Here is a 144,179-nt window from a genome sequence, read left to right on the forward strand (position 1 = left end):
CATTCCTCGCCATCAGACCATAAGTAAGTATTGAGGAAATGCATTAGCTAAAACATAACTTTTCTTAGGATAAAATATACGTACTGAGTTTTTTTTTTTTGTAATCAAACAAAAGGAAAGGTGTGCAAAAAACACCATGTGCCCCCTACACCACCAAGTATTGATGTGATGCAAAAAACTCTAAAAGGTGGAAGAGAACAATGTTTGATCCATTGTAACTGGTGGGGCTACTTCCCCTGTAAGGCCCTACTCTTGCATTATTATTTCCTTTCTTTGCAAGTGTTACTCGTCCTAAAAAGTGCGGCCCCACACAGGAACCTCTCCCTGTTTCCCCCCACCAACAATGCCATTTCCCAGGATTTTTAGGTGGAAATAGATAGAGTTTCCTGTATGGGGACACCCTTTTTAGGGTGAGTAACACTTCCCAAGAAGGGAATTAATAGGAAGAGAGAAGGGCATTACAGGGGAAGTTTTTACCCCCACCTGCTACAATGGACAATACGTTGTTCTCTTCCACCTTTTCACGGAAAGTGTTACTCGTCTTAAAAAGGGCGGCCCCACACAGGAACGAATCACTATTTCCACCTAAAAACCCAGGGAAATGGCAGTGTTTGTAGGTGGAAATAAGGAGAGGTTGCTGTGTGGGGCCTCCCTTTTTAGGTCGAGTAACACTTGCCAAGAAGGGAATGAATAATGCGAGAGTAGGGCCTTACAGGGGAGGTGTACACCGGTTACAATGGACCATACATTGTTCCCTTCCACCTTTTAGAGGTGGATATTTTATCCTATGCATATTATTAAAAGTTAAGTTTTACATAATGCATATCCTCAATACTTGTGCACACTAACGCTTTAACAAAAAAGACAATTTTCTTCTGCCTACCTGCCTCAGCTACTATTCTGATCCTACCAGCCACCTGATGTCACACATTTGATGCCAAGTTCTCCTTTTTCAACCACCTTTGTCACCGGGTACTGATATTGCCACCCACCGCACCATTCTGTCATTGGATCACTTTCAGGACTCCTGATGGTGCTGCTGCCACCTCCAGGCTGCCTCATTCTGGCACCATATCTTCTCCTCATGCTGATGCCAACTCCAAGCTGTCTCATACTACCACCATATGTTCTCCTAATGCTTCTGCCATCTCCAGGCTTTGTTATTCAGCCACTATATGTTCTCCTCATGCTTCTGCCACCTCCACGCTGTGTCATTCAGCCACTATATGGTCTCCTCATGCTGCCGCCACCTCCAAGCTGTGTCATTCTACCACTATATGTTCTCCTCATACTGACGCAAACTCCAGGCTGTGTCATTCAGCCCTATGTGGTGTCCTCATACTACCGCCACCCCTGCGCTGTGTCATTCAGCCACTATATGTGAAAAGTACATAAAAAATCTATTTATTCTCTTCAATTTTGACACCATATGGTCTCCCTGCTGCCACATTCAGACGCTCTAAATCTGCATTACAGATGCCTATAATCTTTATGTCATACTGAATAACAGTATTATTTCACTAACACAGCACACTCCCTATGCGTGTTAGGACAAGGCAAAGTGTTCTACAACCCTATTGAGGCTCTCTGTAGGCCAGAAATAGCCGTTTTTAATAGTGATTCACCGCAAATAAATTTGGAACAAAAATGTTTTTGCCAAATCTAATTTTTCAAAAATTTGCTCATCTCTATTCAGAATTATAGATACAAGTTAGTAAAGAAATAAGGGTTGGTATCCAGGTCAGTAGCAGGCCTTTTGCAGATTGACTTAGCCTAGGAAAGTCTGACATTATAGCGTGATATCTGGTAGCCACACACCAAAGATCCAATTTTATATCAATTTAAAGAACTGTTGACATTTTTAGGTTTACTAAGCTATTAATGTTACAGTATTTCTAGTTATTACCGTATTTTTCGCCCTATAGGACACACCGGCGTATAAGACGCACCCAATTTATAGGTGCAAAATCTAAAAAAAATAAAGATTTTTAACCCAATAGTGGTCTTCAACCTGCGGAGCTCCAGATGTTGCAAAACTACAACTCCCAGCATGCCCGGACAGCCGTTGGCAACATGGTAGTTTTGCAACATCTGGAGGTACGCAGATTGAAGACCACTGCATAGGAGGTAATACTCACGTGTCCCCGCCGCTCCGGACCCGTCACCACTGCCCTGGATGTCGCTCCATCGCTGTCGCCGTGTCCCCGTCACTCCAGAACGTCTCTGCTGCCGGCCAGGTATCCTCGCTCTCCGTCGCCGCCATCACGTTGTTACGCACGCCGACGCACGTACGCGACGATGTGATGACGAGGAAGGAGAGCGCCAGCCATACAGGGGATCCCTGAAGGGAGAAGGCACCGAGGAGGCAGGTAAGGTCCCTCCCGGTGTCCTGTAAGCACTAACCCGGCTATTCAGTCGGGCTGTTCGGGACCGCCGCGGTGAAATCGCGGCGGTCCCGAACAGCCCGACTGAACAACCGGGTTAGTGTCACTTTCCCTTCAGACGCGGCGGTCAGCTTTGATCGCCGCATCTGAAGGGTTAATACAGGGCATCACCGCGATCGGTGATGTCCTGTATTAGCAGCGGGTCCCGGCCGTTGATGGCCGCAGGGACCGCCGCGATAGGGGTGTATTCGCCGTATAAGACGCACCGACTTTTCCCCCCCAGTTTTGGGGAAGAAAAAGTGCGTCTTATACGGTGAAAAATACGATAATTGTCATATACCTTACCCTGCTCCAGTATTTCGCTGTACCAAGAACCAATGAGACAGCAGACCCCTACCCAAGTATTAGTTGCCACCTCCTGGATACAGTCTCTAGCACGTAATTATATGCTTTAGTCTGCCTGTGTTTGACCCAGCTTTTTTGCTCTGGACTTGCTTATTATTTGCCCATTGAATTTGTTGTCCCTTTAGTTAAAGCACTGGTTTGGACTGTTGACGAAGCATTTGCTGTACCCTCTGGATTTTCCATACCAACCTTACCTTCCAGTTTTCAATATGACTGTATCTGACTTTTCTTCTATGCCTCATTGCTGATGCATCTTGCAACCAGGACTAAGACCTTACGATTTTCCTGTTTAAACCCAAACCTCACTGTGGTTGTCCCTGGTAAACAATGAAGTAACCCCTTTTTACTTTCTTTGACGGCATCATTCCAGTAAGGTGCCACTGTTAAAAAATAAAGCATAATATGATTAGTTATTTTGATAAGTGTGAATGAATGGCAACCTGAGACTTTTGTTTTGTATAGAGCTACAGGTTGGCACACATGCCCCCCTCCATTTAAAGGGGTGCTCCAGTGGAAAACTTTTTTTTTTAATAAACTGGTGCCAAAAAGTCAAACAGATTTGTAAATTAAGGCTGGGAAAGAAATGTATAGATTTGTGTAGCTCACTTAGTAGTAGATTGTACCTGAGGTTAAAGGTGCTGCCTTTACCCAAGAAGGCCTATAATTAAAATGTATGAAGGTATATAAACGTAATTTATATAAAACCAGTCCTCAAGGTACAATTTGAAAAAAGAAAAAGGATATAAGAAATGAGAGTTGGTCCAGTAAAAGTTAATATATGGTATTTATTGATTACAACAATTATTTAAAATATATAATATAGGACAACCTATTAAACCTCAGCAGGGCCCTTGCATGGGGTATAGGGGTCCAAAAAAATGAGAATGGTAAAATGGAAAAAAGAAAAAGGTAAAACAATTATGTGGAGATAAAATTGTAAAATATAATAATAAAATATAATAATGTACTGTATATCGAAAACAGTTATTGGCAGTCTCTGGTGTAAATCAAGTTCATTCGTTTGAAGCGCTTGTTATAAATCAAAAAAGGGTGCCTGAGATGTTCAGCATTGGAGTGGAAATATACTGTAGTAATGAGCTGGCGATCTGTCACAGTTCTTTCATAAGTTAGGATACAGATTTGCCGCAATGGTACAGTGTGACAATGTTGGCACAGTTCATGTGACAGTGTGTGGATATTGTCACAATTCAATCGTCGGTAGATGATACAATGTTGCCAAAGGACTGTGCTGCACTGAAGTATCATATGGCTATTTGTAATAGAGTTCGGTGCACAGCACCACTCACCGGCTCCTAGGAAGAACAAGACGGGACAGACTGGCACGGCTGGGCAGTCGGCACAGATGGGAAAGTGACTGTCCGGCAGTTGGATAGCTGAGTCCTGGGCTGGCACGGCTGGCGTCCGGCCTGTTGAGGTAAATGTCCTGGACTCTGGTTTGCCGTTGGATGTTCCGGAGCTAGTTGCGGGAGTGGTGATCTGTGGTGGCGTCCTCGTGTCTGAACGGAGCGCTATCTGCACGCGTAAAGCGGTGGTCACCGCACAGAGGGCATCCAGCAGTTGCGAATGCCGGAATGGCAGGTGGGTTCTGATTAGCGATATACAGTGTATTCTCAAATGGCTATACGCGTTTCAAGGCCTCGGGCCTTTTCTTCAGTAGCAATGGAGATGTATTAAGGAGAAATTATAAAACAATTTATAGTGTCTGTACTGTGATGTCATTATCGTTTAGGGTCGGTGTGAAAACCTGGAGATCAGGTAATGACTGTAAAAGATGGTTACTGGACCGTAACAAAAAAGGAGAATTGAGTGTAAGTGTGAGATAGTGGGAAAAAGAAAGAGAAATTGAGTGTAGATGTGGGAGTGAAATTGGAATGTGAGTTAAAATATGAATTAAAAAATTAAGATTAGTTTGTGTACATAGAATTGTGTATGTAAAGTCTTGTAGAAATTAATTAATGAAGAGGAGATCGTGGATATAAGGATATTGAATTTTTTTTTTTTTTATTATTTTTATTCATATTTATTTTTATTTTTACATTTATTTTGATTTCTATTTTTATTTTTATTTTATTTTATTTTCATTATTATTTTTATTTATATTTATTTATTTTTATTTTTTATTATTATTTTTATTTCCATTTTCATTAGTTACATTTTATATTTATTTTTATTTATTTATTTTTATTTATTTTCGTTTATTTCTTATTTATTAGTTTTTACTTATTGCACTTTATTTATTTATTTTTATCTTTTCATATTTTTTCCCCCCATTTCTATCTATATTTTCAATACCACCTTTTCTAATTCACATTCCTATCTTATCACTACCAATGTCCGTCAACACTCATAATCACATCCATCTCACAGATAAATTTGACAATCCTACACACACTCTTATCACACCACGATTCATACGTGCCCATACCCACGCGCATATATATATATATATATATATATATATATATATATATATATATATATGTATAATGCATCTATCTTTACATATGTACTACCACTACATATTATCTATTATATTTTTAAAAAAATTCAATATCCTTATATCCACGATCTCCTCTTCATTAATTAATTTCTACAAGACTTTACATACACAATTCTATGTACACACACTAATCTTAATTTTTTTATTCATATTTTAACTCACATTCCAATTTCACTCCCACATCTACACTCAATTTCTCTTTCTTTTTCCCACTATCTCACACTTACACTCAATTCTCCTTTTTTGTTACGGTCCAGTAACCATCTTTTACAGTCATTACCTGATCTCCAGGTTTTCACACCGACCCTAAACGATAATGACATAACAGTACAGACACTATAAATTGTTTTATAATTTTTCCTTAATACATCTCCATTGCTACTGAAGAAAAGGCCCGAGGCCTTGAAACGCGTATAGCCATTTGAGAATACACTGTATATCGCTAATCAGAACCCACCTGCCATTCCGGCATTCGCAACTGCTGGATGCCCTCTGTGCGGTGACCATCGCTTTACGCGCGCAGATAGCGCTCCGTTCAGACACGAGGACGCCACCACAGATCACCACTCCCGCAACTAGCTCCGGAACATCCAACGGCAAACCAGAGTCCAGGACATTTACCTCAACAGGCCGGACGCCAGCCGTGCCAGCCCAGGACTCAGCTATCCAACTGCCTGGCAGTCACTTTCCCATCTGTGCCGACTGCCCAGCCGTGCCAGTCTGTCCCGTCTTGTTCTTCCTAGGAGCCGGTGAGTGGTGCTGTGCACCGAACTCTATTACAAATAGCCGTACGATACTTCAGTGCAGCACAGTCCTTTGGCAACATTGTATCATCTACCGACGATTGAATTGTGACAATATCCACACACTGTCACATGAACTGTGCCAACATTGTCACACTGTACCATTGCGGCAAATCTGTATCCTAACTTATGAAAGAACTGTGACAGATCGCCAGCTCATTACTACAGTATATTTCCACTCCAATGCTGAACATCTCAGGCACCCTTTTTTGATTTATAACAAGCGCTTCAAACGAATGAACTTGATTTACACCAGAGACTGCCAATAACTGTTTTCGATATACAGTACATTATTATATTTTATTATTATATTTTACAATTTTATCTCCACATAATTGTTTTACCTTTTTCTTTTTTCCATTTTACCATTCTCATTTTTTTGGACCCCTATACCCCATGCAAGGGCCCTGCTGAGGTTTAATAGGTTGTCCTATATTATATATTTTAAATAATTGTTGTAATCAATAAATACCATATATTAACTTTTACTGGACCAACTCTCATTTCTTATATCCTTTTTCTTTTTTCAAATTGTACCTTGAGGACTGGTTTTATATAAATTACATTTATATACCTTCATAGATTTGTAAATTACTTCTATTAAAAAATATTTATCCTTTCAGATTATTAGCAGCTGTATGCTACAGAGGAAATTCTTATCTTTTTGAATTTTTTTTGTCTTGTCCATATTGCTCTCTGCTGACACCTCTGTCCATGTCAGAAATTCTCCAGAGTAGCATAGGTTTGCTATGAGGATTTTCTCCTGCTCTGGACAGTTCCTGATACAGGCTTTAGGTGTCAGCAGAGAGCACTGTGGACAAGACAAAAAAGAAATTCAAAAAGCAAAGAATTTCCTTTGTAGCATACAGCTGCTAAAAAGTACTGGAAGGATAAAGCTTTTTAAATAGAAGTAAGTTGCAAATCTTTTTTTACCTTTTTTTTTATACGTTACAAATCTGTTTAACTTTCTGGCACCAATTGATTTAAAAAAAATGTTTTCCACTGGAGTACCCCTTTAATGTCTATAGAGGCACCAGAGGTAGCCGAGTGCTGTATGATCGGACCCCCAAGCGATCTTACACTTATCACCTATCCTGTGGATAGAGGATAAGTATATTTAACTTGGAATACCCCTTTAAAATGCTATGTTCTGCCAAATTCAGGAAATTATTAAGGAGTGACGAATTGCATAAGTATGATTGAGCAAGCTGATTGTTGGAGGCATAACCGCTGTGACCCCACTGATCATGAGAACAGGGACAAAATTAAACCCAGTACGGAGGGCGCTTACATCACATGCGTGGCCAAAGGTCTATTAATTCTTAATGGGCCGACAAATATGGCTGAGTGCTGAACTCAACAATGTTCGGCAGCCCCTAGAAAATAAATGGAGTGCTCTGTGTTCACCATTCATTACAGGGAAGATTTTGTCCCCTTTCATGGGATCTGTGGGAGTCTCAGTTGTTTGCCTGCCACCAATCAGCTTGTTACCCTATATCCTGTAGATTTTTCAGATCGGATTATCCCTTCAAATATTGATGGCTAGAGATAAGCGAGCCCGGCAAACCTGGATTTAACCCGAATTGAGGCTCGCCAAACTTTAGAGCTTTTACCGATTCGGTCCATTAGGCTTCTAGGCTTCTACATCAGCACATGGATAGGCATCACAAAGCCTGGCTAGAAGTATACCTAGTCCACAATGACTTCTATCTGGTGGCTACAGCTAACTGTACCTCCCCACTGCCTGCTATCCACTGGTTACAGTTACCATTAGTTCCTGCTGTGTACAATCATGTGGTGCAGAGGGTAGTTCACTGAATACAGTTTTCTGTGTGCAGCACAGTGCATGCAGTGCACAGTTTTTCAAACCTAACATCTTCAAACTTCTGCTGTCTACTACTAGTCACTGTAGCCCATCATCACCCTAGTTAATGCTATTTTCAACCAGGTCTGGGCCTTCTGGCTGGTAATCTTCACAAAAAATGTTTTCTTAACCTCCTGCTGTATGCAGGCTTCTACAACAACCTCCAGTAAACCAGTATGCCATACCTGCTTCTTGTGCAACCTCCAGCCAGGCTTGGACCACCTGGCTGGCAAAGTTCGAATAAAATACATATATGTTCTTAACCTCCTACTGTACGCAGGCTACTTCAACTTTCTCCAGTAAACCACTATGCCATAATGGTGCAACCTCGAGCCAGACAGCCAGGCCTGGGCCACCTGGCTGGCTGACAAAATTCATATAAAAACAAATATTTTCTTAACCTCATGCTGTACAAAGGATACTAGGCTTCTTCCAGTAAACCACTATGCCATGACGGTTGATTTGTGCACAAATAGACTTATAGATAGATTACCAGTACTACCACTACCCCTGCTGTGTTCAGTTACTACCACTAACACCAGTCCGCCACCTCCTGCTGTCCGCTGGCTGATGCCAGTAACAACAGTCCATCAAATCTTGCTGTATGCTGGCTAATGACAGTCCGCCAATTCTGTAGCTACTCCATAAAGGGATAATTTTTTGAAAGGCTGGAGAAATGTGTGCCATCTTCTTTGCTAAACAGACAAAAAAAGCTCTTTCGACTCCCAAAAGGGGATAATGTTTGGAATGGCTGGACAGATCTGTGCCATCGTATTCGCTTGGCAGACTTAAAAGCTCTTGCTACTCCCAAAAAGGGATAATTTTTTTTGAATGGCTAGAGAAAGTCACTGCATCTTTCGATACCAGCGCCAGCATATTAATGAAGCTTTGGTTACCCGATGTCACCATATCAGCCTTAAAACCACTTTAAAAGGACTGGGATACATTCCTAGCAATGTTGGACAGGGTTATTGAGCTGTTGGGAAGTGTTAGAAACATGTATTTTTTTTATTTTTTTATTCCCCATTCATGTCGAATTGAGCCAATCGAGAATTTTGAAAAAGTTTGGCGAAACCAGTAAGTCGAACTTTTCAAAAGTTCGCTCATCTCTATTGATGGTCTATCCTTAAGCTGGGTCACCAATATCAGATTGAGGGGATCCAAATCCCAGCACCCCCACTAATCATCTGATTGAATGGGCTGAAATGGTCTAATAATTTCTGAAACTTCTTTTTTATTTATCACATACAGCTACATATATTTTGTAGTGGCTGTGCCCGGTATTGTACCTTTCTGTAGCTCAGGCATATTCAAAGGAATGAGAATGACCTGCTGTTCCAGCCAGTACAGCATGTATTAAAATGTGCATGGTTACCATGCAAACACTGGAGCTCTGCAGTCCTCTCAGGGTGCTTGGAGTCAAACTCCCAACAATATAATTTTGATGGCCTATTCTAAGGATAGGACATTAATATTAGGGTCTCATAAATGCTCTTTAACCCCTTAAGGACGCAGGACGTACTCAAACGTCCCCTTTTCCGAGTCCTTAAGGACTCAGGACGTTTGAGTACGTCCTGTCAAATCCCGGCCCCCCGCCGCTAGCCGGAGGGGAGCCGGTGCCCGATGCCTGCTGAAATCGTTCAGCAGGCATCGGGGCATATCGCCCAGGGGGGTCATTATGCCCCCCCATGTCGGCGATGGCCGCAGATCGCTGGACAATTTAGTCCAGCGATCTGCGGCAGTTTCCGGGTCAATCGGGTCTCCAGTGACCCGGTGAGCCGGAATTACAGGCTGTTTGGGGCCGTCTCCGACGGCCCCGAACAGCCAGAGCCTGCAGGGGTGAGGTGGCACTGGTGCCACCTCACGATCGCCCTGATTCGTCGGCCGGATTACCGGCCGACCAATCAGGGCGCCTGCTGCGGGTGTCACTCCCGCAACCCGCTCCGCCCCTCTTCCGGAGGACGTGAGCGGGTGCGGGACGTGCACCCCGGGTGCTGGGGACCCCGATCCCCGGCGTCAATGTTGGGATCGGGGCCCCAGGAGCGACGGCCGCGGCGGAGACGACGAGGGACTGACCTGTGCGGCGAGGATCGTTGGAGGTGAGTGACAGCCTCCTGCTGTTGCTTAGCAACAGCTCCCAGCATGCAAAAAGGGCATGCTGGGAGCTGTAGTTATGCAACAGCAGGAGGCAGACCACCACAACTCCCAGCATGCCCTTATGGGCATGCTGGGACTTGTAGTTTTGCAACAGCTGGAGGCACATTTTTTCTATGGAAAAGGGTACCTTCAGCTGTTGTGTAACTACAACTCCCAGCTTGCACCAACAGCTAAAGTGCATGCTGGGAGTTGTAGTAGTGCATCTGCTGGTTGCATAACTACAACTCCCAGCATGCCCGTTGGCTGTCGGTGACTGCTGGGAGTTGTAGTTTTGCAACAGCTGAAGGCACACTGAGTTATGTAGCAAACCAGTGTGTCTCCAGCATCCCCAGCCAAAGTAGTATGCCTCCAGCTGTTGCATAACTACAAGACCCAGCATGCCCTTCCGCTGTCCGTACATGCTGGGGGTTGTAGCTTTTGCAACAGCTGAAGGCACACTGGTTGCAAAACACTGAGTTTGTTACCAAACTCTGTGTTTCACAACCAGTGTGCCTCCAGCTATTGCAAAACTACAACTCCCAGCATGCACTGATAGACCGTACATGCTGGGAGTTGTAGTTTTGCAACAGCTGGATGTTTCCCCCCCAAAGTGAACGTACAGGGTACACTCACATGCGCGGAGGATTACAGCAAGTATCCGGCTGCAAGTTTGAGCTGCGGCAAATTTTCTGTCGCAGCTCAAACTGCCAGCGAGAAACTACTGTGCGACTGTACCCTAAAAACACTACACTAACACACAATAAAAAGTAAAAAACACTACGTATACACATACCCCTATACAACCCCCCTCCCCTCCCCAATAAAAATGAAAAACGTCTGGTACGCCACTGTTTCCAAAACGGAGCCTCCAGCGGTTGCAAAACTACAACTCCCAGCATGCACTGATAGATCGTACATGCTGGGAGTTGTAGTTTTGCAACAGCTGGATGTTCCCCCCCAATGTGAACGTACAGGGTACACTCACATGGGCGGAGGATTACAGTAAGTATCCGGCTGCAAGTTTGAGCTGCGGCTCAAACTGCCAGCGTGAAACTACTGTGAACCCCCGCCCATATGACTGTACCCTAAAAACACTACACTACACTAACACACAATAAAATAAAAAGTAAAAATCACTACAAATACACATACCCCTACACAGCCCCCCTCCCCAATAAAAATGAAAAACGTCTGGTACGCCACTGTTTCCAAAACGGAGCCTCCAGCTGTTGCAAAACAACTACTCCCAGTATTGCCAGATAGCCACTGACTGTCCAGGCATGCTGGGAGTTTTACAACAGCTGGAGGCACCCTGTTTGGGAATCACTGGCGTAGAATACCCCTATATCCTCCCCTATGCAAGTCCCTAATTTAGGCCTCAAATGCACATGGCGCTCTCACTTTGGAGCCCTGTCGTATTTCAAGGCAACAGTTTAGGGTCACATATGGGGTATCGCCGTACTCGGAAGAAATTGTGTTACAAATTTTGGGGGGTATTTTCTGCTTTTACCCTTTTTAAAAATGTAAAATTTTTGGGAAAAGAGGCATTTTAGGTAAAAAAATAATTATTTTTTTTACATATGCAAAAGTCGTGAAACACCTGTGGGGTATTAAGGTTCACTTAACCCCTTGTTACGTTCCCCGAGGGGTCTAGTTTCCAAAATGGTATGCCATGTTTTTTTTTTTTTTGCTGTCCTGGCACCATAGGGGCTTCCTAAATGCGGCATGCCTCCAGAGCAAAATTTGCTTTCAAAAAGCCAAATGTGACTCCTTCTCTTCTGAGACCTGTAGTGCGCCAGCAGAGCACTTTTCACCCCCATATGGGGCGTTTTCTGAATCGGGAGAAATTGGGCTTAAAATTTTGGGGGGTATTTTATGCTTTAACTCTTTGTAAAAATGTAAATTTTTTGGGAAACCAAGCATTTTAGGTAATTTTTTTTTTTTTTTTTTTACATATGCAAAAGTTGTGAAACCCCTTTGGGGTATTAAGGTTCACTTTACCCCTTCTTACGTTCCCCAAGGGGTCTAGTTTGCAAAATGGTATGCCATCTGGGTTTTTTTGCTGTCCTGGCACCATAGGGGCTTCCTAAATGCGGCATGCCCCCAGAGCAAAATTTCCTTCAAAAAAGCCAAATGTGACTCCTTCTCTTCTGAGACCTGTAGTGCGCCAGCAGAGCACTTTTCACCCCCATATGGGGTGTTTTCTGAATCGGGAGAAATTGGGCTTCAAATTTTGGGGGGTGTTTTCTGCTATTACCCTTTTTAAAAATGTAAAACTTTTGGGAAACCAAGCATTTTAGGGATTTTTTTTTTTTTTTTTTACGTATGCAAAAGTTGTGAATCACCTGTGGGGTATTAAGGTTTTAGGTTTTACCCCTTGTTATGTTCCCCGAGGGGTCTAGTTTCCAAAATGGTATGCCATGTGTTTTTTTTTTGCTGTTCTGGCACCATAGGAGCTTCCTAAATGTGACATGCCCCCCAAAAACCATTTGTCGCTCCTTCCCTTCTGAGCCCTCTACTGCGCCCGCCGAACAATTAACATAGACATATGAGGTATGTGCTTACTCGAGAGAAATTGGGTTTCAAATACAAGTAAAAATTTTCTCCTTTTTACCCCTTGCAAAAATTCAAAAATTGGGTCTACAAAAACATGCGAGTGTAAAAAATGAAGATTGTGAATTTTCTCCTTCACTTTGCTGCTATTCCTGTGAAACACCTAAAGGGTTAAAACGCTGACTGAATGACATTTTTAATACTTTGGGGGTTGCAGTTTTTATAATGGGGTCATTTATGGGGTGTTTCTAATATGAAGGCCCTTCAAATCCACTTCAAACCTGAACTGGTCCCTGAAAAAAAGCGAGTTTCAAAATTTTGTGAAAAATTGGAAAATTGCTGCGGAACTTTGAAGCCCTCTGGTGTCTTCCAAAAGTAAACACTTGTCAATTTTATGATGCAAACATAAAGTAGACATATTGTATATGTGAATAAAAAAAAAATATTTTGAATATCCATTTTCCTTACAAGCAGAGAGCTTTAAAGTTAGAAAAATGCAAAATTTTCAAATTTTTCATCAAATTTGGGGATTTTTCACCAAGAAAGGATGCAAGTTACCACAAAATTTTACCACTAAGTTAAAGTAGAATATGTCACGAAAAAACAATCTCGGAATCAGAATGATAACTAAAAGCATTCCAGAGTTATAAATGTTTAAAGTGACAGTGGTCAGAATTGCAAAAAATGGCTGAGTCCTTAAGGTGAAAAAGGGCTCAGTCCTTAAGGGGTTAAACTTAGCTCTAACTTGTATTTATTATTATTTATTAATTGTTTTACAATACACAACTTTGAATTGCAATATATTAATGTCCATAAGTCATAGAATGCCTCGTACTAAGGCCTAGTTGTACTAGATAATGTGTAACAGAAGACTACACTTTACCTAAAGGCTGCGGGGTTCTTTTATTAATTTCCAATTAGTCTGTGATTGCTTGAAAAGTTTGTAAATTCTTCACAAATCATTTCATGTTAGCAAGAAGTTTTTATAAGGTCAACCTATTCGAATTAATTTGAGCGAGGCTGTTTTAAAAAACCATTATATGCATCTTGTTTTATGATATTTAAGATAATCCAATAGCAAACTAATTAATGCAGAGTGTAATAAAACCCACAAAATGCCTGTTACTGTAATGATATCCAAATGAGAGAGTACAGAAGCATTCTTAAAATGAATCCAAAATGAATTTTTAATGATAAAAGTGAAAAGGGTATATTTCTGGAATAGCCTGCTAGTAATTAGGTATAAGTACCTGAAGGCAAATTACAGGCATATGTGTAAAAGTATGAACCCCTATAAAAAAAAATTCTAGAATTAGCAAGTATTACTTGTTTTACATCCTTAAGCAATGTATGTTTCTTATTATTGTAAAGCATGTGGACACTTTTATGACTAAGTAAAACTTAAGAATTACTGCTATTTCTACTTTCTAGCAATGAGCTATAGCAAAAGTGAAAAATTTGAAATTATGACAACTGTCAGTACAACTATCATTAATATGCCTTATAAAAGAACATAGACTGGGGCAAAATTTTAATTGCCATGGGGGGGGGGGGGATTTTGTGCAGGTTTGTGCAGGTGAATGTTTTTTTTACACCTTTTATTTGTGTGGTGAAAACTGTGTACACATCTTGTATTATGACTTATGAATATTCATGTGTATTAGTAAACTATTACCAGAATATTATTACCTTAAAGGGTTGCTGTGTATCTTTGTAAATAATGTTTTCATAGCACAACAATCTGCTATACTTGGCCACAGATCGGAATGTAGGGATCTGTAGAGATTTCCCTGCAATCCCATTTGTATACTATTCTGTGTATAAAAGAATGTTGCACAATGAAAAAAATATTTACAAAGAAACACAGTAACCCTTAGATAAACATATTTTGGTAAAAGTTTACTAATACACTTGTATGTGCATCAGTCATAATATCAAATTTATATATACAAGAGTAATACTGTATAAACATAAACAATAGTGCTACTGTACATCCAGAACAGTGCACCGTGGTCTTTATTCCCACACAGCGCTGTTGTACTTTGTTTTTTTTTTTTATTAAAATTTTTTTTTTTACCAAAGCTGTCCTGTGTAGATTTGGGTTAAATTGAGTGCACTGCAACAAATTCTGTGACAAATTGCTAATGATGAATCCATTACAACTGCATTAAATAGTACCTGTCATCAAACAAAATTTTATAAACTAATTTAGATTATATTCCCTAACTACTCCTAACACCCATCCTGCCCTTAAAAAAAATCCAAGCTTTAAAAGGCTCTGTATCAGAGCCTTTCCCCTTGCTGACATTGTGTGAGCTCCTGCCAGGAGAAAGTGGGCGTTCTCCACCAGGTGCAATGTCACTGAAGCCTGCAAGAGCTGTTCCTTGCCATGCCCCGCACGCACTTCCAGAGTTTGATCTCCTGCCAGGTCGGGAGGAGACCAGATTAACAATTTGACTTGTGCAAGGAACAGAACCGAGCCACCAAGTGGCCGTTTTTTCAACCACATTAAAAGCATATAAAGGTTGAGAATTTTAACAGCAAGTAAATAGCAAAGTGTCTTATACTTACATATGGAAAAATATATTAAAAGTTACATTTGGTGACAGGTACTCTTTAAAATCTGTTTATAACAACCAAAAGTCGCAGGAAAAGTCCCAAATTTAACACTGAGACAAATCCTGCAACAAATTAACCCACCTTTTAAACACAAAAAAGCAGGCAAATCCTTTGATAAATTCCTCCCATGGTGCCTACAGAGGCAAAAAGGCTCTTGTCCCAGAGATTTTACAACAATTGATATCCTTGGTTAATACATAATAAAATTTTGTAGCGTGTATGGGAGGTAGGAATCCCAGCAGGGGTCTCCTATTCTTCCCGTGGGTAACAATTTCGGCGGTGCAGCGCTATACCGGCGGACTATCGGAGATCCCTGCTGGGATTCCTACCTCCCGTACCCGCTACAGAATTGCACCAACCGTTTCTGATGGGACCGACGGCCAGCTGCTCCAGGCGCACCTACAGAAAAGATACCTGCTCAAAGCTCTCAATCAGCGTTGCGCCTTATATTAGCGCAACCAACGAAGGTAAGCAGGTTCTTATCTACCTATCTACCTACCATCCGTTATCCACGGATAACCGGCACTATTAGTGCCGCATCTGTCTGTCTTTTTTCTCCCCTACATATTAATACATAATAAAAGGTATAAATGAAAAATGTTGGGCAGCCTGAATTCTTTATGTGTTTTATTTTAAATGAAAACAATGGATGTCTTTCAAAATTTGGTGCATCTGTGATGTGTCAAAAAAGGCATATGGGATTTTAAAAAAAGAGGTACTTTTTGTTAATTACCCAAGCTTTTAGCCCAAACTAATGAGGTGAATTAAAAGTCGCACATTTTTTTTATTGGAGTGATTTGCCCACAGCAATTAATGCTGTTCAACAAAACTCGCCTCATAGTGGTTGACACTTTTGTTGGTAGGATGTGGTAGTAGTGGTTGCGGGGTTGGGGTGGTGTGCAACTGTGCTTGATATGAGGAGAAAGAAGCAATTTTTTCTGATTGGATATGTTACAGAATTTCTTACATTCGCTTGTACTAATCATTTCTGCAAAGTTTGCATGTTACTGTATATGGCTTAAGTTCAAAGTGTATGTGACTGAAGTTCTTTAGCAGGGGCATCTATAACTGACAGATAATGTGCATGTTCTTTGTGATGAGATTATATTCATAATACTCTTATTCAGAGCTTATAAAGGGCCTTATAAAAGTTTGTCTACTCTTGGTTTAAGGTATAACATCACTTTCTATATGCATTACTATTTTATTAGATTTAGCTCACAAACAATTGCAATGTATTTAATTTAAAATCTGTCTCACTGGATAATTCATATGGGTTGAAGTTAATATTATCACTTGCCAAAGATAGCCAACTGCAATTTAGAGACATTAATACATTACTCCCTATAACATGTCAAGTATTGCTTTTGCACAGAGAGTACTGCAGTACTGGAGTATACTGGGTCTCTGTTGTCAGAGAAGCATAGCAATACTTGACAGGGCTCAAGGGTACACTTGGCGTCAAATAGAAATGTGAAGAATTTTACCTTCAGACCAAATGGAAGATGACTCAGAAGTAGTTTAATAGAAATACGGCCTTATTAAACATTGAAGGAAAATTGATTTTTTTCCATAAAAAAGTGCTGCTGGAATATAAAATGGAGGTTTATTTTTCAGCATAACAAACATACACATTTCGATGGCACATAAGACATAGGAGCAGTACACTCCAAAAGCAAAATGTTGCTATAAGAACTTCCTGTATCATATGTAATTAGTTCTTAATTATATGCCTAGAAGTCAATTTTTCAGGGGATTTTTATCATTCATTATTTGGTGTTATCAATATTATTTAATTCATGTCTTATATACTTAATATCTTATACATTATATATACCGTTTAGGGAGAGCCACAAGGGCCCTGCAACATCTTCCCTGTTGTATATTTTAAAAGTTATTAAAATAATTTATCATTTATTAATTTTACTTTTGGTGTAATCACACTTTCTTTTCATTTACTATTTCATCCCTTACCTCCCCTTCCTTTTCCCCCTTTACTAGCCTTTTTCCTACTATCTTTACCCCCCTCCTAAAACCTTTCCCCTCCCTTTTGCTACTCTTCTATCCAGAGCATCCCATGGAGAGCATTGAAGACTGTATTATTTTCTATATACTATAGTTCATAACACCCAGGGTATTGTGTGCTTTACATAATCTATTTTTGTTGAGCTGAACAGACATTTCTATTTTCTTATAGAATCCTACCTGTTGTTTTTTTAGGTGACATTTCAGGATAAGTTGCTCTATGTGTATACAGTAGAACATGTATATGACATTTATTGGCAGATTTATGCTCTTCATGCTTCATCTAAAATTTTTATTTCTCCCAGAGCTGGTAGGTAGAGCCTAATGTCTAAGATGTGTGTCATATACTGCACACACAAAGAGGAGGAAATCCTTCACTTTTCTGTTTCTGTGCATATTAGCAGCAGTATGGATGACATTAGAAAGCAGCAGTGAGCAGTCCAAGCTGTGTATAAAGCCCTGGAATGAGAGCTCAAACTTACCAAGTTATCTCCTTGCTGTATATCTCTGTGTCTCTCTGCAGCTTGTGTGTGTGTTCTTAACCATCCCCCCCCCTCCCATTTACCTTGTACCTCACCCCCTTCCATAGACTTAGATTCCTTGCAATTTAATCCCTGAATATGCTGCAGGTTGGAAATACAGGATGAAAGTGCACAAACCTGGGGGCTAGTCTGGCTTCCTAGAGTCTGAACTCCAGGTCTTACACCTCATTTAGTAATTAACGCTTCTAGCTACGTAAAATTTTACCATCAAATGTGGATGCCACCTCCTACCATGCCTGGAAGAAATATACAATATTCCACAATTCCAGAGATGCAGTATGCAGGATCCAAGATTATGACAGTTATAGGGTTGAGCATTCTCTCCTTAACTCTCCCCAGCTCACTGTGTTCTACTTTAGACCTGACATCGCTGTGCTTACCAGACCACGAGTTTTCATCAGACTGCTCCAGCGCAGACAGAGAGCCGGTGAATCACAGCCTTCATTCTTCCTCGAGAGCTGGCTTGTCTACCATGGCTCTTCTGCAGCTCGCTAAAGCAGCTGCCCCACTGTGAGGCATCAGCTGTCCCGGAGCTGTACTTCTCTGGGGGTGCAATAAGAATCAGGAGCAATTATTCCTAATTGGTTGATTTTCATAGGGAAATGGACGATCTTAAAACCAGGCTGAAGTACCGAGGTTATCCCCAATGGTCATTGGACCGTGCCAGACACATTGCGCTCTAAAAAATCTATAATTTTTTCAATTAATTATAGTACTGATTTCACAGAAATTTCTGGCATAGATAAAAAATTAGATTTGGCCGATTTGCCGAATAAAGAATTTTTTTTTATTTGATCTGAATACATTCTCGGCGAGTAATGTATTTTAATAATGTGTTTAATAAAGTGAGTGTGTCTTTCACTTTTGTTTATCTCTTTTTTTTACAATTTAGGTAGTACTACTACTCCTCCCAGCATGGAACAGAATGTTCCATGATGGGAGTAGTAGTACCTGTGCTAACAGACAGATCGCCCTGGATGTCACTCCTGACACCTGCTGTGATCGTCCCGTATAATGTATAGATGCGGGCGGCTTTCTCACATCTAGATGGGATGATCGCATTGGGTGTCAGGAGTGACACCTGCTGTGATCTGTCCTTAACTGCAGGTACTACTTCTCCCAACATGGAGTACACTCTGCTCCATGATGGGAGCTTTAGTGCCTGCATTAATAGACAGATCACAGTTGATGTCACTTCTGACACCCGATGCAATCGTCCTGTATAATGTGTAGATGTGGGCAGCCAGCCGCTCTTCTCTGGTCCCACAGTAGTATGAGTATATGCCATATTTATACCTATTATTCATATTTCCCACAGAGAGCTGTGATTGGCTGGAATCATCTGGCCAACTACAGTTCTCTGCGGGAAATATGAATAAGTGATGTGAATTCTATTCACATCACTGGCTGGCTGGAGTATAGTGCAGTGATGCGAGCGCAGGAGAAAGCTGCTCAATCTCTGCAATAGAAAGGACAATCACATCGGGTGTCAGGAGTGACACCCAGGGGGATCTGTCAATTAATACAGGTAATACAGCTCCCATCATAGAACAGTCTGTTCCATGTTGGGAGTGGTAGTACTACCTAAATTTTTTTTTTAAAAAATAGAGAAAAAAAAGTAAAACACACACAATTTATTAAAATACATAATAATAAGAGACGTTTAAGGGGGCATATGATAAACGTATATAAGTATATTAATGGCCCATACAAAAAATATGGAGGAAAACTGTTCCAGGTTAAACCCCCCCAAAGGACGAGGGGGCACTCCCTCCGTCTGGAGAAGAAAAATTTAGTATCAATGGGCGACACGCCTTCTTTACCGTGAGGACTGTGAATTTATGGAACGGTCTACCTCAGGAACTGGTCACAGCAGGAACAATTAACAGCTTTAAAACAGGATTAGATACATTCCTGGAACAAAATAACATTAATGCTTATGAAGAAATATAAAATCCCATCCCTTCCCCAATATTGCGCCACACCATTACCCCTTAATTCCCTGTTTGAACTTGATGGACATATGTCTTTTTTCGACCATACTAACTATGTACATTACTAATAAAAAAGATGTTTTTTTTAATTAATTATAAAAAAATATATAATTTTTACATTTAAATGGCCCATTTCTACATTTTTATTATTGTCGGCTACATTTTTAGGTCCCTGCCCACCCACATAAACTGATCCCTGTTTAAAAATTAACATTAACATTTTTTTAGTTATTTATTTTTTGTCTTTCAATTTTCAGGGGAGCGGGCAGGGACCAGAAAATTCTGTGCTCAATATTAAAAATGAATGAGGAGTGCATTTCATTTTTTTTTTCTAGTTTTTGTTCTAAATCATAATTATCTTTTTCACTTTACTTTTTTTGCCCCATTTACTACATTTTTTGGGGCCTTTTAGATGTGCTGTCATGAAAAATTGCGGGGGTCAGAGATGAGCCAAGGACAGCCAAGGACAAGGACATCAGTAATATGCATAGTACAGTAATTTACCAAAAATCCATACATTTACTGAGGTCTTCTATCAGAAATTAAAGTTACTTCAAATTGTAATTTGTGGAGGCAGATGGCCGGGACAATAATGTATGTATGTATTAAATTACAATGACATCGTCCTTAACAATCACATGAAATACATACATACATTATTGTCCCGGAAATCTGCCTCCGCAAATTGCAATTTGAAGTATCTTTGATTTCTGACACTTTAATAAAGTGTGAGTGTGCTTCAATTTTTTCTCAATTTTTTAATTTTTTTTAGGTAGTACTACTACCCCCAGCATGGAACAGACTGTTCCATGATGGGAGCTGTAGTACCTGTACTAATAGACAGATTGCCCCGGGTGTAACTCCTGACACCCGATGCGATTGTCCTAACTATTGCAGAGATTGAGCGGCTTTCTCCTACACTAACATCACTGCACTATACTCCGGCCGGCCAGTGATGTGAATAGAATTCACATCATTTATTCATGTTTCCGCAGAGAGCTGTGATTGGCCAGATGGTTCCAGCCAATCACAGCTCTCTGCGGGAAATATCAATAATAGGTACATATGGCATATACTCATACAACAGTGGGACCAGAGAAGAGTGGCCGCCCGCCCGCATCTATACATTATACAGGACGATCACATTGGGTGTCAGAAGTGACACCTGCTGCGATCTGTCTATTAAAGGGGTATTCCAAGCAAAACCTTTTTTTATATATATCAACTGGCTCCGGAAAGTTAAACAGATTTGTAAATTACTTCTATTAAAAAACTCTTAATCCTTCCAATAGTTATTAGCTTCTGAAGTTTTCTGTCTAACTGCTCAATGATGATGTCACGTCCCGGGAGCTGTGCATGATGGGAGAATATCCCCATGGGAACTGCACAGCTATCGGGATGGGAGTCATCAGAGAGCAGTTACACAGAAAACAACAACTCAACTTCAGAAGCTAATAACTATTGGAAGGATTAAGATTTTTTAATAGAAGTAATTTACAAATCTGTTTAACTTTCCGGAGCCAGTTGAGATATATATATATATATATATATATATATATATATATATATATATACACACACATATATATATATATATATATATATATATATATATACACACACACACATATATATATATATATATATATATATATATATATATATAAAGTTTTGGCCTGGAATACCCCTTTAATGCAGGTACTACAGCTCCCATCATGGAGCAGAGTGTGCACCATGTTTGGAGCAGTAGTACCTGCAGTTAAGGACAGATCACAGCAGGTGTCACTCCTGACACCCGATGTGATCCTCCTATCTATTGCAGAGATGGAGCGGATTTCTCCTGCGCTCGCATCACTGCACTATACTCCAGGCGGCTAGTGATGTGAATAAAATTTACATCACTTATTAATATTTCCTGCAGAGAGCTGTGATTGGCCAGATTGTTCTTGCCAATCACAGCTCTCTGCGGGAAATATGAATAATTGGTATACATATGGAATATACTCATACTACAGTGGGACCAGAGAAGAGCAGCCAGCTGCCGCATCTATACATTATACAGGACGATCGCATTGGGTGTCAGAAGTGACACTCGCTGTGATCTGTCTATTAATGCAGGTACTACAGCTCCCAGCATGGAGCAGAGTGTGCACCATGTTGGGAGCAGTAGTACCTCCCGTTATGGACAGATCAGAGAAGGTGTCACTGCTGACACCCGCTGCAATCGTCCTATCTATTGCAGAGATGCGAGTGCAGGGGAAAGCTGCTTGCATCTATACATTATACAGGACGATGGCATGGGTGTCGCTAATGAAGACATTACTTATTTCCAATCGAGTCAAAGTTCGGATTTGGTCGGAATCATATAGTTCATAAAATTTGGAACGTATTCGACTTTGTCCGATTCATTTAGCTCATCTCAAATTACAACAGATCCTCAATTAACCCCTCAACAACCACGGACGTAAATGTACGTCCTGGTTTGGCGGAACTTCCCACACCAGGACTTACATTTAAGTCCTGTGTATGACCGCGAGCATCGGAAGGGTGCTCGCGTCATACACGGCAGGTTCCGGCTGCTAACAGCAGACGGGGACCCGACGGTATTGGATGACATCCGCGATCGCGCGGATGTCCGTCATTAACCCCTCCGATGCCGTGATCAATACAGATCACAGCATCTGCGGCATTGCGGCATTTTGATTGGATGAACGGATCGCCCGCAGCGCTGCCGCGGGGATCCGATCATCCAGCATGACAGCCGGAGGTCCCCTTACCTAGCTCCGGCTGTCTCCCGGGGTCTTCTGCTCTTGTCTGCGATCGAACAGACCAGAGCAGAAGATAACCGATGTCACGTACCGGCAGGACTGGTAGAGGATCCTCAGGACCTGAGAGGCGATGACGCGGGTTGTACCAGAGGACCGGTTCTAAGTGGTTACTGGTTTTCACCAGAGCCCGCCGCAAGGCGGGATGGTCTTGCTGCGTCGGTAACCACCAGGTCGTATCCTCCAGTAGCAACTCAACCTCTCAGGCAGCTGATATGACGTGGAACACAGGGAGCAGGCAGGAGCGTAGTCGGACGTAGCAGAGGTCAGGGCAGGCGGCAAGGGTTCACAGGCGAGTAGGCGGTAGCAACGGGTTTGGCAAACAGGCAAGGCAATACACACTATAGGAACGCTTTCTCAGAGGCACTAGGGCACAAAGATCCGGCAAGGGCAGGAAGGGGCAGGAGACTTTTATTAGGGAAGGCAGGGGGAGTGAGGGACCAGCGCACAGGTGGCCCTTTAAATTTACTGAAGGCGGCGCGCGCGCGCCCTAGAGAGCGGGGCCGCGCGCGCCGAGAGGCAGGGAGCTGGGAGCCAGGTGAGTGGAGCTGGAACGCGGCGCGTGAACGGGGGCCAGCCGTCACGGCAGCTGCGTCCCAGACACAAGGGAACCCGGGCTCCCGGTCAGTGTGACAAAGGATCGAGGAGGCGGGCGCTCCGGTCCGGGGACGGGGACCGGAGCGCACGCCTTAACAACCGATAATACTGAGCAGTGCTGTGTTCTATGCATAGCACTGCACAGTATTAGCAATCAAACGATTGCTATAGATAGTCCCCTATGGAGACATAAAAAGTGTAATAAAAAAAAAAAAAGTTGAAAAATGTAAAAATAAAAAGTAAAAAAACAGTGAAAAATCCCCTCCCCCAATAAAAATGAAAATTGTCCGTTTTTCCCATTTTACCCTCAAAAAGCTTAACATTTTTTTTAATAAACATATTTGGTATCGTCGAGTGCGTAAATGTCCGAACTATCAAAATATAATGTTAATGATCCAGTACGGTGAATGGCGTAAACGTCCAAAATTTTAAAAGTTCACAAATCCTGCTTTTTTGTCACATTTTATTCAAAAATTATAATAAAAAATTATCTAAAAGTTTTATATATGCAAATGTGGTATCTAAAAAAAGTACAGATGATGGCGCAAAAAATGAGCCCTCATACCGCCCTATATACGGAAAAATTAAAAAGTTATAGGTGGTCAAAATAGGGCAATTTTAGATTAAAGATTTTGTACAAAAAGCTTTAGATTTTTTTTAAGAGGTAGAAAAATATTAAAGTATCTAGCCATGGGTATCATTTTAATCATATTGACCCACAGAATGAAGAACACCTATCATTTTTACCGTAAAGTGTACAGTGTGAAAACAAAACCCTTTAAAATGTGCAAAATTTTGGTTTACATTGAAATTTCCTCCCTAAAAAATTTTTACATTTACATGTCATAGTAAAGTGAGAGGTTTCATTACAAAGTACAATTGGTCATGCAAAAAAACAAGCCCTTATATGGGTCTGTACATGGAAATATAAAGGAGTTATGGATTTTAGAAGGCGAGGAGGAAAAAACGAAAACGCAAAAATAAAATTGGCCTGGTCCTTGGGGTGAAAATGGTCTTGGTCACGAACCGGCAGGACAGGTAGTGGATCCTCTAGACCAGAGAGGCGATGGCACGGGTCGTACTGAGGGATCGGTCTTCACCAGAGCCCGCCACAAAGCGGGATGGATTTGCTGTGGTGGTAACTACCAGGTCGTGTCCCCCAGTAACAACTCGACCTCTCTGGCAGCTGATATGGCGTGGTACACAGGGAGCAGGCAAGAGCGTAGTCGTACGTAGCAGAGGTCAGGGCAGGTGGCACGGGTTCAAAGGCAAGTAGATGGTAGCAATGGGTTTGGCAACAGGCAAGGCAATACTAGGCTACAGGGAACGCTTTCTCAGAGGCACAAGGGCACAAAGATCAGGCAAGGGCAGGAAGGGGCAGGTTACATTTATTGGGAAGGAGCAGAGGTCAGTAACCAGCGCACCAATCAATGGTGCGCTGGCCCTTTAAATTTACAGAAGCCGGCACGCGCGCCCCCAAGAGAGCGGGGCCGCGCGCACCGGGAGGCAGAGAACATCGGCGCAGGGAGCGAGGAGCAAGGTAAGGCAGACCGGGATGCGGCGCGTGAGCGGGGACCAGCCGCCACGGCAGCCGTGTCCCCGACACAAGAGGACCCGTGCTCCCGGTTAGCACATCTGACCGGGAGGCGCCGGGATCCCAAGGAGGGGGGCCGAGGAAGCTGACGCTCCGGTCCGGAGGAGGGGACCGGAGCGCTCGCTGTGACATGGAGCAGTATCAGAAGGTATCAGATGTGTTGCCAGACATGCCCCTACAATTGGACAGGCTATCTCTCCCTCTCCATTCAAATCTCAGACTCTTTCCTCTCCAACATGGTTAAGACATCTAGGATATTTCAAATGTGGCCATAGCAGATGTGCTTTTTGTCAGGTAATGCTTCCTGCTGCTACCTTTGCATCATATGTGACAGGATATACTTACAAAATGAAGCATTATTTGTAATACAACATACATGGTGTATCTCCTGTCATGTGTGGCGTGAGGGCACAGTATGTTGGTTGTACCACTAACTCTCTCAAGACACGAATTAGAAAACATTATTATCCACTTTAATTCTAGAAATGTATCAGCTGTTTCACAACACTATGCAGAACAACATGGGGGGGGGGTGAATCTTCAACTAACAAGTTGACAGCAATTGAGAGAGTTAGCTTATCCATCCTGGTAGGTAAACATAGACAAAATTTGTTTCTTCTGAATAATAAGACTGGCTACATGGGCACCACCTGGACTAAATATACGCCAGGGTGTCAAACTCCATTATTGACTTTTTTCTCAATTGTGATTACTCACAGTTGATGGTATTGATTTTGAGCCTGTTTTTTTCCCTCCCTCACTTTCCTTTGATCTTTTTCCCCCTTCCCTCCCCCCTTCTTTCTTTTCTTCTCTTATGTTATATATCCCATGGCTACTACTTCATTATAATATCATGGGACATTTTAATATGTTGTTCTTGCTTGAGTCTTATCTGTAGTTATATCTGCCCTATGTGTATATAGTTTTTTTGCATATATGTGGATCTTATATTTGAATAACTGTATACTACATCTGAGATGTGCATATGGGCTAGTTTAATACACATCTCCTATGCTGTGTTTTATGTTGTATTATACAAGATATTTTTTTTTGTATTTCTAAAGTGATGTTAAGGGTTAACGTGTGTTTCATCCTGATTTTTTACCTGTGTGGGTCTTATGTTTCCCTACATAAGTAGAATTTGTTCACCTAGTATTTTATGTACAACTAAGAGTGCATACTAACACTTGAAACGCGGCCCTGATCTCACCCATCACCTCTGATCCTGCCTAATTGCCTATCCGCCCTAAACAGAGGATCGACAACCACGGTGCCGGTCCCTATCAAGGTAAGTAACAGGAGTCACCATCAACAAAATAAACTACATAAACAGTTTGGGTGAAGGTCAGGAAGCTCACAAACTAACAGTAATAATTCTTAACAAACACAATTAGTCAAAGTCCACTCGCCAAGTCGATACCAGGAAGTGTAAAGTACAAGTACAAGTAAAATTAAAAGTACAAATATGCAGATACAAGAGAGGAGTCAGGAAGCCAAGCCAAAAGTCACAGATACCAGGAAAACTGAATCACAGGATAAGTATGCTAGCTACAGGAGGAAACCTCTTTTGCAGGCAAGGTATGAGAGCACACTGCAGGCTTATATAGGCAGCCGGACAGGTGGTCTCATCAAGGTCACCTGACTAGCCCAAACAGCTAGGCATAGCCCAGAAACCAAAACAAACAAAAGAAATCTCAGAACCGATTAACTATATGGGTTCTGACAGAGAGATGTTTCTCCACAGCTCTGGAGACATAAAAACACATGCATACTGTATGTAGATAATGCCCAAGGGGAACATGGACTGTATTTTGTTTATATCTGGTGGCATACAGAATGCTGGCATACTAAATACATTTTTTTTTTACGATTATGCATTAAACTACATCACCTGAAGCATCAGGACCATAATCTATGCACCTATGTATTTGTATGTCTGTGATATATTCTATATTTTTAGAAACATAAAGAAATCTTCATCATTAATTCATCACCACATTTCATAACTGACTTGTTAAAGACAGCAACAAGGAGAAAAAAAGTCGCAATCTATTTCAGCATACACAGGATGGTATACAAATGAATATTTCTTTAATACTTTATCACAGTGTGACATTTTAATTTCCCAGTGAGTATGATTAATACCGCAAGGAAATTATTTATCACAAACACTAATTCAAATGTGCATCATCCTTACAATCATTTGGCAAAATATTGTTACTCTTCTGATATTTTTTGCACTTTGATAAATTAACAACCTTTGATCATCACTGCCTTTTTTTTCCCCAAGCTTTGACAGATACAGTATGAAAAGCTTGCCGGCAGTGTCCCTTACATTTCAAATACAGTTTGCTTTGATGGGTGAACAATGATAAATTATATGTCATCTATATTCGGAAATCTTTCATGGGACTTCCTAAAATATTCCAGATCCATTTTATAGCAATACTACCTATATGACAGACTCAAATCTTAATTACTAGCGCATTTCATTTTTACACTTAATTTTCTTTCCATTAGCTGTATACAGTGGGGATCAAAAGTTTGGGTACTCCAGGTAAAAAATTGTATTAATGTGCATAAAGAAGCCAAGGAAAGATGGAAAAATCTCCAAAAGACATCAAATTACAGATTAGACATTCTTATAATATGTCAACAAAAGTTAGATTTTATTTCCATCATTTACACTTTCAAAATAACAGAGAACACAAAAATGGCGTCTGCAAAAGTTTGGGCGCCCTGCAGAATGTATAGCATGCACTGCCCCCTTTGTAAAGCTGAGACCTGCCAGTGTCATGGATTGTTCTCAATCATCATCTGGGAAGACCAGGTGATGTCAATCTCAAAGGTTTTAAATGCACAGACTCATCTGACCTTGCCCCAACAATTAGCAACATGGGTTCTTCTAAGCAGTTGTCTAGAAATCAGAAACTAAAAATAGTTGACGCTCACAAAGCTGCAGAAGGCTATAAGAAGATAGCAAAACGTTTTCAGATGTCAATATCCTCTGTTCGGAATGTAATTAAGAAATGGCAGTCATCAGGAACAGTGGAAGTGAAAGCAAGATCTGGAAGACTAAAAAAATATCAGACAGAACAGCTCGCAGGATTGTGAGGAAAAACAATTCAAAACCCACGTTTGACTGCACAATCCCTCCAGAAAGATCTGGCAGACACTGGAGTTGTGGTAGACTATTCCACCATAAAGAGATACTTGTACAAATATGGTCTTCATGGAAGAGTCATCAGAAGAAAACCTCTTCTACGTCCTCACCACAAAAATCATCGTTTCAACTGTGCAAATGAACATATAGACAAGCTTGATGCATTTTGGAAACAAGTTCTGTGGATCGAGGAGGTTAAAATTTTACTTTTTGGCCGGAATGAGCAAAGGTACGTTTGGAGAAGAAGGGGAACATAATTAAATGAAAAGAACCTCTGTCCAACTGTTTAGCATGGGGGTGGATCAATCATGCTTTGGGGTTGTATTGCAGCCAGTGGCACAGGGGACATCTCACAAGTAGAAGGAAACATGGATTCAATAAAATGTCAAGCAAATTTTGGATGCTAACTTGATGCCTTCTGTGAAAAAGCTGAAGTTAAAGAGAGGATGGCTTCTACAAATGGATAATGATCCTAAACACACCTCCAAATCCACAGGGGATTACATCAAGAGGCATAAACTGAAGGTTTTGCCATGGCCTTCACAATCTCCTAACCTCAACATAATTGAAAATCTATGGATAGACCTTAAAAGAGCAGTGCGTCACAGACAGCCCAGAAATCTCAAAGAAGTGGAAGACTTTTGTAAGGAAGAATGGGCAAATATACCTCAAACAAGAATTGAAAGACTCTTGGCTGGCTACAAAAAGTGTTTACAAGCTGTGATACTTGCCAAAGGGGGCAGTACAATATATTAACTCTGCAGGGTGCCCAAACGTTTGCAGACATTTGAAAGTGTAAATGATGGAAATAAAATCTAACTTTTGTTGACATATTATAAGAATGTCTAATCTGTAATTTGATGCCTTTTGGAGATGTTTCCCTCTTTCCTTGGCTTCTTTATGCACATTAATACAAATTTTTACCTGGGATACCCAAACTTTTGATCCCCACTGTATGTACAAATTACTAGCGTATTACATATTTACAGTTTTTATATTTTTTAGCAGATGTAAAGAGCCATAGTAGATGTAGCCAATTGTCATTTTCTACTTTAATGTTTAAATGCTGTGATCACTATGTAAATCACAGATATCGAAGGAATCTCTGATGTCCGTCCGCTGATAGTGGTCCTGTGTCATATTCCCCTCACTCGAGCCATAACAAACATTTACGTCATGCATCGGTAAGTGGCTAAAATGCAGTATTTATTTAGAAATAACATACCAAACTTGCCAAATCTCTGCTGCTGCTGATGCTTCTGATGTTTCTTATGCTTCCAACTACATTTTGTTTGTGCAAGAAAGCCCTCTCAGTACAGTGATTGACTGAGAAGGCATTTCCTGTACAAATGAAATGTCAACAGATGGTGAGAATTTGGTACAGCAGCTGCTGGAAATCAGGGCTGGTGAGTAGAGATGAGCGAACTTACAGTAAATTCGATTTGTCACGAACTTCTCGGCTCGGCAGTTGATGACTTTTCCTGCATAAATTAGTTCAGCTTTCAGGTGCTCCGGTGGGCTGGAAAAGGTGGATACAGTCCTAGGAGAGTCTTTCCTAGCAATGAATCCACCTTTTCCAGCCCACTGGAGCACCTGAAGGCTGAACTAATTTACGCAGGATAAGTCATCAACTGCCAAGACGAGAAGTTCGTGACGAATCGAATTTACTGTAAGTTCGATCATCTCTACTGGTGAGTATGCCATATTTTTTAAAGCACCCCAGTGCATTTTAAAATACTTATCATGCCTGGAAAAATACTCTAAAGTGGAAATTATTTATTTATTTTTATTAAAAAAAAATTATAAACAGGTGCCAGAAAGTTAAACAGATTTGTAAATGACTTCTATTAAAAAAAAATATTTAACCTTCCAGTACGTGCTGTATGCTCCAGATGAGATCTTTACAGTCTGACAACAGTCTTCTCTGCTGCCTCCTCTGTCCGTGTCAGGAGAGGTTTGCTATGGGAATTTGCTCCTGCTCTGGACAGTTCCTGACATGGACAGAGGAGGCAGCAGAGAGCACTATGGTCAGACTGGACAGAAGTAAACAACTTATTATGAAGTATATTTCACCGAAAACCAATTTTCTCTTAGTGTACAATTATAGAAGTCACCGAAGAAAACACTAATACATAACTTTTATTAGATATAATCTAAAAATGGGGAAAATGTGCCCCAAGACATCAAAACAAAGCAACAGAAAAATACACACTGTATCAAAAATATGAAGTGACAGATATGACCTCAATGCAGGTTCAAGTCAGTTCATACAAAAAGCTGTGATAAGAAAAATATTGAATCCCTATCAACACCACACTCGGTTTGAAATTGTAATATACACAGCTCCTAGATAAAGGAGGGGGTATAGGTGGGGGTAGAAAAGGGGAAGGACCTAGGGAGACAATAGGCCGATTATGGTGGTTGGCCACTACCTGTCATAAACCCTGATATCCCCTGTTCTATACCTAACCATAGGCGCCCTGATATAAGACAATTAGGGAAAGTGCTAACCGTCTCACTGGGGAGCCCTGTACAGCTAAAAGGACAGGGATGGATGGCCCTACCTTTTATATAGTATATATTCACGTACAATGTGAGACTTCACGCTAGGGTGAAAGGAAGAATAGACAGTCTCTATCAGATTGATGTTAGATTTAATATAGTCTAGATGGTACTGCTTTACACCAAATTATCTGTGTCTCTTATATATACAACTATATCTCTATAATCGAGACATACGGTACTCAATATACTGAATATACAGTGGCCCGCAGGGCCTGGTAGATGGCAACACAATTGGACCAGTTGTAGTACCTCCGGAGGATACATATAAATCACAGCTTATTCACTACAATCCGTCCACAGAATGAATAATATCAAGAACTATATCTTAGTTGTAGATGCACACATATAGAAAGTCACACATGAATCTGAATACAGATGAAAATGTACTTATCCGATAGGAGTTGAATAGGGATGTCCCGACGTGTTTTAAAACACACCCCTGTTCTTCAGGGAACAATTGGGGGCTATATACATGCTCAGGAATGATGGCTAATGGAGGAGCAGTGTAGATGGTAACTGCCAGAGACCATGTCTATTGCTGGGCAGTTCACGGTTTATATGTATAAGGAAGCACCTCCCTCTAAGGTGTTACATCCAATGTATTGGTATCACAAGAATACACGCAACAGGTATTGGTTAATCTTACCTGTTGTTCGTCCCACTCACTTGGCCGGAACTGGCGTCAGATGCCAGATCCATGCGGTTTCGGGGATGCCCGGTAGTTCTATTGCTGCCTGAGAGCGGTCACGTGATGCGCTTCACGTGACCGCTATACAGCCTCATTATGACATCCACAGAAGTAGGCACCTCAGATAGCACTGCCAGGCATCTATGCAGCCTCGTTGTGATGTCACAGCAGCCTCCCTCTGATATCCACCTCAGTGGCGTCCATAGCAACGTTCCAGGGCAACCACTCCGCCTCATTCCACTGCACTTAGCAGTAACGCCCCCTAACAACGCTCCGAGACATTAATACAGCCTCGTTCTAAGATATAGCGTCCTTAGCGACGTATCTATGACATCCATCATATATATATAGTCATCGCCAGATAGCAGTCACATGACCGCGGGTAATCCATCAATGATGTTCTGTTAACATAAGGAAGAGATAGATAGAGCAAAATGGACCAGAGCTTGTGATGTATGTGCTATAAATGTGTTGATGATCATATACACATGCATATACATCATTATGGCTTACTAATAGAAATCATATATCTTATTACTGGGGCCTGAAGCTGGATGTATTTATGGGGGACATTGGTATTGAGGCATGGAACTAAGTGTGTTGAAGAGGGGAATTTAAACTTTTAACATAAATAGACATGTCTATAGTCTAATTTGAATCCTTATACCACACTACTCCATTCTCTAATCAAATTATAGGGATGGATCCAATAACATGCATATTAGACCCATAGTGATTAGTGAAGTGGTCTAATGTTATATTATATCCAGAATACCACCACACTCTAACAATATATAACCGATCTTGAGTGACCGATCAGATAAGTTATATAAATGGCAACATTTTCGTGCCAATGTAGGCTGGAATTTGAGACCTAATTACTTCATAGGTAATTTATGGCTAGAACGTACAGTCAGGTCCTCACCAAGAGTAATTAGCTGTAAAAAGACATGGTTATAAATAGGTAGAAAATAGGAACTCAGAATGAGACAGAGAAGGGATTAAACCAAACTAGTCATATCAAAATTATAATTGTACGGGTACATATAAAATGACCAAACAGTGTCATATAAAAGGGGTAAATGATATAACCTCATTCAGGCCCAAAGGGGTAACAGATTTGAATTTGTAAATCCAGGAGGTTTCTTTTTGCATAAGTCTCTTGTCTATGTCTCCCCCTCTCGGGGATGGACGTATGACCTCAATGGCTGCAAAAGTACATATTCACGATTAGCAGCAGGAATAGATATGGAGGATTTTGCTAACTGAGTGCGTCTGGTTGATAAGTTATACCGCTGAATTTGTATCAATCGGATGGCTGTATCTTTATGTATCTACTTTGACTGTAGTGACATCCCTGGAGGACATATTCTGAGATCATTAGAATCCTCACTTCCCTATTATCTTGATTTGTGTAGCAAACTCTATATATCTTTGAGAGCAGATATAGAGAGAAACATACCTTGACTACTGTGACTGTATTGAGACAACAATGAAGGTCTGAGGATGCATCACTGCAATCTGCAGCTCCAAAACCTGAACAGACCGTTTGATTATCTCAGTCTAATAATGTTTGTTCATGTATTTGCCTCAGTCGTTGTTTATATGTTTTATATGCTGCTCACATATAAGTTTGTGCTTTAAAGCAACCACAACCATCTTTTTACCCCTGATGAACCGTATGTTACTGTAAATTACCCAGTTACAGGGAAACGCGTCGGGTTAGGATGTACTATTGGGGATTGTCCCTATAAATATCGCACTTTGTGTATTGATGTGAATTACTGTTTTTTTTATGTGGATTTATATATACTGTATTCTGTAACAAGCTATTTGTAATATAGAAATATATTTTTAGCTATTTGAGATTTTGATTTGTTAGTTTGAGCTAGCTATTATTTATCTATATATCAGTGATTTGTTGCCACCGTGTACCTGATGTATGTGTCTCGCCACAGGGGTATCACATTGGTGTGTTATATCATTGATATGTTCACAAATTCTGCGGCGAAATTCCCTAATAGTTTTACCTATATAATCTTTGGGACAACCACACTGAAGAAGATACACGAGGCCCTTTGTGCGACAGTTCGCAAAATCCCTTATCACATAAGAATCGCCTATGGTGGAACTGGTGTTAACCTTAGTTTTACGCATATAACAACATGCTTTGCAGCCACTACATCTAAAGTTGCCCGCCACTCGTCGATCAAGCCAAGTGCCTACAGGTGCAGGGCGACTGTAATGGCTATGGGTCAGGCGGTCACCAAGGTTACGGCCTCTCCTGTAAGTTACCAGAGGGCGATCTATTATAACCTTGCTCAAGAGGGGGTCAGCTTGTAGTATAGACCAATGCCTCTTGAGAAATTCCATCACCTCATGCTGGCTGGTGTCATATGTCCCTATGATCCTCATTGGACCATCAGATGGTGATTCTGGGTTGGGGGTCAATAAATCCACTCAATTTTTGTTTTCCGCAAATTGAAAGGCGTCCCTGAGTGTTTTGTTGGGATACCCCCGCTGCTGGAACCTATTCCGAAGTCTCCCTGCCTCATGATGAAAATCTTTATTCGTAGAGCAATTTCTCCGTACCCTAAGGTATTGCCCCTTGGGGATACCTCTTTTTTGGGCCGGAGGATGGAAACTTCTCCAATGTAGAAGGCTATTAGTGGCCATGGATTTTCGATTTAATGTGGAGTCAAGACCCCCTTCCCCATTTTTAGAGACACATACATCTAGGAAAGCCAAAGTATGGGTGTCAATCTCATAGGTAAAGTGCAGCCCTAAGATGTTCTGGTTAAGATGTTTCATGAACTTGTGGACCTTTGGCAGGCAATAGAACGTGGCAACAGATGGTTTAAACCATCTGTTGCCACGTTCTATTGCCTGCCAAAGGTCCACAAGGGTACATGCCCTCTTAAGGGCCGCCCAATTGTGTTGGGTAATGGCTCAGTAACTGAGGCTATAGGTACTTATGTGGACCGAGTACTCAGAACGTTTTTCACTGCACTTACATCTTATGTGCGTGACACCACAGATTTCCCTCGGAGGATAGATGGCGTCTATGCTGAAGATGACACCTTTTTAGCCAGCATAGACGTAGAGGCACTATATAGGTCTATACCTCACAATTTTGGGCTACAGGCTGTGGAATATTTTTTAAAGTCTCTGGGCAGTTTTCTTATTCCTCACAATCAATTTGTGGTTTCCCTTATGCGGCATATCCTAAACCATAATTATTTTATTTTCGATGGGAGGACCTACCACCAGCTCAGGGGGACTGCAATGGGGAGCCTGTGTGCCGCCACGTACGCAAATCTCCTCCTGGGCTGGTGGGAGGACACCATAGTCTTCCCACCGGACGATTGTACCTGGAACCAGTTTATCATCCTATGGGCCAGGTACATAGATGATATCTTTGTATTATGTTCTGGAACACAGGAGCAATTTCTTAAGTTCATGAAACATCTTAACCAGAACATCTTAGGGCTGCACTTTACCTATGAGATTTACACCCATACTTTGGCTTTCCTAGATGTACGTGTCTCTAAAAATGGGGAAGGGGGTCTTGACTCCACATTATATCGAAAATCCATGGCCACTAATAGCCTTCTACATTGGAGAAGTTTCCATCCTCCGGCCAAAAAAAGAGGTATCCCCAAGGGGCAATACCTTAGGGTACGGAGAAATTGCTCTACGAATAAAGATTTTCATCATGAGGCTGGGAGACTTCGGAATAGGTTCCAGCAGCGGGGGTATTCCAACAAAACACTCAGGGACGCCTTTCAATTTGCGGAAAACAAAAATTGAGTGGATTTATTGACCCCCAACCCAGAATCACCATCTGATGGTCCAATGAGGATCATAGGGACATATGACACCAGCCAGCATGAGGTGATGGAAATTCTCAAGAGGCATTGGTCTATACTACAAGCTGACCCCCTCTTGAGCAAGGTTATAATAGATCGCCCTCTGGTAACTTACAGGAGAGGCCGTAACCTTGGTGACCGCCTGACCCATAGCCATTACAGTCGCCCTGCACCTGTAGGCACTTGGCTTGATCGACGAGTGGCGGGCAACTTTAGATGTAGTGGCTGCAAAGCATGTTGTTATATGCGTAAAACTAAGGTTAAAGGAAATCTGTCATCAGAATCACCTGCACTAAACCTGTTACACAGGCTTGTAGTGCGGGTGATCCTGATTAAAATGCTCCTTACCTGGTTAAAAATGGTTCAGCGGTTCTTCAGATATCTTTATTTTTAGTTTTCTGTTATTCCCTTGCTTGGGACTCAGTGGGAGGTGTTATCATCTGGGACTCGGCTACACGTCATTCTAGCTGGGTGGAGCTGCCGCCCGGCTCATGAATATTCATGACCTTATCCTCATGCGCGGTCCTCCCCACCAGACCTAGAAAAAGGAGTTAGATTACGAGGATAAGTTCATGAATATTCATGAGCCGGGCGGCAGCTCCACCCAGCTAGAATGACGTGTAGCCGAGTCCCAGATGATATCACCTCCCACTGAGTCCCAAGCAAGGGAATAACAGAAAACTAAAAATAAAGATATCTGAAGAATCGCTGAACCATTTTTAACCAGGTAAGGAGCATTTTAATCAGGATCACCCACACTACAAGCCTGTGTAACAGGTTTAGTGCGGGTGATTCTGATGACAGATTTCCTTTAACACCAGTTCCACCACAGGCGAGTCTTCTGTGATAAGGGATTTTGCGAACTGTCGCACAAAGGGCCTCGTGTATCTTCTTCAGTGTTGTTGTCCCAAAGATTATATAGGTAAAACTATTAGGGAATTTCGCTGCAGAATTTGTGAACATATCAATGATATAACACACCAACGTGATACCCCTGTGGCGAGACACATACATCAGGTACACGGTGGCAACCCCAAAGTATGTACTTTTGCAGCCATTGAGGTCATACGTCCATCCCCGAGAGGGGGAGACATAGACAAGAGACTTATGCAAAAAGAAACCTCCTGGATTTACAAATTCAAATCCGTTACCCCTTTGGGCCTGAATGAGGTTATATCATTTACCCCTTTTATATGACACTGTTTGGTCATTTTGTATGTACCCATACAATTATAATTTTGATATGACTAGTTTGGTTTAATCCCTTCTCTGTCTCATTTATAACCATGTCTTTTTACAGCTAATTACTCTTGGTGAGGACCTGACTGTACGTTCTAGCCATAAATTACCTATGGAGTAATTAGGTCTCAAATTCCAGCCTACATTGGCACAAAAATGTTGCCATTTATATAACTTATCTGATCGGTCACTCAAGATCGGTTATATATTGTTAGAGTGCGGTGGTATTCTGGATATAATATAACATTAGACCACTTCACTAATCACTATGGGTCTAATATGCATGTTATTGGATCCATCCCTATAATTTGATTAGAGAATGGAGTAGTGTGGTATAAGGATTCAAATTAGACTATAGACATGTCTATTTATGTTAAACGTTTAAGTACCCCTCTTCAACACACTTAGTTCCATGCCTCAATACCAATGTCCCCCATAAATACATCCAGCTTCAGGCCCCAGTAATAAGATATATGATTTCTATTAGAAAGCCATAATGATGTATATGCATGTGTATGTGATCATCAACACATTTATAGCATATACATCACAAGCTCTGGTCCATTTTGCTCTATCTATCTCTTCATTATGTTAACAGAACATCATTGATGGATTACCTGCGGTCATGTGACTGCAATCTGGCGATGACTATATATATATGATGGATGTCATAGATACGTTGCTAAGGACGCTATATCTTAGAACGAGGCTGTATTAATGTCTCGGAGCGGAGCGTTGTTAGCGGGCGTTACTGCTAAGTGCAGTGGAATGAGGCGGAGTGGTTGCCCTGGAATGTTGCTATGGACGCCACTGAGGTTGATATCAGAGGGAGGCTGCTGTGACATCAGAAAGAGGCTGCATAGATGCCTCGCAGCGCTATCTGAGGTGCCTACTTCTGTGGATGTCAGAATGAGGCTGTATAGCGGTCACGTGAAGCGCATCACGTGACCACTCTCAGGCAGCAATAGAACTACCGGGCATCCACGAGACCGCATGGATCTGGCGTCTGACGCCAGTTCCGGCCAAGTGAGTGGGACGAACAACAGGTAAGATTAACCAATACCTGTTGCGTGTATTCTTGTGATACCAAGACATTGGATGTAACACCTTAGAGGGAGGTGCTTCCTTATACATATAAACCGGGAACTGCCCGGCAATAGACATGGTCTCTGGCAGTTACCATCTACACTGCTCCTCCATCGGCCATCATTCCTGAGCATGTTTATAGCCCCCAATTGTCCCCTGAAGAACAGGGGGGGTGAAATGCGTCAGAACATCCCTATTCAACTCCTATCGAATAAGTACATTTTCATCTGTATTCAGATTCATGTGTGACTTTCTATATGTGTGCATCTACAACTAAGATGTAGTTCTTGATATTATTCATTCTGTGGATGGATTGTAGTGAATAAGCTGTGGTTTATATGTATCCTCCGGAGGTACTACAACTGATCCAATTGTGTTGCCATCTACCAGGCCCTGCGGGCCACTGTATATACAGTATATTGAGTATGTCTCGATTATAGAGATATAGTTGTATATATAAGAGACACAGATAATTTGGTGTAAAGCAGTACCATCTATACTATATTAAGTCTAACATCAATCTGATAGAGACTGTCTATTCTTCCTTTCACCCTAGCGTGAAGTCTCACATTGTATGTGAATATCTACTATATAAAAGGTAGGGCCATCCATCCCTGTCCTTTTAGCTACACAGGGCTCCCCAGTGAGACGGTTAGCATTTTCCCTAATTGTCTTATATCAGGGCGATTAGGTGACAGAATAGACTAGGTTCCGGAGCGGGGCCGCCCTTATTAGGGCGTCAACTCCGCCTATGGTTAGGTATAGAACAGGGGATATCAGGGTTTATGACAGGTAGTGGCCATCCACCATAATTGGCCTATTGTCTCCCTTGGTCCTTCATCTTTTCTACCCCCACCTATACCCCCTCCTTTATCTAGGAGCTGTGTATATTACAATTTCCAACCGAGTGTGGTGTTGATAGGGATTCAATATTTGTTATCACAGCTTTTTGTATGAACTGACTTGAACCTGCATTGAAGTCATATCTGTCACTTCATATTTTTGATACAGTGTGTATTTTTCTGTTGCTTTGTTTTGATGGTCTTGGGGCACATTTTCCCCATTTTTAGATTATATCTAATAAAAGTTATGTATTAGTGTTTTCTTCGGTGACTTCTTTATTCTGAAGTATGCAGCAACAGATAAGTACTGGAATGATTAAGATTTTTAAATAGAAGTACTTTTCAAATCTGTAAAACTTTCTGTCACTAGTTGATTTTCAAATAAAAATGTTTCGCCCGAAGTACCCCTTTAAGATCAATTTCACAAATTAGTATTTTGGTCAGTATTTTTACATCAGTGTTGAATAGCCAAAATCAGGATTGGAAACCTACATAGAAAACTTGTTATGATAAACAAGGATTGCGGACCCAATAAACTTAAACAGGCTACTTATATAATAACACCACTCCAGTAAGCAGAGTCTAAACCAACCCCACATAGGTGCTCACCAGAGCCTGCCACAAGGTAGGATGTACTTAGCTATTAGGGACCCAGGTTGCTGCTGAGTCTGGTGGCAGAATAAAGGTGCAGTTTTGTCGGCTGTATACCAATGCAGACATAGAAAGAGTAGTCAAAAAGCCAGGAAAACATGAATAAAGGTAAATCAGGAGATGAGAGGTAAGCCAGGAAAACAAGTCAGACTCAGGACATTACGTGTTAATCTAAATAGCAGACAATACAAGGGACTTTAAAAAAAAACCTGCTGAACAATGTCAGAGTTTTCTGGTGGCCATATGAAGTGTCACAGTACAGTCTCTTTGCTACTAAAGTAGGTAGTTTTCATGTAGCTAAGGAGTACTCTCTCCAAATGTCTGAATTTGTATCTCAATATTGTGAGTTACACATGTATAATGTGTGTCACATTTCTGCATTTGCATATGGTGGATAATGTTGTAAGAATAAATGAAGCCCTGGTCACATGACACACCTTAGCTGGTTTCTGGGTAGAAACTATTAGATGCTTCTGGTGGAGGACTCTTCCAAGTCCAACTCTTTCATTCTGGAGTTTTAGTCTGGCACTAACCAGAAACATGTGAGAGTTCCTCCCAGTTCTTCTCTTGCTGGAATAGAGTCAGAGTGTTGTGCAGACATGCTTCTCTGCTCTCTGCTAGTTCATGTGAAAAAAAAAGGCTAAGGACTAGCCAGTAAGCAGTTTTCAGTTAAAGTTGCTACAAACAAGTAACCAAGTCCTGTCTTTGCCAGGCAACCAAGTTGCTAGAGTTTAACCTGAGACAGATCTGGATTGGTCATGGTGACCACTGCACCTTGTGGCATTTCAGGAAGTTTTACTCAAGACTCAAGTCCATGCTGAGAGGGTATGTATCTCTAAAATTCTGTTCCTGCTCCAAAAGGAAGAATGTTCTAGTCAGAAGAGGGAATTAATGAGCAAGAGCTCTTCTGCAAACACTTTTAATTTTTTGGGGGGCTTCCAGCCACAGTTTGTGCTGGTGTTTGCTTACATCTGCTGTAATCAACAACGTAACAAGATAGATACAACGGCTCCGCCACTCAGTCTGAATATCCTGCCGTGCTTGACTATTCAAAGTCCAAAAACACCTGTATGCACTGATGACCCCTTCTAGGCAATACATGGTAGAGGGCCTGATGAAGCACGATCCCTCGTGATACAGACCTTTGCTCGTGGTTCCCCCTAGCACCCGTCCACCCTCCTTAACCTTGTACCACTTACCCCGACATGAATAAATAAAGAAATACAGATAATGAAGGCATCTCAATGTGGTATGTGCTCCGTTTCTTTTCTTTGCTTTGCAAAGTGATCTGCTGTAATCATCTTCATCAGGTTTTTACTCTTAACCTTTTAACATTTAGATGCACCTGGAGATACTTAGATCAATCCACTAGGGAATCTGTTGCTAAGGTGTATGTTTAACATTATTAAAGTGATAAATGTGTAAGGTGTTAATCAGTTGTTTCTATTTTTGACAATTTATGCTCTTTTAAATCATAAAGTACATTTTTTTAAATGATGGACTGGATAGTCACGTCATGTATAAGAATTAGAGGAGCGACACCTGTTTTTATTTATGTATTTTTTACTTTTTAGGTACATTTATACATACATATAAATATATTTCATCCCAAAAATGTGTTTCATTTAGCCCCCTCTTACACTAGATGGTACATCCAGAAATACAAATATATGTATTGTATAATCATTTATTGTAAAATCGTTTATTCTTAACAATATTTTTTTTCCCTTACAGCAGCATACGAGGTGGAATCTGCCCCTCTGGACTTGTAGGACTAGTGGAATTTTTTGTGTACTAAATTCATTAACCAATTAAATAAAACAATTAACACACTATTAGTATGTAGAACAAAAAAAAGACCAGGGTGGGAAATTGAAATGCTACTGTTAGGATTAAGAAAAAACAAATTATCACTAGAAGTTAAAGGGGTATTCCAGGATTTTTTTTATTTGACTATGCTATACGGGCTGTAAAGTAAGTGTAGTTCATAATATAGTGTCTGTACCTGTGTGCGATGGTTTTCTCACAATTCTGTGATTTTCACCCAGATATTTATTTTTAACAGCATACAAAATGACTGTTGTCTCAGATTAAGGATGCAATACGGCCTAACCTGACCTCACTAGTCAGTTGATGACAGGGAGCCTGTCTGCTTCAATGGGTGGAGCGATCACTTGGTGGGAGAGAGATCAATCTGCAACTAATGCAATAGCTGTAGGCACCCTGATTGAAAACCACAAGTCTTTTGAATGGATGCAGCTCATTTATGTTTCAATGGGTGGGGTGGCTGATGTGTGGGAGGGAGGAAAATGGAATTATGGGATTTGTAGGCAAAAAAGAAAACTCAAACAAGAAATACCAGTTAACAAAAAGCTAGCCACAGTATTATGGTAATCACACAACGTACCCATTTAGCCCCAAGAAAAGAGCAGATCCTTCTTAAGCATGTCCATTACTGTCAGGTACGTACCAAAATCACCTTATGGTGGATAACCCCTTTAATGACTCCCTTATGTCCTACCAGCAGCAAATGGGGATTTAGCACTATAAATTCCTTTAGGGTAGGGCTCTCATACAAGATGGAATTCAAAATAGTCCTCCTAAAAGCAGAGTAATCAGAAATCCTCTCATCCAGCCAGTAATGGCTGATGAAGGTAGATTGAGAAGACTAGAGATAAGCAAACTTTATGAAAAATTTGATTCGGCCGAATCGCCAAATTTTCTGTTATTCAGTATGACATACAGATTACAGGAATCACTATTAGGCTAGGTTTCCACTTGTTTTTTTTTTTTGAAAACTGCCACTGCAGTTTTTGAGCCAAAGCCAGAAGTGTATTCAAAAGGCATAGGACGTATAAAGGAAGGACTTAGACTTCTCCTCCCTTACGGATCCACTTCTGACTTTGGCTCAAAAACTGCAGTTGCAGTTTTCCAAAAACTGCCAGAAAAAAAACCAAGTGGAAACCTAGCCTTAGAATCACTGCCGCACAATGACAGAGCCTGGAGATGGTATCAGTATGAGGAGACCATAGAGTGACAGAATGACACAGCCTGGAGTTGGCTGAAGCATGAGGAGACCATAAAGCGGCTGAATGACACAGCCGGGAGTTGTCAGAAGCATGAGGAGACCATTGAAATTTTTAAGATTCATAAATTGAAATTGAGGATTTTGAAATTGGAATTTTAACTCCCAAGTTTTAGTGTCCCAAGCCCCGGCGTGTGGGTACAAAGGACCAAATATAACAAGGAGTGAAATATCACATAGCAGCACAATGACAGAGCCTTGAGGTGGCATAAGTGTGAGGAGACCATATAGTGGCTGAATGACTGCCTGGAGTTTGTGGCAGCATGGGGAGACCATATAGTGTCTGAACAGCACAGCCTGGAGTTGGTTGAAGCATGAGGAGACCATATAGTGTCTGATTGGCACAGCCTGGAGCAGGCAGCAGCATGAGTGGTGAGTGGACACTAGGGCTTCACAATCCCTAAGATGAAAAGGTGAATTTTGAAATTTTTATTGAATATTTATGGAAGGTAGTGCTACCATAAATGTTTAGGCCCAGGCCCAACAGCATCAGTAAACCATATATTGGCTGAATGACACAGCCTGGAGGTGGCTGAATCATGAGGAGACCCTATAGTGGGTGAATAGCACAGCCTAGAGGTGGCTGAAGCATGAGGAGACCATATAACGGCTGCATGGCACAGCCTGAAGTTTGTGGCAGCATGAAGAGACCATATAGTGGCTGTATGGCAAAGCCTGGATGTGGCTGAAGCATGAGGAGACCATATAGTGGCTTAAAGGCACAGTCTGGAGTTGGCCACAGCAGCATCAGGAGTCCTGAAAGTGACCCAGTGACAGAGTGGTGCGGTGGGTGGCAATAACAGTACCCGGTGACGAAGGTGGGTGAAAAAAGGTCTGATGCGGAGGAATGTTGGAACTGGGGAGCAGTGCCTTTCAAGGGCTAGTTGTGGCCATAGATCAAATTTGGCTGCCTAGAAGTCCAGCGGATCTTCAAGGTATGTTGTCATGGTCATGTCAAGGTATGCCACCACCTGCTGGTTCAGGTCCTTCTCCAGGTGTGCCTGCTGCTGATGAGTTGCTTCACTATGCTTGTGAAGAATGCTACTCATCAGCGACTGTAGACTCTGCTGATGGAGCTGGTACTGCTCCTGCCACCTCACCCCTCCACAGCAGTCATGGCAGTGGAAGGTGAGCGCAGGGGGCTCCCGATTCAGACCTGCAAGAGGATGGACAATGGCGCCATCTGACTACATAGGATGCCTCTGTAGTAGGTCACTTTTTCCTCCCTCTCAGTGGGTGTAAAAAAGGCCCCTATTTTGTGGCGGTAGTGAGGGTCCAATAAGGTGGAGATCAAGAAGTCATCCCGCTGCCAAATGGTGACAATTCGGCTGTCACTTCACAAGCATGTGAGAAGTTATCGTGCCATTTGTGCAAGTGACTATGAGGGACTCCCTGCCTGCATCTCCACTGCATATTGCCACGGTGTATCTGGGTCCTCTATCTTGCCTTCCTCACAAACCTCTAGCTCCTCTGGCTGCTTCTGCTCCTCCTCTCCTTTCAGATTACTAGAAAAACCTTCCATTTGGTGAAACCTAAACTGTGCTCCACTGTGCCCCTCCCCCTCCTCCAGTTCAGCCCCCACAGGGCTCATGTGGCTGTGAGATGTAGGCGCCACGTCTCCAATGCCCTGACCAGCCATCGTCTTCAACACGTGTTGTAAGAAATAAAGCAGTGGAATGATGTAATTCAACCCATAATCCTGGTGATTTACCAATAATGTGGTTTCCTCAAAGGGCCTCAGCAAACAGCAGGTGTCACATATGAGCTGCCACTGGTTCACATTGAAGCTACACAAGGGAGTACCCCTATCTGCTGGGATTATCAAGAAATCAGTGATGGCTTTTCTCTGTTCGTACAGTACGTCCAAATAGGGAGGGTGGAATTCCAACATGGGGCAACGTCACAAATCAGACTATGTTGTGGGATACCTTTCTGACCCTGCAGCTCAAGGAGGGTGTGCTTTGCGGTGTACGAATGGCTGAAGAGCATGCAAAGTTTCCTTCCCATTGTTAGGATGTCTTGCAAATAAGGGGAACACTTCAGGAACTTCTTCACAAGCAGATTGAACATATGTGCCATGCAGGGCGCATGGCTCAGCCTTCCCAGTCGCAGCGCATTGAAGATTTTCTTCCTGTTGTCAGTCACCATGGTTCCCATTTCCAGTTTTCGTGGAGTAAGGCATGCTCTGATTTCTTTACAAATGACTTTTAGCAGTTCCTCCATTGTGTGACTCTTTTCGCCAAGGTAAACCATATGAAGAACAGCGTGATACCGCCGTGCCTTGCACACATGATATGCTGAAGGGCCACTGAGACTTGTCTGGGCTGTGGAGGCTGAGGACACAGTGGAGGATGAAGAGGCGGAGTCGCACTCTGTCATAGGACCAATGGCCTGAGAGCGTGGAGGAGGAAGCGGCATGATCTGTCCAAGTTGGTGTTGTGGCTGTGCAGAAAACACATTCACCCAGTGAGCCATAAAAGACATGTATTGTCCCTGACCATAGTTACAGCTCCAGACGTCGGTGCTGCCGTGCACTTTGGTACACAACTACGGGCTCAAGGACTGTCCCACCTTCTCTTCCACAAAATTGTGCAGGGTTGGTACGGCCTTCTTCGCAAAGAAATGACAGCTTGGCACTCTCCACCTCGGCTCGGCACAAGCCATCAGTTCTCTGAAAGAAGCAGGGTCCATCACTTGAAAAGGGAGGAACTGCAGCACCAGCAACTTGGAAAGAAGCACATTCAGCTTCTGCTCCATTGGATGAGTGGATGCATACCGTTGTCTCTTGGACATGGCTTCGCCGATGGATTGTTGGCAGAACGGCTGATTAAAAGTAGGAGGAGCAGGAGCATCTGGAGCGAGAGAAGGAGGGTATTACACACAGCTCCCTTTCAGCTGAGGTGGTGGAGCCTTGGCTGGCTCAAACTCGCAGCCTTGGCTGGCTGGTTCTCGCAGGCCGCCTTATGATGGCGAAGCATGTGTTGATGCAGGGCCGTGGTGCCAACATTGGGACCCTAACCATGCTTCACCTTTTGCCTACATATGTTGCATGTGGCTATGTGAACCTCCTCCGGATGCTTGATAAAAAAAAACTGCCACACCGCCGAGTAGTTGAGTTTATCACCAACAGTCTGCACTAATTGACTGCTACTGCCGGCGTCTCCAGGAACCCCTGTTCCACTACCTCTAGGGAAGGTAGGCTGCTGAGAAGCAGTTGGTCTCCCCCGGGCACTTTTGGCTCCCGAATTTCCACTTCTGCCTTCATGCTGATGAACAACCATGCTACCACCTTGATGGATCAGCTGCTGCTCCACGGGCAACCTGCAACTCTCTTCTCCTGATGATGATGAAGCCTCTTCTGCACCTGGCTCCCAATTGTGATCGGCTTCATAATCATCAACAAGTGTCGACACATCATTGATGTCCCCCTCAGGTTCTTCAACAGTGTCTGCTTTAGGACCCTGAACCCTGGCAACACAGCCTTCCACGTCACTCTACTCATCACTACTTGCCTGCTTAGCGGGGGAAGCTGCAGATGTCTCCTCCACTTCTTGGCTGGGCAGTAGCTGCTGACTTTCCTCTATTAGATCATCCTCACTGCATAGTGGAGCTGAACTCACAGCATAAGATACTTCTTTAGGGGAAGGAACAGCATAGGACAGGGACTGCTCCCGGGCTATGCGAACTGAGGGTTGTGTCTGAGGAACCCACCGACTGTTGACTGAGGGTATCAGATGTCACTTGTTTTTTTTTTTTTTTAAATATACTTTATTCACGGATCCAGAGCATGTACAAAGCATATATGACAAAGGTGCATTGAAATCAGTCAGAATCTGGAACAACAATACAATGTCAGGATAATAGGTCAAAAAGTATCGTCTGGATCCATTTTGTAATACGGAGGATTACCCCCAAAATATAGGAAATAACAAGTAACAACTGTGAAACAAAACCTCAAATCTCCCAAGGAAAGCTGCACCATCCCCACCCGAGTACAGTGTCGTGCCTATGTAGGGTATTTGCCACCTGAGGTCAGACTATACATTATGCATACAGAGAGTTCTAATAGTGGGATCCCATAGAAAGCCAAGGATGTACAGGATCATACAACATTAAGATGATAGTTCTAGATTACCAAGAGTGCCCCTGAGAGCCTCAGTTGAATACCATGTAGTATGTTTAAAATATGTCATTATCCTGTGACGTTCGCCGACATCAGGTAAGTAGTGCAGATATTTTTTCCATTTATTAAAAAAGGCCTTTGCATGCAACTCTGAGCATCTTATGGACAATAACATCTCTCTATGTAGTATAGAATGATATTCCTTTAAGATTTCTGTGATTGTCGGCACGGTAGGTTGGAGCCAATGTCTAAGCAAGCACAGTTTAGCAATCAAGATAAGTAAGTGTACACCCTTGGGCATTTTGCCCCTATCAGGAGGGTTCGATTCTCTAACAGGTAGATAGTGAAAGAGGTATGGTTCTGGGGAAAACGGTAAATGTCTATCCCAAATGGTCAGTATTAAAGAGGATAGGTCAGACCACAATTTCGACACCTGCGGGCATTCCCATAAGCAATGTCAGAGGTCTGCACCCTGTAGTTGACATGTCGGAATTGACAGCCAATAAGCCCTCTAGTAAACAGGGGGCGATATCAGAGTCACCAAGTTTAGAGGACCATTTGGCAAGAGCTGTGGCCCCCCGTCCCTTTAACGCTATATCCCTGATGGTTGCGTAGATCAGCGAAAGGGAACGGTGGGACTGTGTGTTCCCCAACAATTTGTCAAAATCATTAGGTTTTTCTACCGTCGCATAACCTCTCACCACACCATGAAAAAAGGAGCATAATTGATTATACAGCCACTGATGGGAATCGGGAAGGGTATATTTGCTCTGGAATTCCCCCCAGCTCATGAACACTCCAGTGGATTCAGTCAAGAAATCAGCAAACTGAGTGATACCCAGCGATTTCCAATTGTTGCCTATCGGACTATTGGTACAGTGATCAAGCGCAGGGGTGCTCCACAACTGAAAGTGTCTAGAAAGACACCAAGGCATCCCACACATTTTACGGAGCGCCTTCCACATTGCCAATGTGTCACTAAATAGTACATTCTTTCTCAATGAGCCAGGGATATCTTTATAAGGTAAATGAAACAGGGTGGACAGTGAACCCAGCGGGCAGAGACCCCTCTCCAAGGGCGTGTTTGAAAAATGAGCGGTATCAAAGATCCAGTCCCGGACATGTCTAAAAATAGCTGACAAATTATATAGACGAGCATTAGGCATTTGCAATCCCCCCTTCTCTCTTGCTAGACATAAAGTGTCATAGGCTACTCTTGGGCGTTTACCTACCCAAATAAACCTTGTAAAACTAGCATGGAACCTTTTAACATCAGTATGGCGTAATAACAGGGGAATTGTCTGCAGCGGATAGAGGATTTTTGGGAAGCTCATCATTTTAATTAATTGCACCCTACCATAAAACGAGAGAGGCAGGTTCTGCCATCTGTGCAACTCACCTTCAATTTTCGCAAACAAGGGGGGATAGTTTAGAGTATACAGGGAGAGTGTAGTGCGACCTAACTTTATACCTAAGTAAGAGATATATTTCTGAGCTACTTGAACCAAGGGCACCCGGGCAGGATCATGAGATCCCGAACCTAAAAATAGCAGTTGACTTTTATCTAAATTCACCTTGTAGCCCGATAAAGAGCCAAAAGTGAACAAGGCTCTAAAAACAGCCGGCAGCTGGGTCTCTGGTTAGTTTAGATATAGCAGTATATCATCAGCAAAGCAGCTAATTCGCACCTCCTCCGACCCCACCATAATACCTTCATAGATGCTGTGCTGAAGAAAGTACTGTGCCAGCGGCTCCAAGGCCAAGTTAAAAAGCAGGGGTGAGAGGGGGCATCCCTGTCTTGTGCCCTTCTGTAGTGGAAATGGGGTAGAAAGATACCCCGGTAGATGTATTCTAGATACAGGATTCTTATATAAAGCCGACAAAAATGTTCTAAAACTACCCGTTAACCCCATTTTGTTCAGTACCAACTCCAGCCAAGACCAGTAAACATTATCGAAAGCCTTTTCGGCGTCTAAAGACAATAGTGCTGGAGCCCGGCTGGAGTATGGACGAGACGTCACCGCCCCTTGAACTGCTAGAACTGTCCGTATATTGAACACGGCAGCTCTATTTTTAATAAAACCAACCTGATGCGTCCCTATCAGGGATGGCAAATACATTGCCAGCCTGTCTGCTAGTATTTTGGACAAGAGTTTAATATCGACATTTATTAAAGATATAGGGCGGTAGGCGCTAGGTTGAGAAGGGTCCTTCCCCATCTTATGTAGGACCTTTATATGGGCCAAATTGCCAGATGGGGGTAACATCCCCACCGACAACGTACTATCATACACTGCTAATAATACTGGACTAAGCTTCTCACGTAGAATCTTAAAAAATTCCCCCGTAAAGCCGTCGGGTCCAGGTGCCTTACAGCTTTTCAAGCGGGAAATCGCCTGAGTAACCTCCTCCAGCGTAATAGGAGCATTAATCCAGTCTCTATCCTCCGCAGACAATTCAGGAAGTGTAATGGAACTCAAAAATCTATCCCCTGCAGCAGTATCTATATCTTGGGCCGTATAGAGGTCTTGATAAAATTGACGAAAAACCTCCACCACATCCCTAGGCTGCTTATGCAGGGTGCCAGCCTTATCTCTAAGGGGCCGGATGGGCTCTAGGGGCCGCTGACCACGCGCCATATTGGCCAATAATTTCCCAGACTTGTTTCCAAACCTGTAAAACTCCGCCTTAAACTGGTCCCTGTAGTAGGAATCCACCGCAGCCCGAGAGAGTTCAAAATCATGCTGCGCTTGAACCCATATGTCTTTCTTTACTGGAGTTGGATCATCTAAGAAAGAAGTATAGGTTTGTCTCAGTTGCGTAGTCATGCGATCATAATTGTCCCTAGCCAATTTCTTATGGTGGGCAACATGTGCTATAATTTTCCCCCTCAACACCGCCTTACCAGCTTCCCAAAACAAATGAGGGTCGTCCCTATGTGTCTCGTTAAACATGGCATATTCCTCCCACCAGTGGCTTAGTAGTTGGACAAAAGACTCATCTTTAGCTAGCATAGCAGGGAATCTCCAAACCCTATCTCCTCCCGGGGGTACTGCTGGGGTCAAAGACAATCCCACTGGTGCATGATCTGAGATAATTATGTCATAAATGTGTTCAGATTGGACATGCGACAAAAGGGGATGGGAAATAAACAGGTAGTCCAGGCGTGACCAGGACAGGTGAGGGTGTGAAAAATGTGTGTACTCTCGTTCCATAGGATTCAGATGTCTCAACTAGCCCCGTAGTGTGAAGGAGTGATTGTAAATATAGTTCCATGTGTGGTGTACTACCCACATCTCGTCTCCTGTCCTCCGCTGCATTGACTACAGTATTAAAGTCTCCGCCCACCACTATAAATCTTTCTGTGTCCGTCAAAATGTGCGAGGCCAGAGCATCAAAAAAAATGGCTTTCCCAGACTGAGGACCATACACATTGTATATGCTATAAGAAGTATCCCCTTCCATCAAAAGGACATGTTGCAGCAACCCCTCCACATCTTCCCAATGTGCTTTAACACTGTGTACCAGTCTCCTATGTATCAGGATCAATACCCCCCCTTTTCTATTTACATCTGGGGACCCCAGAACGCGTCCCACCCACATTTTCTGCATTCTCACAAAATCCTCTGTAACTAAATGCGTCTCCTGAAGAAGTGCCACATCCGCCTTCAGTTTTTGTAGATGGCGTAAAACAGACGAACGCTTCTCAGGAGAACGCAAGCCCTTAGTATTCCAAGAAATAATTTTCATATGGAGGATAGGAAAATACGAGTAAAAGACCTAGGTCTACCTGTAATACAAGTAATGGTAAGAGCAAAAGGCAAGTAAATAAACCTAGTGAGGTGCAGCCTCCCCGGGAGAAAACCCAAAAAACAAAAAACACAGACATATAAATGGCAATAACACAGAACCAATCCCTGTCTATGGTAAATCCCATAGATCTAAGCGAGATAGGGAGATTAAGGACTTCACTTCTTCCGCGGACCTCCACTGGGTTCCCGCAAACCCAACTCATCAGTACACCTCTTAGCAGTACAAAGCAAACCAGAAGAGGCTCCGGCCCTGAACCTCTGGGATGGTGATAAGATGACAGTGTCAAGGCCATGTGAGAACAGGCAGGAGAAAAGTAAAAAGGTAAGTGGATGGAAGAGAAGGAGGCAAGGAGTAATAGAAAAGTAGGAGGGATGGGGGGGAGAAGGTAAGGTGTAGGGTAAAGAGGTGGGGGGCAACAGAGGGTGAGTAGAGGAGAAGAGTAGGGGGGGGGCGGGGGGGGGGGGAATGGGGAAAGGAAAGAGGAGGGGGGGGAGGGGGAAGGTGGGGAAAGGGAAAGAGTGAGCACCCAGGTAGCTAAGCTGCCACAGTGAGTCCTGAGCAGACCATAACTGTAAAATAATCAGCATGAGCGCAAGGAACAGTCACAAAGTCCAGAATAGAAGAAGAAAAAATAAAAATAAAACGGGATACAGTATATTTCTCACGTGCAGTCGAGGGGAATCATGAAGCAGTCCATCATAGTTCAGGGAAAGAGCGTCCCAAGGAGAAGGTCACACTAGTCCGCAGAGCAAAAAAGAAAAAAAATTCCACAGTCCCTGGAATCAGTCAGAATCAGGTCACTCCATCGCAACTGGCGGATTAGGAGGGCTTGCATGGCGTCGTCTCTTATTCTTCTCCGACAAAGCAGTCCCTGCAACTGTGGCTCTCAAATTCAACGCCGCCATTGCATCTTCAGGCGTAGTAAAAGATTCAGTAGTGCCATCTAACTTGAAAACTCGGAGCACTGCAGGGTATTGTAGAGTGAACTTTCTCTGTTGAGCCACCAGTTGCGAGCAAACTGGAGAAAACGCCTTGCGCCTCTTTGCCACCTCCGCTGAGAAATCATTAAACAGCAACACCTTGTGACCACGTACCATCAGAGGAGATGTCAGCTTTTTGTAGGTAGAGAGAATCAAAGCCTTGTCCGCATAGTTTAAGAATTTCGTGATCACTTGTCTTGGTCTGTTATCAGCATTAGCAACAGAAGAGGCCGCAGGTTGTCTTACAGGGCCCAGTCTATGATCTCTCTCCACTGAGACGGTATTGATTCAGGTAAACCCACCAGTCTCAGGTTGCTCCTGCGGGAGCGATTTTCTAAATCATCTGTCTTTTCCTCTAGAGCTTTAGTGAGTTGAGCAGACTGCTGCAGTTTTTGTTTAGCAGACATCATCTCCTCCGCCATTACATTCATCCGCTCCTCCAGGTCAGCTATCTGGGAGGTATGTAGGGACACCTCTCCCTGGACATGGGTAAGGGCAGAGGCAATAGAGGCATCAATTTGCAGTTTTAAATCAGGCAGGAGCATTTTCGTTACCTCCGCTGCCATTAGAGTGGCCAGTGACTGAAATGAGAACGGCAGTCCCGGAATCATGGCTTCCTCTGACCCAGCCAGCAGGCTTGCCAGTGATCCCGCTGTTTCAGTGAGTGGAGTCATGGGGAGCTCTCCGGCAGGGGCGCGAATCACCGCCATCTTCCCGGCCCCCAGCTCTCCACAGGGCTGTAATTGCGTCCCCGTTCTCTGGCCCTGCCCGTCCCCGCTCCTTTGTACAAAGCGGTCCATCTGGTGCCTGCCGCACTCCACTAACCTCCGGCCCCAGACGGGTAGGAAAAGATTGCTGGATGAGGTGTTAGGAGCGGGTGGACGAAGCGGTGCGGCCGGAGCTCTCTCTCGCCGTACCTCACATCCGCGCGCCGGAGCCGGAAGTCCCAGATGTCACTTGTGATGAAGTGGATGACCACGTTCACCAATTGATGAAGGCAGATGGGTTCGAGACATGACCACTAGCTGATACGGGGGGAGCTCAGGCCTCTCGCTGCGACTCCTGCTGCCATTCACTCATAGTCTGTTACGACATCTGCCTGATGAATTTAGGCCTCTGCCACTCCTCTGTGCACATACTGGCACATCTCAGCCTGACATACTTAGTGTATATATGAGGGGAGTACAATACGCTTAACTATGCTTAAAACAGTGTTTGCCTAGAATAGCCACAGGTGTGTATTTTTGACTGTCCTTTCACAGTATCTAGGCCCTTGACAGAATAACAGGTACAAAATAGTACATTACTATGATGTAGGTATGTGGTGCATCTTCTTCCCCAGCCTCAGCCTCTCTGCTCCGGCACACGTGTCCCCGTCTCCTAGGGCGCGCGTGTGCCGGAGCTTTAATATTTAAAGGGCCAGTGCGCTCATTAGTGTAATTCCCCTGTGGCTCATTGATAAATTCCTCCACCCTCCTCACTTACCTGCTGGATCTTTGTTGCCTTGTGCCTGAGAAAGCATTCCTGAGAGTTGTCTTACTGTGTATCTGATCCTTTGCTCTGTGACTTGACCTTGCTCCTCTGCCACCTGCCTACTGACCTCCTGCTACGTCCTGACTACACTACTTTGCCGCCTGCCTTGACCTTCTGCTATCCTGACTGTGAGCTGCCTTTTCCCTACTGTGCCTCGCATCTCCTCAGCTGCCTGTGTGGTCGAGCCATGCCAGGGGTAGCACCTTAGACTCCGCTCCCTGGTACGGTCTGAGTCATCTGCCACACAGGTCCAGCTGATCCACATCCACCAGAGTTCCTGTCTTCTGAAATGTGAGTGTTACAGTAAGATCCGGCCATGGATCCTGCTGAGGTACCCCTGCCTGAAGTCGCGGATCGTCCCTCCGTTGTGGTACGTCAGTCACAGTAGTTGGCCCGAGAGGCTCATCAACCTTCTCAACTTTCAGCTATGATGCAACAGTTTTTGGCATTGCAACAGCAGCAGGTACCACAACCTGGCCCACTCCTACCACCAGCTCCTGCAGTGTCTTCTGGTTTCCAGCTACATCTGCCTTTACCTTCCAAGTATGATGGGGATTCCAAGTCATGCAGAGGCTTTGTTACACAGTGCTCCATGCACTTGGAGATCATGTCTAAACTGTTTCCGATGGAACGTGCAAAGGTGGCCTTTGTCATTTGTCTTCTGTCCGAAAAAGCCCTGGCCTGGGCTACACCCCTTTGGGACTGCGGGGAACCAGTAGCTTCCAACTTGACGGCTTTTCTGGCAGAATTTCGCTGTGTCTTTGAGGAACCAGCATGTGCCTCTTCTGCTGAGACGGCTTTGCTGAACCGATGTCAAGGGAATTCTTCAGTTGGTGACTACTCGGTTCAATTCCACATTCAAGCCTTAGAACTTGCATGGAATGATGAGGCCTTGTGTGCCACATTCAAAAAAGGACTGTCTAGCAGGATTAAAGATGCCCTTGCACCACGTGATCCTCCATCTTCTTTGACTGAACTTATCCACTTGGCAAAACATATTAATGTGCGTTTTGTTGAAAGGCAGGAAGAACTGCGCTTAGAGAGGGAACCTGCCCGAACACGGAGATATTCTCACTTGGCACCTGTGTTTCAACGTCCACCTATGCAGTTTCCTGCGCCTCTTGCCGAAGAGGCTATGCAAGTGGATCGTTCCCATCTTACGCAACAGGAGTGATCACGACGACTCAGTGAGAATTTGTGTTTGTATTGTGCTAGCCCCTAACACTTCCTCAAAGACTGTTCTGTTCGTCCACAGTATCCGGGAAAACGCTTGCACCTAAGGCACGTAGGAGAGGCGTGAATGCCACCTCTCCTTGCTTAACTATTTCTGTACAAGTCTTCGCTTCTACAAAGTCTTCTTTCAGTGCTACAGAATTTTGGGATTCTGGATCAGCAGGTGACTTTATTGATGCTTCTTTGGTCCACAAGTAGCATCTTCCTGTCACTCGGCTTGCCAAGCTTTTGTTCATCTGCTCTGTTAATGGACAAAATCTGGACTGTATTGTTCACTTCCGTAGTGAATCTCTTGTCATGCAAGTGGGTGTATTGCATAAAGAAAAGATTAAATTCTATGTACTGCCACACTGTACTTCAGAGATTCTTCATGGCCTTCCTTGGCTGCAACACCATTCTCCACACCTGGATTGGAGAACTGGAGAAATTATTCGCTGGGGACAATCCTGTCAAAATCTTTGCCTCCAATCAGTTCAGTCTAAAAGTCCTCTCCTTTACCTGGTCTGCCACCACCTTACCAAAATTTCTCAGATATTTTCTGCAAGAAACAGACTGAGTCTCTGCCTCCACATCATCCTTACGATTGCTCTATTGATCTTCTGCCTGGTACCACTCTATCGGTTCCTGAGACCGAAGCCATGGCTGAGTATATCCAGGAGAATCTCCAAAAGGGATTTATCCGTAAGTCCTCTTCTCCTGCTGGAGCTGGTTTCTTCTTTTTTGGAAAGAAGGATGGTTCACTCCGTCCATGCATTGACTACAGGGGACTTAACAAAATCACAGTCAAGAACTGTTACCCTCCACTTCTTCTCTCAGAACCTTTTGACCATCTACGTGGTGCCAAAATCTTCTCCATATTGGACTTACGTGGAGGGTATAACCTCATTCGTATCCACAAGGGAGATGAATGGAAAACGGCCTTCAATACACATGACGGAAATTTTGAGTATCTCGTAATGCCATTTGATCTCTACAATGCTCCAGCCATTTTTCAAGAGTTTGAAAATGATATCTTCAGTGATCTTCTCTACACCTGTGTTGTCGTATACCTAGATGACATCCTGATCTTCTCTTCCAACTTAGAGGAGCATCGTACTCATGTTCGTCTGTTTCTTCAGCAATTAAGGAAGAATCATCTCTAAGCCAAACTGGAGAAATGCCTGTTCGAGAAATCTAGTCTTCCATTTCTTGGCTACATTGTCTCTCATCAGGGCCTGCAGATAGATTCAGATAAATTGTCTGCAGTATTGGATTTGCCTCGTCTTTCGGGCCTACGTGCTATTTAATGCTTTCTGGGATTCGCAAACTATCATCGTCAATTTATACCACATTTTTCATCCTTGGTTTCAAGTTCCAATTGTGGCTCTCACTAAGAAGGCATCTAATCCTAACTTTTGACCTCAAGAGGCTGAAGAGGCCTTCTCCCGTTTAACCCCTTAAGGACCCAGCCAATTTTCAGTGTAGAACCCGGCCATTTTTTGCACATCTGACCACTGTCACTTTAACCCCATAAGGACCAGGCCCATTTTGGCCTTAAGGACCAGACCAATTTTATTTTTGCATTTTCGTTTTTTCCTTCTCGCCTTCTAAAAATCATAACTCTCTTATTTTTCCATCCACAGACCCATATGAGGGCTTGTTTCTTGTGTCACTAATTGTACTTTGTAATGACATCACTTATTTTACCATAAAATGTACGGCACAACCAAACAAATATTATTTATGTGGGAAAATTTAAAAGAAAAACGCAATTTAGCAATTTTGGAAGGTTTTGTTTTCACACTGTACACTTTCCGGTAAAAATTACATGTTTTCTTTATTCTGTGGGTCAATACGATTAAAATGATACCCATGTTATATGCTTTTCTATAATTGTACCACTTAAAAAAATCGCAAACCATTTTAACAAAATTAGCATGTGTACAGCCGAGCGCTCCGGGTCCCGCTGCTTCCCCGGAGCGCTCGCGGCGTTACTCTGCTTGCAGCGCTCCGGTCGGCGCTGCTGACCGAGAGCGCTGCTACCCTGTCACCGGAGGGGATGCGATCCGTGGGACGGGACGTGCCCGTTCACCGATCGCATCCCATGTCCCTTCTTACCCGCTCCGTCCTTCCTCTGTCCCTGCCCGGCGTGCGGCCCCGCTCTCTAGGGCGCGCCGGCTCTCTGAAATTTAAAAGGCCAGTGCACCACTAATTGGTGCCTGGCTTAATCTAGTCTAATCACTCTTTCCCCTATAAAACATCACTTCCCCTTCCTGTCCCTGCCGGATCTTGTTGCCTAGTGCCTAGTGAAAGCGTTCCAGTGTGTCCTTGCCTGTGTTTCCAGAATCTCTGCTGTTGCCCCTGACTACGAACCTTGCCACCTGCCCTGACCTATCTGCTACATCTGACCTTGCCTTGCCTTGTCCTTTTGTACCGCGCCATCTCAGCTGCCAGAGAGGTTGAGTCGCTACTGGGAGGAACGACTTGGGGGTTACCTGCCGCAGCAAGTCCATCCCGCTTTGCAGCGGGCTCTGGTGAATACCAGTAACCCCTTAGACTCCGTTCCCCTGGTACGGCCCACGCCATCACCTCTCTGGTTCAGAGGATCCACTTCCAGTGTCCTCACCTTCCACCAACCCGGATCCTGACAGCATGTTTGAAATTGCCCTATTTTGACCACCTATAACTTTCAAATTTTTCCGTATATGGGGTGATATGAGGGCTCATTTTTTGTGCCATGATCTGTAGTTTTTATTAGTACCACTTTTGCTTAGGTTTTTGCTTTTTATTAATTTTTTATACATTTTTTTGAATAAAATGTGACAAAAAACATCAATTTTGGACTTTTAAATTTTTTTTTACACTTACGACGTTAACCATACGGGATAATTAACAATATATTTTAATAGTTCAGACTTTTACGCACGCGGCGATACCAAATATGTGTATTAATTATTTATTTTACGCCTTTTGGGGGGTAAAATGGGAAAAACGGACGTTTTCCTTTTTTTATTGGGGGAGGGGATTTTTCACATTTTTTTTACTCTTTTTATGTCCCCATAGGGAACTATTCATAGCAATCATTTGATTGCTAATACGGTTCAGAGCTATGTATAGGACATAGCACTGCTCAGTATTATCGGTGATCTTCTGCTCTGGTCTGCTCGATCTCAGACCAGAGCAGAAGACCCCGGGAGACGGCCAGAGCCAGGTGAGGGGACCTCCGGCCACCATGCTGGATGATCGGATCACTTTCGGATCTGTATTGATTACGGCATCTGATGGGTTAATGGTGGACATCCGCGCTATTGCGGATGTCCGGCATTACTGGCGGGTCCTTGGCTGCTGATAGCAGCCGGGACCTGCCAGGCATGACGCGAGCACCGCATCGGTGCTCGCGATCATGGCGCGTAAATGTACGTCATATAGCGTTAAGTACCACATCACCATGACATACCATAACATACCTGTACGCCCTGGGTCCTTAACTGGTCAAAGTCTGCGCTTTCCTCTACTCCCATGCTTACAAGACCTGATCCGGAGAGGCCCTTTGCTTTGGAGGTTGATGCCTCATCTATTGGAGCGGGTGCTGTTCTTACTCAGAAAAACGGCAAGGGAAAGACTGTTACTTGTTGGTTCTTCTCCAAGACCTTCTCTCCTGCTGAGAGGAATTACTCCATTGGAGATCGTGAACTCCTAGCTAGCTTTGGAGGAATGGCGACATTTATTGGAAAGTTCTTCTCATCTGGTCAGCATCTACTCCGACCATAAGAATCTTTTATATCTTCAGTCTGCTCAGCGATTGTTCTTTTCCAGGATCAACTTCTTCATTCACTTCCGTCCAGCAGACAAGAACTTCAGGGCTGATGCTCTCTCCAGGTCCTCTGACGTAATTGGTTTGGACTCCACGCCTAAGCATATTATTCCTCCAGACTTTTTGATTCCTGCCACTCCTACTGAAATTCAGCAAGTTCCTCCCAGAAAATCCTTTGTGCCCGCCAGATTGAGACTCAAGGTCCTGAAATGGGGTTATTCTTCCTTGACAGCAGGACATCCTGGAATATGCAAGACTCTACTTCTTATCTCCCGGCACTACTGGTGGCCCCATCTTGAACGTGATATTTCTGATTTTGTTCATTCCTGTGAAACTTGTGCCCATGACAAAACTCTTTGACCGAGACCTGCAGGACTCTTACAGTCTTTACTCAACCCAAAACTCCCTGGTCCCATATCGCCATGGATTTCATCACCAATTTGCCACCATCTCCTAATAACACTGTCACCTGGGTCGTTATAGATCAGTTCTTCAAGATGGCTCATTTCATTTCTTTACCAGGTCTTCCTTCTGCCCAGCATCTGCGAAGTACTTCTTGTTGCATGTCTTTTGTTTACATGGTCTTCCTCAGCATATCGTTCCTGATAGCGGTGTGCAGTTTGTCTCTGGCGAGCCCTTTGTAACCGTCTGGACATCAATCTGGACTTCTCCTTGGCCTACCACCCTCAGTCCAACGGTCAGGGATAAAGGGGTTAATCAAATCCTAGGGACTTATCTTCGGCATTTTGTTTCAGCTCGCCAAGATGATTGGGTCGACCTTCTTCCCTGGGTTGAATTCTCATATAATCATAAGGATTCCGAGTCCACGAGGTCGTCTCCCTTTTTTGTTGTCTACGGACTCCATCTCCGTCCTCCTCTTCCTCTCCCAATCTCCTCCGGTGTGCCTGTTGTTGATGAGCTGGTCCGTGACTTCTCTACCATCTGGCAACAGACCCGACAGTCGTTATCTCAGGCTTCCTTTCGCATGAAGGCGCAAGCGGATAATAGTAGAAGACCACCTCCGTCCTTCTCTCCTGGTGACATGGTGTGGTTTTCATCCAAGTACATCCGCTTCAAGTTCCCCTGTTACAAGCTTGGTCCTCGCTACCTTGGTTCCTTCCAGATTCTACAAAAAAATCAACCCTGTCTCATACAAACTCTGTCTACCTGCTACGTTACGTATTCCTAATTCCTTCCACTTCTCTCCTCCTCCTTGTCATAAACCGGTTTTCTCAGAAGAATCTTGTCCCCACACCTGTCTATGGCTCTTCTAACATCTTCAAGGTTAAAGAGATTCTTGATACAAAAACTGTGAAAGGAAAACATTTTTTTTTGGTCTGGGAGGGTTAAGGTCCTGAGGAGAGATCTTTGGAGACTGAGGAGAATATCCTGGACCGTGACCTTCTCAGGAGTTTTCTAACTCGTAAAAAGAGGGGGAGACCATAGGGGGGGTACTGTTATGTTATGCGCTCCGGCCGCACACACTGGCTGTGAGCACATGGTCCTGTTACCTGCTGCTGCTGGCGGGGCTGGGACTCGCATCGCGGGATGCGCCCGCATGTGAGGCCCAGTTCGTCACTCACCTGGTTCTTCTCCTGCCCCAGCCTCTGCCTCTCTGCTCCGAAGCGTCTATCCCAGTCCCCTAGGGCGCGTGCGTGCCGGACCTTTAAGATTTAAAGGGCCAGTGCGCTCATTAGTGTAATTCACCTGTGGCTCATTGATAAATTCCTCCACCCTCCTAACTTCCCTGCCGGATCTTTGTTGCCTTGTGCCTGACAGAAAGCATTCCTGAGAGTTTCTTTACCGTGTATCTGATCCTTTGCTCTGTGACTTGACCTTGCTCCTCTGCCGCCTGCCTACTGACCTTCTGCTATGTCCTGACTACGCTACTTTGCCGCCTGCCTTGACTTTCTGCTATCCTGGCTACGAGCTGCCTTATCCTATGGAGTTTAATGAAGCAATTTGTGCAGTAGAATTGTGGCTATATTCACATTCGTGGCAAATCAAATATTTCATGAAATTAGTAACAAATTCGAGTTTGTCAGCTTCGATTCGCTCATCTCTAGTGAAGACCATGAGGCTGCCTCACTGATCTGGTCTAAGGGAAGAAGACTTCTCTCTGCATAAGAGTTACCCAACAACTCAAGTCAACCCAACAAGTCAAGTGAGCCATCACAAAGATATTGGGCCATAAGGCTAGGTTTTCACATTTCACTTTTTTTTTGGGGGGGGGAAACTGCCGCAGCAGTTTTTGAGCCAAAGTCAGAATTGGATCCAGTAGGGAGGAGAAGTAGATGTCATTCTTGTATATTTCCCATTCCTTGTAAATGCACTTTTGGCTTTGGCTCAAAAACTGCAGTAGCAGTTTTCTAAAAAAAAAAAAAAAAATGTCAGAAAAAACCTGTGTCGAAACCTAGCCTAAAGGATTCTCTGATTGCCTCCCTGATCCACCCACTAAGAGTAGGTTCAGCGACTTTGAAATCTCCATGATTTTTACCAAAAGGGACAAGGAGTTTTTTTCACTACTAAATACCCTGGACCTTCTAATGTATATAAGCAAAGCCATCTTGAGGCATCCAGAAAAAAGTAGAGTACTCTCTTACGCAGAGGATGGATTTGGAGAGAAAGTTTGTAAAGAAATTACCTGATTCATGTTCTTGAAACATGATACTTCTTTGTTACCTGCGAAGCATGGCAGTGCCCACATATGCTAGGAAGAGTCTGAGGGACAGCCGGAGAAAAAAGCAAAAAATTAGGTAAAAAGAGGAGAAAACGAAACTCCCATGCACAAAGACAGGGTTCTTAGGGACCGGTGGAGCTCTTCCTCTCCCTCTTTATACATGGGATAGCAGGGGATATTATTATTCTTTTGACATTTATTGGTAATTAAATGTATTGCATTACCGGTCCTATCAGTCCATAGGGGGAGAATACCGCATATGTGCTGCTGGTAGGGTGAGGAGAACAAGATTTCTCACTATTTTCTTGCCACCTATAAGGCAACAGAATGATGAATCTGGCTTTATGGGACATATTTATAAATATTGTTGTAAGAAGAACAGTGTCTAAAGGAAAACCAAAAAGTTATGTACTTTGAAAAGTTTTTTTTTAGCCCCTAGTACCTTTAAAAAATATGTATATGTAACAAAAAAGGTTTAAAAATGTGCCAGTGGTACTTATTTGGAGGAGACTAGATAATTGAAACTGTATAGACTAATATGTGAAACCAAAGGCACATATCCTTAACCTCTTGGGGACTGAGGGTTTTCCTGTTTTTGCACTTTTGTTTTTTCCTCCTTACCTTTTAAAAATCATAACTCTTTCAATTTTGCACTTAAAAATCCATATGATGGCTTCTTTTTTGCACCACCAATTCTGTCTTTGCAGTGACATCAGTCATTTTACCCAAAAATCTACAGGGAAATGGAAAAAAAATTATTGTGCGCCAAAATTGAAGAAAAAATGCCATTTTGTCAATTTTGGGGGCTTCCATTTCTACGCAGTAAATTTTTCGGTAAAAATGACACCTTATCTTTATATTGTAGGTCCATACGATTAAAATGATACCCTACTCATATAGGTTTGATTTTGTCGTACTTCTGGAAAAAATCATAATATGCCGGAAAATTTATATGTTTAAAATTGTCATCTTCTGGCCCCTATAACTTTTTACTTTTCTGCATACGGGATGGTATGAGGGCTAATTTTTTGCGCCGTGATCTGAAGTTTTTAGTGGTACCATTTTTGTATTGATTGGACTTTTTGATCACTTTATATTCATTTTTTTCATTATATGAAAAGTGACCAAAAATACACTATTTTGGACTTTGGAATTTTTTGCGCATACGCCGTTGACCGTGTGATTTAATTAACAATATATTTTTATAATTCAGACATTTCCACACGTGGCGATACCCCATATGTTTATTTTTATTTACACAGTTTTTTTTTTTTTTTTATGGGAAAAGGGGGGGTGATTCAAACGTTTATTAGGGAAGGGGTTAAATGATCTCTATTCACTTTTTTTTCCACTTTTTTTGCAATGTTTTTTTGCAATGCTCCCATAGGGGGCTATAACACTGCACACACGTATCTTTTACATTGATCAATGGTTTCTCATAGCAAACCATTGATTAATGACTCTGCCACTTGACTGCTCATGCCTGGATCTCAGGCACTGAGCAGTCATTCGGCAATTGGACAGTGAGGAGGAAGGTAGGGTCCTCCTGCTGTCCTGTAAACTGTTCAGGATGCTGCAATTTCACCGCAGCAATCCCGAACAGCTCTCTGAGCTAACCGGCAATGTCTTACTTTCACTTTAGACGCGGCGTTCAACTTTGAACGCCGCATCTAAAGGGTTAATAGCACACGGCACCGCCATCAGTGCCGAGCGCTATTAGCCATGGGTCCCCGTTATAGAAAGGGAGTGGGCGGAGGGCGTATAGGTATGCCCACCGTCCCCAACAGGTTAATATAATCACCACTAAAAAATAAAGTAATGCTTTTTTGCTAAGTGGTTACCCTAGACTTGCCGATGCTAGTGTCCTAGCTGAAAATGTTTCTAGGGGTTTGACAAGTTGGACGAAGAGGTGCACAAAGAGTCAGGAATGAAACGTTTCTTCAATAAATGGAGATCTTTTATAGTGACTCATTTTGACACTCAGGGGATAGCCCATATTGTTTGCCCCTTCCAGTACACAACGTGGCATTGGGACTCAGGGGTTCTCTTGGAGCTCTTGAGCTGCCCACCAGTCGCATGGGTCATATGATTTTCCTATCACTTTTCTCTCATCACTCCGATGTCAAACTATTCCTTTTTGGCTTCTGCCTGCCTGTGGACATGGGGCAAATTGCGGGTGGGGGTGTAGGGGGGGGGGTGTCTGTTACTGATTGGTCTAGGGAATTGATGTATTGCAAATAGGGGAGGTACTCTGCACTGATGGCTCGTTCACTGGGCTTTTAAGGGGCATTGTTTGTTATTTAATTTACTATGCATAGAACGGTCACACTTTCTCTCTCCGTATATTACTTGTGACCACCATATTGTAGTCGATTGCCTGCATGAGGCCTACGAAATAATGACGTCATTGTTTATGTTCAGTTTCCACCATGTTTCATTATTAGGAGTGGCCACTTGCACTACACTGTATTGCAATGTTCCTAATGCCTTTTTGTTTTGTATGTGTTTATAATACTTAATAAATACTTAGTTTGAAAGAAAAAAAAAGAATGGTCACACTATTGTCTTGGGAACCTTCATTTGTACACTTTGTACTTTTTGTACTTCTTGAAATTTGTTTAATAAAAAATATATTAAAAATAATAATGAAGTAGAGTTTTTCTGCATCTGCAAACAACTTGATCTGCTATGGCATTTTCTTTCCATGTGCTTAGAATAGATGCACAAACTCGACATCTCTCATATCTGCACCCACACTGGGTTATCTCTACCATTTCCTACTGCTAAGTTAATGTATTGTGACTTTACTATACATTTTGTTGTATCTCATTGGATGTGTTTTTATATATTTTCATTCTTGGAGTCATAAAAATAGCTTGAAACTATATTTTGAACGACGTTTTCACAACATATTAAAAGCACCCTATTGAGTTATACAGTTCATTTCCATTTCCTACATTTATGAATATTTGAGGGCCAGACAGTAATGCAATTTAAATGGTATCTCATTTAAGGAAATATTATTATGATAACCTATGCCCTACAGTGGATTTTTTATTTTATTTCCTACTATATGATCAATTTATAAATTGTGTTGGAGTATTATATTAAACGTCAATAACTTTCCGAATTTTGAAGGTATATTTTAAAATATTAAAATTGAGTAATTGTTTTTCTACGTTTTGCTTTATAAAGCAACAAGCAACTACATTAATTCGCTGATAAATCCCTAAAAGCCGCTCTATGCTGGCTTTACATGTACTTGCTGGTAGCGGCAATACTCCGCTACGAGCAGACACACTGCGATGTGCGAGTTGCAGTATACTCGCACATCATGGGAGCTCTCTCCCTAGCTCAGAGCAGGGAGAGCGGCCGCCATGTGCGAGTAAGCCACGCACATTGCTGCACTGTGTCTGCTCGTAGCGGCGTATTGCCACTACGGGCAGGCACATATAAAGCCATCATACAGCGGGGCCTTCACCAGCGGATCCGCAGCTAAATACGCTGCGAAAATCCGCCGGTGAGAACGTATTCTAAATGCTACAAACACGGTTGTGCTAGCCTTACAAAACCCTATCGGAAAGTGCATGCCTTATGCATTTAGCACTTTCATGTGCAAAAAGAAGGCTGTACACCAGAACATCGGGTCTATACAATTCTATGTGATTTGTAGTCCTCATTACTATAAAATGTTAAATGATCTTACACTTGCTGTATAGGTACAGTAACAGAACCAAGATTATTTTATAAATACAGTAGCATAACCAAACTTTCTTCATAGATACAGCATTAGAGGAAATATTCCTACATAAATATAATGCTAGATTCAAGCCTGCTGTATAGATACAATGCCAGACCTAATATTACAACATAGATACAAAGATATAACTAAGCGTTATGAATAGATAGAATTCCAGAATGGAGACGAGTACTTAGATGCAGTGCCAAAGTTAAGTTACCTACATATGTAGGATTTTGGAAACAAGGCTATCACATAGATACAATTCTAGAACAAAACTTACTATATCTACAAGATATTAAAATCAAATGTACTACACAGATGCAATACTTAAAGGGGTGATCCATTGGAAAACAAATGTTTTCAAATCAACTTATGCCTGAAAGTTAAAAATGTCACAGTGGAAAAACAAAACAAGCATTTAAAACTTAACATTTAATAATACCCTAATAAAAACACAATACTAATATATATATATATATATATATATATATATATATATATATATATATATATCATTTAATTATGTTATCTAAAGTTTCTCTCTGTGGGATCAAACATAAAAGTCCACCAGTATCAGAGAACAACCCAAAAAACATTGAGGGCCTCTGGTAAAGGAAGAGGAACCAATAATTGAGTACCCTTGTCCCAACGTGTTTTATCTGTAATATTTTATACAGGATCCTCAGGGGACATAAATCTGGGAACAAATAACAGCAGTTTTGTAATGTCTATTTATTTGTTTTTGCATTCATCCATTTCAAGCCCTGTTCAGACCTTGATTTTCATGCATTTTCTGTTTCTGTGCTTTCCTTTCCAGACGTGGAAGAGTTAAGCTTTTCACTCTTGCAAAGCAGGTGTGGCTATATAACTCCAGCTCAGTCTGTATTCTAGCTGCTGATTATTTAGTGCAATACACTTTGTTTGCTTGTGCTATAATGCTGCTATGATGTTTGTGCATTATACTTCTATGTCTGCTAGAGCATTTATCTTGTATTTACCATGTGATATGATCTGAGGTTTTAGCCATGGTTATAGTCTTTTACTGTCCGTGTTACATTAGTTGGTTTTAGGATTTTTATGTCAATTCTGCTATGTCACTGTTCACACTGTGAGTTTTCTTGCATCCGTTTCCTGAGTTTTTGTAACAAGACATCCCTGTGACCTTCTAATGGGACTCAAGATATCTCCGTGCTCCATGGTGGACTCTTGGAGATGGAGTTCTAGTATCAAGACATTCCCGTGTTTTCTGTAAGATAGAGTTTTTATTCCTGTTTGTTCCTGAAGTCTATTCTGACCGTTTTTCAGTCTTGTGTTCTGGACCTAATCTGTTTGTTAGTTATCTGTGTCCAGTGTGAATAGTGTAGTGTTTTATATTTACATCCTGTTTGGTTGATTTGTTCTTTGTACTTGTATTTGAACAGTGTCCTATGTTCTTGATAAGTTTGCCTGTTTAGATTTTGCCCTGTTAGTATTTGTATCCTGTCTGGTATTTCTGATTGCCTAGTAGTTTTCTGTTTCTGGCCTGTGACTACCATATATTATTATTTGTTTTACGCCACTGCACTGTAGAGCAGGTAGGGAACGGCTCCAAGTTGTCGATCCATCGCTTAGGATGGATGGGCAAATAGGCAGGGAGAGTTTTTATGGTCAGTTTAGGGCTGGATATGCTTGATATGCATAATATAGATACACAAATCAAAGAAGCAACAATCGCTAGAATATATACACTGCCACATTGTGATGCTCCATCACCAGACAAATGTAGGCAGGCAAGTGAATCAACAAATTACTCAAAGGATGTTCACTTACACACAGAAAAGCTTGGTAACACTACTGATAGCAAAGAGAAGGTGACAATAAAAAGGATAAAGAAAAACCACGGCCTATGGTTAGGCCACTCACTGTGCCCCGCAACTATATGATGGATGTACAGCTAAAGACCACCGGCAAGAGACTATTATTTGCATGGCATAATACGTGCTTACAGCTGTGCCTGCACCTACCTGGATGATTATGGAGATGTACGTGTGACCACGCATTATGCAAAATGTAAATTCATATGTTGATGTGGTGTTGAGGAGTTTCGTAACAGCACTTCCTTCAGATATGAGAGACCGCTTGGACTTGCTTCTTTAGATTGAATCCTTGGAAATAGATGATAACATTCTCTTGGCAAACATATATGAAGAATCACTGTATAGTGTGATTCCACACAGACTTGGGCTTGAAGCTATTGAATACTTTCTGGGTACGCGTGGCAGTCAATTTGAAGAACATAATCCGCTGATTGTACAATTGATGGATTTTATTTTACAGCATAACTTTTTACTCTTTGACTCTAGATACTAACAACAGCTCAGGGGTATGGCCATGGGGAGCCCACATGCCTCCACATACGCCAATATATACCTGAGCTGGTTGGAGGATACCATCATTTTTTTCAGCTGAGTCAAATGAGTGGATGCAGAACTTAATTTTTTGGTCAAGATATATTGATGATGTGTTTCTGCTATTTTCTGGTACTCAGCCTAAGTTCAAAAGGTTTATGGAGTATATAAATAACAACCAAATCGGTTTATCATTTAAATCTGAGATACATATGGACTCCATAAACTTTTTTGCCTTAAAGATTTTCAAACATGGTAATAAATTGGCATCAACACTGTATCGTAAACCCACCGCCACGAATGTTGGCTCTATAATATTCTGATATATTGATCGCTACATCTATACTCATATGCCTCTGCTAAACGCTATATGCTATTGCTAAAATATTGAAGAAGAACTTTGTTTTCCTTAATTCAAAACATTTCAGCTTGCTCTTTGCCTGTAATTAAGATGAGAACCTTGGGATGGAGCCTGAAGATACAAGAAGTTAGGAGTTGAAGTCTAAACATTGGGCATTTGCCCTTTTAATACTGTAGTTAGTTGCTTGAAGGAACTTAAGTTAACTTTTTTGGGTGCTGTCCTTAAAGCAGATGTTAGACTAGTGCTCTAGGAGTAAAGTGGACCCTGAATCACCACCTAGAAGCAACCTAGCTATCTCTTTCCCTATTACAGCACGAGCAGCTTCTCTGTCCCTCCACTTTCTAAGCCTGCAGCATGAAGGTAAAATGGTGTCCGTGCAGGAGGGTCTGGAAGGGAGGGACTGCTGCTGATTGGCTGTAATGTGTCTGCTGACTCTGACTCACAGGGTCAAAGTTCACCGCAATGTTAAAGTATAGGGGGCGAATCGAACTTCACATATGTTCGCCCGGCGATGCGAACGCGAACATGATAGGTTCTCCGGGAACTGTTCGCCGGCGAACAATTCGTGACATCTCTATTGATCTATTGCCTGGCTTCTCAAGACCTCAAGAAACAAGACTAAGATCACCAGAAACTATGCCAATTACATCCACCCCTAGTGGGGAAACAAATGCACCTGGAACAGCACCATTAAATACCCATCAAAAATATGTCCCTTTCCACCCGGTGGAAATAAATAATCTTATCAGCCAATGCCTTTCTATAGAAGAGTCAAGCAAATCCAACAAACGTACTCATCAGTATAGAAGGATGTACATCTTCTGGTCTCTATTAGGGCTGGAGACGCTTTCTGGCCTATCATCTCCACCAGTTTTGATAGCACTAATATTGTGGTCAGAGACATACTCTTCTGGAACCGAATTTTGCTGACAATTACATGCCTGGGCCAGAGACCACGTAGCCTCCAGCTCTACCAATATATCTGATGCCTCTCAAGAACCTATGGAGACTGCTGAAAAATTCTTCTCCAGACTGCTTAGACTGTTCCAGGATCAAGGTTATGACCTGGAAACCAAATTCCATAAGTCAGCCTTCATCAACACCTTTGTTAGTGGCCTAACTGATACTACAAAGAAGAGACTTATGGATACTAGGCCTGAATATGTGGAACCAAAACAAATCTTACTCATTGTGAAAGCTATTGAAAAACAAAGTGAAGCTGCACCTTCTAAAAAATTATCCGAAGTGGCAATCTGTCAAGATGCACTTACAATGTATAATGGAGCAACCCAACCACAAAGTACTCAATACCCGGTTCAGAATTATGTCCCTCAGGACCAAACAGTTCCTCCTCAGTACCGTGTTCGGAATTATGCACAATGAAGACAATCCGTCAAAAACATCACCTGCTACAGATGTGGTAAAACCGGACATACACTGCAGATCCAAACCTCTTTCTTCCGACAACCAAATGGATTCAGCCACTGCAAGGCCAATGATGTCACAAGACCATTATAATATGGATCAACAACAATGTGGACCTCTCCCTGGATACTCACTACACTTCAAATGAATCAATAATGGACACCCGACAACAGAATAACTCAACAGGATGCACCTAATCGTGTCAGATTCAGAAATCCTCATGAATCCGGATCTGAGCATAATCCTCGCTTCTCCTACTACTCAGACTTCCAACAACTACCTTATGGTCCTTGATAGGACATTGGCAAGCCTGTGCCCACATTGATTTCTCAAGTATCCACTCATACCGACTTTACTAAATCAGGACCAACCTCTTTTGTAAATCTTACCGTCAGTGGCAAAACTCTTCCTTTCCTAGTGGGCACAGGTGCAGCTAGATCTGTAATACTCTCTAACGACCTACCATGCACTTCGCTTCTCTCCTCTGATCGTCTTTCTTGTGTGGGAGTAGATGACACAGCTGTTCCTTCGAATCTCACCCACCCTATACCTATTGGAGCACATCAAGATATCCTTACTGACTCAACCTGTTAGGTGCGGATTTACTCCTAAAGCTCAAAGCCACCTTAAAATATGAGGATGATGGCATGCACCTTGAATTATCTCAACCACTCACACCTGAAGAAGTTTGTATTTTGCAAGCCTCTCCACTGATGGTCATGGATATCGAAACAAGGACTATACCTGATGTCTATCTACAACAAATTCCTGACCGTGCCTGGTCCAAAGGCCCAGAGAAGGTCTTAAAACCCGGAGACAAGATACCTAGAGTACCCCAGTATCCGCTCAAAGCAAACCAAGAAACTTCTCTTTCTGAACAAATTGCAACTCTTCTCAAGAATGGAGCCTTAATCAAATGTGTTTACCCAGCAAACACTACTTTGTTTCCAGTAAAGAAGACACCAAAAGGACAACCTGAGAAGTTCTGCATGGTACATGACCTTCATGCCATTGATGCTGGATACTCCCATTGTTCCCAACCCACATACTCTGCTCAGCTCGATACCACCAGTTGCCAAGTTTTTTTTACTGTTCTGGACTTAACCAATGCTTTCTTTAGCGTTCCATTGCCTCCAGACTGCCAATACCTCTTTGCCTTTACTCAACAAGGAGAACAATACACCTGGACATGCTTGCCACAGGGAGCTCAAAACTCCCCCAATCACTTTTCTCATAGTGTTGAGCAGCATAGGCCATATTCGAATTCGCGAATATTCGCGAATATATGGACGAATATTCGTCATATATTCGCGAATATTCGCATATTCGTAATATCCTCGTTTTATTTTTGCATACGCGAAAAAAATCGCGTATGCGAAAATTTAAATATAAATTAACATAATGCCAAATTCGCATATGCGAAAATTAGCATATTCTAATTTTCGCATATGCGAAAATTCGCACGCCAGTTTCACACAGTACTATTAGAGCCTTCTTTACACCACACAAGCTGGAAGCAGAGAGGGATGATCACTGTGATGTGTACTGTGGGAAAAAAACGAGAAAAAAAACGAATATTCGTAATTACGAATATATAGTGCTATATTCGCGAATATTCGCGAATTCGCGAATATGCGATATTCTCAAATAAAATTTGCTTTGCGAATATTCGCGAGCAACACTATTTTCTCATGCCTTATCCACCTTTCTGGATCCATGGTTATGTGCCCATCCTATTGTGACTTTACTACAATACGTGGATGACCTTCTACTCGCAAGATGAGTGTGCCACCACTTCAGTTGATCTGCTATCTTTCCTTTCTTCAATTAACTGCAAGGTGTCCCTTTAAAAAGTTCAGTGGGCACAACAAAAAGTTGTCTTCCTAGGATATAGTATCTCTCATGGTGCTTAACACCTCACTGAAGACAGGAAGCAAGCCGTACAAGAAATTCCTGTACCTACAACTGTCAAGCAACTACAAGCATTTCTTGATATGATGACTTATTGCCGACAATGGATTCCTGATGCCTCACCACTGATGCAACCTCTGTATGATGTCATTCCAGTTATGACTCAGAAGCAGCCACTATCATGGGAAGCCAGGTACCAGGGATGCCCTTAAAGGATTAGCTGAGCAGTTAGGATCTTCTTCTTCCATGACCTTCCAAAATAGAATGGCCTTAGATATGATGTTGGCAGAGAAAGGAGGAACATGTAAAATGATTGGTGAGACCTGTTGCACTTACATACCAGGCAACACTAGTCCAAATGGTAAGGTTTCAAAAGCCATAAAGAAATTAGACGATTTGTATGTAGAATTGAAGAAGAATTCAGGAATAAATGACCCCTGGGATCAATATTTCTCAGGGTTTGGAGACTGGAAAAAATGGCTTCTACAAGTAGCTATCATTTTAGTGGTTCTTATTGCCATGATAATAATAATTGGATGTTGCATAGTCCCCTGTGTAAAGAAAGCAATAATCTCCACTGTAGAGGCAGCATTTCCAACAGAGATAATGTATATGGATATTGAACCTACTATTTCAACTGACTTGAACCTAATTGGTACATCAGACCCAAGCATGAGCGAGGGAATTTCCCCCATGAGAACAACTATCCTGTATGCGGATGGCTCAATGGCAAACCCAGCAAAGTAGGGCAAACATAAAATCACAGGTAAAAGACAAGTCTGAGTACAAAGGGGGGTGGTTCATAAGGAGCCACTTGTCTCAAACCAGTGAAGCATCCCATACCCCTTTCTCCACCTGAACCTGGGATTATTGGGCTGAGCACACCATACGGAAAGCTAGAAAGAAACACAGTTCTTAGTGGGGAATTGTTGGGACTGTACTATTCTGATATATTGATCACTATATCTATACTCATATGCCCTTGCTAAATGCTATATGCTATTGCTAAAATATTGCAGAAGAACTTTGTTTTCCTTAATTCAAAACATTTCAGCTTGCTCTTTGCCTGTAATTATGATGATAACCTTGGGATGGAGCTTGAAGATACAAAAAGTTAGGAGTTGAAGTCTAAACATTTGGCTTTTGTGGAAGGATGGGAAAATCTAAAGATAGAGAAGTTGCAACATAAGTGACCTATGCTACGCCATGCTCAAATGACCAATCAGCATATAAAATGATGATTTGATGCGATAGTTCAACCCTCCCCTTTTTGTTAATTATAAAAATGAAAGTGATTTTTTAATAAAACTCCTTGGGAGTCAGGGCTGAGAAGGGGATTCATACCAAAATTGTCTGGTATGAATGTCGACACTCAGCAAGATAACACAGCGGTAGTCACTCCCAGTTTAAGGCCTCACCTTAAGGCATCCTTGACACTAATAGTTTGCTTTTGTAATGGATGTGTATGTGTATATATATACATATATATATATATATATATATATATATATATATATATATATATATATATATATGTTTATGTACGTGTATACATAAAATGCCCATTTTGCACAAAGCCACCCATCCCCCTCATGCTACTCTGCTCCTTGCTCACCCCCTCCCATCTGCTCACCCCCTCCCATCGAGTAGAGTTCCTGGACAAAGACTTCATAGCCCACCAAACATTTCATGGTATGCCTTATATGGTATGCCACAGCTATACTTATCCCCCTAGTGAGGGTGGCAACTTATGCTAAATACAGAGATTATATAACCAAGTGAACTGCCTAATAAAGGTTAGAAGTATTTGAAACTGACATGGCTCCATTGGATTTACTTTGGTGTACACATTCTGATTTGGCAGGGAGTAAGATAGTTACAAGGTAACTGATAAAATCCATATCAGTTTTGGCGCCCGAACAGGGACCTGTGTTTTTGATCATAATCCAGTCACGGAAAATTGGCATCATTTTGCATCAAAAGAAATGGAGCAGAGGGCAGTGGATCATCTCCAAGAGTACGGTAAGGACACCTTCTTGTACCTAGCCTCTTTTGGTTTATCTTAGTGCTTTAAGTTGACTGGCTTGTGACGAACTGGAGACAGGTAATTCTCACCTAGTGTCATTAACCTTGTACCTGTCATAAAGTAACTATCTACTGCCCGAGTGTGTATGAAATATGAGTGAGTTAGTATGCAGGATCCTGGCAGGAGAGACTTGGTCATAATTGGGGAATGAATTGCAAAGTAAATTGTTGTAAGTAGCCATTGCGTGTCTAGGACAGAGTTTGTTACAAAATAGGCATGGCATGGCTAGGACAAGGTGTATGCAGAGTCTGTCATAAGTAGGCGGCAGGTCTAGAACAGAGTGGGGCAGAGCACCGGTTATACTGTTTGTTATAAGTAGACACTGGAGGTGAGTCTAGGACAGGGTGTATACATGGGACTTTCCGCAATATTCCTGGGACCTGTTCATTGCAACTTATGGTGCATGTGTCATGTCATGTCTTCATGTGTCCATGGATTATTGTTCAATTAGCTAATTCAGACGAAGAGAGGGAGTAGATCTTCCCTTTCTAATACTAGACTTAGTTTAAAAAAAAAAGGAAGAACTGCATTTAAATGTGTTTGTTGATTGAAAGTGCAGGAGGGGTTGAGAGGGTTTAGTTGTGCAACAGCTGGAGGTCCACAACCAGGTCCCACCATGTAGAGCAGGAGGAAGGGGGGCTGTGGGCTGTAGATGAGAAACAGGGGGGGGGGGAAAGGACAGAGGTCACACATCTGCAATTTTAGACTGACTTCATAGACCTTGCTGTGTTGAAAGAGGAAGGGGGGCCCTGAGGGGGATAGTGTGTGGAGAATATAGACAAGAACATTCCATAGACTCGGGTCCCTGCCACGGCAGCTGGAGACAGTGAAAGTTGAGGAGAATAGAGTGAAGGATCTCGATCTCAAACTGTTGTAATATCAGAGAGAGAGATGGGGCAGAAGATTGGGAGGCCAAAGAAAGGGTTCTTGGCATGTGACCTAGTGGCAGAAATAGAGGAATGTTGGGAGAATAGATATGATACATTGTTAAAAGCTTGTGGGGTTCCATACATGGTAGGAAGCCGTTTACAACCTGAAGTAAGGAGGACAGCACTGAGAACTAAGAAAGGAGTGTTAATGGATAAGAAGTTGCTAAAGTCAGCAGAAGCATGGTTTAACACTGCAAAATTGGTACATAAGGAGAGATGGTTAGAGCAAGAAATAGAAAAAGGGGACCAAATTATGTATGTCAATCATAAATGTGAAAATACAGATGAAATACATTCCGTACCATCTGTATCCAATGTTGAAGGGAGTAACCAGCCACCGCCATATCCTTATCCTCATATTTCCATTGTGGTGCTCAAAATCCTTTATGGAGTTATACTTGTTATAGCTGTGGCACTCACCGGCCGCACCCTAAAATAACTACCCCCATGGTTTCTACCTCCATATATCCCATGCTTACTCCATATGGGGGAAGCCATGTTACCACTCCCGAAAGTGAAGTTCCTCCCACCTCCTCCCCCAGCAGCCATTTTGAGACACCCACTTCTCCAACATCCTCCTCCTCCCCAGCAGCCATATTGGCTCACCCAATTATTCCCACTTCCGCCCCAACAGCCATTTTAGTTCATTATTCCCACCTCCACCCCCGGCAGCACATCTAGTATAGTGAAGTATGTATGATGTAGATTAATGAATTAGGAATACATGGCGTAGTACCAGTGAACGTTTTCTGGTGAAGCTGTTTACGTAAGTGTTTATGTTGTAATGGATCCTTTTATATTGATGAAGAACAAAAGAAAATTCATTGAAGAAACTATATGTCAACTGTTTAAAATTGAGTGTGTTTATAGTACCTGCATACACAATGTGATATACCTGTATATTCTACATTGCATTTATTTGAATAACATCAATTTTGAGTGGATACCTTTATAATGTTAATGTTAATTTAGTGTAACACAAAGATGCTTGTCTTAAACTTGTGAGGTGTAAATGTGAGCTTACTCCAAGTAATGCTAAGATGTAATACATAAGACAGGATATATGGTGACAACACGCAGAATGAAGTTCTACTGCAAACACTCATTCTGAACTGGTGGGTCAGAAAAGTAGAGGTGAAGATATTCCCTGAGATGTGTAATCTATCTGAAGGTAAGACATAATGAGTATGGGTAAACTTTTATTACTGCCCACAAGTATGGGTCTATTGGAGTAAAGGTTTTCTTGAATCCTTGGGCAAACTCAAAATGTAGAATCTGTAGTTTGTAATTCAAGTGTTCAAAGTCCGAGAGCTGTCAGAGAAGGTGGCCATCATAAAGATCAGACCCACATGAAGGGAACAAACCTCAGAAGCCAAAGGGACTGGATGGTGGAGAAGGCTGCCAAGGCTGCAGTGCTCCTGTCCTCCAACAGTTATGGTACAGAGTGTACAGGTGGATGGGGAGTGTGGATGTGTCTGGTTAGGTCTCTTGCAGGAACCAGCAATGCATGCTGAGAGAGACCAATGGAAGAAGAAAGAGGTGGTACAGGGCAAAGATGGCATCTGGAGAGTTGGTAAGAAACTGTGTGTGCCAACAGTCTTGTACCCCATGGTAACATATATATAGCCCCATACACTAAGCAGAAGGGAGCTATGTGTGTAATAATGTCCGTACATTGGGTGGCCTCAGGATTCAACAATACAGAAAGAAGGTTTGTACAGATTTCATTATTTACATCTGTTATGACTTAGGTAAAATGATAAAGGTACTGTACCTCACCAACACACTCCATAATCATCTTACATGTTTCAGAGAATAGGAGTAGACTTCATCTAACTGCCTAAGGTGGGCTAATATAAGTATGTCCGTGTCTGACTGTACTGATTCCCTAACCATAGATACAGTAAAGAATACCACTAAGAACCCAGTTCCTTAAACCTATGAGTGTGTGTGTAAGGAAATAAGTGAGGAAAGAGACGCTTACATATGATGATCCCGTATAGATGTTTATAAGATATATTCTCTGATAACTGTTAAATATATGTCTGTACATAACCATGGTTGTTTCAGAGGGAAAGATAATCACAACAGATTGTTAGGATGTGACGTTGTACTAGGAGAATCAGTGGGTGAACATGTACAAATAGCGGGATGAAGTAAGCATTTTAATGGCTGATAATGTTATAAAGAAAATGAATACTTGGTGTAAGATTGTAGAAAGGATACGCCTAGCTAGTGGGATGAGTAAATGGTAACTATCGTAAAGTATGGGATACTTGGGGATATGAAACTTAAAATCCGATTAGAAGAGATTTGAACTGGAGAATGCCCGTTAACCAAGACTCTTCTGCCCATACACATTTTCACTACCAAACCTACAAAGGAACCCAAACCAAACTCTAGAAGTAAACATTCAGCCCCAGCTTGAAGCCTTGACCCCATGTGTATATTGATATTATAGGAGTCCCAAGGGGGGTCCCAGAGGAGTTTAGAGCTATAGGTCAAGTAAAAGCCGGATTTGAGTCTATAATACCGCAGATTTCCATAAACAAGAATGTAGACTGAATTAATTATATCCATCATAACCAACAGAGATACAAACATTTCTTAGTAAATGCTCTTAAAGATCAGGCCAAACAACTAACAGCCACATCCACTGTGACATTTCAAAATGGTACGACAGTAGATGTGGTGTAAGCGGAAAAAGGGGGGTATGTAAAATGTTTGGGGACACCTGTTGCACATAAATATCTCAGCCAATACAGGACCTAAATGGTAAAATAACCATACTTATAATTCTGATAATCTTGCTTTGTTGTGGGTTGTGTTTTGCCTTGCCTAAAGAAGATGAGTGAAAAGGCTGTCGAGAATGCCACGCCAGTGAGGACAAATGTGGACTTCGAGATTACAGATGAAGCCTATACCCCATTACAGAGCTTCAATGTCATCTATAACACCAGTGACCCATAGGGATAGCATCTGACTCCATATGTGAAAAGTCTGAGACTAAGGGAGTCCATGGACAAGCCATGGGTCGTCTAAAGTATAGTGAAGCGTTCTAGAAAACACATTGGGGCAGATGAGTTAGGATGATGGAAATTAGGGAAAGGCAAAATGGTAATTTTAAGGGGGGATTGAAATGGATATATATATATATATATATATATATATATATATATATATATATATATATATATATATATGTATGTGTATACATAAAATGCCCATTTTGGACAAAGCCACCCCCTCCCTTCTGCTCACCTCCTCCCATCGAGTAGTGTTCCTGGACAAAGACTTCATAGACCACCAAACATTTCATGGAAAAGCATACCTTATATGATATGATACAGCTATACTTATCCCCCTAGTGAGGGTGGGAACTTATGCTAAATACAGAGGTTATATAACCCGGACTCTGGGTGCGGGCTGCGGGCGTTGTGACGTCACAGCCATTCCCCTTGTGACATCATGCCATGCCCCCTTAATGCAAGTTTATGAGAGGTGGCGTGTTGACCACCGCACAATACTCTGATAATGCCCCTCCCGAGACTTGACTCTGGATCCGCCCCTGCGGGCTGCTACAGTGTTTGTGTGGGAGTGCAGCCAGCACCAGTTAGAAGTGAGCCTCGCTGCTTCTTAAAAGTTCTCAGCAGAGGCCATTCATGTAGTGCTGGCAGGGAGAGGCCGGAAGTGCAGACTGCTTCAGCCATCGCATAAATGGCTATCCGGAAGTGCAGACTGCTTCAGCTGCCGCCGGAAAGCCATTTAAGGTGCCCTGTGTGCTCCAGTGATGGTCACTCACCTGTCCCCAACGCTCCGGACTGTTCTCTTCAGGATCCCCTGCCTCGCCATCGCTCTCCTTCGTCGTTATCACGTCACCGCGCACGCCGTCCCATCATCATATAGGAGCGGCGTGCACAGCAACGTGATGATGGCGATGAAGAGCGACGATCCCAGGCAGCAGAGACGGTCCAGAGCAGCGGGGACACCCCGTGGACGCGGTGACACCGATGGAGGGCGACACCCTGCAGATGCAGCAGTGATGGTTTTTTGGCTGGAAGAAGTCGTCATGTCAGTCTGAGCCAGATGGAGAACACAAGGAAAGAATATCATGCTGACCATAAAAGTTGTCAATTGTGAGTCAGTTAATTTAACTGTATGTATATTATTGTGCAACACGACTGGGGTCTGATCCTGGGGTCTGTATTATGGTGGGTGGTGATTCTGGGGTCTGTATTATGGTGGGGGTGATTCTGGGGTCTGTATTATGGTGGGGTCTGATTCAGGGGTCTGTATTATGGTGTGTGGTGATTCTGGGGTCTGTATTATGGTGGGGTCTGATTCTGGCATCTTTATTTTGGTGGGGACTGATTCTGATGTCTGTACTATGGTGGGTGGTGATTCTAGGGTCTGTATTATGGTGGGGTCTGATTCTGGGGTTTTTACTACAGTGGGGTCTGATTCTGGGGTCTGTATCATCATGGGGTCTGATTCTGGGGTGTGTATTATGGTGGGGTCTTCTTCTGGGGTCTGTATTATCATGGAGTCTGATTCTGGGGTCTGTATTATGGTGAGGTCTGATTCTGGGGTCTGTATTATCATGGGGTCTGATTCTGGGGTCTGCGTTATGGTGGGGTCTGATTCTGGGGTCTGTATTATCATGGGGTCTGATTCTGGGGGTCTGTATTGTGGTGACGCCTGATTCTGGGGTTTGTATTATGGTGGGTTGTGATTCTGGGGTCTGTATTATGGTGGGTGGTGATTCTGGGGTCTGTATTATGGTGGGGTCTTCTTCTGGGGTCTGTATTATCATGGGGTCTTCTTCTGGGGTCTGTATTATCATGGGGTCTGATTCTGGGGTCTATATTATGGTGGGGTCTGATTCTGGCATCTTTATTTTGGTGGGGACTGATTCTGGTGTCTGTACTATGGTGGGTGGTGATTCTGGGGTCTGTATTATGGTGGGGTCTGATTCTGGGGTCTTTACTATAGTGGGATCTGATTCTGTGGTCTGTATCATCATGGGGTCTGATTCTGGGGTCTGTATTATGGTGGGTGGTGATTCTGGGGTCTGTATTATGGTGGGGTCTGATTCTGGGGTCTGTATTATGATGGGGTCTGATTCTGGGATCTGTATAATGATGGGGTCTGATTATGGGGTCTGTATTATGGTGGAGGCTGATTCTAGGGTATGTATTATGGTGGGGTCTGATTCTGGGGTCTGTATGTGGTGGGTGGTAATTCTGGGGTCTGTATTATGGTGGGGTCTGATTCTGAGGTCTGTATTATGGTGGGGTCTGATTCTGGGCTCTGTATTATGGTGGGGACTGACTCTGGGGTCTGTATTATGGTGGGTGGTGATTCTGGGGTCTGTATTATAGTGGGTGGTGATTCTGGGGTCTGTATTATGGTGGGTGGTGATTCTGGGGTGTGTATTATGGTGGGTGGTTATTCTGGGGTTTGTATTGTGGTCTGGACTGATTCTGGGGTTTGTATTATACAGGTCTGAGTTAGAATGGTTGTTCTCACTGTAAGGTCCGTACAGCGAGAACAATATATAGGGACAATTCTGTAAAAAACCCACCCTGTGACAAGCCACACCCACAAACAACACCCACAGCAAGCCAAACCTACAGCAAGCCACCCCCATGTGACCGACACACCAAGCATCTTCGAAAAAAATTTGGGCACATCACTACCAAAAGGTTGCCTATCACTGATCTAGGCCCTTGAGACTTTAACAGGAACAAAATAGTACACCACTTAGTTGTACGTCTGTGATATGCACTTATGAGGGAAGGACAATGCGCTCCAGTACGTTTAAAAAAGTATTTGTGTACAACACCAGCAGTGCACACCAGTGCTGCAGCTCACAATCGCTGTGTACTGCACCCAAAATTGCACTCTCTCAATCTCACTCCCTTCCCTATCAGTGCTTCTAGGCGGGATTTATGCTTGAGCTGAATCGCTGCTGTTCTGAGCAACACACACTGCACTGTCCTTCTCTGTAATAGAACGCTGTAGTGACTGGGAGGTGAATTGCTGCTGTAAGAATGCTTTTCTGTGCAACACATATTGCTCACTGTCCCTCTGTGCAACAGAACGCTGATGTGACTAGATGGTGAATCGCTGCTGGAAAAATGCTTTTTTGGCCCACACACAGTGCTGTCTGACCCTATCTATTTCTCTGCATTGAAAGGCTGAAGTGACTTGCCACAGTCGGTCAGAGGTCATAAACTGAACGGGAAAACTAACAGACAAACAGATATGCCAGTCAGAATATAAATATACAAACAGGGCAGACTATTGTGTATTAACAAACAGTTCATAAACCGGAATCCAGAACAACAGCAGACATGATAAAATGAACTAGACTAGGTATGCAACAAGAATACAGCAGAATCCAGGAGATGCAGGGGATGAACGAAAGAACTTAATGAAAAAACAAAACAGATCATTAACATAGGACACAGTTCACACTGGGACAAAGAACAGAAACAAACTGGAAACCCCATTCCACAAAAGGAGTTGACAGCATAAAAAAGCCAAATAGACTACACTCCACTGTGGGATCAGGATGCTGACCTAGTAGGAAACAGAAATATAAAACACGAAACTCTAGATCAGAATGGGTAGAGTCTGAATAGACTCCAGGAAACACTAGACAGAACTGGATGAGTCTGAATTGACTCCAAGATACCAAACAGAAATATAACATACAGAGCACAGATACAAGCAAGACTCACAGTGTGAACACAGACTAAGCAGAACGGACATACATAATCCTAAATACCGACAAATGTCCTATAAAACCAAGCAGACTAAAAGCTATATAAACAAGACTTTTTAACCATGGCTAAAACTCAGATAATATCACAAGATAAATATAAGGTGCATGCTCAAGAAGACATGGAAGTGTATTGCAAAAATAACCAGCACAGAATGCAGGAAAACTCTGGTTAAAGTAACCCCACCCGAGATTCCATAGGTTCAGAGCATTAGCCATTAACTATCCAGGGAGAATAGCAAACTGCTCAAACCATACTAGTGTGTGAATACACAGCTAAACAGAAAAATACATAAACAAATAAACGGACATTACACCTTGATGCTAGGGGATCATTATAAGAGGATCCTTTGTAAAGAGGCCGCATGGATTTAGCGCTTTTGTGTTTCAATAACCATCTGGTCTTAATGAAACATTTTCATATTTCTTAGGATGTTAATTGATAGGGGTAATATCTATGTATTGTCTCTTAGGAATTACAGTTATCATCACGGGAAGTAACTCACCAATTAAGATATTGATATGCTATTGCGGGGTATGACCCTTTATTGATTATCACACCTGAAGGGTTTATTTGGTCTCGGCCCTCTTTCACTATTGTCTTTTTGATTGTGGATACCTCTACTCTCTGCCACCCCCTCAATGGTATACGCGCAAAAAAATTTCAAAGTCCAAAATAGCATATTTTTGTTCACTTTTTATATCATGAAAAGATGAATAAAAGGCGATCAAAAAGTCCGGTGACCCGGAAAAAAGGGTGAATGGGGCTGTCCAAGACAGCCCCATTCACCCTTAACCAGCAGGAGTGAGGTGGCATGGGTGCCACCTCACGGTCACGTGATTGATCGGTCGAAAATGACCGACTAATCACTGCCCTGCTGGGGGTGGCAATTGGGGCTGGCGGGGGTCTCCTACCTCTCCCTGGACTGGCGGAGGTCCCCTCAGGAGCTGCAGCGGCGGTCCCCGTGGCAGGATACAGCAGGAGGTGAGGCCTGTTCACCTCCTGCTGTTGCTTAGCAACAACTCTCAGCATACAAAGCCAAAGGGTATGCTGGGAGTTGTAGTTTTGCAACAGATAGAGTTCAAACTACAACTCCCAGCATGCCCCTTGGTAGTCTGCGCAAGCTGGGGGTTATAGTTATGCAACAGGGGGAGGAAAGTCCAGGCAAAATTAATCACCGGCTGGTGTTTTATGAAAATCCGTTTTCTATGTGTACTGTAGCAAATTTGTTTGCCCTCATATGTGCCTATGACATACCTACATCAAAGTAGTGCACTTTTTTGTACCTGTTAATCTGTAACAAGCCTACATACAGTGAAAGGCCAGGGAAAAGTACTCACTGGCTGTTGTTTAAAAAAAAAAATACAGAGTTTTTAGGCACATTGTAGCGCATCTTTCTGCCCTCATAAGTGCATACCGCATATGTACATCTAAGTAGTGTACCATTTTGTACCCGTTAATCTGTCAAGAGCATACATACTGTGAAAGTCCAAGCTATAGTAGTCACCGGCTGGTGTTTTACAAAAATACAGAGTTTTTAGGCATATTGTAGCCCGTTTTTCTGCCCTAAGCAGTGCATACTACATACCTACATCTAAGTAGTCAATCTATTGTTACATTTTTTATCAATGTATTATAAGTTTACAAGGATAATTGCAGAAGTGTTTTGTCGTTTTTTTTGCCTCCTTGTATTTTATTGTATGATTCAAGTCTTGTGTTCACCCTCACTGCAGAGGTGAGCTGTGTCGGAATTTCAGATCACAGGACACCTGTCCAGATTTATGGGGGCGGAGCTTTCCTGTGATCATGGCCCGTGATTGGTCGGGCCATGAGAGGTGCTCCGTATAAAAAGTTTGCATATACCCTATACCTATGTATGACTAAGGCCCAACTTTAGGGCCAAAATGCGTCACCTGTATCGCTGTCATCTATGTGCTGAAGTACCGTAATAAAGCATCCCGTTGCCACTTACCTGCGCTGGACATTCGTTTGTTCCTGGTTCCCGCACATAGGGCGCTGCCCATGCCAGTCCGGGCGCTGCGGGCTAGGTGTGAGAGCTGAATGTTTTCTGTGTTTGCTACCTACATCTAAGTAGTGTACTATTTTGTACTTGTTAATCTGTCAAGGGCCTAGATGGTGTGAAAGGACAGCCAATAGTACACACCTGCTGCTGTTCTAGACAAATACTGTTTTAAGTGTAGTGAAGCGTATTGTACTCCCCTCATATACGCAATAAGTATGTCAGGAAGAGTATTGCCACAATGTGCACATAGGAGTGGCAGAGGCCTAAACTCATCAGACGCAAACAATGGTCGCAGCAGAGTATGGGTGGGTGGCAGCCAGAGTCGCAGCAAGAGGTCTGAGCTCCCGGTGTAAGCTAGAAGTCATGTCGCGACCAGCAACCCAGCAGCCGTGATCGATCGGTTCACTCGGTCATCCACTTCATCTCAAGTGACATCCGACACGCCCAGTCAACAGTCGGTGGGTTCCTCAGACTCAACCCTCAGTTGGCATGGCCCTCATGCTGTTGCTGCCACCTCCAGGCTCTCTCATTCTGCTGCTCTAAGGTCTCCTCATGCTAATGCTACCACCTCCACGCTCTGTCATTGTGCCACCATATGGTCTCCTCATGCTGATGCTGCCACCTCCAGGCTCTCTAATTGTGCTGATCTATGGTCTCCCCATGCTGAAGATGCCACCTCCAGGCTCTATAATTGTGCTGCTCAATAGTCTCCTCATGCTGATGCTACCACCTCCAGGCTCTTTCATTGTGCTGCCATGGATACTGCAAAACATAATTAAGGTGCTGGTCCAAGTTTCAGAATTTTTTTGTGTTAGGGTCAATTTCAGGACTACTGATGCCACCTCCAGGCTGTGCCATTCAGCCACTATATGGTATCCTCATGCTTCAGCCACCTCCAGGCTGTGCCATTCAGACACTATATGGGCTCCTTATGCTTTCCCCACCTCCAGGCTGTGTCAATCAGTCAATATATTGTTTCTGTTGCTGATGGGACTGTCTTGGATATTACCTAGAATGTTTTTATGGTAGCACTAGCAAACATACATGCTCAATAAAGATTTCAACATTAATATTTTAATGTTAGGGGTTTTGAAGCCCTCTTATGTACACATCCTGCTGCCTGATCCAGGCTGTGTGTTTCAGGAACTACTTGGCTTACTGATTCTGCTGGGCCTTTGCCTAATTTTTTTGATGTTAGCACCACTAGCTAACATACATCTTCTATACAGATTTCAACATTAACATATTGTTAGGGGTTGTGAAGCCCTCTTGTAAACACATGCTGATGCCTGCTCCAGGCTGTGTGTTTCAGGAACTACTTAGCTTAGTGATGCTGCTGGGCTTGGGCCTTACATTTTTGGATGATAGCACTAGCTAAATACATGCTTAATTGAGATTTCAACATTGATCTTTCAATCTTAGGGGTTATGAAACCCTCTTGTGCACTCCTGCTGCTTACTGCTCCTGTCTGTGTCAATCAGTAACTACATGGTTTAGTGATGCTGCTGGGCCTAGGACATTACCTATATATGTTTATGGTAGCACTAGGTACCATACATCTTCAATGGAAGTTTCAAAATTCATCTTTTAGTCTTAGAGATTGTGAGGCCCCATTGTCTCCTCATCTGCCACCAACTCCAGGCTGTGCCATTCAGACACTATATGGTCTCCTCATGCTTCAGCCAACTCCAGGCTGTGCTATTCAGCCACTATATGGTCTCCTCCTACTGATGCCACATCCAGGCTCTGTCATTGTGCTGCCATGGGACATGGGACTCCTGGTTAGATTAGGTTCTTTGTACCCACACGCCGGGGCCCGGGACAATAAAACTTGGGAGTTAAAGGTTTCATTTCCAAATCCTCAATTTCAATTACAAAATCTTAGATTTCTATTTAAAATTCTTGCATTGCAATGGTCTCCTCATGCTTCAGCCAACTCCAGGCTGTGCCATTCAGGCAATATACAGTTTACTGATGCTGCTGGGACTGGGTCTGGGAATAACATTTTTGTTATGGTAGCACTAGCTACCCAGAATCCTAAGTTTAAATTTCAGAATTAATTTTATAATCTTAGGGATTGTGAAGGCCTAGTGTCTACTCATGCTTCTGCCAACTCCTGGCTGTTCCATTCAGACACTATATGGTCTCTTCATGCTGCTAACACCTCCACACTGTGTCATTCAGACACTATATGGGCTCCTTATGCTTTCCCCACCTCCAGGCTGTGTCATTCAGCCAATATATTGTTTTCTGATGCTTCTGGTACTGGGATATTAACCCCAAATATGTTATGGTAGCACTAGCTAACATAAATGCTTAATTGAAATTTCAAGCTTGATCTTTCAATGTAAATGGTTATGAAACCCTCTAGGGTACTGCTGATGCCTGCTCCTGACTGCTCCTGTGTCTTTCAGGAATGTCTTGGCTTACTGGTGCTTCTGGGCTTGGGCCTTACATTTTTGGATGTTTAGCACTAGCTAAATACATACTCAATTGAGATTTCAACTTTGTTCTTTCAATGTAAGGGGTTATGAAGTGCTCTTGTGTACTGCTGATGGCTGCTATTGACTGTGTTTCAGGAACTACTTGGCTTACTGATGCTGCTGGGCTTGGGCCTTACATTTTTGGATGTTAGCACTAGCTTACATACATGTTTAATTGAGATTTCAACATTCACCTTTTAATGTTAGGGGTTGTGAACCCCTCTTGTATACTTATGCTGCTGCCTGCTCCTGCATGTGTCATATAGCAACTACATGGTTTAGTGATGCTGCTGAGCCTAGGACATTACCTATATATGTTTATGTTAGCACTAGGCACCATCAATTGTCAATTGAAATTTCAAAATTCATCTTTTAGTATTAGAGATTGTAAGGCCCTATTGCCTCCTCATCTGCCGCCAACTCCAGGCTGTGCCATTCAGACACTATATGGTCTCCTCATGCTTCAGCCAACTCCAGGCTGTGCCATTCAGGCAATATATGGTTTACTGATGCTGCTGGGACTGGGTCTGGGAATAATTTATTTTTTATAGTAGCACTAGCTACCCAAAATCTTCAGTTTAAAAATTCAGAATTCATTGTATAATCTTAGGGATTGTGAAGGCTTAGTGTCTACTCATGCTACTGCCAACTCCTGGCTGTGCCATTCAGAAACTATATGGTCTCCTCATGCTTCCAACACTTCCACACTGTGTCATTCAGCCACTATATTGTCTCCTCATACTGCCAACACCTCCAGGCTGTGTCATTCAGTCACTACATGGTCTCCTCATATTGCCAACACCTCCACGCTGTGTCATTCAGCCACTATATGGTCTCCTCATGTTGCCAACACCTCCACCCTGCGTCATTCAGCCACTATATGGTTTCCTCATGCTTCCAACACCTCCATGCTGTGTCATTCAGCAACTATATCGTCTCCTCATGCTGCCAAAACCTCCACACTGTGTCATTCAGCCACTATATGGTCTCCTCATCCTGATGCCACCTTCAGGCTCTGTCACTCTGCCGCCCTGCAGCAGTGATTCTAAAAGTGATGCCGGTAATCTGCATGTTATTCTAAATAACAGTATTATTTCACTACCCCAGCACACTCCATATGCGTGTTAGAACACAGCAAAGTGTTCTACACCCCTATTGAGGCTCTCTCTTGACCAGAAATAGCCATTTTAAATATAGATTCACCACAAATAAATCCGGATCAAACTGATTTTTTTCGAAAAATTCAGCAAATTGGCCGAATTTTTCAAAAGTTTGCTCATCTCTAGTCATCACAGTGCAAGCAAGAGAAAGACATACCCCCTCCCTTTGACAAGATGGAAAAAACATTGAGCAGCTGTAATATGCTATATTTTAGTTCAATATAGGTGATAGATACATAAAAATATTATATGTACAGTACATGATCAGGATTAGGTACTGAGTAACATATAACAGTTTTGTCTTTCTGTGGGGTCTGACAGGTGCACTTTAAAGTAAAGCTCTACATCATGCTCAGAGCTCAAGTGTCTAAGAGGCTGTGCTGAGCCCCTTTCCCTCTAAGGAAGGGATCTGTGGGGGAGGGAGGAAGCGTCAGAACAAACTTTTGGACACTTGAACTTTGAGTATTAGCTCTACAGATTCATGGTTGTGCAATAGGGGCCATCGACTCTGCATACATGATGCCCTGTTTACAAAGAGATACATCATCCTAGATTTGTAGATAAAGGCTTCAAATTTGGAGTTTGGAGAAATAGTTATATATTGGCTGGCAAGCGTCCTTGTGAAATTCAATGTTCAATTAGAGAAATATATGTAACACATGATAGCAGTAATACTAATATCATAAATAACAATAATACATTGCCTTTACAGGCAATGTAAGTTATAGCAGACAATTATGCAAGTCTGAAAATAGCAGTGATAATAATATCAGTTTAAGCAAAGAGACAATATACAAGTTACCTCTGAGGTTTCTTACCATTCAGGAAAGGAAAAGCTCCCAGGAGAATCCTTCACAGGTGAATACCCAAAGTTAATTAGGTAATTGACAGCACACACTTACTTCCTACTCACACCGACACCGACTAAAAACAAGAATTTGATTCAATCAGCTATGGCAATTTATGCTCTTGAAAGTCAAACTCCCATATTCTTTAGCACAATTTATATGTATTTTTATACATTCAGTTTAACATTGTCATATTTATGCCAAAGTCTCTTGCATTCCAGTTATATAGCATGTGAATAAACTGTTTTAATAAAATTCCTCTGCTGATAAACGTTATCACTATGCAGTATACATGAATGTGTCTCTTTAGACACCATGCAGAGTAATTGTAATGATAACCATCACAAATTTACAAACAAAAACCTAATAAAAAGTTGTCAAAATGTTTGTTTTCTATTTTTGTAAGAGGGTTGATCACAGTGTCATCACCCTAGGGCGCCCTAGTGGTAATAGTTGAGGGAACATACCGTGAAAAGTTCAATTCATTTAAATGAAAGATCTGTGTAATTTCTAAACCTATTAGATCACCCCAAAGCAATAAACCCTGTTTGTAGCTGTTCTGACTAATAGATTAGTGACCTTCACCTCTGTCAATTCCTTAACAGAATACTCATTAGAAGAATAGGTGCAAAAATAGGAACTTCAGTCGGTTCCCAAAAATGTAAACTGTGTTCAATGTATGCAGTAACAATACATTAATTAAAAAGTGTACAAACAATGCGCTTCTGGTCTGGACAAAACTATTCATCAGGTAAAGTACATTGAGTTGCTCGACAAATCTTTAGTACAAAGGAAATTGCGTCACTCACCAACAGTAGTGTTAGTTTTTTTCAACTTGCAGGTGGACGGGTAGGTGCACTACCAGAGCAATGTCTGTTTTGCACAATTGTGCTTCTTCCAGCTCACAACATATATCACAAACTGGCCTTAGCTTCATATGTCATAACAAGGTTAGCTTGTGTGTGACACTGACAATGAATGTGAAAAAAAATGCCCTACGATCATCAGCTGATCACTCTTCTCAGCTAATATTGGCTTGTCTGTTTTCTGAGTAGATATATCCTTGTTGCCATGGAATTAAAAGCACAACCACAACATTTATTATAGCAATATAATATAACCATATAAGCCTATACATAATCATATTCTAATACAGCTTTTGGCCTATATGCAAAATGTAAATAATAGGTGAAATAGTTAAGTAATTTCCAAATATTTACAAGTACTTTAAAATCAATTACAGAAAAATGCTCATGTCTGTCTTATCATTTAGGTCAAGTGGGCCAATTTCTTTCATTTTTAGAATCCATCATGCTCTTTCTGTAGCAACAATTTGTTTCGGTCTCCACTATTATTTGGGCATTCATTTAGAGGCCAGCCAATCTTAAAGGGGTACTCCGGTGGAAAACATTTTTTTTTAAACCAACTGGTGCCAGAAAGTGAAACAGATTTGTAATTTACTTCTATTAAAAAATCTTATCCCTTCCAGTACTTATCAGCTGCTGTATACTACAGAGAAAGTTATTTTCTTTGAATTTCTTTATGTCTGACCACAGTGCTCTCTGCTGACACCTCTGTCCATGTCAGGAACTGTCCAGACCAGGAGAGGTTTGCTATAGGGGTTTGAGATGTAAGATTAGTATGTTATCCTGAGATAATTATATATATTTTTGTCTCACTGGAGTGTAATTTGATCATGGTGTGAGGGTTTATCAAAGCCTGTGTAGAGGAAAAGTGGTACAGGTACCAATAGCTTCTTTCCTTTTTCAGAGGCCTCCTTAAAAATAAAATAAGCAATCTGATTAGATGCTATTGGTACCTGCACGACTCCCTTACACAGGATTTGATAAACCTCTCCCAATATGTAAACCTTTTGAAAGAGGCTACATTCCTGTATTTGGGGGTAAATTACTTTTCCCTGTATTGGTTCAGTTTATAATTTTTGTGAAAATTCTGGCCAAATTTAAAGATTTTAAGAAAAAAAACAGCACAACCTCTTGTAGCAGAAAATCGTAGGGCTTTATTCAGACCATGTGGATAGAACAACAAGGGAGGACAAACAAGAACAGGAGCGCACAGAAGGTGCAACATCCGTTTCGTATGGTGTGCATACTTCATCTGGCCCCCACACACATAGGGCCTCATTTACAAAAAAGAAGGGAGTGTAAGTTTCTTTGTGGGTTTTAATTCCCTACAATTTATTTTCCACAGTATTTACTAAGGTTTCCCTACATTTTCCACTTTCACTGCACTTTGCTTTTTTTTTTTACACATGCTCTGATCTGTCTGGTTTTCCTCAGCTCAAATCCACCACATTTTGTGTGGAAACCTTAGTAAATATGTTGAGTTTTTCTGAAAATGTCGGGAACACGCCCCTTTTTGGAGACCAAGCCCCCTTTTCCCGGTGGCCATGCCCCCTTTTCAGGTTTTCTTAGCAAAATGGAGAGTTAGTCTGGGTTTTTTCAATTCTGTCGCAAATTCTGGCGAAAAATCTGTTGCAGAGAGAATTTCTGGCGCAATGCGACAGAATCTGGTGCACAATCCGACAAAACATGTTGGGTTTGCAATAGTAAATGAGGGCCATAGTGGGAACATAGCCTGACAGTATAGAGTTCACCTTTAAAAATATATGTGATAATAGAAGGGCTTGAAGTAATTGTATATGGTCTACTTGTAGTGATATAATTGACCTAACCAGGCTTTGAAGTTAGACCTATAGTTTTTTTTTTATTGAATACAGTATTTTGCACACACACAAAAAAGCTAATAAACAAATCTAGAATTACCACACATCAATTAGCTACTTACTCCCTCTAGACTCTACTGTTTAATGAACAGAAAAACAGCAAACTGCACAACAAAAGAGGATTCTGGTTTGAGCCAATTGTGTTAAGAGTTCTTAATAACAGAATATGCTATGGCTTCTGGACATAAAAAGTCTGCATTTCAAACGATGATATTCAGAAGCATACATATATACTATTCTTACAATTGTGTTAAAATGTTAATATATAATACAGATGTTAATAAGTACAAATCAGTAAAAAAATATTTGTAATCTCTAAAGACTTATATTCTAAAGAAGAGTCCAGAAATTTCAGTAACTCATTTCAAGCATATTTAGTCTGCCTGATTTTTACATTAAATAATAGGACTTAATAACCTTGACTATAATTGCTATCATAATTCATTTATTAGGGAATAGCCACATTAATAAATCCCACACAGGTAAAATAAATACCACTTTCTCCTCCTGGAAGCACTTTTCTGCATGCAACAAGAACTCTGGAATAATCTGCCAGAAATATTTCACCTTTTTCTATTGTCATAATCACTTTTTGCAACATTATTTGAAGTATGGTTTCTTAGCCTCCTTCCTGGAGAGTTTTTGGAGGAAAGTGCCACGCAGGAAAAAAGCTCTGCTAATTAGCTTGGAGCCTGACTGTCTGATTGGGGCTATCAACGAAGAAAATGAGAAGCAATCAATAAAAGCTTCTGTCTTGAGAAAACATCAAAAGAAACTGTCAAGATGTGTGGAAAAACAACAACACATTACTGTCAGTGTGCCACAGCTCCCCACCCTCCTAACAAAAAAGGAACAGAAATCGAGCTCACTGAATATGTGCTGTTTATAATGTAGATTGGTTTAAATCTTAACCCTATATTATCACATACCTTTGCTATATTATTTCTGACACAACACAAAAATATGTAATGTTTCCTTTTGTCCACTGCATTGCAGTGCCCATTACGTAGAAATAAGAACCTTTACTTTGCCTCACTTAGTGTCCTATATGGATTGATAGATCTGCTTATTTAAAATTTATATTCCCACAATATCAAAAAGGTTTATATAGCTGCTCTATTTTCACTACAGACAGGGATGAGAATATGTATTAAAGCACAACTGTCATGAGTTTTTAGCCCCCCAGACTACTAGAATGTTGTTACAGATGTCCATAATGTGAGTGTAACCATACCTTTATGGGTTTTCCTCCTTCTTTTATAACTTATAAAATATATTTATCCTGCTGTCTGGCACAGTCAGAAAGGCATGGCATGGGGTTCGCAAAGCCCCGCCGCCGCCACACCTATCCTCTTCTTTCAGCGCTGGGATCGTTGTGTAGTAAGATGCAGCGAATGTGCCCCTCCCTTCCCCTAGTACTGCACCTGTGCAGTGAGCACATAGGCAGCGGGAGCGAGCGTTCGCTCTGTCAATGCAGGGCAGGGTGCGCGCACGTCAGGATGGGCGCATGCGCTGTGAATGCGCTGTGTCTTACTACACAGCGATCCCAGCGCTGAAAGGTGAGGATAGGCCTGGCGGCGGAGGGGCTTTGCAAACCCCAAGCCACGCCTATCCGACTGTGCCAGACCGCTTGATCAATGTATTTTATAAGTTATGAAAGAAGGAGGAAAACCCATAAAGGTATGGTTACACTCATGTTATGGACATCTGAAACAACATTGTAGTAGTCTGGGGGGCAAAAATCTCATGACAGTTGTGCTTTAAAACCTAATTATGTGTATTAAAAATATAGGCCACAGGTCAAAGTAAAATTGTATGTGCCAATTTCAAGATAGACCTTTCTTTTTTAAGAGAATGTATTATTTATTTATTTTACAACAACCAGAAGAAAAAGAGTTTGCACACTACCGCTTCAATAAAATATAACTTTTATTATAGTCATTACACATATAAAATAAAAACCAACTGGATACAACAAGTGAGGGCCTCCGAGCTTAGGCCGAGCAACCATACAGGGAACAATACACACCACAGATACTTGGGAGCACTACTAGTCTCAATGATGACTATTAACCCCTTAAGGACTCAGCCCATTTTGGCCTTAAGGACTCAGACAATTTAATTTTTACGTTTTCATTTTTTCCTCCTCGCCTTCTAAAAATCATAACTCTTTTATATTTTCATCCACAGACTAGTATGAGGGCTTGTTTTTTGCGCGACCAGTTGTACTTTGTAATGACATCACTCATTATATCATAAAATGTATGGCGCAACCAAAAAACACTATTTTGTGGGGAAATTAAAACGAAAAACGCAATTTTGCTAATTTTGGAAGGTTTCGTTTTCACGCCGTACAATTTATGGTAAAAATTACGTGTGTTCTTTATTCTGAGGGTCAATACGATTAAAATGATACCCATTATTACATACTTTTATATTATTGTTGCGCTTAAAAAAAATCACAAACTTTTTAACCAAATTAGTACGTTTATAATCCCTTTATTTTGATGACCTATAGCTTTTTTATTTTTCCGTATAAGTGGCGGTATGGGGGCTCATTTTTTGCGCCATGATCTGTACTTTTTTTTGATACCACATTTTCATATAAAAAACTTTTAATAAATTTTTATAATTTTTTTTTAATAAAATGTATTAAAAAAGTAGGAATTTTGGACTTTTTTTTTTTCCGTTCACGCCGTTAACCGTACAGGATCATTAACATTTTATTTTAATAGTTCGGACACTTTGGCGATACCAAATATGTCTATAAAAAAAAATTACGCTTTTTGGGGGTAAAATAGGAAAAAACAGACGTTTTACTTTTTTATTGTTGGAGGGGATTTTTCACTTTTTTTTTACTTTTACTTTTACATTTTTTTACATTTTTTTTTACACTTGAATAGTCCCCATAGGGGACTATTCATAGCAATACCATGATTGCTAATACTGATCTGTTCTATGTATAGGACATAGAACAGATCAGTATTATCGGTCATCTTCTGCTCTGGTCTGCTCGATCTCAGACCAGAGCAGGAGACGCCGGGAGCCGCACAGAGGAAGGAGAGGGGACCTCCGTGCGGCGTTATGAATGATGAATGATCATTCATTCAAAACGCGCACTGCCGCAGATGCCGGGATCTGTATTGATCCTGGCACCTGAGGGGTTAATGGCGGACGCCCGCGACCATTGCCGGCGGGTCCCTGGCTGCGATCAGCAGCCGGGATCAGCCGCGCATGACACGGGCATCGCTCCGATGCCCGCGGTTATGCTTAGGACGTAAATGTACGTCCTGGTGTGTTAAGTACCACCGCACCAGGACGTACATTTACGTCCTGCGTCCTTAAGGGGTTAACCATGTCTCATCTATGTAAGTGGGGTATTCGGCAGGCTGGATGTGGATCCTCTGTGTCAGCGAGGGATTGGCGTGGACCGTGTCAGTGGACCAGTTCTAGGTTGCTACTGGTATTCACCAGAGCCCGCCGCAAAGCCGGATGGTCTTGCTGCGGCGGAAGCAACCAGGTCGTATCCACCGGCAACGGCTCAACCTCGCTGACTGCTGAGGAGGTGTGGGACAGAAGGACTAGGCAGAGGCAAGGCCAGACGTAGCAGAAGGTCGGGGCAGGCGGCAAGGTTCGTAGTCAATAGCAATAGCAAGAGGTCAGGAACACTGGTAAGGCAAACACTATAACGCTTTCTCTGGCACAAGGCATCAAGATCCGGCAAGGAAGTGAGGGGGAAGTGAAGTTAAATAGACAGGGAGCAGGTGGAGGCTAATTAGACTGATTGGACCAGGCACCAATCATTGGTGCACTGGCCCTTTAAATCTTAGAGAGCTGGCACGCGCACGCCCTAAGGAGCAGAGCCGCGCGCGCCAGGACGTGACAGCCAGGGACCGGGACAGGTGAGTGACTTGGGATGCGATTTGCGAGCGGGCGCGTCCCGCTATGCGAATCGCATCCCCGCCGGCAGAGTCATTGCAGCGCTCCCGGTCAGCGGGTCGGACCGGGGCACTGCAGAGAGAGGAACGCCACGAGCGCTCCGGGGAGGAGCAGGGACCCGGAGCGCTCGGCGTAACACCTTTCCTATGCCTCTTCAGGATGAAGTGCAAACTGCTACAAACCTCAGATAAAGGTGCAGGATATCCTATTGGAATAAGGTGCCTAACTGGACATAAGTCCTAGTCTTGAAGTGCATGGTGCTGTAAACAAAGTCTGTAAGTAGGATCTAAAGTGCCAATATCTTAGCCATTTGTGTATTGCTCCACCGTCCTGCAAATCATAACTACATGCAGGAAAATGTATATGTTTAAAATTATCATATTCTGACCCCTACAATTTTTTTACTGTTCCATGTACGGGGGGGGGGGGGGGGCGTTATGAGGGCTAATTTTTTGCGCTGTGATCTGAAGTTCTTATCGGTACGATTTTTGTTTTGATCTGACTTTTTGTTCATTTTTTTATGTTTTAAAAAGTAACCAAAATATGCTATTTCTGAATTTGGAACTTTTTTGCGCATATGCCATTGACCGTGCAGTTAAATTAACGATATATTTTTATAGTTCGGACATTTATGCATGCCGCAATACCACATATGTTTATTTTTATTTACACATTTTTTTTATGTGAAAAGGGGGGTGATTCAAACTTTTCTAGGGAAGGGTTAAATGATCTTTGTTAACTTTTTGTGTTCACTTTTTTTTGCAGTGTTATGGCTCCCATAGGGGGCTATAACACTGCACACACTGAACTTATACACAGATAACAGCAAAGCCATAGCTTTGCATTGATCAGTGTTATTGGTGGTTGATTGCTCAAGCCTGGATTTCAGGCTTGCAGCAATCAATCGCCATTTGGATCCGCAGGAGGCAGGTAAGGCACCCTACTGCTGCGTCCTAGTTGATAATTGCTAGCTGTAGGGTTACTTAGGTAAATCAAGATTGAATTGAGTGCTGTCCTCCATTACATCTATTTTGGCTATTTTTCATGAGATCTTTTTAATTAGCTTTTAACAGTTGTAAACACAAAAATAAAGACACAAACCCCACCCTCCCCAAGAAATCCATCTCACCTCCCCAACAGCACCACCCACCTACAAACATAACTGTCAAATTGTCCAATGCCTGCCATAAGTCCAAGGCTGGCATTTTATATTAATAGCACCCCAGGTATCACATACCAAGGGTACAAACATGTACTAAGACATCAGTCACCCACTAAACACAAAATAACTCAGAAGTACTTGGAGATTAATGATGAGACGTCCTGCTCTCAATCAGTACTGAGCTTTGAGATTTGACGCCTGGTTCAATATATGCAAAACACCCAATTTAACCCCAGAGGGCTCCATCCACATCAAGAACCATAAGCATGCTTTAAGCTCCATGGCAACATAATCCCTGAGTGAATGAGCAATAGCAACTCCCTCCAGTAAGGAAATAAAAAAAATCCAGTCCCACACCATGTAAAATTACTGAGCCATTGACTGGACAAACCATGGACAGGAGGAATCAGGTCTGAGACCAATTCTATGAAAAAGCATATATATCCTGTAGACAAGGAACAGCTGTGACAGGTGATTGGTCTCTGAAAGAAATAGCAATGGCGTATGCGCCAAAACAGTATCTCACTCCTCATCAGTCAGAGGTCCCAGATCTCCCTCCCATTTACTGTGGAATGACAAGGGAAATTTCTCATGGCAGAAGTGTAATAATTTTTTATAAATCCATGAGATTACGCCAGTAAAATCAAAGTCTTTACTAGACAATCACATATGCAGACATACACCAACATGGGGTATACAGCAAACTACCATTAGAGTTCCTGGTATTTGTTGTTCACCAGTTTTTTTTGGCCATTATTGATGATACTGTCAGTGAAAGAGAGTGCTGAAACCCATATCCAATAGTCCCCTTTCTTTCTCCTTTCTTTTTATGCTATTCTACATCACCTTTGTTTTATTGCTGTTAGCTCTCCTTTCCTCCCCTTCAGCTATCTGGAGGCTCATTTCAAGACCTCCTTTTCAGTCTTATGGGCACAGGAAATTAATATGGGGAGGTTCCCTACCATATGCCCACCGAGACTGAGCTGTGCCCACACCTATACACCAAGATGTCCTCATATCCATTTTCACCAATTAATATTTTTATTATAGTCTGAAATGCACTGTGATGGTGCCGGGTCTGACAAAATTTGCTTTCCAAAAGCCAAATGTGACGTCCACACATGGGGTATTTCCATTCTCAGAAGAGATGGGGTTACAAATTTGGGGGGACAATTTCTCCTATTACCCCTTGTAAAAAGGGAAAATTTGTGGAAATAAAATGCCTTTTAGTGAAAAAAAAAATCATTTACACATCCAACTTTAACAAAAAGTCGTCAAACACCTGTGGGGTGTTAAGGCACACTGGACCCCTTGTTATGTTCTTTGAGGGGTGTAGTTTCCAAAAGAGTATGCCCTGTGGGGTATTGTTTTTGCTGTTCTGGCACCATAGGGGCTTCCTAAATGTGACATGCCCTCAAAATCTCATTGTCACTCATTCTCTTCTGAGCCCTCTAGTGCATCCACAGAGCACTTGAATTACACATATGTGATATTTCCTTACTCGAGAGGAATTGTTTTACACATTTAAGGGTGATTTCTCTCCTTTTTCCCCTTGTAAAAATTCTTGGTCTGGGTCTACAAGAACATGCCAGTGTAAAAAATGAAGATTTTGAATTTTCTCCTTCACTTTGCTGCCATTTCCTGTGAAACAACTAAAAGGTTAATACACTTACTGAATGTCATTTTGAATACTTTGAGGGGTTCAGTTTTTATAATGGGGTAATTTATGGGGTATTTCTAATATGAAGGCCCCACAAATCCACTTCAAAACTGAACTGGTCCCTAAAAAATTTCAAACATTTTGAAAATTTTGTGAAAAATTGGAAAATTGCTGCTGAATTTTGAAGCCTTTGATATCTTCCAAAAGTAAAAACATGTCAACTTTATGATGCAAACATAAATTAGACATATTGTGTATGTGAATCAATATATAATTTACTTGAGATGTCCATTTTCCTTATAAGCAGAGAGTTTCAAAGTTAAAAGAATTCAACATTTTCAAATTTTTGATCACATTTTTGAATTTTTCACCAAGAAATGATGCAAGTATCAACGAAAATGTACCACTAACATTAAGTAGAATATGTCCCGAAAAAACATTTGTGGAATCAGAATGAAAAGTTAAAGCATCCCAGAGTCATTAATGCTTAAAATTACATTGTTTCTATGTGCAAAAAAATGTCTGGGTCCTTAAGGTGAAAATGGTCTGGGTCCTTACGGGGTTAAAGGGGTACTCCAGTTTCTTTATTATTATTATTATTATTATTATTTTTAAATCAACAGGTGCCAGAAAGTTACCGTATATACTCGAGTATAAGCCGACCCGAGTATAAGCCGAGACCCCTAATTTCAACCCAAAATCCCAGGAAAAGTTATTGACTCGAGTATAAGCCTAGGGTGGGAAATACATCATCCCCCCTGTCATCATCTAGACCCCCGTCATCATCCAGACCCTTCATTAACATCCTCATCATCATCACCGCCTGTCATCATCCAGACCCTCATCATCATCACCTGTCATCATCCCCTTGTCATCATCCCACACATCCCCCCTTCATCATCCCCTTGTCATCATCCCACACATCCCCCCTTCATCATCCCCTTGTCATCATCCCACACATCCCCCCTTCATCATCCCCTTGTCATCATCCCCACCCCCCTTCATCATCCTCTTGTCATCATCCCACACCCCCCCTTCATCATCCCACACCCCCCTTCATCATCCCACACCCCCCTTCATCATCCCACACCCCCCCTTCATCATCCCACACCCCCCCTTCATCATCCCACACCCCCCCTTCATCATCCCACACCCCCCCTTCATCATCCTCTTATCATTCGCCCTCAGTGGTCTTCAATCTGCGGACCTCCAGAGGTTTCAAAACTACAACTCCCAGCAAGCCCGGGCAGCCATCGGCTGTCCGGGCTTGCTGGGAGTTGTAGTTTTGAAACCTCCGGAGGTCCGCAGGTTGAAGACCACTGCGGCCTTCGACATCATCCAGCCCCCTCTCACCCCCCTTTAGTTCTGTACAGTACTCACCTCCGCTCGGCGCTGGTCCGGTCCTGCAGGGCTGTCCGGAGAGGAGGTGGTCCGGTGGGATAGTGGTTCCGGGCTGCTATCTTCACCGGGGGCGCCTCTTCTCCGCGCTTCCGGCCCGGAATAGAGGCGTTGCCTTGACAATGATGCAGAAGTACGTTGGCAATGAACGCACCTCTGCGTCGTTGTCAAGGCAACGTGACTATTCTGAGGCCGGGCCCGAAGCGCTTTGAAGAGGCCTCCCCGGTGAAGATAGCAGCCCGGAACCACTATCCCACCGGACCACCTCCTCTCCGGACAGCCCTGCAGGACCGGACCAGCGCCGAGCGGAGGTGAGTACTGTACAGAACTAAAGGGGGGTGAGAGGGGGCTGGATGATGTCGAAGGCCGCAGTGGTCTTCAACCTGCGGACCTCCGGAGGTTTCAAAACTACAACTCCCAGCAAGCCCGGACAGCCGATGCGGGTGGAGAGTTCACTCAAGTATAAGCCGAGGGGGGTGTTGTCAGCACGAAAAATCGTGCTGAAAAACTCGGCTTATACTCGAGTATATACAGTAAACAGGTTTGTAAATTACTTCTATTAAAAATAATTAATCCTTCCAGTACTTATTAGCGGCAGAGGAAATTCTTTTATTTTGGGATTTCTTTTCTGTCACGACCACAGTGCTCTCTGCTGACACCTCTGTCCATTTTAGGAACTGTCCAGAGCAGCATATGTTTGCTATGGTGATTTTCTTCTGCTCTGGACAGTTCCTGTCATAGTCATAGACAGAGGTGTCACCAGAGAGCACAGTGGTTGTGACAGAAAAGAAATCCAAAAAGAAAAGAACTTCCTCTGTAATATACACCTGACCAACAAGTTTTTATAATAGAAGTAATTTACAAATCTGTTTAACGCTCTGGCATCAGTTGATTAAAAAAAAAAAAAGTTTTCCACCAGAGTACCCCTTTAAGTAGTTAACCCCTTAAGGACCAAGGACGTACCGGTACGTCCTTGGTCCTGCTCTTCTGATATAACGCAGGGTTACACAGTAACCCCGTGTCATATCATGGCGGGCCCGGCGTCATAGTGAAGCCAGGACCCGCCTCTAATAGCGCGCAGTGCCGATCGCGGCTAAAAGTGAAAGTGAAAGTTCCCGACTAGCTCAGTCGGGCTGTTCGGGATAGCCGCGGCTAATTGCGGCATCCCGAACAGCTGACAGGACAGCGGGAGGGCCCCTTCCTGCCTCCTCGCTGTCCGATCGCCGAATGACTGCTCAGTGCCTGAGATCCAGGCATGAGCAGTCATGCGGCAGAATCGTTGATCACTGGTTTCTTATGAGAAACCAGTGATCAACATAGAAGATCAGTGTGTGCAGTGTTATAGGTCCCTATGGGACCTATAACACTGCAAAAAAAAGTGAAAAAAAAAAGTGAATAAAGATCATTTAACCCCTCCCCTATTAAAAGTTTGAATCACCCCCCTCTTCCAATAAAAAAAAAAAACACAGTGTAAATAAAAATAAAATAAACATATATGGTATCACAGCGTGCGGAAATGTCCGAATTATAAAAATATATCATTAATTAAACCGCTCGGTCAATGGCGTGCGCGCAAAAAAATTCCAAATTCCAAAATAGAGCATTTTTGGTCACTTTTTATATCATTTAAAAATGAATAAAAAGTGATCAATAAGTCCTATCAATGCAAAAATTGTACCGTTAAAAACTTCAGATCACGGCGCAAAAAATGAGCCCTCATACCGCCCCATACACGGAAAAATAAAAAAGTTATATGGGTCAGAAGATGACAATTTTAAACGTATTAATTTTCCTGCATGTAGTTATGATTTTTTCCAGAAGTCCGACAAAATCAAACCTATATAAGTAGGGTATCATTTTAATCGTATGGACCTACAGAATACATATCAGGTGTCATTTTTTACCAAAAAATTTACTACGTAGAAACGGAAGCCCCCAAAATTTACAAAACAGTGTTTTTTTTTCAATTTTGTCGCACAATGATTTTTTTTCCCGCTTCACCATAGATTTTTGGGCAAAATGACTGACGTCATTACAAAGTAGAATTGGTGGCGCAAAAAATAAGCCATCATAAAGATTTTTAGGTGCAAATTTGAAAGAGTTATGATTTTTTAAAGGCAAGGAGCAAAAAACGAAAATGCAAAAACGGAAAAAACCCCGGTCCTTAAGGGGTTAAACACTGTTATACAAGCTGTGCACTGCTTTACATTGTAGCAGAGTAATTTGTGCAGTGTTGCCACATGAAAAAATATAATAAAATGTATACAAATATATGAGAGTTGTGAGATGCTGTATACTAGTAGAATAGGTTATAAGAGTATCAATAGTATCTTAGCCCCAACAGCTGTATTAGTCAGCATTTTGCTTGATGCTCCTTGACTGTACTAAATCCAGGACTTAATAAACAGTGCAGCCAATAGATTCTTCAGATACAGTAGCTTCTCAATTTGCCAGATTTTTGGCAGAAATTTTTGATTGGATTCTAAATGCTTATTACATTCAAATGTACCATATTTATCGGGGCATACCACGCACTGGCCTATAACACGCACCCTCATTTTACCAAGGATATTTGGGTAAAAAAAAGGTTTTTACCCAAATATCCATGGTAAAATGAGGGTGCGTGTGTGCGCGTGTATAACCCGATATACCCCCAGGAAAGGCAGCGGGAGAGAGGCCATGGCTGCCCGCTTCTCTCCCTCTGCCTTTCCTGGGGTCTAGAGCCCTGCTGCCGGCCCTTCTCGCCCCCTAGCTATCGGCGCCACTGCCCGTTCTGTCCCCCTGACTATCGGTGCCGGCGCCCCATTGCCGGCGCCGATAGCCAGGGGGAGAGAAGCGGCGCCGACAGTCAGGGGGAGAGAAGGGGCAGCGGCACCCATTGCCGGCGCCGCTGCCCCGTTGCCTCCCCCCATCACCGGTGGCATAATTACCTGGGTCGGGTCCGCGCTGCTGCAGGCCTCCGGCGTGCGTCCCCTGCGTCGTTGCTATGCGCTGCACGGCGCATGACGTCAGTGCACCGCGCCGTGCATAGCAACGACGCAGGGGACGCACGCCGGAGGCCTGCAGCAGTGCGGACCCGACCCAGGTAATTATGCCACTGGGAATGGGGGGAGGCAACGAGGCAGCGGCGCCGGCAATGGGTGCCGCTGCCCCTTCTCTCCCCCTGGCTGTCGGCACCGATAGTCAGGGGGACAGAACGGGCAGCGGCGCCGATAGCTAGGGGGAGAGAAGGGCCGGCAGCAGGGCTCTAGACCCCAGGAAAGGCAGAGGGAGAGAAGCGGGCAGCGACGGCCTCTCTCCCCCTGCCTTTCCTGGGGGTGTATCGGCGTATAAAACGCACATAGACTTTAGGCTAAAAAATTTTGCCTAAAAAGTGCGTGTTATACGCCGATAAATACGGTAAATGTTATCTTGTTTTTTCCAAAACTCATAGCCTGTTAAGCTAACCCAATTCATGGACTTATACAATTCTTCAAGAACAGCCCTGTCTGGTTAAAATTAGTGGACAGATGAATAGATCTAAATTACAGAGTTTTGTGCTTCTTTGTAAATAATAACTTAATGGAAAACCCCATACTTGTCTGGGATGCTTTTAAGGCATGTCAAAGGGGGTTATATTTCAAAGAAATAAACAAATTTAGAATAATGAAGGAACTTGATACAAATCCTTTCCAAAAGTGTTCAGGGGAAAGAGGATGAATATTTGCAAACACATCTCTACAGATAAAGGACAAATCGGGTAAAGTATAGGACAAACATAAACTATGTTTTAAAAAGCATAGAAGCAATGTTTAACTCCTTGAGGATTCAGACATTTTTCCTTTTTTGTACTTTAGTTTTTTTCTCCTCACCTTCTAATAATCATAAAAAAAATATAATAATCACTTTAAAATTTCCACTTACAAACCTATATGCTTTTTTTTTTTGCACTACAAATTGCACTTTGTAGTGATTTAATTTTATCATAAAATCTATGGCAAAAGAATAAAAAAATATTTGTGATGCAAAATAAATAAAAAATTAAAAAGCCGCCATCTTGTAAATGTTGGGTGCTCCTTGTTACGCCTAGCGCTCCGGGTCCCCGCTCCTCCCCGGAGCGCTCACGGCGTCTTTCTCCCTGCAGCTCCCCGGTCGGTCCCGCTGACCGGGAGCGCTGCTCTGTCATGGCCGTTGGGGATGCGATTCGCACAGCGGGACGCGCCCGCTCGCGAATCGCATCCCAGGTCACTTACCCGTTCCCGTCTCCTGCTGTCGTGTGCTGGCGCGCGCGGCTCCGCTCTCTAGGGCGCGCGCGCGCCAGCTCCCTGAGACTTAAAGGGCCAGTGCACCAATGATTGGTGCCTGGCCCAATTAGCTTAATTGGCTCCCACCTGTTCCCTGGCTATATCTAGTCTCCTCCCTTGCACTCCCTTGCCGGATCTTGTTGCCCTTGTGCCTAGTGAAAGCGTTTTGTGTGTCTAAAGCCTGTGTACCAGTACTTCTGCTATCCACCCTGACTACGAACCTTGCCGCCTGCCCCCGACCTTCTGCTACGTCCGACCTTGCTTCTGTCTACTCCCTTGTACCGCGCCTGTCATCAGCAGTCAGAGAGGTGAGCCGTTGCTAGTGGATACGACCTGGTCACTACCGCCGCAGCAAGACCATCCCGCTTTGCGGCGGGCTCTGGTGAAAACCAGTAGTGACTTAGAACCGGTCCACTAGCGCGGTCCTCGCCAATCCCTCTCTGACACAGAGGATCCACTACCTGCCAGCCGGCATCGTGACAGTAGATCCGGCCATGGATCCCGCTGAGGTTCCCCTGCCAGTTGCCTCTGATATCACCACGGTGGTCGCCCAGCAAGCCCGACAGATCGCCCATCTAACCCACCAGCTGTCGGAAGTGTCCACCATTGTGCACCAACTTCAGTCGCAACTTCATCAGCAATCATCTCCTCCGCCAGCTCCTGCACCTCCTCCGCAGCGAGTGGCCACTCCTAGCCTCCGCCTGTCCTTGCCGGACAAATTTAATGCCGTGACAAAGTTTTGCCGTGGCTTTCTTTCGCAATGTTCCCTGCACTTGGAGATGATGTCGGACCAGTTTCCCACTGAAAGGTCTAAGGTGGCTTTCGTAGTCAGCCTTCTCTCTGGAAAAGCCCTGTCATGGGCCACACCGCTCTGGGACCGCAATGACCCCGTCAACGCCTCTGTACACTCCTTCTTCTCGGAAATTCGAAGTGTCTTTGAGGAACCTGCCCGAGCCTCTTCTGCTGAGACTGCCCTGCTGAACCTCGTCCAGGGTAATTCTTCCGTTGGCGAGTACGCCATACAATTCCGTACCCTTGCTTCTGAACTATCCTGGAATAATGAGGCCCTCTGCGCGACCTTTAAAAAAGGCCTATCCAGCAACATTAAAGATGTTCTGGCCGCACGAGAAACTCCTGCTAACCTGCATGAACTCATTCATCTAGCCACTCGCATTGACATGCGTTTTTCTGAGAGGCATCAAGAGCTCCGCCAGGAAAAAGACTTCGATCTCTGGACACCTCTCCCACATTCTCCATTGCAATCTGCGCCTAGGCCTCCCGCCGAGGAAGCCATGCAAGTGGATCGGTCTCGCCTGACCCTGGAAGAGAGGAATCGCCGTAAGGAAGAGAATCTTTGTCTGTACTGTGCCAGTACCGAACACTTTTTGGTGGATTGCCCTGTCCGTCCTCCACGTCTGGGAAACGCACGCTCGCACCCAGCTCTCGTGGGTGTGGCGTCTCTTGATGCTAAGTCGGCTTCTCCACGTCTCACGGTGCCTGTCCGGATTTCTACTTCAGCCAGCTCTTCCCTCTCAGCCGTGGCCTGCCTGGACTCTGGTGCTTCTGGGAATTTTGTTCGGGAGTCCTTGGTGAATAAGTTCCGCATTCCGGTGACCCGTCTTGTCAAGCCACTCCATATTTCCGCGGTCAACGGAGCCAGGTTGGATTGCACCGTGCGTTACCGCACGGAGCCCCTCCTAATGTGCATCGGACCTCATCACGAGAAAATTGTATTTTTGGTCCTTCCCAATTGCACTTCCGAAATTCTCCTTGGACTACCCTGGCTTCAACACCATTCCCCAACCCTGGACTGGTCCACTGGGGAGATCAAGAGTTGGGGTCCCTCTTGTTCCAAGGACTGCCTTAAACCGGTTCCCAGTACTCCCTGTCGTGACCCTGTGGTTCCTCCTGTATCCGGTCCCCCTAAGGTCATTAAGGACTCTGCCTGCCACAGGGAATGCCTCTCCCCCCCTCCCAGTCCCATCAGGCAAGCCTCTGTGTCCCTTCATGGCTCCCGTCCTTGTGTCTCCCTGCCCCGTGCCAAGCTTCACCCTCTGCCCTCCCTCCCCATTCCTACTCCTGCTGTACTGCCTGCCATTGAGGAAACCATCCATTTCTTCCCGGTGTCCTCATCCCAGGGGAGGCAGTCACCGGACAAAAAAAAGGGGAGACCTAAGGGGGGGGGTACTGTTACGCCTAGCGCTCCGGGTCCCCGCTCCTCCCCGGAGCGCTCACGGCGTCTTTCTCCCTGCAGCTCCCCGGTCGGTCCCGCTGACCGGGAGCGCTGCTCTGTCATGGCCGTTGGGGATGCGATTCGCACAGCGGGACGCGCCCGCTCGCGAATCGCATCCCAGGTCACTTACCCGTTCCCGTCTCCTGCTGTCGTGTGCTGGCGCGCGCGGCTCCGCTCTCTAGGGCGCGCGCGCGCCAGCTCCCTGAGACTTAAAGGGCCAGTGCACCAATGATTGGTGCCTGGCCCAATTAGCTTAATTGGCTCCCACCTGTTCCCTGGCTATATCTAGTCTCCTCCCTTGCACTCCCTTGCCGGATCTTGTTGCCCTTGTGCCTAGTGAAAGCGTTTTGTGTGTCTAAAGCCTGTGTACCAGTACTTCTGCTATCCACCCTGACTACGAACCTTGCCGCCTGCCCCCGACCTTCTGCTACGTCCGACCTTGCTTCTGTCTACTCCCTTGTACCGCGCCTGTCATCAGCAGTCAGAGAGGTGAGCCGTTGCTAGTGGATACGACCTGGTCACTACCGCCGCAGCAAGACCATCCCGCTTTGCGGCGGGCTCTGGTGAAAACCAGTAGTGACTTAGAACCGGTCCACTAGCGCGGTCCTCGCCAATCCCTCTCTGACACAGAGGATCCACTACCTGCCAGCCGGCATCGTGACACTCCTGATCTAGGCAGTGCACTTTTCAGTAAAAATTAACATTATATTTTAACAGACATTTTAGCACAGGCAATATCACATATGTTTATTTTTGTTAACATAATTTTATTTTTATAAAAAATTGGAAAAGGAGGGGGATTCAAACATTTATTAGGGAAGGGGTTAATTCACATTTATTAACTTTTTTCCATGACAAAGGAGACCTGCCCCTGAAACGCTGTCACGTCCATAAACCGGAGAGTTGGATACTGGTTAAGACTGTAGCTTACCAAATCTGTGTACACTCTATTCTATTAAAGAAGTTTATGACAGAACGTATAAGAAAATAGGTAGGATACAGAAACAAGAGGTCCATTAAATCGTAAGTGATTGCCCATGCTGAGTACTATGCTTTATCTGAACTAAACGGCTCATGAACAGCATAGCATTGATCAGTGTTGTTGGTGCTCTATTAGTTAATTAGTTAAGGCTTTCATAGCTTCCGGGAGCATAGGAGTACCGATCGGATGGCAAAGAGGCAAGGAAAGGCCCTCCCACTATCCTCTCAGCCGATCGGGGCCCACAATTTCACCGAGGATGTCCGATCAGCTCTGCTTAACAGCCGGGATGTAATTTTTTCTATTTATTTGAGAAACCACAATCAAATTTGATTGAAGCATCTAACAAGTTAATGTTGAACATCTATTATCATGTTACTGTATATCCCCTTTTACAAAATTTTGTAGAAGGGGATACATCTGAAAGCAATTGGTAGAAGAAAATAGCCTATATACTGTATAGGCACTTTTCCCCTGGTATATTTATTGTGTTACTGAAAGTTATTATGGGGCTGGTGCTCCTATGGCTCCTTGACAAATGTGTTGTTGATGACATGCACTGCATTTAATGGTGCATTACTGTTTGCAGTAGTTTGTAGTGTAGCCTGAGTTTGTAGTTTAGTACCATTACAATATTTTTACTTCCTATCTACTAGATGGTATGCATATTCTGTAGCCTTGCCATGCTGCCTCTGTTATATATTGATTGGTATTTGTATATGTTGATATTGTGTGGGAATATCACATGGACCTCTAATTCATCTGTGTTCATCTTTTTAATGTACGTATATGATTTTATCATGTGTATATGTTAATTTTGTACCTTATGCTCATGTGTTGCTGGTCTGGCCTATTTGACTTTATTGATGCCCGGGGCTCTTAGCGAGTACAGGGACTGTTGCACAGTTGGTTGCCGACATTTTCCGCAGAACATCCAAATAAGTAGGGACAGTGGTTGGGGCTAGATTGAGGTTTGCACTGATCCCTATCCCAGACATGACACTGAGTGTTTCTGTCTTTAGTAAGAAATTCAAAAAAAATGCTTAAGTCAGCATAGTATTGTGCCCAAATAATTGTATGCATAATAATATGCATTTTTTATGTCAAATACCTTCTGATCTATATTTTACTGGCCTTAATCTTCTGGAAGCTCTCCAGGAGCATTAAGAACTTACTTATGTCCTCTTCCCTCCTTCTCCCTTGCCATGAGGTCTACACAAACATTTTTACATTTGCAACACTTTGTACCTAAAGTGTATGCTTTATATAACTCTAATGCAGCCTTGTGGAACCTAAATGGTGCAAGTATAAAGTTCTTAGAAACTCATTTAGAGATAATGTGGATTATTACAAATTAAAGGAACATAATTCACATTTTATATACATCATGGGCCACTGTCCTAAACTGCTTCAGGACTAGAGAAGTGTTTTTTTATTTATGTTTTATTCAATGTATATAAAACACCTATGAATCATGTATTTCAACCTCAGATTTGTATTTTCATTCTGCATGTTGGGGATGTTGTCCCACCTTTGAATGGGGATTAGCTCCATATAATGGGGCTTATCTGCATTCTGGCTACCCAGTGTGATTTCTACACATAATACTCATGGAAAATATATAAATAGACCAGGAAGATCTGTGTAGCATGTAACTTTTCTCTAGTATAAGGATCTAAAAATTTTGAGAAAGAGATGTTGTGATTATAAAAAAAAATATTTTTGCATAAGATCATAGGCAAAAAAGATAATGTAAATAATGGAAGTCTGATTTGGGATATACATGGGTGATTGTGCTTGTACTGTTTATGTTTGAGCTTACTTACTTTACACCACTGTATACAGTTATATACTGTATATACTTCTGCTGACAGGAAATAAAAGGGTTAAAATAGAATCAATAGTATCTTGGCACCAAGCACTGTATTAGTAACTGTTTTTGCTTTATGCACTCTGACCGTAATTGCATTATCTCCATGCCACTGGACAAGAGCCTTAATAACATCCATTCATCAATATGAGCTTTATATTACTGAATTTAATTTCATTTTTTTTCCTATTGATTATTTTATTGCTCTTTTTCATGTCTTACTTGCATGATACTTTTAATCAGCGCTCAATTGTTTTACTGTTTTGTTTTATTAACTTCAAAGCAAGTGATTTAGCGGAACACACAGTGTAACATTGCAACAAAACGGACAAATAATTATTTGGATTTAACTTATCATTTCTAGAGAGAGTGTTGAGCACAAGAGCAAAGCACTTAAGGTTTCTTTTTTAACAATAGGATAGATTGGAGTGTATGAACTATAAAAAAAACCTCTTGATATGATTTACTTTTGGCTGTGTTTAGTGATGAAAATGGATCTATTTCCAAGCTAGACAAGCATTTGAAAGACCTTGTCGCTTCCCATTGAATCAATGAAATGCTAGCAAGTAGCGACTGCCATTTTTCATTTTCATCAATATGAATAGGGTTCATTTGGTCACTGTCAAGCACGAAGAGTACAGCGATATCCAACAAGGATGATGGACTTACTGCAGTATGTCTTATCAGCCTGGATAAAACTTTACCCCTTAAAACTTAAAGCATAATGAGTAGGGGTCAAAGTCAAAAGATTTAGTTTAGTGACTAGCTGTCTGTACACAGTTCTTCTATTTTATGGCTTAATGTTTAGAATCGAAAAACACTTCCATTATTCAAGTAGGAAAAAATACATTTTCACTTTAATTGTGAAGGACATATCTGACTATAAACATACAAATTTATCTTGTGTGAATACAAGTATAGATATAGCTTTATAAGTAAATAAAGTAAATATTCGTATACTATATATCTATACCTTTAGTAAGAGTATTTATGTCCCATTATTTTCTCATATGGTATATTCCAGCACTTAAAAACATATCTCCTATCCACAGAATAGGGGTTAAGTGTCTGATCACAAAAGGTTCAACTTCCAACCCCCCCCCCCTCCCAAGAATGTGGCCCGTTATCTCTGCATGGAAAGGTAGGTCAGCACACACTCTATGCATCGTCTATGGAAGTGCTGGAAAATCCCTAGTACAGTGCTTAGTTATCCCATTCTTCCATAGACAATGCATGGAGCAAATGCCAACCCACTAGTCCAGGCTACAGTGAGAGTCAGGGCCCCATTATGGAGCTTGTAGGGGTTCTGAAGGTCAGACCTCCATGATTAGACACTTATCACCTATCCTGTGAATAAACGTCTTTAAAGGGGTACTCTGGTGAAAAACTTTTTTTTAAATCAACTGGTGCCAGAAAGTTAAACAGATTTGTAAATTACTTCAATTAAAAAAATCTTAATCTTTCCTGTACTTATTAGCTGCTGAATACTACAGCGGAAATCCTTTTCTTTTTGAAACACTGAGCTGTCTGCTGACATCATGACCACAGTGCTCTCTGCTGACATCTCTATCCATTTTAGGAACTGCCCAGAACAGCGTATGTTTGCTATGGAGATTTCCTTTTACGTTGGCAGTTCCTAAAATGGACAGAGATGTCAGCAGAGAGCACTGTGCTCATGATGTCAGCAGACAGCTCTGTGTTTCGAACGGAAAATAATTTCCACTGTAGTATTCAGCAGCTGCTTTTTTATAACATTTTATTCCAAAAAGAATAAAATAAAAATGTAATAAAAGTTTTGTATAAGCAAATATGATATTAATAAAAAGTACAGATCACGGGCAAAAATGAGCCCTCATACCACCGCTTATATGGAAAAATGAAAAAGTTATAGGTCTTCAAAATAGGGGGATATGGTTAAAAAGTTTGCGATTTTTTTTAAGCGCAACAGTAATAGAAAAGTGTATAATCATGGGTATCATTTTAATCATATTGACCCAGAGAATAAAAAACACATGTCATTTTTACCATAAATTGTACGGCGTGAAAATAAAGCCTTCCAAAATTAGCAAAATTGCGGTTTTCTTTTTAATTTCCCCACACAAATAGTATTTTTTTGGTTGTGCCATACATTTAATGATAAAGTGAGTGATGGCATTACAATGGACAACTGGTCGCACAAAAAACAAGCCCTCATACTAGTCTGTGGATGAAAATATAAAAGAGTTATGATTTTTTGAAGGGGAGGAGGAAAAAACGAAAATGTAAAAATAAAATTGTCTGAGTCCTTAAGGTCCAAATGGGCTGAGTCCTTAAGGGGTTAAAGTGGGCCATCTATGCTTGGTTCCATCCCCATTGGTGAAAACCTTTCTAATATGCCCCATCTAGACTGCATTATTTGCAGACAAGGGGGTAGGAAATTGATCCAAAGGTCAAGGAAAGAGTAAAGAAACAAACTCATGCTCCATCTGTTTTAGGTGGGAAATGCTGGCATGCGAATGAGAGGCCCATTGGGATCTTTGCTATAAGGATCTCGTCTCTTTTTATGTACTTTATCTGTATATACACTTGTGTTAGTTGTTTGTCAGGAAGTCAAATTGTTTATTGCTTATTTATTTTATGGTTATTTTAGTTGCAATGTATAGAAGTCATAAAAGGAAATAATGGTTGTAAAATATCAGTGTGATAGAATGAAAATCTCAAACCTTGATACGTTTTGGGTATTCTTTTGTTTTCATGAGCTATAGTAGGCACTTCACCTTTAAAACTATGTGATTAGATAGGGAAGAATGTGGTCACATGGGACACTGCGGTTGTCCTGAATGCTGAATCCAGTTATTTGCATATAAATATAATATTTTCACAAATGCAAAGAGAAGCAATATGATATATTTTTACTGAATTCAGCTGAAATAAACTGTAGCTGTAAACTTCTAACCTCGCATTTGCAGTGTCATTTTCAGGCAAAAGTAATTTTCCCGCACTTATGAATTGCCATAATGAAATGTACTGCAAGTGCTAGATGAATAAAACATTTACTTTTGTGATGCATTTCATTTTGCCATAGGCTGGAGATTTTTTTTGAAGAGAAGATTCTGTGACTTTGTTCCAACAGGAATAAGGCAAACAAAAGAAAAAAAACTATCTTCTGTCACCATTCTGGGAGTCCTGCCATGATAATGGATTCACTCTGAAGGAAAAGGACTATGCATTGTTTTTTAGGAATATTATTTTATATTCAAGGGTAATCTGTCATCTCTGTTTTCCACTAAGACTTGCAGTTATGGTATAAAAGCAAACTGTACCTTTCCTGGAGCTGATAGTATTTGTGTCAAGAAAGTATAGCTGAGATGCCCAAGAGCCATGGCCTGGCACACATATTGCATACCTTCACCTCGCCATTACTTTGCACAAGTACAGGGCTCTGTAAATCAGTCAAGGAGGGGCTAAGAGGTGAGGGCAATAGAGGCCAAGTGCTAGTCTGTGCGAGTTACTTGGCCCGCCTCCTTGACACTTGGCTAAGAAAAAAGCAATTGACAACCACCGTCAGCTCCTAGAAAGGTCCTGTTTGCCTTTATACATTAACAGCTATCCAACCATGACTGCAGTTTTAAGTAAAAAGTAGAGCTGATTCCCTTTAAGTGTTTTCATATTTATACTGGTATCTTTATATGTTCTAAGATGGTAAAATTGTCTCTCTAAACTTGTTCTCTGTACAACTATCCTATGATCTTTTAAAGGGGTTGTCCAGAGGTAGAAAAAATATTGCTTTTTTTTTTTTTTTTTTAAGTATAAGCAACATAGCTGTCTTAACCCCTTGGGGACGGAGCCCATTATGACCCTAAGGACGGGAGCATTTTTTGCAAATCTGACCACTGTCACTTTAAGCATTAATAACTCTGGAATGCTTTTACTTATAAATTTGATTCCGAGATTGTTTTTTCATGACATATTCTACTTTATGTTAGTGGTTAATTTCCGGCGATACTTGCATCCTTTCTAGGTGAAAAATGCAAAAATTTCATGAAAAATTTGAAAATTTTGCATTTTTCTAACTTTGAAGCTCTCTACTTATAAGGAATATGGATATTCCAAATAAATTATGTATTGATTCACATATACAATTTGTCTACTTTATGTTTGCATCATAAAATTGACGAGTTTTTACTTTTGGAAGACATCAGAGGGCTTCAAAGCTCAGCAGCAATTTTCCAATTTTTCGCAAAATTTTCAAAATCGGAATTTTTCAGGGACCAGTTCAGGTTTGAAGTGGACTTGAAGGGTCTTCTGGTTAGAAATACCCGATAAATGACCCCATTATAAAAATTGCACCCCTCAAAGTATTCAAAATGACAATCAGTAAGTGTGTTAACCCTTTAGGTGTTTCACAGGAATAGCAGCAAAGTGAAGGAGAAAATTCAAAATCTTCATTTTTTACACTGGCATGTTCTTGTAGACCCAGTTTTTGAATTTTTACAAAGGGTAAAAGGAAAAAAATCCTCTCAAAATTTGTAACCCAATTTCTCTCGAGTAAGAAAATACCTCATATGTGTATGTCAAGTGTTCGGCGGGTGCACTAGAGGGCTCAGAAGCGAAGGAGCAACAATGGGATTTAGGAGAGTGAGTTTTTCTGAAATGGTTTTTGGGGGGCATGTCCCATTTAGGAAGCCCCTATGGTGCCAGGACAGCAAAAAAAAACACATTGCACACTATTATGGAAACGACACCCCTCAAGGAACGTAACAAGGGGTACGGTGAGCCTTAACACCCCACAACTTTTTGTTAAAGTCGGATGTGTAAATGAAAAAAAAATATTTTTCCACTAAAATGCTGGTTTTTCCCCAAATGTTACTTTTTTACAAAGGGTAATAGGAGAAAATGCCCCCCAAAATTTGTAACCCCATTTCTTCTGAGTATGGAAATACCCCATATGTGGACGTCAAGTGCACTGCGAGCGAACTACAATGCTCAGAAGAGAAGGAGCGCCATTGAGCTTTTAGAGAGATAATTTGTTTGGAATGGAAGTCGGGGGCCATGTGCATTTACAAAGCCCCCCGTGGTGCCAGAACAGTGGACCCCCCCACATGTGACCCCATTTTGGAAACTACACCCCTCACGGAATGTAATAAGGGGTGCAGTGAGCATTTACACCCCACTGGCGTTTGACAGATCTTTGGAACAGTGGGCTGTGCAAACAAAAAAATAAAATTTTTCATTTTCACAGACCACTGTTCCAAAAATCTGTCAGACACCTGTGGGGCGTAAATGCTCACTGTACCCCTTATTAAATTCCGTGAGGGGTGTAGTTTCCAAAATGGGGTCACATGTGGGTATTTATTATTTTGCATTTATGTCAGAACCGCTGTAAAATCAGCCACCCCTGTGCAAATCACCAATTTCGGCCTCAAATCTACATAGTGCGCTCTCACTCCTGAGCCTTGTTGTGCACCTGCAGAGCATTTTACGCCCACATATGGGGTATTTCCGTACTCAGGAGAAATTGCGTTACAAATTTTGGGGGTCTTTTTTTCCTTTTACCTCTTGTGAAAATAAAAAGTAAAGGGCAACACCAGCATGTTAGTGTAAAAATTATTTTTTTTTTTACACTAACAGGCTGGTGTAGACCCCAACTTTTCCTTTTCATAAGGGGTAAAAGGAGAACAAGCCCCCCAAAATTTGTAGTGCAATTTCTCCCGAGTACGGAAATACCCCATATGTGGCCCTAAACTGTTTCCTTGAAATACGACAGGGCTCCAAAGTGAGAGAGCACATGCGCATTTGAGGACTAAATTAGGGATTGCACAGGGGTGGACATAGGGGTATTCTACGCCAGTGATTCCCAAACAGGGTGCCTCCAGCTGTTGCTAAACTCCCAGCATGCCTGGACAATCAGTGGCTGTCCGGAAATGCTGGGAGTTGTTGTTTTGCAACAGCTGGAGGCTCCGTTTTGGAAACACTGCTGTACAATACATTTTTTATTTTTATTGGGGGGGACAGTGTAAGGGTATATGTAGTGTTTTACCCTTTATTATGTGTTAGTGTAGTGTAGTGTTTTTAAGATACATTCACACTGGCGGGTTACGGTAAGTTTCCCGCTAGGAATTTGCGCTGCGGCGAAAAATTTGCCGCAGCTCATACTTGAAGCAGGAAACTTGCTGTAAACCCGCCCGTGTGAATGTACCCTGTACGTTCACATGGGGGACCTCCAGCTGTTTCAAAACTACAACTCCAAGCATGCACGGTCTGTCAGTACATGCTGGGAGTTGTAGTTTTGCAACAGCTGGAGGCACACTGGTTGGAAAACCTTCAGTTAGTTTCAGTTACCTAACTCAGTATTTTCCAACCAGTGAGCCTCCAGCTGTTGCAAAACTACAACTCCCAGCATGCATGGTCTGTCAGTACATGCTGGGAGTTGTAGTTTTGCAACAGCTGGAGGCACACTGGTTGGAAAACCTTCAGTTAGGTTCTGTTACCTAACTCAGTATTTTCCAACCAGTGAGCCTCCAGCTGTTGCAAAACTACAACTCCCAGCATGCACGGTCTGTCAGTACATGCTGGGAGTTGTAGTTTTGAAACAGCTGGAGACACACTGGTTGGAAAATACTGAGTTGGGTTCTGTTACCTAACTCAGTATTTTCCAACCAGTGTGCCTCCAGCTGTTGCAAAACTACAATTCCCAGCATGTCTGATCACAGAAGGGCATGCTGGGAGATGTAGTTATGCAACAGCTGGAGGTACGCAACTACAACTCCCAGCATGCCGAGACAGCTGTTTGCTGTGTGGGCATGCTGGAATTTGTAGTTTTGCAACATCTGGAGTGCTACAATTTAGAGACCACTGAACAGTGATCTCCAAACTGTGGACCTCCAGATGTTGCAAAACTACAACTCCCAGCATGCCCAGACAGCAAACAGCTGTGTGGGCATGCTGGGAGTTGTAGTTTTGCAAGATCTAGAGGGCAGTATAGAGATCACTGTGCAGTGGTCTCTAAACTGCAGACCTCCAGCTGTTGCAAAACTACAAATTCCAGCATGCCCACACAGCAAACAGCTGTCTCGGCATGCTGGGAGTTGTAGTTGCGTACCTCCAGCTGTTGCATAACTACATCTCCCAGCATGCCCTTCTGTGATCAGACATGCTGGGAATACTATAGTGGTCTCAGACTGTAGCCCTCTAGATGTTGCTATGCAACTCACCGGCTTCCGTCGCATCCGGGAGCCGTCCTCTTCTGCCGCACGCCGCCGCAGATCTCCGTCGCCGCCGCAGATCCCCGTCGCTCCGCTGCCTCCGGAGGGGTAAGTGGACTCCGGCGCCGCTCCTCTTCGTTTTCCCCGTCCTGCCCCGCCTATTGTGGGAGGGCAGGACGGGGAAAACGAAAGTAAACCCCTCCGCCCCTGATCTGCTATTGGTGGTCGCATCTAGACCACCAATAGCAGAGATAGGAGGGGTGGCACCCCTGCCACCTCACTCCTAACGCTACAGGGGGATCGTGGGTGTCTTAGACACCCGCGATCCCCCTTCTATTCCGGGTCACCATAGACCCGTAATGACCCGGAATCGGCACAAATCGCAAGTGTGAATTCACTTGCGATTTGCGCCGATCGCCGACATGGGGGGGTCTAATGACCCCCCTGGGCATTTGCACGGGGTGCCTGCTGATAGATATCAGCAGTCACCCCGGCCCGGTCCCCGCCCGGCGCGCGGCGGGGGCCGAAATTCCCACGGGCGTATGGATACTCCCTTCGTCCTTAAGTACACGCCCTTCGTCCCCAACAGGTTAAAGGGGTACTCTCGTGGAAATTTTTTATTTTTATTTAATCAACTGGTGCCAGAAAGTTAAAAAGATTTGTAAATCACTTTTATTAAAAAATCTTAATCCTTCCAGTACTTTTTAGGGGCTGTATACTAAAGAGAAATCCAAAAAAGAAATGCATTTCCTCTGATGTCATGACCACAGTGCTCTCTTTTGACCTCTGCAGTCCATTTTAGGAACTGTCCAGAACAGTAAATGTTTGCTGTGGGGATTTTCTTCTGTTCTGGACAGTTCTTAAAATGGACAGCAGAGGTCAGCCGAGAGCACTGTGGCCATGACATCAGAGGAAATGCATTTCTTTTTTGGACTTCTCTTTAGTATACAGCCCCTAAAAAGTACTGGAAGGATTAAGATTTTTTTAATAGAAGTGATTTACAGATCTGTTTAACTTTCTGGCACCAGTTGATAAAAAAAAAAGTTTTCCATGGGAGTACCCCTTAAAATCATTTTTGGCATTGCAGCTTGCCTGCTTTGAAATTAGTATGGTGTATGTAGCTGCAATACCCACACTACGGGGGGGGGGGGCAATTTATCAAAATCTGTCCAGAGAAAAGTTGATGAGTTGTCCAAACCAACCAATCAGATTGCTTCTTTCATTTTTGACATTTTCTGGACCATTGCCATGTGAAACCAGACTCAACATACAATGACATTCCAGATCTGTGAAACTTGTGAATGGGTGGAAGAATTGTCAATTAGAATGGGCATTCACTGGTAAAAAAGAACAAAACAGTATTTCTGAAACGTATGCACTGAATGACTGTCTGGTAGCGCCTCCCTACAGTACTGGGAGTTATTACATGTTCTGTACTACGCTTTACCTGGGCCAGGCTTAGCTGATCCTTTGAACACAGGTAAGGGCGGCTCAGTCTTACTTTTTTAGGACATTGCGTGTAATGTACAGGATCGCATAGAAGCTCCTGTCCTCTACGTAGACAGTGATTTACAGCTTCCAGCAGCTCTTTATTCATAACTCCATAGAGTTATGGTCTCAACATACAATGGTTTCAACATACAATGACTGCCTGGAACCAATTAATATTTTAACTTGAGGGACCACTGTATCTAGCAATATCTTGAAACGGGAACTGTCATTTGCAAAAACTTTTTTTTATATAATTTACATAATATAATTATGTGTATATTTGTCATTTACATTGGTTAAAAAATTTCTATATTTTTTAGTGAAAACAATGCTGTCTTATCCCATCAGCTATTGCCTGTATGTCTTGGCTGGGTCAAAATACAGGAAGTGTGGTTGAGACATACACGGCTTTGTACAGGGTCCTGGCTTGTCAGTAAGCCTGCTGTGTGAGCTGGGGGTGTGTCACAGAACCTCAGTGCACAGTGCCCTACTTGTCCCACCTGCATTGTTTCATTTTGTCTCAGCTGCGACACACAGCCAATACCCAAAAATATAGACATTTTTTTAATGATGCATATATGCACATTATAAATATACATATCATGTTATTATCTACATTTTATATATACTGTAGATTGCAAATGACAGTGCCTATTTAAAGACATCATTTTACCCTGATTATGCTTCCCCAGCGCTGAGAGCAGTATAACATAGGCAAAGACAGGCTGTTTACTAGATATACAGTAATTTAGCAGAATTTACATGTTAAAGCCCAAGGCACACCCCTAGAGCTGCAAAAGAAGAATCCTATGTATTTATTAGGCACTGTTATCCCCACCCTTATGCCAATGACTGTCACTGGGAGAAGCCAATCAATAATCAACATGCCGGGGAAACTCACTCATGGAATAACATACAGTAACTGTTGGCATTTATCATGAGCAATGTATACTCACAGTTACAAAGAGTCCAGAAGATAAGCATGTGTGGTGGCCAAGTAATACAGCCAGCAGCCTAATACCAGCCCCATCTGCATCATTAGGCGGGTAAAGAGTTCAAAGTGCAGTCTAAGACTTAACAAAACCCAAACGAAAAAGCCAAAGTGGATAAGCCAGTTAAAGGAGGAAATAAATATAGGCATAGTCTGGAGGACCAATAAGAATATTTTGGACATGAGAGTTTTTTTTATATATTGGTTCTGACAAACCATGACAAATCTCTACAGGTTCATAATGTTAGGGGACTTCATGAATTGTGAAAGGAGAGGCAAGAAGCTGCAGTAATAAAGTTGTGTGAGGTCTAAGAAGGTTTTGATACCTTGATAAATTAGTCACTTGACTGGCTATGAGAAGGGGAAAATAGATTTTAAGGAAGCTAAAACAGTCAGGGTTCTTATTTATAAAACTATGCAACATTTTTATGATACAAAGTAAGAATGCTTTTAAAAATAGAAGCAAAAGAATGCAAAGTAAACAGAAGAGAAATCTAAATTGAGTTTAAGTATTAAGTATTTGGTGTGAGAACCATTTGCCTTCAAAACAGCATCAATTCCTTGCCTTCAGAATTTGCACACAATTTCTTACTGATTTTGGAAGGGAGGTTACTCTAAACGTATAACAGAACTAACAACAGATCTTCTGCAGATATATGATTGCTCAAATCTTTCTCTCTCTTCATGTAATCCCAGACAGACACAATGTTCAAATCAGGGATTTGTAGGGCCATATCATCACTTCCAGGCCCCTTTGTTTTATTTTTTTTATACGCCAAAGATAGTTCTTGATGACATTGGCTGTATGTTTGGGCATGTTGTCCTTGGCAGAATACATTTGTAAAAGATCCACGGAGGGTCAAAACATGGCTATTTTTAGAGGTCAGTAAAATAAAGAAACGGGAACTCAGGGATGGACTGCTCTATCTTTCTACTTTCATCCTGGCTAAAGCCTGTCCACTCTTGTTATTGTATTTATGACTGGCAAACCTTTGTACATAAGTGATCTATAGATATTTCTGGTTTCCTGTATGTTCACAAAATATTTAGTAGCGTCATCTGAAGGGCCAGATGTTGCAGAACTACAATGCTCAGCATGTCTGGACTGTCGTTTTGCAACATCTGGAAGTGCACAATTTGCCCAAACTGGTCCCTGCTGCCTGATGCCGGTCCCCCGCTGCCTACTGCGGGCCCCCTCTTCCACAGCGGCCGGCAACCATCACCACCATCTTTCCCCTGCTCTGTGCAGACTTCAGTCCTGACCGGCAAATCGCAGGGGATATGAGGAGGCTCGATCAGCCCGGAAAAGCCGGGATTCACCAGTCAGAATTGATCAGTGAATCACGGCGATCACCGACAAGGGGGGGGGGGGGGATTAGCAGTCATCCCATTGTGATCAGCGCATCTGGAGATGCTGTGATCCAGGAAAGCCGTGTCGTGAAAGTACATTTACGACCCAAGTCCTTAGTGGGTTAAGTGGTCCTAAAGCCACCTCTGCTACCTAAGAGGACAGTTTTATAAATCATAGTCGGGGGCCCTGGTGCAAACATTGCAATAAGGAGCAGGATCTTTACGCTATATATTTTATAATAAGTCAGTATTTCTTATGTACTCTGTAGGGTGGCATCATTCATACTTTATAATGAGTTCCTGGGCTTTATACGCAAAGGCAGTGCTAGCATACACATGAAGTGATTAACTCAATGTTCCAGTAGAGTATAAACGACCAGCCGGTCTTCTTTATTTTTTCTCTTTTTTCTCAATAAAGTGCAGTATGCAACATTTACAATTCAGCCAGGTAATCACAGCTCAGAGGAAACAGGATATGACACGACGTTTCGAGGGGCACGCCCCCTTACTCATGCTTACCTGAACCTGTTGAAAGACCTCCTTATGTACGTATATGCACACCTAATTTCAATTAGTTAAGATACGTTCTATAAATATATTAATAACATTTTTACAAATACATTGTACTTTATACTTTCTAATATTATAAATATTATAAGAACGGTCTAAAACTACATATTTCATTAAATCCTCAAGGTTGGATAGTTTCAAGTTCTGTTTTCCAGAATACTTCCCTACGGAGAAGCTGCTTTTTGTTACTCTCCCTATTCACACCTTGCGTTATCTGTTCTATTACCTGCCATCTTAAATCACTGGTACTATGGTTGTTTTCTAAAAATTGTCTAGCTACGGAGGTTTCTCCAAATTTGTTTTCTGTGGGATAGGTCTTATTTTCCAATGTTTTCCTTATAGCATTTTTATGTTCAGCAATACGTATTTTTATCATCCTACTAGTTTGCCCTACATAGCCCATACTGCAAGAGCATTTTAATAAGTATATGACGTTCTCACTAGTGCAACTAAAATAGCCTTTCACCGTAATGTTATGTCTTTTTTTGGGATGATGGATATTATCCCCTTTGATAATGCTGCTACATTGCATACACGACAGGCATGCAAATGTACCCTTTTTAGGAGTATCCAAAAATCTCTGTGTATCCTTCTTTTTTCACTGCAATATCGCCTCTAATTAAAGTATCCCCTATTGATTTCCCTTTTGTGTGTACAAACATAGGTGGATCCTTAAAAATGTTCCCATATTTTGGATCAGACTTTAATATTCCCCAATGTTTTTGGATAGTTCTTTTTATCATTGGGCTATGTTTATTATATGTGCCTGTATACATTATTCGTTCACTTTTGGTTTTATCTTTATTTTTCTTTATTAATAGATCTTGTCTGTTCATAATACTAACTTCCTTCTCTGCTTCTTTTAACTGTTTTTTGTCGTAATCTCTTTCTAAAAACTTATTTTCAATTTTAATTTAACTTTTTTCATATTCTTCCACTGTGCTAGTAATTCTTTTGACGCTAATTAGCTGACTTTTCGGGAGCCCCCGAAATACAGTGGGTGAATGAAAGCTATTTCTGTGTAGCATATTATTTTTGTCTGTTTTTTTAGTATATAATGTTGTTATAAATTGTTATTCTTTAATCTCTACTTCTACATCTAGAAATTGAATTTTTGTACTGTCTTAGGTTAATGTAAATTTTATTGTAGGATGTACTGTATTGAGTTTTTCTACAAAAGACAGTAACTCTGTCTCCCCTCCCTGCCAGAGCATGAACACGTCGTCCACTTACCGAAGCCATGTGGGCGACATGTTCATGCCCCGGGGGGAGAAGATGACATCCTCCTCAAATGCTGCCATAAAGGCATTAGTTAGACTAGGTGCCACTGGCGACCCCATTGAAGTTCCATCTATCTTAAGATAGAAGTCTGTATCGAAACGAAAATAATTTTTTGTCAAGACATAATCTAATAATGACATCAGAAAGGCTATCATTTCATTTGAAAGTTTTAGATTTTTACACAGGGTGTCATATACACAATGAATACCCTCAGTTTTAGGGATATTCGTGTATAAACTTTGCACATCTAATGTGCATAAAAAACGTACGTCTTTAGCATTCAGTTGTCCTAAATCACACAAAAACTGACTAGTGTAAATCAGACATCTAGGCAGTTTCTTGATTTCAGGTTGCAGGAAACTATCCACAAGAATCGCGAGCGGTTCCAGCAGGGAGCCCGATCCAGAAACGATCGGGAGCCCTGATGGATGGTCGCGGTCCTTGTGGACCTTGGGAAGCAAATACAAAACAGGTACTCTAGGGAAATCAGCTTGTAGGCTTTTAAACATCCTTTGTGAAATAATGCCATCATTAACATTTTGAATAAAAAATGAATTAATCTCTATTTTCAAAGCCGTAGTGGGATCGGCAGTCAGACGTTTATACACTGTATTATTTTTTAGTTGGTTATGCGCTTCTTCTAAGTACATGTCTCGATTCATAAGTACTATGGCTCCTCCCTTGTTGGCCCTCTTGACGACAAGGGAGGAGTAATTTTTTAGAGCAACCAGAGCCTTTCTTTCAGCCGCTGTTATATTAGAGAAGCTTTTTTTTTCATTCCAATTTTTTTCTATTTCATTTTTTACCATTATTTCAAACGTTTCCAAGCTACTCGAATGCAACAGCGGTTCAAATTCAGACTTAGATAATTTACGGAGTTTTTCAGGAACTGTGATTAATGGCGATGTACCTGTGGAAGCAAAAGTTTTTTTGTTATCCTGCAGATACATTTTCATTTTAATATTCCTAGTGAATTTGTACATATCCACTTTAAAATCAAAGATAGTGCTTTCAAATGATGGTACATATCCCAATCCTTTGTTTAGGACTGATAATTCATCTTTAGTTAGATTGCGTCCCAAAATGTTAATCACTAGGTCATCTTTTAAATCTTGCTTTTTTCTTTTTTGTTCCTGTTAATTCTTGCCCTTTCTCCTCTGAACTCGTTTCATCTGTGATATTGTCCATTTTGTTCTTCTGTTCTTTTATTTTTCCTAAAAAACTTGGCTTCTTTTTGTTGTATTTGGTTCCTTGTTCAGATGGTGCGTTATCCGCAGAGTCCGATGCAGACGATTTTTGTGTCTGTCTAGCCTGCCTTCGCTCTTCTGCCCATGTATACACTTTGTTTTGCAGGTAGTCACGCATATCCCTTTCAAATTTATTCAATTTATTCTGGAGAGTATTCATTTTTAATTTCTCCAGACTTATGTTCAAGTCCTGTAACACCTGACTTGATTCCACCTCGGTTTTTGTTTCTTTGATTTTTTTCAGTTATTTCTTGTATTTCCTTTTTCAAAGGGTCAATAGCCATTTGTAAATGTTGCACTGTTAGAAACATTAAATCTAAAGAGTGTCTGTTATTCATTGCGTACCACTTCTGGTGATAAGTCGCATCATCCGGCAATAATGTAGGGCTCAGTTTACACCTTAAGCCCCGAGGTATCCGTTGGACTTTTAAATATTCTGTCAGTGTGGATGCATGTAAAGACTCAGTCTGATTTATTTTCTAGATTAGAACTCTAGTTTTTTCACATAGTCTATCGGGCATTGATCTTTCAGTGTAGCCATAGAAAAACCAGCACTTGTGGCTTGGGCAAGTATTCTGTTACGATCTCTCTCTGAGAATGAAAATACCTCGGCTTTGTTTTCTGTCATTTGACTTAAATCCATGAATGACATTTTTGCAATGTTTAAACACCATATAAGTAGTAACACGAATATCACAATGAGCAAAGTTCTATGGTGCTGCAATCAATCACCAGGTGCGGAGCGCCACTCGTTGCTCCCAAACATGCAGTATACACAAAGTTCCTGGGCTTTATACGCAAAGGCAGTGCTAGCATACACATGAAGAGATTAAATCATTGTTCCAGTAGAGTATAAACGACCAGCCGGTCTTCTTTATTTTTTCTCTTTTTTCTCAATAAAGTGCAGTATGCAACATTTACAATTCAGCCAGGTATTCACAGCTCAAAGGCAACAGGATATGACGCAACATTTCGAGGGGCACGCCCCCTTACTCATGCGTACCTGAACCTGTTGAAAGACCTCCTTATGTACGTATATGCACACCTACTTTCAATTAGTTAAGATACGTTCTATAAATATATTAATAACTTTTTTACAAATACATTGCACTTTATACTTTCTAATATTATAAGAACGGCCTAAAACTACATATTTAATTAAATCCTGAAGGTTGGATAGTTTCAAGTTCTGTTATGAAAAAATGACATAACATTCCGGCGAAAGGCTATTTTAGTTGCACTAGTGAGAACATCATATACTTATTAAAATGCCCGTATGGTATGTAGGGCAAACTAGTAGGATGATAAAAATAGGTATTGCTGAACATAAAAATGCTATAAGGAAAACATTGGAAAATAAGACCTATCCCACAGAAAACTAATTTGGAGAAGCCTCAGTAGCTAGACATTTTTTAGAAAACAACCATAGTACCAGTGATTTAAGATGGCAGGTAATAGAACAGATAATGCAAGGTGTGAATAGAGAGAGTAACAAAAAGCAGCTTCTCCGTAGGGAAGTATTCTGGATAACAGAACTTGAAACTATCCAACCTTGAGGATTTAATGAAATATGTAGTTTTAGACCGTTCTTATAATATTTATAATATTAGAAAGTATAAAGTACAATGTATTTGTAAAAATGTTATTAATATATTTATAGAACGTATCTTAACTAATTGAAAGTAGGTGTGCATATATGTACATAAGGAGGTCTTTCAACAGGTTCAGGTACGTATGAGTAAGGGGGCGTGCCCCTCAAAACGTTGTTTCATATCCTGTTGCTTCTGAGCTGTGAATACCTGGCTGAATTGTAAATGTTGCACACTTTATTGAGAAAAAAGAGAAAAAATAAAGAAGACCGGCTGGTCGTTTATACTCTACTGGAACAGTGAGTTAATCACTTCATGTGTATGCTAGCACTGCCTTTGCATATAAAGCCCAGAAACTTTGTGTATACTGCATGTTTGGGAGCTACGAGTCGAGCTCCGCACCTGGTGATTGATTGCAGCACCATAGAACTTTGCTCATTGTGATATACTTTAATGAGTGGCAGTGACTCAGGTAAAACTTATGATATTGCAATAACTAAAAAAAATAATGCCAGCTTTACTACTTTGACTGGCTCTACTGAATTTAAATATAGTATTTAAGCATTATATTAATTTTTAAGTGTAGTTGTTTGATTTTATAAAAGCTTGTGACATACAGTACAAAACAACAAAACAAATGGCAGAGTTCATCTATTTAATATAAGCATGTGCTACTTTGTGCACTTTTCTCAGCGTTTGTGCATTTGCCTTCACTTCTCTAAGAATGTTTGTATTCCATTTTATTATCTCAGCAGGGTTATTTATTATGTTAACTTTATAAGGTTTTCTTTATTTAACAAACACAAATATTTTCCATTAAGGGTGGAAAGAACATAAAATGTTGGCTGCTATTTACTTAAGTACGGATGCAAATACATGCTCATTAGTGGAAGTCATATATTATTGTGGGGATTAATGCTTTCATATTTTCCTCCATACACAAGAAACAAGCAAGAGCATTACAAAGATTCCATTACTAGAAAACAGAAAGAAAAGGTATTGTATGCAGCTTTATGCAGATACACACAGGGCATATTCCCCTCACTGCTAATGGATAGTCGTTCCATTCTTTACAGGCTGCTCACGTCCAATACCTCAAACTATTTTAACATTTTGTACCATAAATGATGGCATGCACTTAAATCCACATTAGGCACTGATAGCTGACATCACTCTGATAACATTAACACAAACATTGTAATGTAATCTTGAAATTAGAATTATGTTCATGTCCAGTGATTTAAGCAGAATACTGATAGATGACATTAGGGTTGCAAGCTATGTGTTTGATGGATGAAATAATTACACAGATCAATGATATAGTCAGGAATTGGAGATGACATTGCAATAAATGAAGTGCTGTACACTCTGTTTGAGCAGTGATATAGAACAACATTTTACCATGATCATTTTCCTGGAACTGTGTGTTCGAGTGCTTTTACAGTCTAAGCAAATAAAGGTTAATTATTGCATAGTCAAAAATGATACCAAATTATTTTTCGATATTAATTTCTCATGGTCTTCAAGATCTTTGCTTGTTTTAATTTAATAAGTAACTTCACTGTTAAAGCGGTGGTCCAGGGAAAACAAATATTTTCGCCATGGTTGTAGGTGGTGTAAAAATTCTAAACAAGCTGTTCTTACCTACGCTGCTGTGTCAATGTTCCTGATCCCTTATTCCTGGTATGTCCTGACCTCACAGGAATTGCCTTCTCAGTCATGAGGGGTGATACCATTGTCACCACTGATTGGCTGGGCAATCAGGTCCTGTAGGATTGGGGCATTACAAGAACTATAAAAAGTGGTGACCAGCATATGACCATGAGCATCTGTGCGGCTGAGGAAGGGTCCCACCACCACCACCCCCTATCATAAATATCATACTTTGTTTCTCTTGGACAACCCCTTTAATTGTCACCATGGGCTACAAAATCTATAATGTCATATGATAATTACTCTAGTGCAAAATAAGGTGTTTCAATAAAGGTGTACTTTATCTATTTCACAAAATGCTGCAATTATGCAAATTGTGACAAAACAGGCCACAAAATCAGCAAGTACACCCATGACCAAAGCAACCAATCACAGCTCAGCTTTTCTTTTACAAGAGCTTACTAAGATATGAAAGCTGAGCTGTGATTGGATGCTTTCGGCAAAAACTGTTTTTTTTTACTCATTGAATGCAAGCAGACATCCTGAACCATGAGAAACTGATACAAAAAGTATATAGGACATTTTTGCTTCTTTTGATTATACAATGGATACATTTTCATTTTCTGAAATCAGGGACAGTATGCCGTATGGGATACATTCTCTTGACCTCAACCATATGGTATATTATCTAAGGCTATGTTCACACAGTGTAAAATTTGGCAGCATATTTCAATTTGCACATGCATTTTCAGGTGCAATCTGCAAATATGCAACTTCAAACATTTTTTTCAGTTTTACCAATTATAGCCGTAAATGCATGTGTAGGATAAAATGTGCAGCTGAATTTTATACTGTGTGAACACAGCCTTACAGTATTCAAATAACCATACCAAACAGTGACTATAGGTAGCTATAAACACTGAAATTCAGTCAAGTGATCTGTTTCTAGAGGGTGTAATCGACTATCTTAAGGTTTTTTGGGGGGGTATTTTGACATTCCACAAATTTCAGGGGAAAAGATGGATAAGACACGTAGAATTTAAACATTCTTGTTCTTTTGTTTCTGCAGGAAATAAACCATTGCCAAAAGTGCCAGCAGTTTATTCTCTTCTATCCATTGAAATACATATCGCATAAGTGCTGGAATGATAGTGACATAGAGTCATGCTACCAGCATACACTAGAAAAAAGGATTTACTGAATTGCCATACAATTTACTGAACAGTCACTCAACTTACAGGAGACCTTTTTTTTTTCTTTTTTTCTTTTTTAAGAAACAACTGGTGCCAGAAAGTTAAAGACATTTTGCAAATTAATTCTATTTAAAAATCTTAATCCTTCCAGTACCAGCTTCTGTATACAACAGAGGAAGTTCTCTTCTTTTTGAATTTCCAACAGTGCTCTCTGCTGACACCTCTGTCCATGTCAGGAACTGTCCAGAGCTGGATAGGTTTGCTATGGGGATTTTCTCCTGCTCTGGACAGTTCCTGAGACAGACAGAGGTGTCAGCAGAGAGCACTACACTGGTAAGACAGAAAAGAAATTCACAAAGAAAAGAATTTCCTGTGGAGCATACAGCAGCTGATAAGTACTGGAAGGATTAATATTTTAAAATAGAAGTAATTTACAAATCTGTTTAACTTTTTGGCAAACATTTTTTTCCATTGGAGTACCCCTTTAAAGCAGAGTGAATTTCTTAAAAAAAACAGCAGCATGTCTTTCCTCAGGTTGTGTGTGATATTACAGCTCAGTTACATTGAAGTGAATAGAGCTAAATTGCAATAGCACACACAACCCAAGGACAGACATGATGCTTTTTTTTGGAAGAAATTTGCTTTGTTTTTCTATTCCTGGATAAACTCCTTGGGGGACATCTGTCTTTGGCTTTACACCACTGCAATATTCTAAACGTCCCTTCAATTGCATTTTTTGCTAAAAATTTTGTGCAATTTTTGGTAGAACATCTTACAAAGTTGTCTACTGTTTCATGCACCTTACACCATTTTTTGCAGTGGAGCTGTATTTATTATTTGCACAAATTAAATTAAGAAGGTTTTTTTTTGCACAAAGCCCACTTTTTTGGCGCAAACCTACACCACCTAATAGGACATGTACAAAAGTGTCAGATGCCAGAGCACAAAGCTTAAAGGGATACTCCGGTGGAAAACATTTTTTTAGGCCTTTTTAAGTCACCTGGCTCCAGAAACTTAAACAGATTTGTAAATTACTTCTATTAAAATGTTTTAATAATTTCAGTACTTATTAGCAGCTGTATACTACAAAGGAAATTCTTTTCTTTTCAGATTTATTTTCTGTCTGTTCACAATACTCTCTGCTGACACCTCTGTCCATGTCAGGAACTGGCCAGAGCAGGAGAAAATCCCCATAGTAAACCTATGCTGCTCTTGACAGTTCCTGACATGGACAGAGGTGTCAGCAAAGAGCACTGTGGACAGTTTCAAAAAGAAAAGAATTTCCTCTGTAGTTTACAGCTGCTAATAAGTACTAATAAATGAGATTTTTTTTTTTATAGAAGTCATTTCCAAACCTGTTAAACTTTCTGGCACCAGTACATTTAAAAAAGAAAAATTCACCGGAGTACCCCTTTAAACCTATCTCGGCAGCTCAATGGTTTCTATAAGTGTGCAAAATTTATCAAATCCCGAGTGCCTAATTGGTCAATTTTGATCAACTGTGCAAACAATACACCAAGCAAACAAGGGTAAAATCTTTACTACCTCACACCAACATTGATAAATGTCCCACCTTAAGGACCGTATTTATCGGGGTATACCACGCACCGGCCTATAACACGCACCCTCATTTTACCAAGGATATTTGGGTAAAAAAAGTTTTTTACCCAAATATCCTTGGTAAAATGAGGGTGCTTGTGCGTGCATGCGTATACCCCGATACACCCCCAGGAAAGGCAGGGGGAGAGGGGCCGTCGCTGCCCGCTTCTCTCCCCCTGCCTTTCCTGGGGTCTAGAGCCCTGCTGCCGTCGCTTCTCTCCCGCTGGCTGTCTGCGTCGCTGCCCGTTCTCTCCCCCTGACTATCGGTGCCGGCACCCCATTGCCTGCGCCGATAGCCAGGGGGAGAGAAGCGGCGCCAGCAATGGGGCAGCGGCGCCAATAGCCAGGGGGAGATAAGGGGCAGCGGCACCCATTGCCGACGCCGCTGCCCCGTTGCCTCCCCCATCCCAGGTTGTATAATTACCTGTTGCCTGGGTCGGGTCCGCGCTGCTTCAGGCCTCCAGTGTGCGTCCCATGCGTCATTGCTATACACTGCACGGCGTGGCGCAATGACGAGTGTCGTCATTGCGTCTCGCAGCGCATAGCAACGACGCAGGGGATGCACACCGGAGGCCTGAAGCAGCGCGGACCCAACCCCGGCAACAGATAATTATATAACCTGGGAAGGGGGAAGCAACGGGGCAGCGGCGCCGGCAATGGGTGCCGCTGCCCCTTCTCTCCCCCTGTCTGTCGGTGCCGCTGCCCCATTGCCGGCACTGCCTCTCTCCCCCCTGCTATCGGCGCCAGCAATGGGGCACCGGCAGCGATAGTCAGGGGGAGAGAACGGGCAGCGGCACCGATAGCCAGGGGGAGAGAAGGGCCAGCAGCAGGGCTCTAGACCCCTGGACAGGCAGGGGCAGAGAAGCCTGCAGCGGTGGCGGTCTCTGCACCTGCAAAGCCGCTGCAGTTCATTGATTTAAAGCGCCCGCTTTAAATCATTGAACTGCAGTGGCTTATCGACGTATAACAGGCAGGTAGACTTTAGGCTAAAAATTTTAGCCTAAAAAGTGCGTGTTATACGCCGATAAATTAGATTCCACCATAAGGTGTTAAAAAACCAACATACCATGCCAAATAGCTTATCCATACATACAGTTGTCTAATAATAGGGCTATTTAATGTTCAAAATAGTACATCTAAATAATGGTAACATTTGTGGTCAGCTGAGGAACCTATTTCAGTAAATACTTTATACATCCTGCAACCTCAGAGGTCACAAATTCTGAACCCTGTCCTGGTTGAAACTACAAAACTTCTTTAAAATACGTAAGACAGATTGTGCGGACTATGTAGCATAGTTGTACAATTTGTGTGGTATAATAATTATACCTCAGTCAGAACAATACAAAAAACTTGTGCAAACTTATTTTTTTAAGAAGAGTACCCTGAAATAGTAATTAAATGAATACTATTAGCAAGGAGATGGTGCCATGCAGAAATAACACATTGTAAAGATGCATAAAACATACTTTATATGAGGTGTGAATCACCTATCATTGCACAGGTGATTATTGCAAAGAAAACTTTAATGTCCAATTTTCTTTGCAACTTAGTAGAAATAAAATGATTGCTGTAGAAGAGTTTCAATATATCATTTCAAGCAGCACGCTCCGTAGATTGAAATATCAAAGAGCATCTATACCCGAATAAACTGCAGTTTATTCTTGAGAGTGGAAATTTATATTACATAAATAACAGCTTAAAGCAAGTTTACAAGTCTATACTTGGGCAATTCTGTATGTACTTGTATCCAGAATGATTATTACTCTAAAGATTTGGTTAGGTTTTAATAGATAAGTATTTTGTCGACTGGCATTGTTATTGATAAGCAAGGCAGTTTATCTGAAAGAACTTTCCAACTGAATACAGTTTAAGGCTAGGATTCCAGTAAGGTTTGTCTTGTGTTTTTTTTAGGCTTATCAACGCCAGAAAAACTGCCACTGATTTTCCCTGTGTTTTGGCATTTTTTCTGGTGTTTTTTCTGGCATTTTTTTCTGGCGTTTTTGCCTTTGAGTGGAAATTGCATTTTTGGCCCCTTTGGCGTTTCTTTTCAAAATGTGTTGGGTAAAAAAAAAAAAATAAATAAATAAATAATTATATATATATATATATATATATACATATACATATATATATATATATATATATATATATATATATATATATATATATGATAAAATAAGGGATGCAGTAGGGATGGAAAAAATTGTATTTAACGAAATGTATATTTTTTTATAGCAAAATGTTTCATTAACTTTTGAACAGGGACCAATTTATGTGGGCAGCTAAAAATGTAGCCAACAATATTGAAAATGTAGAAAGGGTCCATTTAAATGTAAAAATAATATATTTTTTATAATAATTTTTTTAAAATATTCATTAGTAATGTATTTTAATAATGTGTTCAATAAGGTGTGTGTGTGTGTTTCACTTTCTTTCAAAAATTTTTAAGTAGTACTACTACTCCCAGCATGGAACAGACTGTTCCATGATGTGAGTAGTAGTACCTGTACTAATAGATCACCCCGGCAGTCACTCCTGACATCCGATGTGATCGTCCTATCTATTGCAGAGATACGGAGCGGCTCTATACAGTGCACGTATCTCTGCTCTCTTCTCCGGCTGGCCAGTGATGTGTATAGAAATTCACCTCACTCATTCATATTTTTCGCCCAGAGTGGTGATTTGCTGGATGGTTGCAGCCAATTCCCGCTCTCAGCGGGAAATATGAATGAGTGAGGTGAATTTCTATACACATCACTGGCCAGCCGGAGAAGGGAGCAGAGATGCGTGTGCTGTATGAATGAGGTAAATTCTATTCATATCACTGGCTGGCCAGAGTATAGTGCAGAGATGCAAGTGCTGTATAGAGCCGCTCTGCATCTCTGCAATAGATAGGACGATCGCATCTAGTGTCAGGAGTAACACCAGCTGTGATCTGTCCTTAACTGCAGGTACTACTACTCTCAAAACGGAGCACACTCTGCTCCATGCTGGAAGCTGTAGTACCTGCATTAATAGATTGCAGTGAGTGTCACTTCTGACACCTGTTGGGATGTGTCTATTAATGCAGGTACTACAGCTCCCAGCATGGAGCAGAGTGTGTTCCATGTTGGGAGCAGTAGTGCCTACCATTAAGGAAAGATCACAGCGGGTGTCACTCCTGACACCCGCTGTGATCCTTCTGTATAATGTATAGATGTAAGCGGCCTGCCGCTATTCTATGGACCCCTGCACTGCCATATATATTACACCTATTAATATTTCCCACAGGAAGTGGAGATTGGCTGGAAATGATCAAGAAAAAAAATGGAAAAAGTTAAAAACACACACACACACACTTTATTCAACACATTATTAAAACAGATTATTAAAAGGTGAGGAGGAAAAAACGAAAGTGCAAAAAAATTTAAAAACCTGTGGTCCTTAAGGGGTTAATAAAAAGTTTAACAAAATAAATTATAAAAAAATATATTATTTTTACATTTAAATGGCCCCTTTCAAAATCTTCCTTATTGTCGGCTACATTTTTAGTTCCCTGCCACCCACATAAATTTATCGCTAAAGTCCAAAAAAAGAATAAAAAATGCCAGCAAAAAAGCCAAAGTTAAAACCCACATGGCATTTTTTTAGGCTTCTATGGGGAAAAAAACACCAAGATCTTCCCCCAAAAATGCCAAAGTCTCAACAAGAGGTCGTTTTTGAAAAACTGCGAAGGAGCCAAAAAGATCTGAAAAACTAGAGAGTACTGCTACCTTTTATACATTTTCCTTTAACAATTGCCTTTAAAATGTATACACTATTATTCAGAATAATTATTTTAACCCTTTCTGGTGAACCTGCCTCCCAACCAAGAAAAAAAGACCCAGGACATTTTTATTTCTCCTCTAAAAGGTTAATATTAGGGCTTATGTTTTTTTTTTTAACAAGTTTTACTTTTTACTTGCACTCTTTGTTTTACCATATCACCAAGCTAGAATAAAAAATTATGGAATTGAGCAATTTTGTTGGGCAATCATTTTATTTTTTTCTAAGTTTACTGTAGAGTAAAACTGGCATGCTTTCTTTGTTTTCCAAATAAGTACAAATCCAACAATACCAAATGTAAGTAATTTTTGTTTTAGGGTTTAATTTTTTGTGTTATAATCTGCACTTTTTATCAATACCTCTTTTCTAATTCAAAGTTCTATTGAAGATTTATTGAAGAAATGGGGTACAAAAAACACACACAAAAAGGAAAAAAAGGAGAAAAGGGAAGGGGAAAGGGAAATACAACCATAAGAAACAATGGTTCCGACACAAGAACATATATGAACAAATATCTTGGCATTCATTACAACAGTACAAATCTCCAGTAAGAGAAAAAAAAATTTGACTAATAAAGAAAAAGCCCATGACCATTAGCAAAAGTACATACCAAACCAAGGTACATAATAAGAAAGGACATCAAAAGGGAAAAACTGAAACATATAAGAAATATGAAAGAAATAAAAGCATAGAAAAATAAATAGGGTATCCATACCTCTTTAGATGTCACTTGTTGTTGATGATGATTATTGTTATTATTATTATTATTTTTTTCATGTGAGGTGACCAAAATTCTGCAATTTTTGGAGGTGGCAATTTTTGCAGGGTGGGATCAGGAATTTAATATTTTATTTGTTCAGACCATTCCACACACAGTGGCACTGATTTACTATTGTAAACTCAACATGATTTGTCAGGTTGTGTACCAGAATTTGCGCCAGAAATGAAAAAAAAAAAAAAAAACTACAAATTCTACATTTTACTTAGAAAACCTGAAAAAGTGTTTGGCCGTTGGGGAAAGGGGGCATGTCCCCGACATTTTTTCTTTTTTACAAAAAAACAACATATTTACTAAGGTTTCCACAGAAAAAATAATTAAAAAAAATAAATAAAAAGCTAATTGTAGGGAAAAGTGCAAAACTTAGGGAAACTTTAGTAAATACCATGGAAAAAATTGTAGGAAGTTAAAACCTACAAAGAAAACCACACTCCACTCTTAATAAATCAGGGCCAGTATGCTTATTTACTTTATCAATATTTTTTATTTGGAAAACTGGGGGAAAAAAGGGGAGTGATATTCATTTATATGGGGAGGGGCAATTTTTTAAAACTTGTTTTATTCTTTTTTTTATTGTAAACTTTATTAACATCCTAGGAGGTCTTTAATAAGCAATAATTACATTGTTTATACAGTCATGGCCATTAATGTTGGCACCCCTGACATTTTTTCTTACAGAAAAGGATTGCAGTCACACATGTTTTGCTTTACACATGTTTATTCCCTGGTTGTGTTTATTGGAACTAAACCAAATAAATGGGAGGAAAGAAAGAAAATTGGACATAATTGGACATCACACCAAACTCCAAAAATGGTCTGGGCAAAATTATTGTCAACTTAACTTGATATTTGGTTGCACACCCTTTGGAAAAAATTACTGAAATCAGTCACTTTCTGTAACCATCATCAATAATCTTCTTACACCTCTCAGCCAGAATGTTGGACTACTCTTCCTTTGCAAACTGCTCCAGGTCTCTCTTATTGGAAGGGCGCCTTATCCCAACAGCAATTTTAAGATCTCTCCAAAGGTGTGCAATGGGATTTAGATCTGGACTCATTGCTTGCCACTTCAGAACTCTCCAGCGCTTTGTTGTCATCCATTTCTGGGTGCTTTTTGACGTATGTTTGGGGTCATTGTCCTGCTGGAAGACCCAAGATCTTAGATGCAAACTCAGCTTTCTGACACTGCGCTGTACAGTGTGACCCAAAATCCATTGTTAATCCTCAGATTTCATGATACCTTGCACACATTCAAGGCACCCAGTGTCAGAGGCAGAAAAACAACCTGAAAACATCATTCAATCTTCACAATTTTTCACTGTAGGTACTGTGTTCTTTTCTTTGTAGGTCTCATTCTGTTTTCGGTAAACAGTAGAATGATGTGCTTTACCAAAAAGCTCTAACTTGGTCTTATCTGTCCACAAGACCTTTTTCCTGAAAGATTTTGGCTTACTCAAGTTCATTTTGGCAAAATGTAGTCTTGCTTTTTTATGTCTCTGTGTCAGCAGTGGGGTCCTCCTGGGTCTCCTGCCATAGCATTTAATTCCATTTAAATGTTGACAGATAGTTCGCGCTGACACTGATGCTCCCTGAGCCTACAGGACAGCTTGGATATCTATGGAACTTGTTTGGGGCTGCTTCTCCACCATCCGGACAATCCTGCATTTATCCCTTTCATGAATTTTTCTCTTCTGTCCACACCCAGGGAGATTAGCTTAAGTGTCATGGGTTGCAAACTTCTTGATAATGTTGCACACTTTGGATAAAGGCAAATCTAGATCTCTGGAGATGGACTTGTAACCTTGAGATTGTTGATATTTTCCCTCAATTTTGGTTATCAAGTCCTAAGACAGTTATCTTCTCCTCTTTCTGTTGTCCATGCTTAGTGTGGCACACACAGACACACAATGCAAAGACTAAATGAAGTGAACTTCTCTCCTTTTTATCTGCTTTCGGGTGTGATTTTTATATTGCTCACACATGCCTCAGGTGAGTTTAAAGAAGCATCACATGCTTGAAACAATCTAATTTTTCCACAATTTTGAAAGGGTGCCAATAATTTTGTCAATTTTTGGAGCTTGGCGTGACATTATGTCCAATTTGCTTTTTTTCCTCCCTTTTTGGTTTAGTTCCAATATACACAAAAGGAATAAACATGTGTAGAGCAAAACATGTGTTACTGCAATCCTTTCAGGGGTGCCAACATTTACGGCCATGACTGTACATATCAATGTAATACATATGCATTGCTTTGATTTCTTAGATTGATGTTCTACTGGTACAGCCTTCTACAGGCAGGCTTTATCAGTAGCTGAGTCACAGCAGACATTGAGGCCTAGTACAGGTCTTGGCCTGCTCAGACAACCGATTGGAACTCTGCGATTACATCATGGGGCTGCCTATTGGACAACTTGACCAACAGATATGCACTGTAAAACTGTTTAAATGCCATGATGGCTATTGAGTGATCTGCAATGTCAGTTATTACTAGGGGGTGTCCGCTGCAGATAGCAGCTGACACCTGCTGGTTTAAGCATGTTTCCAACCCCCAAGCCCATGTCATGCTTTCTCATCCAATCCATATAGTAACTGCTCATCATGGGTTGGGACAGGGTTAATAAAGAGAAAAAAAAAAACAATTAAGAAATACAAGACAATGTACTGTACAAAATAAAATAATTACTGCTTCTCTACAATTGATCTTTAAATGTTTACTGGCATAAGAAAAAAGGGTTTATTTAGGTGTATTTTCAGGTGTATTTTATTGGAAAAAAAAAATTCCATCAAATTTTGTCTGCAGTTTTAAAAATTATTGTGCTCCATGTAAGTCTATGGGAAAGTAGTTTTCTGTGCACACAGTATTTAAAAAAAAGCAGAAAAAAACACTAATATATTTTTTAAATAAGTGAATGTCTTACATGACTTACGTAGAGCACATTAATTTTGGAAATAGGAACTCAATTTTAAATTTTATTTTATTTTACAGAAGCATTTTGCAGAAAATACACTATGAGAACCTAGCCTAATAATCAGAGCACCAGAAACTACAAACTGAAATAAATGACCTTATTTATTTATTTATTTATTTTTAACTGGCCCAATTTAGTTTACGAAGGATAGATGATATGTGATGGGGGAGGGGTCTCAAATCCCCCCCACTCTATGGGACCGAATAAATAACTTTTTTTTGTTTTATCGTTACAGGTCCTCTAAGTGTTTTTAGTAGTAAAAGTAGTAAAAACGATATGCTCGTGTTGGTATAATAATGGGATTTCTTGGCATACATTTCATTGTACAGTTTGCTGGTGTAGGTGATAGGGTTGCCCTTGATGTGGTTTTTAGTAGTAAAAACAGTAAAACATAAAAAAAATATATGCACATGTTGGTATGATAATGAGATTTCTAGGCATGCATTTCATTGTACTGTTTGCAGGTGTAGGTGATAGGGATGCCCTTGATGTGGTTTTACAAGTGCAGATAAACCAGACACAGGGGTTTCGAGGAAAGGGTGTCAACACAACTTTAGATATTAAACAGCTGTAACAGTGTTTCTCAACTCCCAGGCTGTAATGCTGGAGGGTTTTCTAGTATGTGTATGTCACGATGCCGGCTGGCAGGAGGTGGATCCTCTGTGCCAGAGAGGGATAGCGAGGACCGTGCTAGTGGACCGGTTCTAAGACACTACAGGTTTTCACCAGAGCCCGCCGCAAAGCGGGATGGTCTTGCTGCGGCGGTAGTGACCAGGTCGTATCCACTAGCAACGGCTCACCTCTCTGGCTGCTGAAGATAGGCGAGGTACAAGGGAGTAGGCAGAAGCAAAGTCGGACGTAGCAGAAGGTCGGGGGCAGGCGGCAAGGTTCGTAGTCAGGGGAGATAGCAAAGTTCTGGTACACAGGGTATAAACACACAAAAACGCTTTCACTAGGCTCTAGGGCAACAAGATCCGGCAAGGAAGTGCAAGGGAGGAGACTAGATATAGCCAGGAAACAGATGGGAACCAATTAAGCTAATTGGGCCAGGCACCAATCATTGGTGCACTGGCCCTTTAAGTCTCAGGGAGCTGGCGCGCGCGCGCCCTAGAGAGCGGAGCCGCGCGCGCCAGCACATGACCGCAGGAGACGGGAACGGGTAAGTGACCTGGGATGCGATTCGCGAGCGGGCGCGTCCCGCTGTGCGAATCGCATCCCCAACGGCCATGACAGGGCAGCGCTCCCGGTCAGCGCTGACCGGGGAGCTGCAGGGAGAAAGGCGCCGTGAGCGCTCCGGGGAGGAGCGGGGACCCGGAGCGCTAGGCGTAACAGTACCCCCCCCCTTAGGTCTCCCCTTCTCTTTATCGGGTAACTGCCTCCCCTGGGATGAGGACACCGGGAAAGGAAGGAGGGATTCCTCAACGGCAGGCAGAACCGCAGGAGTAGGAATGGGGAGAGAGGGCAGAGGGCGAGACCTGGCACGGGGCAGTGTGACACCAGGACGGGGGCCATGGGGTGGCACAGAGGCTTGCCTGACGGGACTGGGAGGGGGGGAGGGGCATTTCCTGTGGCAGGCAGAGTCCTTAATGACCTTAGGGGGACCGGAAACAGGAGGAACCACAGGGTCACGGCAGGGAGTACTGGGAACCGGTTTTAGACAGTTCTTGGAACAAGAGGACCCCCAACTCCTGATCTCCCCAGTGGACCAATCCAGGGTAGGGGAATGAAGTTGAAGCCAGGGAAGTCCAAGGAGAATTTCCGAGGTGCAATTGGGGAGGACCAAAAGTTCAATCCTCTCATGATGAGATCCGATGCTCATAAGAAGGGGCTCCGTGCGGAAACGTATGGTGCAATCCAACTTGGCTCCGTTGACCGCGGAAACGTGGAGTGGCTTGACAAGACGGGTCACCGGAATGCGAAATTTATTCACTAGGGACTCTCGAATAAAATTTCCAGAAGCTCCAGAGTCCAGGCAGGCCACGGCTGAGAGAGAAGAGCTGGCTGAAGCAGAAATCCGCACGGGTACCGTGAGACGTGGAGGAGCAGACTTGGAACCAAGAGACGCCACACCCACGTGAGCTGGGTGCGTGCGTGCGTTTCCCAGGCGTGGAGGACGGATAGGGCAATCCACCAAGAAATGCTCGGTACTGGCACAGTACAGACAAAGATTCTCTTCCTTACGGCGATTCCTCTCTTCCTGGGTCAGGCGAGACTTATCCACTTGCATGGCCTCCTCGGCGGGAGGCCCAGGCGTAGATTGCAACGGATACTGTGGGAGAGGTGCCCAGAGATCTAAGTCTTTTTCCTGGCGGAGCTCTTGGTGTCGCTCAGAAAAACGCATGTCAATGCGGGTAGCTAGATGGATGAGTTCTTGCAGATTGGCAGGAATCTCTCGTGCGGCCAGCACATCCTTGATGCGACTGGATAGGCCTTTTTTGAAGGTCGCGCAGAGTGCCTCATTATTCCAGGATAATTCTGAAGCAAGGGTACGGAACTGTACGGCATACTCGCCAACGGAAGAATTACCCTGGACCAGGTTCAACAGGGCAGTCTCAGCAGAAGAGGCTCGGGCAGGTTCCTCAAAGACACTTCGGATTTCCGAGAAGAAGGAGTGTACGGAGGCAGTGACGGGGTCATTGCGGTCCCAGAGCGGTGTGGCCCAAGACAGAGCTTTTCCAGACAGAAGGCTGACTACGAAAGCCACCTTAGACCTTTCAGTGGGAAACAGGTCCGACATCATCTCCAGGTGCAATGAACATTGCGAAAGAAAGCCACGGCAAAACTTAGAGTCCCCATTAAATTTGTCCGGCAAGGACAGGTGGAGGCTAGGAGTGGCCACTCGCAGCGGAGGAGGTGCAGGAGCTGGCGAAGGAGATGATTGCTGAAGAAGTTGCGAATGTTGGCGCACAATGGTGGACACTTCCGACAGCTGGTGGGTTAGATGGGCGATCTGTCGGGCGATATCAGAGACAACTGGCAGGGGAACCTCAGCGGGATCCATGGCCGGATCTACTGTCACGATGCCGGCTGGCAGGAGGTGGATCCTCTGTGCCAGAGAGGGATAGCGAGGACCGTGCTAGTGGACCGGTTCTAAGACACTACAGGTTTTCACCAGAGCCCGCCGCAAAGCGGGATGGTCTTGCTGCGGCGGTAGTGACCAGGTCGTATCCACTAGCAACGGCTCACCTCTCTGGCTGCTGAAGATAGGCGAGGTACAAGGGAGTAGGCAGAAGCAAAGTCGGACGTAGCAGAAGGTCGGGGGCAGGCGGCAAGGTTCGTAGTCAGGGGAGATAGCAAAGTTCTGGTACACAGGGTATAAACACACAAAAACGCTTTCACTAGGCTCTAGGGCAACAAGATCCGGCAAGGAAGTGCAAGGGAGGAGACTAGATATAGCCAGGAAACAGATGGGAACCAATTAAGCTAATTGGGCCAGGCACCAATCATTGGTGCACTGGCCCTTTAAGTCTCAGGGAGCTGGCGCGCGCGCGCCCTAGAGAGCGGAGCCGCGCGCGCCAGCACATGACCGCAGGAGACGGGAACGGGTAAGTGACCTGGGATGCGATTCGCGAGCGGGCGCGTCCCGCTGTGCGAATCGCATCCCCAACGGCCATGACAGGGCAGCGCTCCCGGTCAGCGCTGACCGGGGAGCTGCAGGGAGAAAGGCGCCGTGAGCGCTCCGGGGAGGAGCGGGGACCCGGAGCGCTAGGCGTAACAGTGTAGAGGAGAGATGCCAATTACAATGAATAAGTGACTGAATAATCTTTGAATTCCCTAGAAGTTCTTAACTCACCGGTTGGTTCTATCCCTGGACTTCTTATTTATGTATGATCACATTGTTTTTTTACGCATCCTCTTTATGATCCAGTTCTCAATTTCTGTATAAACATCTTGTTACCATTTCTCTTTATTCAAGTACCATCATACTATTCTCCTTCACCATGCATATACAGGGTGGGCCATTTATATGGATACACCTTAATAAAAATGGGAATGGTTGGTGATATTAACTTCCTGTTTGTGGCACTTTTCAAGATGGGTGGTGACCATGGTGGCCATTTTGAAGTTGGCCATTTTGAATCCAACTTTTGTTTTTTCAATAGGAAGAGGGTCATGTGACACATCAAACTTATTGGGAATTTCCCAAGAAAAACAATGATGTGCTTGGTTTTAACGTAACTTTATATTTTCATGAGTTATTTACAAGTTTCTGACAACTTATAAAATGTGTTCAATGTGCTGCCCATTGTGTTGGATAGCAACACCGCAGGAGAAATGCTAGCACAGGCTTCCAGTATCCGTAGTTTCAGGTGCTGCACATCTCGTATCTTCACAGCATAGACAATTGCCTTCAGATGACCCCAAAGATAAAAGTGTAAGGGGGTCAGATCGGGACACCTTGGGGGCCATTCAACTGGCCCACGACGACCAATTCACTTTCCAGGAAACTGTTCATCTAGGAATGCTCGGACCTGACACCCATAATGTGGTGGTGCACCATCTTGCTGGAAAAACTCAGGGAACGTGCCAGCTTCGGTGCATAAAGAGGGAAACACATCATCATGTAGCAATTTCGCATATCCAGTGGCCTTGAGGTTTCCATTGATGAAGAATGGCCCCACTATCTTTGTACCCCATATACCACACCATACCATAAATTGTTGTGTTCCAACAGTCTTGGAGGGATCTATCCAATGTGGGTTAGTGTCAGACCAATAGCGGTGGTTTTGTTTGTTAACTTCCCCATTCACATAAAAGTTTGCCTCATCACACAAAATCTTCTGCGTAAACTGAGGGTCCTGTTCCAATTTTTGTTTTGCCCATTCTGTAGCACCTGAAACTACGGATACTGGAAGCCTGTGCTAGCATTTCTCCTGCGGTGTTGCTCTCAGTGTGTGAAGAGTGGGAGAAGAGGGTTGCATTGACAATCCAACACAATGGGCAGCACATTGAACACATTTTATAAGTGGTCAGAAACTTATGAACTCATGAAAGATAATAACTCATGAAAGAATAAAGTTACGTTAAAACCAAGCACATCATTGTTTTTCTTGTGAAATTCCCAATAAGTTTAATTTGTCACATGGCCCTCTTCCTATTGAAAAAACAAAAGTTGGATTCAAAATTGCCGACTTCAAAATGGCCGCCATGATCACCACCCATCTTGAAAAGTTTCCCCCCTCACATATACTAATGTGCCACAAATAGGAAGTTAGTATCACCAACCATTCCCATTTTATTAAGGTGTATCCATATAATTGCCCCACCCTGTAGATTCAATACTCTTATGAGTGTTCCCTTATATGAAGAATGTAAAACTTGGATCTCCTGTCTTTCTTTTTTTGATCACAGCTCTGATTTACCATGTACCACATGATCATGCAAGACAATTTTTTTTATCTATGTATCACATGGACTTGTTATGTCTTATATATGTCTTATGTGCTTTGTATTTGTTCTTTGCTTATCAGATAAATCTGAGAAAGGTCCTAAGGGAACAGAAACTCATTGAATTGTGTTTACTTGTGTGGATTGCAATTAAAGATTATCAAGCAGTTTAAAAATAATACAGAGTGCCGAGAGTCTTAATATTCTTAAAGGGGTATTCCAGGATTTTTTTTATTTGACTATGCTACAGTGGCTGTAAAGTTAGTGTAGTTCATAATATAGTGTCTTTACCTGTGTGTGACAGTTTTCTCACAATTCTTATGTGATTTTCCTCCCAATATTTATTTTTACCAGCATACAATATGACTGCTGTCTTGGATTTTTCCCAGCTTGCAATGCGGTCGAGACCTGACTCACTAGTCAGCTGATGACAGGGAGCCTGTCTGCTTCAATGGGTGGAGAGAGCAATCTGCAAGTAATGCAACAGCTGGAGGCACCCTGATTGAAAACCACAGCTCTGCAGCTCATTTAGGTTTCAATGGGTGGGGTAGCTTATGTCAGGGAAGGAGGAAAATGGTATCATGGGATTTGTAGGAAAACAAGAAAACTGAAAACAGGAAATACAAGTTCACAGAAAGCTAGCCACAGTGTTCTGGTAATCTCACTGCATAGCCATTTAGCCAAAGACAAGCGCAGATCTTTCCTAAGCATGACCATTACTGTCTGCCAGGTACATACTAAAATCACCTTATGCTGGATAACCCCTTTAATATTCTACATTTTCAACCTGGCACCCTTAAAACATTACAACAAAATCTGAATTAAATTTGTTTTCCTTTCCTTTTTATATGCACAAATGCATATATGCTATGCAAAAGCTCTGCTGAATCACTTCATCACTTCTATAATACATTGAAATACTTACAGTTTACAGCTGAAAACTAGAGATGAGGGAATTTTTGAAAAATTCAATTCAGCCGATTCGCCGAATTTAGCAAAAAACAAAACAAAACTTTGATTCGGTCCGAATTTATTCACGGCAAATCTGTATTAAAAATGGCTCTTTCTGGCCTACAGAGAGCCTCAATTGGGCTGTAGAACAGTTTGCTTTATTCTAACACCCATAGGGAGTGTGCTGTTGTGTATACTCTGTATTTGCCACAGCAGCGTGCACCCGTGTAGTAGGTAGTTGTGCTGGCTATGTTTCTGGCTATGTGAAATGAGTGTTAGGGTCCCATCCGAAAAGAGGCCACCTCTGCGTGGTGAATGGGGGACACGTTTTGATCAAAAAGTGCGCTAAGAGCCTCCATTTTTTGACCATGAGTGCTGCTGGAACCTTCTTTTTTGTATACTCTGTATTTGCCATAGCAGCATGCTCCCTGTAGTAGGTAGTTGTGCTGTTTATGTTTCTTTTAGTTTTTGTTGTGTAATTTAGGGGGAGTAGCACCCTCTCTAGCCGTGCACCCCTCCCTTTTTCCAAAGGAGGTTTTTAAATTGATAGTGGATCCAGCATGTCACCCAGTCAGAGGCCATATGCCCAGCAGAGGTGAGTGAAATGAGTGTTAGGGTCCCATCCGAAAGGAGGTCCCCTCCGCGTGGTGGATGGGGGACACATTTTAATTAAAAAAGTGTGCTAAGAGCCTCCATTTTTTGACAAAGAGTGCTGCTGCAACCTTCTTTTTGTGTGGCTGAAGCACAAGGAGACCGTATAGTGGCTGAATGGCACAGCCTGGAGTTGGCTGAAGTATGAGGAGACCATATAGTGACTGAATGGCACAGGCTGAAGGTGGTGAAGTATGAGGAGACTATATAGTGGCTGAATGGCACAGCCTGGAGTTTGTTGCAGCTTGAGGAGACCATATAGTTTCTGAATGGCACATCCTAGAGGTGGCTGAAGCATGAGGAGACCATATAGTGGCTGAATGGCACAGCCTGGAGGTGACTGAAGCATGAGGAGACTATTTAGTGGCTGAATGGCACAGCCTGGTGGTGGCTGAAGCATGATGAAACTATATAGTCGCTGAATGGCACAGCCTGGAGGTGGCTGAAGCATGAGGAGACCATATAGTACCTTAATGGCAAAGCCTGGAGTTGGCTGAAGCATGAGGAGACCATATAGTGGCTGAATGGCACAGCCTGGAGGTGGTGAAGTATGAGGAGAACATATAGTGGCTGAATGGCACAGCCTTGAGTTTGTGGCAGCATGAGGAGACCATATAGTTTCTGAATGGCACAGCCGGGAGGTGGCTACAGCATGAGGAGACCATATAGTGGCTGAATGGCACAGCCTGGATGTGGCTGAAGCATGCAGAGACTATTTAGTGGCTGAATGGCACTGCCTGGAGGTGGTGAAGCATGAGGAGACCATATAGTGACGGAATGGCATAGCCTGGTGGTTGCTGAAGCATGAGGAGACCATATAGTGGCTGAATGGCACAGCCTAGAGTTGGTGAAGCATGAGGAAACCATATAGTGGCTGCATGGCACTGCCTGGAGTTTGTGGCAGCATGAGGAGACCATATAATGTCTGAATGGCACAGCCTGGAGGTGGCTGAAGCATGAGGGGACGATATAGTGGCTTAATGGCACAGCCTGGAGGTGGCTGAAGCATGAGGAGACCATTTAGTGGTTGAATGGCACAGCCCGGAGGTGGTGAAGCATGAGGAGACCAAATAGTGGCTGCATTGCACAGCCTGGAGTTGGCAGAAGCATGAGGAGACAATATAGTGGCTGAATGAGACAGCCTGAAGGTGGCAAGGTGGAAATCCTGGCTGATCCATGCCTGATTCATCATCACAAAGGTCAGTCTTTCCACATTTTCATGGACAGATGAGTTCTCCATGGGGTGACTATGGCCCCTGCCACACTAAACACCCGCTCTGATGGCACACTACTGGCCGGGCAACTTTTCCAGGGCAAACTCTGCTAGTTGCGGCCACAAATCAAGTTTGGCTGCCCAAAAGTCCAGGAGATCTTCAAGGTGTGTTGGCATGGGCATGTCAAGGTATGCCACCACCTGCTGGTTCAGGTCCTGCTCCAGGTCTACCTACTGCCGATGAGTTGCTTCACTATGCGGGTGAAGAAAGGTACTCATCAGCGACTGTTGACTCAGGCTGCTGCTGATGGAGCTGGTCCATGGCAGTGAAAGGTGAGCGCAGAGGGCCCCCCGATTCAGACCTGCGAGAGGATGGACGATGGTGCCGATAGGCATCGGCCAACTGACTACATCGGATGCTTCTGTAGTAGGTCAGTTTGTAGGGTGTAAAAAAGGCCCCTATTTTGTGGTGGTAGCGAGAGTCCAATAAGGTGGAGAGAAAGAAGTCATCCCGCTGCCGAATGGTGACAATTCAGCTGTCACTACGCAAGCAAGAGAGCATGCATCGTGCCATTTGTGCAAGTGACTCAGATGGAATCCCTGCCTCCATCTCCACTGCATACTGCCACTGTGTTTCTGGGTCCTCTGTCTCGCCTTTCTCATAACCCTCTAGCTCCTCTGGCTGCTCCTACGCCTCCTCTCCTTTCAGATTACTAGAAAAAAATGCCCTTTTGGCGAAACCTAAACTGTTCTCCACTGTGCCCCTCCCCCTCCTCCTCCAGTTCAGCCCCCACAGGGCTCATCTGGCCTAGAGATGTAAGTGCCACGTCTCCATTGCTCTGTCCAGCCATCATTTCCAACACGTGTTGTAAGTAATAAAGCAGTGGAATGACGTTACTCAACCCGTAATCCTGGTGACTTACTAATAATGTGGCTTCCTCAAAGGGCCTGAGCAAATGGCAGATGTCATGCATGAGCTGCAGCTGGTTGATATTGAAGTTACACATATGTACCCCTATCCGCTTGGTCATCAAGAAATCGGTGTTGGCTTTTCTCTGTTCATATAGTCGGTCCAACATATGGAGGGTGGAATTCCAACGTGTGGCAACGTCGCAAATCAGACTATGTTGGGGATACCGTTGTGACTCTGCAGCTTAAGGAGGGTATGCTTTGCTGTGTACGAGTGGCTGAAGTGCATGCAAAGTTTCCTTCCCCTTGTTAGGATGTCTTGCAAATGAGGGGAACACTTCAGGAACTGTTTCATAACCGGATTGAACATGTGTGCATGCAGAGCGCATGGCTCAGCCTTCCAAGTCGCAGCGCAGACAAGATGTTCTTCCCGTTGTCAGTCATAATGGTTCCCATTTCCAGTTTTCGGGGAGTAAGCCATGCTCCGATTTCTTTCATCCCCTGTGTGACTCCGTTCGCCAAGGCAAACCATATGAAGAACAGCGTGACACCACAGTGCCCTGCACATATGGTATGCTGAAGGGCCACTGAGACTTGACTGGGCAGTGGAGGCTGAATACACGGTGGAGGATTAGGAGGCGGAGTCGCACAGGAGAGCGTGGATGATGAAGCGGCATGACCTGTCCAAGTTGTTTTTTTCGGCTGTGCAGAAACCACATTCACCTAGTGAGCCATCAAGGACATGTT

Source organism: Hyla sarda, chromosome 9 (assembly GCF_029499605.1).
Source record: "Hyla sarda isolate aHylSar1 chromosome 9, aHylSar1.hap1, whole genome shotgun sequence".
NCBI classification, from domain to species: domain Eukaryota; kingdom Metazoa; phylum Chordata; class Amphibia; order Anura; family Hylidae; genus Hyla; species Hyla sarda.